The sequence below is a fragment of the Nymphaea colorata genome, chromosome 8, assembly GCF_008831285.2.
Source record: "Nymphaea colorata isolate Beijing-Zhang1983 chromosome 8, ASM883128v2, whole genome shotgun sequence".
Classification (NCBI taxonomy): Eukaryota; Viridiplantae; Streptophyta; class Magnoliopsida; order Nymphaeales; family Nymphaeaceae; genus Nymphaea; species Nymphaea colorata.
In genome coordinates, this window is record NC_045145.1 from 13886388 (window position 1) to 14029065 (window position 142678).

General features: G+C 40.0%; 9 protein-coding genes across 53 annotated transcripts; 4 read left to right on the forward strand and 5 right to left on the reverse strand.

The window, feature by feature from the left end:
* The first annotated feature begins 6840 nt into the window (after positions 1-6840).
* LOC116258974 (pre-mRNA-splicing factor ATP-dependent RNA helicase DEAH7) lies at positions 6841-29917 on the forward strand. 26 transcript variants are annotated; one of them, XM_050079250.1, is made up of 19 exons: positions 6841-7148; positions 8770-8823; positions 8933-9071; positions 9209-9427; positions 9661-9734; positions 9972-10076; positions 10535-10766; positions 10896-11066; positions 11252-11400; positions 11545-11645; positions 13293-13398; positions 22754-22931; positions 23573-23802; positions 23904-24083; positions 25209-25280; positions 25403-25579; positions 25991-26052; positions 27301-27453; positions 28163-29917. In XM_050079250.1, the coding sequence occupies exons 2-19, from the start codon at positions 8818-8820 to the stop codon at positions 29760-29762; spliced, it is 3954 nt and encodes a 1317-aa protein (XP_049935207.1). In that variant the 5' UTR covers positions 6841-7148; positions 8770-8817; the 3' UTR covers positions 29763-29917. The 26 variants fall into 26 exon arrangements, with proteins under 26 accessions (XP_049935207.1, XP_049935206.1, XP_049935209.1 ...); XM_050079249.1 differs by lacking the exons at positions 11545-11645; positions 13293-13398 and adding exons at positions 20734-20834; positions 22482-22587; XM_050079252.1 differs by lacking the exons at positions 11252-11400; positions 11545-11645; positions 13293-13398 and adding exons at positions 20441-20589; positions 20734-20834; positions 22482-22587.
* Positions 29918-39253: 9336 nt separating this feature from the next.
* Positions 39254-43570, reverse strand: LOC116259233 (uncharacterized). The gene is made up of 7 exons (XM_031636948.2): positions 42964-43570; positions 42309-42521; positions 42042-42114; positions 40473-40578; positions 40287-40383; positions 39828-39923; positions 39254-39738 (listed from the first exon to the last, which is right to left on the reverse strand). The coding sequence occupies exons 1-7, from the start codon at positions 43504-43506 to the stop codon at positions 39601-39603; spliced, it is 1266 nt and encodes a 421-aa protein (XP_031492808.1). The 5' UTR covers positions 43507-43570; the 3' UTR covers positions 39254-39600.
* Positions 43571-44138: 568 nt separating this feature from the next.
* LOC116259017 (conserved oligomeric Golgi complex subunit 4) lies at positions 44139-51256 on the reverse strand. The gene is made up of 2 exons (XM_031636600.2): positions 49468-51256; positions 44139-44886 (listed from the first exon to the last, which is right to left on the reverse strand). The coding sequence occupies exons 1-2, from the start codon at positions 51085-51087 to the stop codon at positions 44257-44259; spliced, it is 2250 nt and encodes a 749-aa protein (XP_031492460.1). The 5' UTR covers positions 51088-51256; the 3' UTR covers positions 44139-44256.
* A 1722-nt stretch (positions 51257-52978) lies between these two features.
* Positions 52979-62449, reverse strand: LOC116259409 (histone-lysine N-methyltransferase ASHR1). 2 transcript variants are annotated; one of them, XM_031637207.2, is made up of 15 exons: positions 62014-62449; positions 61189-61337; positions 60293-60427; positions 58629-58683; positions 58421-58539; positions 57546-57594; positions 57331-57380; positions 57138-57242; positions 56943-57033; positions 56713-56832; positions 56452-56558; positions 55802-55871; positions 55298-55361; positions 54675-54832; positions 52979-54490 (listed from the first exon to the last, which is right to left on the reverse strand). In XM_031637207.2, exons 1-15 carry the CDS (start codon positions 62123-62125, stop codon positions 54456-54458), a joined length of 1419 nt encoding a protein of 472 aa, XP_031493067.1. In that variant the 5' UTR covers positions 62126-62449; the 3' UTR covers positions 52979-54455. The 2 variants fall into 2 exon arrangements, with proteins under 2 accessions (XP_031493067.1, XP_031493066.1); XM_031637206.2 differs by having other exon boundaries at positions 52983-54490; positions 57331-57412; positions 57506-57594.
* Positions 62450-82861: 20412 nt separating this feature from the next.
* Positions 82862-92713, forward strand: LOC116259688 (oxysterol-binding protein-related protein 1C-like). Of its 13 annotated transcripts, none has more exons than XM_031637574.2 (10): positions 82879-84151; positions 84745-85101; positions 85340-85397; positions 88991-89439; positions 89830-89985; positions 90169-90336; positions 90417-90557; positions 90990-91214; positions 91304-91417; positions 92105-92713. In XM_031637574.2, exons 1-10 carry the CDS (start codon positions 83555-83557, stop codon positions 92273-92275), a joined length of 2436 nt encoding a protein of 811 aa, XP_031493434.1. In that variant the 5' UTR covers positions 82879-83554; the 3' UTR covers positions 92276-92713. The 13 variants fall into 13 exon arrangements, 12 of the variants coding, with proteins under 12 accessions (XP_031493440.1, XP_031493438.1, XP_031493441.1 ...); XM_031637573.2 differs by lacking the exon at positions 85340-85397 and adding an exon at positions 87590-87686 and having other exon boundaries at positions 82881-84151; XM_031637576.2 differs by lacking the exon at positions 85340-85397 and adding an exon at positions 87590-87686 and having other exon boundaries at positions 83970-84151; positions 84759-85101.
* Positions 92714-98508: 5795 nt separating this feature from the next.
* LOC116258737 (uncharacterized) lies at positions 98509-110499 on the reverse strand. 6 transcript variants are annotated; one of them, XM_031636089.2, is made up of 13 exons: positions 110192-110499; positions 109979-110066; positions 108625-108776; positions 107812-107929; positions 107611-107707; positions 106575-106681; positions 105500-105622; positions 104901-105054; positions 103991-104051; positions 103515-103888; positions 100821-102444; positions 98837-99374; positions 98509-98686 (listed from the first exon to the last, which is right to left on the reverse strand). In XM_031636089.2, exons 3-12 carry the CDS (start codon positions 108747-108749, stop codon positions 99110-99112), a joined length of 3048 nt encoding a protein of 1015 aa, XP_031491949.1. In that variant the 5' UTR covers positions 108750-108776; positions 109979-110066; positions 110192-110499; the 3' UTR covers positions 98509-98686; positions 98837-99109. The 6 variants fall into 6 exon arrangements, with proteins under 6 accessions (XP_031491949.1, XP_049935063.1, XP_031491948.1 ...); XM_050079106.1 differs by having other exon boundaries at positions 109979-110070; XM_031636088.2 differs by having other exon boundaries at positions 109979-110114.
* A 10703-nt stretch (positions 110500-121202) lies between these two features.
* On the forward strand, positions 121203-122353 carry LOC116259109 (vegetative cell wall protein gp1-like). The gene has a single exon (XM_031636751.2). The coding sequence runs from the start codon at positions 121492-121494 to the stop codon at positions 122116-122118; it is 627 nt and encodes a 208-aa protein (XP_031492611.1). The 5' UTR covers positions 121203-121491; the 3' UTR covers positions 122119-122353.
* Positions 122354-125163: 2810 nt separating this feature from the next.
* Positions 125164-125901, forward strand: LOC116259536 (vegetative cell wall protein gp1-like). The gene has a single exon (XM_031637396.2). The coding sequence runs from the start codon at positions 125164-125166 to the stop codon at positions 125899-125901; it is 738 nt and encodes a 245-aa protein (XP_031493256.1).
* Positions 125902-127825: 1924 nt separating this feature from the next.
* On the reverse strand, positions 127826-134354 carry LOC116259740 (protein DETOXIFICATION 27-like). 2 transcript variants are annotated; one of them, XM_031637661.2, is made up of 8 exons: positions 133848-134353; positions 133200-133741; positions 133015-133101; positions 132853-132909; positions 130521-130759; positions 130250-130368; positions 129895-129981; positions 127826-129610 (listed from the first exon to the last, which is right to left on the reverse strand). In XM_031637661.2, the coding sequence occupies exons 1-8, from the start codon at positions 134160-134162 to the stop codon at positions 129533-129535; spliced, it is 1524 nt and encodes a 507-aa protein (XP_031493521.1). In that variant the 5' UTR covers positions 134163-134353; the 3' UTR covers positions 127826-129532. The 2 variants fall into 2 exon arrangements, with proteins under 2 accessions (XP_031493521.1, XP_031493522.1); XM_031637662.2 differs by lacking the exon at positions 132853-132909 and having other exon boundaries at positions 133848-134354.
* Positions 134355-142678: the final 8324 nt, after the last annotated feature.

Here is a 142678-nt window from a genome sequence, read left to right on the forward strand (position 1 = left end):
GAAATTGATGGATTCCACAGTATATGGTGGCACCCACCATTGCACAGCTGTACTGTTCTTGATGGAGATGGGGCGAGTATGTACTGGGTCTGATTAGTGGAACCTCTTTACGAGGAAGGGGAACAGGAAAGCAGATGAATGCACCTCCATCAGAGGCTGAAGCTCGGCATCCTTCGAGTTGAGAAATAAAAACATTGAGGTCCACCCTCATATGACGGCACACCCAGCTTTGACCTAGAAATGGATATTCCTTGAGCTTTCGATTGGATCAACACACCACCAACTTGGTGAAACCTCACAAGCTTGCCCTACTAGTTATTTTTCTCTTATAATTGTGGCCACAAATTTTTCGGTGGGGCTACCTGGCAGTTCTTGGTTCACAATGCACCCACTTAAATGGAGGGTTAGGTCAGGAATAATGGGCAGCCAGGTCAGGTCGTTCGGCCTCGGTGCATGTGACCGCTATTAATTAGCTGAAGCTGCAAACTGCAACCTGGTCTCCACCTTCGCATATAGCTCTTACCGGATTCTTGGAATTTCATGTTTATGGTAAGATTCGATTGCAGTTACCATAACATTAAAAGATATGGATATTCCATAATTATCTTCATTATTTATTTTTCTGTAATTATCTTCTTAACAGTCATATCATGTGTAATGCCAGAATCCTTGATTCATGGATCTCATTGTACATATATACTGCAATTTCATACGAAGAATAGCATTCTTTTCTCTTCTTAAATTTCTCAGCTCTCATGTTGGGGACTCTCTTCATTTAGGTTTCTATGCCTGAAAGGAAAGTAATTTTTCCTTGACCTACGTAGTCCAGGGTGCAACCATGAAAGAGTACTAAATTCAGATAGCCAAAGAAATAAAAGAACTAAGCTATCGCAAGTGAAATTGTTAAAATTAGAGAAGGAATCTTCATATATTGAAACTCAAGCTAAAACCAAGAGCAAACACCTGCATATATGGGGGAGCCAGGCTGAACTAAGATCTGCTCTTTAGGTCAAATGAGTCCTATTGTTGATCAACTACAAATTAATCAATATATTGCAAAAATCTGCTTTACCTGCAGGAAGACTGTCATTGTTAGGTGACAAGGAAACTGTCAATCAAATGAACTGCACATTATTATTATTAACTGATTTAGGTATTGAAATACTGGTATTTGTTTTCCTATTTTTAAGCTGACCCCATGAACAAGCCCAAAAGTTTTTCTGCCTGACAGGGCTTAGTTAGGTACCGAGTTATTTACTGCAAGTACCATCAAGCATGACCATGTCAAGTGAAAGCAAAAGAATTTTAAGTCAACCAAAACTACAGAAGATCAGTAAGGAAATAGACATGATCAGACAAGGCACAACGATGTAAGAGATACACACATTTCGAACTAACCAAAAGAACTACTAGTGACGGCATTACCTTTTTCTTTGCATTTTCTCCTAAATCATAAGAAAGTTTACAAACTAACAAGATCACTACAAACATGGCAAAGATGTAGAATGACACCATTTTTTAGTGCAAGAAGATCATGTCTCAGATTGTAGCCAGTAGCATAGTGTCCGACTCTTGATAGGCGCTGCTTGATCAGGAGGCTGGCAATAGACTATAGGCTCTCCTTGCATTTGAGTCAGCACAAATATGAAAGCGGTCTCTATTTTATCATGAGGGTGGCAATAGACTAAACATGTGCTGTTCTAAGATGCGTCATCCTTGTCCATTGTTGATTCAATTTATATTCAAACAGAACATGTGGACCATGGTTATGGAACAGTCGCACACACACATAGCCCATAGGTAGCTATGCAGTTGATATAAAATGCTGATGCTGCTAAAACACTCATAGATCATACAGGAATTTAGATCCTCTTTTGTGCGTAGTAGGTAATTAACCAAGCCTGATCACAAGCCAAGTGCACCAAGGGCAGAGAGGACGACACCTTTGTTGGATTCGGGCAGCTCGGATCTGCAAGCAAACATCTCAGCCAGGGCATCCCAGACTTCTTTGGAGGTGGTGCAGCCAACTACATCAGACAGAACCGAGGGATGAAGCGTTGCATGGAGGAGGCTGATGATGTGCTGGTCGGTCCGTCTCCAAGCTACATAATCAGGGTTCAGGATCAGCTCACATAAGCAGGAGATAGTGGAGCCACTGATTGCTGCTAAGGAGATCTGTGGGGGAGCAGAAACTGATCCATCTACATACCCCATCAAGCCTTCGAAAGCAAGAACATGTTCAATCTGCTTCCTCCAGGCAGAGTAGTTAGTCCCGTCGAGCTTTGTGGAAACAAAGCTAGTGATGTTTGGCTTTGTTGGATCACTCGAAAGAGCAGAAGCAATGGAGGAAGAAGAAGAGCATGAGGAGGCCATGAGAAAGCACTGGAGGCATAGGGGTGAAACAAAGTGAAGTTCAATCGGCGCAATGATTAGCCACAAGTGGACTTGAATGCGGAAGCCGATGGCCTGTCAATTTTGTCACAGAGACGCTGGACGCCAGTGGGGACCAAGGTGTACTAGGCAGCTGCAATATGTAGGACGAATCTCTAGCTGGCTATCTCCTACTTTTTTCCTAATTCCCAAAGCATTAACGTTCACTTTATCGGAAGAGCGAAGGCTGCAACTTGAATTCGGCTCATGAAAATCAGAAGAAATGAGTTTTACATAGATTCAAAGGCCTTGATCGAGATCGTTTGTGTGCTTTCTTTTGTGAAGAACAGAATTAAAATTTTCTCACGAACTTTAAAATCTTGCTTTTTTCTTTTTGGCATAAATCAGACTGTACGAGTTCATCGAACTTTTGCGAGAACTTAAGAAACAACAGCAATATTAATTTCTCACCTTGCGGTTAGTTTCGATGGTGCATCGAAAAACGAATTTTGATTACCGTCAGTAACCAGGTTTTGAACAAAGAGATCTTAGGTGTGCAACTGGATTTTGGAAAGAGTACAAACTTCAACTGAAGGTATTTGAAACTCGCTGTGGCAGCAAAATTTTTCCTTCTTTATATCCGCAAGTAATGTCTACTGCCACTTATGGCATACTATTTGAAAGTTTTAAAGAAAGACTATTGACATGCGTGGTAATCCCGGACGAGTGGATCTCTACCTTTATTCTGAAAAGCCTTGGCTACCTTAGTTAGTTGCGTATTTTAACAAGCCTCTTCTTTCGAATCGATTGATCAGCCCCCACCACCAGGCTTACGAGGACAACTCCAAAACCTTGAAGCTGTGAAATTATGGTCCCAATTTTGGCTGGAGTGTGTTAGGCAGTGAAGCTTCTTTTATGCTTTCTTAGTCAATCCTCATTATGGGCATTTGGTTACCTGGGATCTCAAATCTGGGGGCGATCTTTCATGGGGTCTACCTTAACTCTACAATTTTGTCAAGTTCCAGATTTTCAAACAACGGATCTAAGATCCCCCATAATCCCCCAAATGGGCTTCTAAGATTCTGGGATCTATCTCAAATGGCCTCTGATCGCCGATCAGAGACGCCACCTTCTTTTCCACATGCATTAAATATTAGAAAATTTTCAACTCGGATTCAGCGGTTGTTCTACGGTCCATGATTTAGTGTGCCTAGGGTTGTCGGTTTTGCTTGACCGTTGACTTGAGTTGAAATCGAAATTCCCCTGTTTGAGTAAGAATGAAAAAAATTATAATGAAAAAACAAATGAGCTCCAGCTAACGGAAGATTTAAACTGTATATCAATATTAACATGCCCAGCAGCCGGCAGCATTCCATGAGTTCCCCAACCAACAGAGTACTTGCTCGAAAATGCTCATGGAGGAAATTTCTTTCATGCTATTTTACTGGATACATCTGCTAAATTGGTGCATGGGAACAGTCACCATCATGATCAAAAATTTCTTGTGAAAGGGGAGGGCTTTTATTGTGCAAAGTCGGTACCACAGATGCAACTATAGGCCCTCATCATTCATCTCTGCATCTCCAGTGCCCATCAAATCCAAAGCATTCAGATTGATGGCAGCTAAATTTGTTGGAGATTGAGTGGGAATCAGATCTAACCCCTAATCAAACCAAAAGATGACACAACCCTCGTAGCAGATTCCACTCATTCGCAGCCCTGCTTAGGTAGAATGAGCAGGAAGGTGGCTAAGCAGTTATGTTTTCTTTCGAATGGAAATTAAAGCCCGTAATTTATGTGCTGAGTGAAGCCTACGTACCACTACTGTCGCTGCTTCCAAAAGAGTTCAAGTATGAGTTTCCTTTGAACTTTTGGTCGATGAAGAAAAGAAACAAGTTCCACAGGCCCCATGATTTAGACAGTAGATGGATATATACGCCTCTCTTGCCATGACTAGAGAACTCAAGAGACATCATGACCTGTCCTTGGAGTATTTTACCTAGTGTCATATAATGTACTAATCTCACGATCTTGGATGGAATGGAACTGTCTGATATATGCACTGTATTTCTTTTCGTCGGTCCATGTATCTCTTTTTCCGAAGGATTTTCCTGTTCTTATTTCACAGGTCTGAGAATCACAATAACGATCATCCAACAGACATATTCCATCAATCATCATCACCACCTTCACGGCGAAGCATTGTCCTCGATCTTCACATGGAGGGACCGCATCCACCCAACTGCCATGGCATGCATGCTACCATGTGTGGCTGATAATAAAGACTGATACTGGGACAATGGCCTTTCCAAGGTTGTCGGCCCACTGCCCATCACATGTTTGTTATAGTATATGGTAGTGCTGACAATATTCGGAGAGGTCAGTTGAGGACATGTTGTTTTCTTTGAATATGCGCTGAATGATCAGCTTAGGCTTGTATTCTTAAAGTTGGGCTTCAATTAGATGAGTAAGAGTTGCATCGGAAATTAAACATCGGCGGTATGGGTTTTGTTCACATGAGGAGCTCATTGAACCAGTGGAAGGTGAGAATTTTATGGGGATTCTTATGAATTGGTATTTTGGTGATAGCGCTCTAGGGATGCATATAGCTATTTTGTCATTTTTAGCTGTACAGAATGGATTTTTTAGCGAATTCGAATGTATTTTAGTTTGTCGTGGCTCGAGACATTTGCATCTGTTGCTGCTCTATGAAAACTGATCAAACTAATTTAGTAAAGAAGCTGGGGCATGAAATCTCTGTTATATTTCGGGCCAGGCCAATCCAAGGCCGGCGGGCTCTTATTGGCGTGAACAAAGTCTGGCCACCATCCCGATGGCAAACGGCCGGCTTGGCAGACCTGAGTTTGTGCAGAGCACGTGTCCAAAATTCTGCCTAGTACAGGTGATTCAAGTCAAATGGATCGGATTAAAATCCAATTCATAAAGAACAACTATCGTTTTATTCGTTTTAAAGAAAAAAGTCCCTTCGACTGCTATTTAATTTTTAATTGTTCAATGTTCACATTTCAATCTAACAATTGTTGGATCTTACAATCTTAAATAAATACATGAGATCTTACAATCTAACATTTCAAGTGTGTGTTCAATGAATCGTTCTCGAATTGGTTTTTCCATTTTTCAAGTGTGTGTTATTTTACATATTTTTTAATATTAAGTCATCTGCCATGAGATGTAACATAACTCGGCAACAAAGAAGAAGCGGTTCCAGGTTAAAATCTTACGAGTGTTGTTATACTTTCAAGTGTTACAAAACCGCTAACAGTGGTAATCACGACATTCGGGTTCCGAGTTCAATGATGTAAAAGAAACTTAAGGCAAAACTTAAGGGTCTGTTCAAGGTTTATGTTTGACAAGGCTTCCTCTAAATAAACGTTAAAAAAAACTAATCATCAACATGAATAATTTGGCAAATTATTGTTGATGAGCATCTAGATATATGTTACTGGCCTTTAGACAGCCCACAATTTTATTGATTAAAAACCTTTGAACATTATTTTTTATTTTTAAAAGAAAGAATTGTCGAGCGAGGCGGTGGTGCCCGCCGATGGCCACCACACCCCTTCCTGTTGCTGGTGATGCCGCCACCCTGCTTGGGCCATCCGAGGCTACTGCTGGTGGGTGCCACCCCCTCCATCTGACAGAGGATCTCTTGGGGGAGCCGCCTCCCCGACCCCCTCCTCTTGCCGGCAAGGTGGTGGGATTTCACTGCCGGCCGACGAAAGGAGGTGCCCAAGGCACTGGGTTGCTCCACCTCCTTCTATGATGGGATGTCGGGCGGACATGACCAACACTTTTTTTTTTTCTTTTTCTCCGTCTCTAATGCTATGAGTCTGGCCGTCCATACAGACGGCCCAAGCTTGCACGCATGAAATTTACTTACATGTATATGTATATAGATATGATTACTTAATTCCTTCAATCGGTTTGGCGTACACCCTGATGCGCGGGGTGAAAACTGAAAATAAGCCGACCGATGCTTTCTCTTTGGCCGGACCTCACCCCAGTTGAAAAAAAAAAACAAGTGCCGTTGACTTGAGAAAAAGTTGAACTTACACTAAAAAATAAGACCGATCTAATAAACAAATAAAAAATCATCTAAATTGTTAAATTGAAATTTTGAAAAATACCAAATTAGACATTTTTCTTGTTCATGTCGGTCCGTTTGAGAAAGATTTGAACTTACGTTAAAAAATTAGAATGATATAATAAACAAAAAAATCATATAAATGGTTAAATTGATATTTTGAAAAATACCAAGTTCCACTTTTTTCTTCTTCATGCCATAGCTCATGAAAATTTTCATAACAAACACCTAATCTTTTAATAGCTCAAACAATCTCGATTGGTGCACTCAACTGTTTGAGCTTAAGCATGTTCAAACAAATAAAAGACATGATCGAAAGAAAATAATTATACTTTAAAATTAATAATAGACTGAAAAATTTCTCTTGCCGCCGTTGGTCGGGCAATCTAACGGTTTAAGCTTTGTGGGGCGTCTCTGTGGCGGCGCTGGAAACGAAAGAATAGTGTTCCGTTGTGCCGAAACCGACCCAAACGGTAAAACAGGTGAGCCCGTCGGACCACAGAGAACCCACGGAACAGCGCGCCGTGTTACTCGAGGGACATCGAAGCCGGGTGAAACCCTCCTGCTGTTAAGCCCTTTGCTGGAAGCGGCTTTCCCTCTTCCTCTTCCTCCTTATCCACCGACCCACCGTCGTCCGTTCGCGGCCAACCGTCGCCTCCCCGGTTGAAGCAAGGTAAGCCATCTCTTTCTCTCTCTCTAACTCTCCAACCCACGGCGGAACGAGGATTCTGGCCGGCACCTTTCTCTCTCTTGCTCTCTCTCTTCTTCCCATTCTTATCCTCCCGCGGAGGTCTCCTCTCGCTCTCTCTCTTCTTCCCATTCTTATCCTCCCGCGGAGGTCTCCTCTCGCTCTGTCTCTGTCTCGGTGTCTCCCTCTTCCACCTATTCTTATCCTCCCGCGTAGCCCTCTCTCTCTCTCCCTCTCTCTCTCTCTCAGTCATTGCTAGGTGCACATAAGATGTTTGATGAAATGCCTCAGGTATAAACTTGTAGCAGTGCACAAAATCAACTGATGTTTCTCACCACCATGTTGGACCCATTTTTTTTCCTTCCTCCTCTCTTTGCGTCTATCTTCCTCATTCACGCAGCCGACCATCAAATTCGACATATGCGAAATCATACAAATAATACTCCCATTGATGAGATTCCGCCTTCTTTATTTGGCTCATTTTTTATTTTATTTTTCTCTTAATCGGTTATTTTTGTCATTTTCTGCTCTATTAAGATTGTGCACGTGTTACTAGAAAAAGAGGCCCTGCTGCACAGATCAACTAGTGGAATGGATGCTTTTTTCTTTGTGTCAGAGGCTCTGATCTCACGCATAAGTTAACGAGTTCGTGAACCTTGAGACTGTTTTTTCAAATACTAACTGATAAGCATGTGTTGTATCCAATGTTTGTTTACTTTAGCTGTAAGCAACACGACTGACCTTTTCCTACATCTCTTTACCCTTGTCTGGCTTAATTTTTTTCACTGTGCTCAGCAGTGGAATTTCCCTTTGCTGTTCCTTCAGATTTTGAGATGTCTGCATCGATAATGTTGCCTATGAATAGCTGAAACTGTTTCTTCTTAAATGCATCTGAGTCATATCTTTTGAATCTAGACGAATATGATGTGTTTGCTTCTATCGCCTCATAATGCTACACTTGTTGCTTCTGCTTTCGCAGTTTTGTTCAAATTTTCATTTCCAAAGCATTGTGTCCGTAAAGCTGCTGTAAACATATCTTATATGAAATCAGATGTATAAAATTTGAATGTTCAAACACTTTCAAATATCAGTCTTTTTTGAGTGGTTGGTCTTGCATTTCTTTTCTTTACAATCACTTTATATATAATCCAAACAATTGAAATTTCAGCCATCGGACAATGAACATTATGATTCTCTGATTGTGTCTTCGTCTTTTATTTTATTACACCTTCAATTTCATTGTTGCATTCTCTTGCAGATTATCAAACACCGAACAGATCAGACACCTTTTCCATTCCCAATTTCATAAAACTATGGAGTGGTCACTGTTTTGTCCACTGGGATAAAGACTCTTGTATGGAGAACCGGACTTCCCCGTTCTTCCTGTCCCAGGAACTCTTATCAAATGCCCTCTAAAAGCCAAAACCTGACTGCATTCCCTCTCTCTCTCTCTCTCTCTTTTTCTCTCATATATTTGGGATAGGAACAGGCTGAAAATGGAATCTGCCAGCTTAGAGATTGGCAAAGCCAGAAAATAAACTGATAGGTGTATTGATTTGGGGCATTGTCTTAGGTGGATTTTCTAATCCATGTATGATACAAACAGTGCACAGGAAACTTCTGTTGTTTGAAGAGGGCGTTCTGCTTGAACAGCATGGCGGTGAGTGCATGACTGCATTCCAGAATCAAAATGTTTCAAGTTCATCTTTTCTATTTGCTGCTTCTCATTTTTCTACAGCACTCATGTTAGTTGTTATTCTTGTAAATAGGAAGGAAAAGGAGACTTTATTGATGTTAATGCCACAAAAGCTGTCTTGGAGCCTGAGAAGCTCATTAAGGGTGGACTATATGTTCCTGGGAAGGAAAGGGTGATGTTCAGACCTCCTCCTGAAAGGAAATCCATTTTGGGTGTGTTCTTGTTGAATTTCTTGGATTAGTTTTTGAATTTTTTATTATTCAAGTTGCTTTCTTTCAACACGTAGTTTCTATAATTATTACATAGTATATTACAATGTGTCAAGTCAAGTGATCTTTGAACAATGTAGGACTTGATTTGAGGGCTCGTGAACAAAGGGAATCAAAGACTGGCGATGGATTTAAGATTCCTAAACCAAAGAATGTTACTGCCATGTCACTGGCAGATGATGAAGAGAAAGTTGGTCCTGCAAGTGCAGAGGAGGGCTCACTCCATCATCCTCAAGCAAAGCGTAATCACATTCACAGAAGTTATAGGGGTTCACATGCTGAAAGGTCATCACATCCAGGTGCATATTTTTCTAATGACTAATGAGTAATGACTTCGTTACCAACAATTTACTAATTTTGTGTTTCTATTTTTTTGCATAAATAATCTGTTAATTACATGTCACTTTATTTATCAAGTTGTTTGGGTACTTTTTTCCTACACCATTATTCTTTTCTTCCACCGTTGGTTATACATTTGTAATGATGCATTTATTTTTCATAAATTCTTATTTTTAACTCAATACTGTTTCAGAAAGTTATGAAGCAGAGGATGGTGATGGGGATTCATCTGAGAAGGGTGGTGCAGAAGAACATCAGCATCCAAGAGTAATTCATACACATTCATGATTATAAATTATTTGCTTCATGCGTTTCTTGCCAACACTATCGTTTCCATCTTATGTTAGATACAAGCTATCAGCCTATCACTACCTTAGTGTCATTATCTCGTCATTTTATGATTTGATTGGCATCTATAGTAAGCATGATAAGTTGTTATACCATATAACTATATGAGCATTATTCCTTGAAAACTTTGATGATGTTTTCTCTCATTCACGAAAGGTTAGGCAGGTGTTCCACGAACCGGCAGACTTCCAGGGTGTGCAAATTGGGTGGTGTACATACCTAAGTCCATCCTGGATCTGGCCCATTTGTTGGTTCTGGACGGTATGTGTGAATCTTGAGTTCATTATAAGATACTTATTTTGGCCTAGCTGGATCCTGGGTGGGATCAAGTGAATGAAAGGGTCCACTAACTAGTTTTCCATCTCTCAGATTCGTACCTAGGTCCCGGTTGACCCTGCACATATCCAGCTGGTTTGCTTCCTATTTTCTAGCAAACTGGCCAACTGCTTCTCTGGTGCATATCAGTGTCAGTGCATATAAGTCTTGTAGTTATACATGTCTGAGGATCTGCTTTATTAATCTTTTATTCATTCTATTTCTAGAGAAGCCTTAAGATCGTTAAATCATCGCATCCTAATTTGCATATACACAGAACTGGTCCATGACCAAATACAAATACTCTCTTTAAGGAGATTTGCACGCAGTTGTAGTTGGTTCATCTAATCCATATATGCATAAATGATATTGATGGATGTTTCTGATTTTTGCCTTGTTTGAAGCTTGCAACTTCTTCCAGCATGCGGTCTTCAATCGACTCATTGAGGAGTACAAAAAATTACAGGATGGATGACTCTCCTAGCAACAAAGGATTCACCCCAAGAAAAGGTGATTATGAAGGAGAACAAACAGGTAAAAGAGAATTACATAGAAGATATAGCCATGAAGATAAATATTCCAGAAGACATGGGGGGAAAAGAAGTAGAGATGGACGTTCCTCAAGCAAGACATCTGGTATCAGCTTCATCTTAAGCTATTCAAGTCTCTAGTTATAAAACATAACAATATATAGATTTTCCCTCTGGTATATTTTGCTGCTCGGTTTGTGAAAGTAAGAGGTTTTGATTAGTGGATATTTTCCAGCCAAGTCTGATTGGGATGATGGGAGATGGGAATGGGCGGATACTCCTCGTAGGGACAAGTCTGTCACGCCTAGGCATCATCTTCATTCACCTTCTCCAATGTTTGCTGGAGCTTCTCCTGATGCAAGGCTGGTCTCACCTTGGGTTGGAAGTAATACACCTTATGCATCAAGTAGGTGAATACTTGGTTTGCTTTGGATAAACTTTCTTGGTGTGTTGGTTTAAATGTGATGACATAATATCATAGAAATTTTACTTTTTTATTTAATAGAATCTGTCTTAGTTCTTTCCTATGTCATGGTAGTTAAATGTTTAAATTTCCTTAAATATATGATTGTATTTGGTAAAAAATTTCAGGACCATCTGCTTCGCCTTGGGATCATGTAGCTCCTTCTCCAGTTCCTGTACGTGCATCTGGATCCTCCATGAGAGTCACCAGCTCTCGTAATGGTGGAAGGTCACATAAAACTATGTTAACTTCAGAAAATTTGGATTTTGGACACAGGGTAATTTTGCTGTAGCCCTTTATCACTTTATGTATTGGTTTTCTTTTCAGAAGATATTTTCAACTTGTACTGTATTGTTTGTTGTATATTGGGAATTGAACTGACTTTTGGCATCGTCATCCTTTCTCTCTGTCTCTCTCTCAGGAAGCTGATCAAAGTTCACTTGATGGAGAACAAAGTGTTGAGGCTGTTGAAAGAATGCGCGTAGAGATGGAATATGCTGAGCGAGATGCTGATCGTGCATGGTATTGTTTTCTATGTGCTGATGTATTTGATTTTGGTTATGAACAAAAACTTGTTCACTAGCTACTAGTCATGTGGCCATAATCTGTTTCTTTTGCTTCAGTGGAAAGACTACGGTTTCAATCCTTTCTAGTTGTTTTTGCTTCTAATGGAGCATGGTAGACACAGTTTATCGGTCTATTGACTTCACCTTACATGCATATATCCAGTCACTTGGATGTTGGATCTACACTATGAAAATAAATTTCTCTGTTCTTCCTGATTTCTTGGACCTTTGAAGCCCAAGCTAAACTTTGGGAAGTTTCTTAAAATTCTAAGTTCTAACTAGAAAAAAGTTATAAGTTTATAGGAGAACATGGTCCTTTCTTAATGTCATAACAGATTGTGTAAGAATGCAAGGATAGTGTTGTTCTCTGATCAATCCTTATGTTTATGTGATGGTCTTAGAATATGCTAGTTCTCATTCTTCAACATGGAGATGCTCTTGAATTGCATGGTGCCCTTTTTTTCCTCTTCAAAGAACTTTTAATGGAAAATACAAATGCCTGCACTGCAGCAGCTATCCTGCCCAGAATTAGTCAAGTTGAAAATCTTGCTTGTATATTACATACAATGGGGCAGGCAAACAAAGAAAAATTTTCTTTCCTTTGTCAAATTAATCAGTAAAAATATGTAGCAACATAGGTTAATCACCTGGTATAGTTACAGCATAAAGCCATAAACAAGTGCCATTTCATGAAATTGTACTGGAATCTTAATGTAGTTTCTCTCCATCCCATGATCCCAACTGTTTAAGAAAAGAAAGCTAGTTGGGTTGGTTCAATGACATGTGAGGGGAAGGAAGGAGAAAAGCAATTCTTAAATGGAATTAAGGAGTCAACTTCCTTTACTCACAATCAAATTGGATTCTAGTTTGTGTTTTGCCTTGATTAAAAGGGCTTATGCACCATCCGTGCTTTGGAGCTTGTGTTCTATACTTCTATCTCCCTCTGCACTGAGGACAATATAGCCAATACTTGTCTTAAATGGTGGAAACAATGGTAAAGCCTAGGAAACTAAAGTGCCTTGGCCTTTTATAGCTTTAAAGTTTAAGCAACCTACAGATGGGATAAATTGTGTGATTGATACTTGGGCCTTCTAAAGTCACTAGTATAGGTCGTATATATAATGTCTGAATTGTCATAAGCAAGTTTCTGATTGGTAAGTCCCTTGAGGTCTTGGCTGCATATTCTGCAGTACTTGTAACTTCAACTTTGTGGCACACCAGGTATCTTATTGTGAATATGAACTTGATACCCTGTCAGCTTCGTGACTCATCATTTCTCCTTGCAGAATGAGGGTATCCTTCTGAGCTCCTAATTGCAACTAATACATGTGAAATGGAACTTTTTAACTACATCTAACACTGTAAAGCTAAATTTATAAAATCCTGTGTTACTTTGTGATCTTGTGGTTGAGGGGCATCTTGCACTTCCAAAACTGACACTCAGACATACACAGCAGATGAGCACTTGTAGGTACTCATTTATGTGGTCATAAGTTTATATTTAGTATGTTTTAGTAAGTTTTTTAATATTTTAATGCTTGACTAGTGATAACTTACAATTTAATTTTTTTTCTTAAATTTTTGGTGCTTATTTATGTCTCAGGTATGATAGGGAAGAAAGTGGAGCAATGTTTGATGCTGAAAGTTCTGCATTCATTCTTGATGATGAGACATCATTTAGAAAGGAGCGGGAGATGCCCAAGAAATTGGTAGGGTATTGGAATTCTTGGTTCTTCTCAGTTTTGTCTTTCCATAATTCTCTACTCACTGGGCTTCTAGATTTATCATATCTTAATATTTGGGGACATTTGGATCTCCTATTCTGTTGAATCATTGAATATCATGGTTTAATTGGTAAAAATTACCGACTTGCAGATAAGAAAAGATGGAACAAAAATGACACTTGCACAAAGCAAAAAATTGTCCCAGCTCACTGCAGATAATGCACAGTGGGAGGATCGACAACTTTTAAGGTCTGGTGCTGTTAGAGGAACAGAGGTACAAACTGAATTTGAAGATGAAGATGAACGGAAAGTTATACTTCTTGTTCACGGCGAAGCATTGTCCTCGATCTTCACATGGAGGGACCGCATCCACCCAACTGCCATGGCATGCATGCTACCATGTGTGGCTGATAATAAAGACTGATACTGGGACAATGGCCTTTCCAAGGTTGTCGGCCCACTGCCCATCACATGTTTGTTATAGTATATGGTAGTGCTGACAATATTCGGAGAGGTCAGTTGAGGACATGTTGTTTTCTTTGAATATGCGCTGAATGATCAGCTTAGGCTTGTATTCTTAAAGTTGGGCTTCAATTAGATGAGTAAGAGTTGCATCGGAAATTAAACATCGGCGGTATGGGTTTTGTTCACATGAGGAGCTCATTGAACCAGTGGAAGGTGAGAATTTTATGGGGATTCTTATGAATTGGTATTTTGGTGATAGCGCTCTAGGGATGCATATAGCTATTTTGTCATTTTTAGCTGTACAGAATGGATTTTTTAGCGAATTCGAATGTATTTTAGTTTGTCGTGGCTCGAGACATTTGCATCTGTTGCTGCTCTTTGAAAACTGATCAAACTAATTTAGTAAAGAAGCTGGGGCATGAAATCTCTGTTATATTTCGGGCCAGGCCAATCCAAGGCCGGCGGGCTCTTATTGGCGTGAACAAAGTCTGGCCACCATCCCGATGGCAAACGGCCGGCTTGGCAGACCTGAGTTTGTGCAGAGCACGTGTCCAAAATTCTGCCTAGTACAGGTGATTCAAGTCAAATGGATCGGATTAAAATCCAATTCATAAAGAACAACTATCGTTTTATTCGTTTTAAAGAAAAAAGTCCCTTCGACTGCTATTTAATTTTTAATTGTTCAATGTTCACATTTCAATCTAACAATTGTTGGATCTTACAATCTTAAATAAATACATGAGATCTTACAATCTAACATTTCAAGTGTGTGTTCAATGAATCGTTCTCGAATTGGTTTTTCCATTTTTCAAGTGTGTGTTATTTTACATATTTTTTAATATTAAGTCATCTGCCATGAGATGTAACATAACTCGGCAACAAAGAAGAAGCGGTTCCAGGTTAAAATCCTACGAGTGTTGTTATACTTTCAAGTGTTACAAAACCGCTAACAGTGGTAATCACGACATTCGGGTTCCGAGTTCAATGATGTAAAAGAAACTTAAGGCAAAACTTAAGGGTCTGTTCAAGGTTTATGTTTGACAAGGCTTCCTCTAAATAAACGTTAAAAAAAACTAATCATCAACATGAATAATTTGGCAAATTATTGTTGATGAGCATCTAGATATATGTTACTGGCCTTTAGACAGCCCACAATTTTATTGATTAAAAACCTTTGAACATTATTTTTTATTTTTAAAAGAAAGAATTGTCGAGCGAGGCGGTGGTGCCCGCCGATGGCCACCACACCCCTTCCTGTTGCTGGTGATGCCGCCACCCTGCTTGGGCCATCCGAGGCTACTGCTGGTGGGTGCCACCCCCTCCATCTGACAGAGGATCTCTTGGGGGAGCCGCCTCCCCGACCCCCTCCTCTTGCCGGCAAGGTGGTGGGATTTCACTGCCGGCCGACGAAAGGAGGTGCCCAAGGCACTGGGTTGCTCCACCTCCTTCTATGATGGGATGTCGGGCGGACATGACCAACACTTTTTTTTTTTCTTTTTCTCCGTCTCTAATGCTATGAGTCTGGCCGTCCATACAGACGGCCCAAGCTTGCACGCATGAAATTTACTTACATGTATATGTATATAGATATGATTACTTAATTCCTTCAATCGGTTTGGCGTACACCCTGATGCGCGGGGTGAAAACTGAAAATAAGCCGACCGATGCTTTCTCTTTGGCCGGACCTCACCCCAGTTGAAAAAAAAAAACAAGTGCCGTTGACTTGAGAAAAAGTTGAACTTACACTAAAAAATAAGACCGATCTAATAAACAAATAAAAAATCATCTAAATTGTTAAATTGAAATTTTGAAAAATACCAAATTAGACATTTTTCTTGTTCATGTCGGTCCGTTTGAGAAAGATTTGAACTTACGTTAAAAAATTAGAATGATATAATAAACAAAAAAATCATATAAATGGTTAAATTGATATTTTGAAAAATACCAAGTTCCACTTTTTTCTTCTTCATGCCATAGCTCATGAAAATTTTCATAACAAACACCTAATCTTTTAATAGCTCAAACAATCTCGATTGGTGCACTCAACTGTTTGAGCTTAAGCATGTTCAAACAAATAAAAGACATGATCGAAAGAAAATAATTATACTTTAAAATTAATAATAGACTGAAAAATTTCTCTTGCCGCCGTTGGTCGGGCAATCTAACGGTTTAAGCTTTGTGGGGCGTCTCTGTGGCGGCGCTGGAAACGAAAGAATAGTGTTCCGTTGTGCCGAAACCGACCCAAACGGTAAAACAGGTGAGCCCGTCGGACCACAGAGAACCCACGGAACAGCGCGCCGTGTTACTCGAGGGACATCGAAGCCGGGTGAAACCCTCCTGCTGTTAAGCCCTTTGCTGGAAGCGGCTTTCCCTCTTCCTCTTCCTCCTTATCCACCGACCCACCGTCGTCCGTTCGCGGCCAACCGTCGCCTCCCCGGTTGAAGCAAGGTAAGCCATCTCTTTCTCTCTCTCTAACTCTCCAACCCACGGCGGAACGAGGATTCTGGCCGGCACCTTTCTCTCTCTTGCTCTCTCTCTTCTTCCCATTCTTATCCTCCCGCGGAGGTCTCCTCTCGCTCTCTCTCTTCTTCCCATTCTTATCCTCCCGCGGAGGTCTCCTCTCGCTCTGTCTCTGTCTCGGTGTCTCCCTCTTCCACCTATTCTTATCCTCCCGCGTAGCCCTCTCTCTCTCTCCCTCTCTCTCTCTCTCAGTCATTGCTAGGTGCACATAAGATGTTTGATGAAATGCCTCAGGTATAAACTTGTAATAAACTTGTAGCAGTGCACAAAATCAACTGATGTTTCTCACCACCATGTTGGACCCATTTTTTTTCCTTCCTCCTCTCTTTGCGTCTATCTTCCTCATTCACGCAGCCGACCATCAAATTCGACATATGCGAAATCATACAAATAATACTCCCATTGATGAGATTCCGCCTTCTTTATTTGGCTCATTTTTTATTTTATTTTTCTCTTAATCGGTTATTTTTGTCATTTTCTGCTCTATTAAGATTGTGCACGTGTTACTAGAAAAAGAGGCCCTGCTGCACAGATCAACTAGTGGAATGGATGCTTTTTTCTTTGTGTCAGAGGCTCTGATCTCACGCATAAGTTAACGAGTTCGTGAACCTTGAGACTGTTTTTTCAAATACTAACTGATAAGCATGTGTTGTATCCAATGTTTGTTTACTTTAGCTGTAAGCAACACGACTGACCTTTTCCTACATCTCTTTACCCTTGTCTGGCTTAATTTTTTTCACTGTGCTCAGCAGTGGAATTTCCCTTTGCTGTTCCTTCAGATTTTGAGATGTCTGCATCGATAATGTTGCCTATGAATAGCTGAAACTGTTTCTTCTTAAATGCATCTGAGTCATATCTTTTGAATCTAGACGAATATGATGTGTTTGCTTCTATCGCCTCATAATGCTACACTTGTTGCTTCTGCTTTCGCAGTTTTGTTCAAATTTTCATTTCCAAAGCATTGTGTCCGTAAAGCTGCTGTAAACATATCTTATATGAAATCAGATGTATAAAATTTGAATGTTCAAACACTTTCAAATATCAGTCTTTTTTGAGTGGTTGGTCTTGCATTTCTTTTCTTTACAATCACTTTATATATAATCCAAACAATTGAAATTTCAGCCATCGGACAATGAACATTATGATTCTCTGATTGTGTCTTCGTCTTTTATTTTATTACACCTTCAATTTCATTGTTGCATTCTCTTGCAGATTATCAAACACCGAACAGATCAGACACCTTTTCCATTCCCAATTTCATAAAACTATGGAGTGGTCACTGTTTTGTCCACTGGGATAAAGACTCTTGTATGGAGAACCGGACTTCCCCGTTCTTCCTGTCCCAGGAACTCTTATCAAATGCCCTCTAAAAGCCAAAACCTGACTGCATTCCCTCTCTCTCTCTCTCTCTCTTTTTCTCTCATATATTTGGGATAGGAACAGGCTGAAAATGGAATCTGCCAGCTTAGAGATTGGCAAAGCCAGAAAATAAACTGATAGGTGTATTGATTTGGGGCATTGTCTTAGGTGGATTTTCTAATCCATGTATGATACAAACAGTGCACAGGAAACTTCTGTTGTTTGAAGAGGGCGTTCTGCTTGAACAGCATGGCGGTGAGTGCATGACTGCATTCCAGAATCAAAATGTTTCAAGTTCATCTTTTCTATTTGCTGCTTCTCATTTTTCTACAGCACTCATGTTAGTTGTTATTCTTGTAAATAGGAAGGAAAAGGAGACTTTATTGATGTTAATGCCACAAAAGCTGTCTTGGAGCCTGAGAAGCTCATTAAGGGTGGACTATATGTTCCTGGGAAGGAAAGGGTGATGTTCAGACCTCCTCCTGAAAGGAAATCCATTTTGGGTGTGTTCTTGTTGAATTTCTTGGATTAGTTTTTGAATTTTTTATTATTCAAGTTGCTTTCTTTCAACACGTAGTTTCTATAATTATTACATAGTATATTACAATGTGTCAAGTCAAGTGATCTTTGAACAATGTAGGACTTGATTTGAGGGCTCGTGAACAAAGGGAATCAAAGACTGGCGATGGATTTAAGATTCCTAAACCAAAGAATGTTACTGCCATGTCACTGGCAGATGATGAAGAGAAAGTTGGTCCTGCAAGTGCAGAGGAGGGCTCACTCCATCATCCTCAAGCAAAGCGTAATCACATTCACAGAAGTTATAGGGGTTCACATGCTGAAAGGTCATCACATCCAGGTGCATATTTTTCTAATGACTAATGAGTAATGACTTCGTTACCAACAATTTACTAATTTTGTGTTTCTATTTTTTTGCATAAATAATCTGTTAATTACATGTCACTTTATTTATCAAGTTGTTTGGGTACTTTTTTCCTACACCATTATTCTTTTCTTCCACCGTTGGTTATACATTTGTAATGATGCATTTATTTTTCATAAATTCTTATTTTTAACTCAATACTGTTTCAGAAAGTTATGAAGCAGAGGATGGTGATGGGGATTCATCTGAGAAGGGTGGTGCAGAAGAACATCAGCATCCAAGAGTAATTCATACACATTCATGATTATAAATTATTTGCTTCATGCGTTTCTTGCCAACACTATCGTTTCCATCTTATGTTAGATACAAGCTATCAGCCTATCACTACCTTAGTGTCATTATCTCGTCATTTTATGATTTGATTGGCATCTATAGTAAGCATGATAAGTTGTTATACCATATAACTATATGAGCATTATTCCTTGAAAACTTTGATGATGTTTTCTCTCATTCACGAAAGGTTAGGCAGGTGTTCCACGAACCGGCAGACTTCCAGGGTGTGCAAATTGGGTGGTGTACATACCTAAGTCCATCCTGGATCTGGCCCATTTGTTGGTTCTGGACGGTATGTGTGAATCTTGAGTTCATTATAAGATACTTATTTTGGCCTAGCTGGATCCTGGGTGGGATCAAGTGAATGAAAGGGTCCACTAACTAGTTTTCCATCTCTCAGATTCGTACCTAGGTCCCGGTTGACCCTGCACATATCCAGCTGGTTTGCTTCCTATTTTCTAGCAAACTGGCCAACTGCTTCTCTGGTGCATATCAGTGTCAGTGCATATAAGTCTTGTAGTTATACATGTCTGAGGATCTGCTTTATTAATCTTTTATTCATTCTATTTCTAGAGAAGCCTTAAGATCGTTAAATCATCGCATCCTAATTTGCATATACACAGAACTGGTCCATGACCAAATACAAATACTCTCTTTAAGGAGATTTGCACGCAGTTGTAGTTGGTTCATCTAATCCATATATGCATAAATGATATTGATGGATGTTTCTGATTTTTGCCTTGTTTGAAGCTTGCAACTTCTTCCAGCATGCGGTCTTCAATCGACTCATTGAGGAGTACAAAAAATTACAGGATGGATGACTCTCCTAGCAACAAAGGATTCACCCCAAGAAAAGGTGATTATGAAGGAGAACAAACAGGTAAAAGAGAATTACATAGAAGATATAGCCATGAAGATAAATATTCCAGAAGACATGGGGGGAAAAGAAGTAGAGATGGACGTTCCTCAAGCAAGACATCTGGTATCAGCTTCATCTTAAGCTATTCAAGTCTCTAGTTATAAAACATAACAATATATAGATTTTCCCTCTGGTATATTTTGCTGCTCGGTTTGTGAAAGTAAGAGGTTTTGATTAGTGGATATTTTCCAGCCAAGTCTGATTGGGATGATGGGAGATGGGAATGGGCGGATACTCCTCGTAGGGACAAGTCTGTCACGCCTAGGCATCATCTTCATTCACCTTCTCCAATGTTTGCTGGAGCTTCTCCTGATGCAAGGCTGGTCTCACCTTGGGTTGGAAGTAATACACCTTATGCATCAAGTAGGTGAATACTTGGTTTGCTTTGGATAAACTTTCTTGGTGTGTTGGTTTAAATGTGATGACATAATATCATAGAAATTTTACTTTTTTATTTAATAGAATCTGTCTTAGTTCTTTCCTATGTCATGGTAGTTAAATGTTTAAATTTCCTTAAATATATGATTGTATTTGGTAAAAAATTTCAGGACCATCTGCTTCGCCTTGGGATCATGTAGCTCCTTCTCCAGTTCCTGTACGTGCATCTGGATCCTCCATGAGAGTCACCAGCTCTCGTAATGGTGGAAGGTCACATAAAACTATGTTAACTTCAGAAAATTTGGATTTTGGACACAGGGTAATTTTGCTGTAGCCCTTTATCACTTTATGTATTGGTTTTCTTTTCAGAAGATATTTTCAACTTGTACTGTATTGTTTGTTGTATATTGGGAATTGAACTGACTTTTGGCATCGTCATCCTTTCTCTCTGTCTCTCTCTCAGGAAGCTGATCAAAGTTCACTTGATGGAGAACAAAGTGTTGAGGCTGTTGAAAGAATGCGCGTAGAGATGGAATATGCTGAGCGAGATGCTGATCGTGCATGGTATTGTTTTCTATGTGCTGATGTATTTGATTTTGGTTATGAACAAAAACTTGTTCACTAGCTACTAGTCATGTGGCCATAATCTGTTTCTTTTGCTTCAGTGGAAAGACTACGGTTTCAATCCTTTCTAGTTGTTTTTGCTTCTAATGGAGCATGGTAGACACAGTTTATCGGTCTATTGACTTCACCTTACATGCATATATCCAGTCACTTGGATGTTGGATCTACACTATGAAAATAAATTTCTCTGTTCTTCCTGATTTCTTGGACCTTTGAAGCCCAAGCTAAACTTTGGGAAGTTTCTTAAAATTCTAAGTTCTAACTAGAAAAAAGTTATAAGTTTATAGGAGAACATGGTCCTTTCTTAATGTCATAACAGATTGTGTAAGAATGCAAGGATAGTGTTGTTCTCTGATCAATCCTTATGTTTATGTGATGGTCTTAGAATATGCTAGTTCTCATTCTTCAACATGGAGATGCTCTTGAATTGCATGGTGCCCTTTTTTTCCTCTTCAAAGAACTTTTAATGGAAAATACAAATGCCTGCACTGCAGCAGCTATCCTGCCCAGAATTAGTCAAGTTGAAAATCTTGCTTGTATATTACATACAATGGGGCAGGCGAACAAAGAAAAATTTTCTTTCCTTTGTCAAATTAATCAGTAAAAATATGTAGCAACATAGGTTAATCACCTGGTATAGTTACAGCATAAAGCCATAAACAAGTGCCATTTCATGAAATTGTACTGGAATCTTAATGTAGTTTCTCTCCATCCCATGATCCCAACTGTTTAAGAAAAGAAAGCTAGTTGGGTTGGTTCAATGACATGTGAGGGGAAGGAAGGAGAAAAGCAATTCTTAAATGGAATTAAGGAGTCAACTTCCTTTACTCACAATCAAATTGGATTCTAGTTTGTGTTTTGCCTTGATTAAAAGGGCTTATGCACCATCCGTGCTTTGGAGCTTGTGTTCTATACTTCTATCTCCCTCTGCACTGAGGACAATATAGCCAATACTTGTCTTAAATGGTGGAAACAATGGTAAAGCCTAGGAAACTAAAGTGCCTTGGCCTTTTATAGCTTTAAAGTTTAAGCAACCTACAGATGGGATAAATTGTGTGATTGATACTTGGGCCTTCTAAAGTCACTAGTATAGGTCGTATATATAATGTCTGAATTGTCATAAGCAAGTTTCTGATTGGTAAGTCCCTTGAGGTCTTGGCTGCATATTCTGCAGTACTTGTAACTTCAACTTTGTGGCACACCAGGTATCTTATTGTGAATATGAACTTGATACCCTGTCAGCTTCGTGACTCATCATTTCTCCTTGCAGAATGAGGGTATCCTTCTGAGCTCCTAATTGCAACTAATACATGTGAAATGGAACTTTTTAACTACATCTAACACTGTAAAGCTAAATTTATAAAATCCTGTGTTACTTTGTGATCTTGTGGTTGAGGGGCATCTTGCACTTCCAAAACTGACACTCAGACATACACAGCAGATGAGCACTTGTAGGTACTCATTTATGTGGTCATAAGTTTATATTTAGTATGTTTTAGTAAGTTTTTTAATATTTTAATGCTTGACTAGTGATAACTTACAATTTAATTTTTTTTCTTAAATTTTTGGTGCTTATTTATGTCTCAGGTATGATAGGGAAGAAAGTGGAGCAATGTTTGATGCTGAAAGTTCTGCATTCATTCTTGATGATGAGACATCATTTAGAAAGGAGCGGGAGATGCCCAAGAAATTGGTAGGGTATTGGAATTCTTGGTTCTTCTCAGTTTTGTCTTTCCATAATTCTCTACTCACTGGGCTTCTAGATTTATCATATCTTAATATTTGGGGACATTTGGATCTCCTATTCTGTTGAATCATTGAATATCATGGTTTAATTGGTAAAAATTACCGACTTGCAGATAAGAAAAGATGGAACAAAAATGACACTTGCACAAAGCAAAAAATTGTCCCAGCTCACTGCAGATAATGCACAGTGGGAGGATCGACAACTTTTAAGGTCTGGTGCTGTTAGAGGAACAGAGGTACAAACTGAATTTGAAGATGAAGATGAACGGAAAGTTATACTTCTTGTTCATGGTGAGTTATGCCTTAAAACTTTTAAAATGTCTTTCTAGCTGACATGTTGGAAGGAATCTTGCTTTGAAAATACTATTGTCTAATCAAATATCATCCTGAGTGGGAATTTCTGAGTCTCTGACAGCGTGTTGGTTAGCCCATCGAAGATTGGTCTAGGATTGTCCTTCACTCAGTTTGGTTGTTTAGAATTTTTTTATTGGTTGTTAGTATTACATGGTGAATTATGTTTTCTGTTCCATCTTATGATCTGTTTATGGCTTTATGGTTTTTAAAAAAATTGACAATGAGAATTGCAATTAATATTTTATATTAACCATCTGTAAGATGATAGAATAGCAGTGTTATGCTGTTGTGGTGATCTTCCTTTATGAAAATTTACGTATTGGTCTCAGGTTTCTGACTCTGCATCTACTTGTATGGTGTTACGTTCCAATTTAAATTACAAAATGCAGTAAGACTCAAGTATGTTAAGTTCCAGAGATTGGTCCCTAAGATTGAGTATCAGTGTTGTTTCTGGTGGGATTGAGAAAGCTCCATTCTAAACTGTTGTCTATTTCCTCAACTAGGAAAGCCATATCGCCTTTTAGTACGGATCCCTTGTCTACAAGTCCTGTTCACTTTGTATAATTTTGTTTTCGCAGATACTAAACCTCCATTCTTGGATGGCCGGATTGTCTTCACAAAGCAAGCAGAGCCCGTTTTGCCATTGAAGGATCCCACATCCGACATGGCAATAATATCTAGGAAGGGCTCTGCTCTTGTAAGGACGGTCCATGAGAAGCAGAGTATGAATAAATCACGTCAACGGTTCTGGGAACTTGCTGGGTCCAAACTTGGTGATATTCTTGGTGTTGAGAAGACAGCAGAACAGGTTTTCCATCACTTCATTACTGATGTCTTTTAATCTATCATGCTTAGGCATGGTTCTCGTGAATATTCAGTTGCCTGTGGATTAATTGTGTTTGTTTCCAGATTGATGCAGATACTGCTGCAGTTGGGGAAGAAGGTGAAGTTGACTTTAAGGAAGGAGCAAAATTTGCTTCACACATCAAAGATAAAGGTGAAGCTGTAAGCGATTTTGCCAAGTCAAAATCAATAACAGAACAACGGCAGTATCTTCCAATATATTCAGTGCGTGATGAGTTGCTCCAGGTAGTAGCTTTTGTAACTGAATAAATATTGCATCTGTTTCATTAGTCTTCATTCGTAGGTTCACTTTGTTCATTAGGAAAGACATGTGTGGATGTGTTTGACCAGAATATTATTTTGTTGCTTTAATGTGAATGTTTCTGGTTTATAGGTGTGCAATGGATTCTTTTTTTTTTTTTGGGGGGGGCGGGGCGGGGTGGATTCGAGTTTGATGCAGTCAGTACCGTAACAGAAAGCTTCTTATCTGCTCAATGGCCAATAGTTTTCATGAAGAATGTGCTACAATAAATTTAGTTTGTCCCGTCTTTTTATGTCAATTAAGCCTTTTACTTATCTGAAAAGTCTCGTATAGTTTTACAATATAATCAATTATTTTGTAAAAGGTGCTGGAAACGTTTACCTTTTTGTTTTGCACATGAGGTGATTAAAATTTCTTCTTTTGTTTTGGTCAAGCCACTAGTTTTTCATTTTTCAGACCCCGGATTTAGGTGAAGCTTAACCGGCACATATTCAACTGGTTTGCTTCTTTACTTCCTAGCAACTGTATAACTGCTTGTTTGGTGCATATCAAGTGTTAGTGTTGACGTCATTCCATGTCTATTCACTTATGTTGCATCTACAAACAAAACATAATGCATTGTTAAATATATCTTATAGTTGTAGGTATATGGGGGTATTTCTTGTGACCTCTAATGACTTCTAGTCTAGGTTTGTTCAGCAGGAGGTATGGAAAAAATTATCGTATCGATCTTGACAATAGCAAAACTAGGGGAATTGCCTGGGATCTGATATTTGAGCTTTCCTCTGACCCTAAGGTCTGAAATTTTGTGCATTTCTTGTTAGGATAGTATGACAAAACTGCCAATGGCTACAGCACTCTTAGCACAATATACCAACAAAACCTTAACTAGTTTGTTTCGGGCATGCTACAGTTAATGGATGGCAGTGCTGGTTATGTTCCTAAGACACGGCCAACCTTATGAGAAGGAGCCTTTTGTTGTGTAATTGCAGATTTTTGATGTTGTGCAGATAGATTGTTAGGTGAATTTGCTTCAATCTGTTCTATCTCATGTTAATATTTTGCAGCCATGGTGAATTATGACGCTGTGATGCTCATTGTTTTGGTAGGTGGTTCGTGAGAATCAGGTGATAGTTGTTGTTGGAGAGACTGGGTCTGGGAAAACAACTCAGCTGACACAGGTTAATATTCTTTGTTTTTGATGAATTTGTGGCTGTATTTTCGTGATTGCAACTAGCTCTGTCAATTTTAAAAACGAGGGGCTATATGCAATTGACAGCGTTAATGGTTTTCTTGTCCACAGTATCTTCATGAAGGTGGATACACAACAAATGGAGTAATTGGTTGTACCCAACCAAGGCGTGTAGCAGCAATGAGTGTTGCAAAGCGTGTTAGTGAGGAAATGGAAACTGAATTAGGGGATAAAGTTGGTTATGCTATTCGTTTTGAAGATGTGACTGGGCCACATACTGTAATTAAGGTGATGTGATTTTTATTACATCTTATGTGTTCATATTGATCTCCAGAATATTAATTTTGGCATTGTAGTGCATTTTAGATATTTGAGCATCGCTGACACATTTGTCTGCAGTGCAAGTGTGGTTTCATATTTCAAAAAAACTTGTGTATGTGTTTTTGAAGGTATCTATGTGCGTCAAAGAAGCTTATATGTACATGTGTAAAGAATTACATGTAACTAAGTTGACTATCTATATAGTAAAATGCTGACTCAAATACGTTAGTCCAGTAGCCCTGCTCAGGTGACATAGTTGAGTGCGTGCATTTTATATATAGGGCATGAATGATCAAGCTGGACAGTTAAAAAAGGCTTTTAATCACTGTATTCTTTTTGAGTTCTGTTAACTGATTATGTTTTATTTTGCTCATACAGTATATGACTGATGGGGTTTTACTGCGTGAGACACTAAAGGATTCAGATCTTGACAAATACCGGTAAGAATTTGGTTGAAGCATCGTGTCAACCTATTTCTGTCTTCTTTTCTTTCTTTAATTTATTCGTCTTTTGGTTGCCTGCTAAATCCATCTTAGCGGACTTTGAAGAAATTTTGATGGCTTATTATTGTGAATCTCGAGTGGCCTTTCTAGGAAGGATGCTGATAACATCCTGCTTTATGTGTAATGATCGTGTGTGCTCTCTGCAGCTTGCTGTTTTCTTTGTTCATCCTTTGAGAAATATTACAAAGAAAGGAAAGTTTGTCATTTTTTTGTTTGTTGGTTGAATTTTTTTAGACATGTATAAATTGAAGGTTTGTTTTTTGCATCAACCATCTCATTTGCTGTGTTCCTATTAGGACTTTCTTAACTTTTTATTTCCTCTGTGATTTTCAATCACCCATGAACACAAGTACGATTTATTTCTTTGAATAATTGTTTACTTATATACTTGTTGTATTGGTTTTTCTTAAAAAAAAAATCATTATTCTTATGGATATTATATATTTCACAATTTCGTACACTTCAACGCCTTGAAGCTTATGCCTCAGGCTCATGATAGGCTCATCCCCTCGCTTTGCCGTATCGGTCTCCAACATTGGTTACACGAAAGTAAACTAGTTGCAAGGGTCTATCATCTCTTTGTTGTTGAAAGTGCTTGGTGGGCCTAGAAAGCCTAGTGTAAGGTGCCTAGTTGTTACAGAATATGAAAGAAAAAAAAAAGAGAAGGAAGAACAGGGAAAAGAGAAGGAAAACAAGAAAAACAAGAAGAAAAGGGGAAAAATTAAATAGAAACATAATTACAAAAGGTAAAAATAGAGTGGGAAACAGGAGGAAAAAAAAAAATTTGAAAAGCATTTTTTTGTTTGACTAAGGTGCCTAGGTGGTCCAGCCTAGTTCAAAAAGCTTGTGCCTTGGTGCACTTTTGACTATGAAGTGTATTATAACACTTTGTTTTTAGTTGGGCTACGTAAGGAAACATGCTTACTATCATCACAATCCAGTTACAGAGGCGACTAGGCACAAGAAGAGAAAATACTGCTAGATATACCGTATTGGTGTTAAAGTGTTTTTTTCTCTAATATCATTCTTATTGGAAATACTCATTTTTCTTTTCATATTTAACTCTCTCTCTCTCTCTCTCTCTCTCTCTCTCTCTGTTTTGCATGCCTGTATGGCACTGCATGAAGTGATTATTCACTTATCTACTAACATTTGTTTCTTAACTTCATTACCATCTTTTTGCAGAGTGATAATAATGGATGAAGCTCATGAAAGATCACTAAGTACTGATGTACTGTTTGGTATATTGAAGAAAGTGGTTGCACGGCGTCGTGATTTCAAGCTTATTGTAACATCTGCGACATTGAATGCACAGAAGTTCTCTAACTTCTTTGGAAGGTACTACCTATTGTCATTGTTTGAATTCCTCAAATAAATATTGGAGAATCGGTCATGATAGGTTTGAAGGGTTACTTTGATCCTTACTGGTCTTGAGTTTTGTAATCTTAGGTCTCCGTTTGGATATAGTCTCACTAGCACACAAAGAAAAGCTCCAGTAACATTCTCTCTCTATAGTTCGAGTTTCAATCTTGTGCGGGGTTGTATCATCAAATCGCTGGTTTGCATCGCTCAACGTGGTAAATCAGCATTAGGTCTATACAAGTGGGATTTATATGCATAATAAACATATAAAATGATTTGACTGGCTTCGACGAATGGATTTACTTTGTATTTCAATGCTGCACAAAATTAGTTCAAAGGAATCTTGTAATGTAGAATATCTTTCAGTTTCCCTTAAAATACTTCAAGTCATTTTTTTATTGATAGGTCTGGAATTACTTGGATCCAGCTTAGTGGCGTGTATTCCCTTGAGTCGCTGCACGAAGTCCTTTTTGTTGATTGCGTGAGTAGCAATTAGGGGATCCAGCTTTGTGGCAGAAAGAGAGAGACAGAGAGACAGAGAGGGAGAGACTCATCCCTGCTTGTTTGTTTCTGTTGTAGTTTCAGTAGCTTAAATATTATATAGATGTTCCCCATTACACTGAAAATGCTCATGTTTGTTAATTTGCGCCGCTAATTTATTTGATTCTTCTTATTGCATTCACAGTGTGCCGATTTACCACATTCCTGGGAGGACATTTCCTGTGAACATCTTGTACAGTAAAACTCCATGTGAAGACTATGTAGAAGCGGCTGTGAAGCAGGCCATGACTGTTCACATCACGTGTCCTCCTGGTGACATCCTTATATTTATGACTGGCCAGGATGAAATTGAAGCAACCTGCTATGAGCTTGCTGAGCGCATGGAGCAGCTTTCCTCTAATGCAAAGAAGGCTGCTCCTAAACTCTCCATTCTTCCTATTTATTCTCAACTGCCATCAGATCTCCAAGCTAAAATTTTTCAGAAAGCAGAAGATGGTACCCGCAAGTGTGTTGTTGCAACAAACATTGCTGAGACTTCTCTTACTGTTGATGGTATTTTATATGTTATAGATACAGGGTATGGGAAAATGAAGGTCTACAATCCTCGGATGGGTATGGATGCACTTCAAGTGTTTCCAGTTAGCCGGGCTGCTGCTGATCAAAGGGCAGGCCGTGCAGGGCGAACAGGGCCAGGCACATGTTACAGATTGTACACTGAGACAGCCTATCAGAATGAAATGCTACCAAATCCAGTGCCTGAGATTCAGCGAACTAATCTTGGGAATGTGGTTCTACTGCTCAAGTCTTTGAAGATTGATAACCTTCTTGATTTTGATTTCATGGACCCTCCACCTCAAGAGAACATCCTCAACTCCATGTACCAGTTGTGGGTGTTGGGTGCTCTTAGCAACACTGGCAAGTTGACAGATCTTGGGCTGAAAATGGTGGAATTCCCGCTGGATCCGCCCCTGGCAAAGATGCTGTTGAAAGGGGAGGAACTAGAGTGCATAAATGAGGTTCTAACTATTGTCTCAATGCTCTCAGTGCCATCGGTCTTTTTCAGGCCCAAGGACAGGGCTGAGGAGAGTGATGCTGCAAGGGAGAAGTTCTTTGTGCCGGAATCTGACCACCTGACGCTACTAAATGTATATCAACAATGGAAGGCAAATGACTATAGGGGTGACTGGTGTAACGATCACTTTCTTCATGTGAAAGGACTTAGAAAGGCAAGAGAGGTGAGGTCTCAGCTGTTGGACATACTAAAGACACTCAAGGTACCGCTGACATCATGTGGACCGGATTGGGATGTTGTGCGGAAGGCTATTTGCTCTGCATATTTTCATAATGCTGCAAGATTGAAGGGCATAGGCGAGTATGTCAATTGCAGAAGTGGAATGCCTTGCCATTTGCACCCAAGTAGCGCACTTTATGGACTTGGATATACTCCGGATTATGTGGTGTACCACGAGCTGATTCTGACAACGAAGGAGTACATGCAATGTGTTACCGCAGTGGAGCCACAATGGTTAGCGGAGCTTGGGCCCATGTTCTTCTCTGTGAAAGAGTCCGATACTTCCATGTTGGAGCACAAGAAGAAGCAAAAGGAGGAAAAGACATCGATGGAGGAAGAGATGGAGGAACTTAGGAGGATGCAGCTAGAGAAGGAGAAGGAAGACATGGAGAGGGAGAAGGAAAAGCGAGCAAAATACCAACAGAAAATATCGATGCCCGGGACGAAACAGTCATCTACATATCTAAGACCACCCAAAAGACTTGGTCTTTAGGTTTGAAAACCTGTTTGTATATTTACCTGACCAAGCGCAGGTGTAAGTAGTTCTTTTCGCCCCTAAAAAAGAAAAAAATAATCAATGAGAAATATTTCAGCGGTGGGTGAATTGGCGAAAGAAATAAAGAAATTTGTCAATCACATTTGTAGTAATAGTCATTTGATTGGGTAGTTCACTGTAACAAATATATTAAGAGGTCTAAATCAAGGGAGAAGAATGTGCAGCTGACTCTTCTTGCGCATTCTTGTCGCGTTCTTTGTTTGGAAACCCTCTTGAACGCCGTATTTCGTTGTTGGAACCCCTACCTCATTCTTTAGGCGGGATGGCTTATTGAGAGAGAGGGAGAGAGAATTCCAATAGGAGGGAGAGAGAGTATAATAATGGGGTTTCTTCTCACGAGTGAGCTGAACACCAGTAACCAACTCGGAAATTATTTTAGCCAGTGTGGAAGGCCAGCAGTAGCAATTGTAAGTAGCAATTATGCTATTTGCTCTGCATGTTTTCACAATGCGGCAAGACTGTTGGGAGTTGGAATGCTTGCCATTTGCATCCAAGTAGTGCACGTTATGGACTTGGGTACACTCCGGATTGTGTGGTGCACTACGAGCTGATTCTAACAACCAAGGAGTACATGCAATGTGTTGCCGCAGTAGAGAAAGGGTCCAATACTTCCATGTTGGAGCACAAGGAGAAGGAAAAGACATCGATGGAGGAACTTAGGAGGATGCATCTAGAGAAGGAGAAGGAAGACATGGAGAGGGAGAAAGAAAATCCTTCACCAGCCTTCCATTAGCTATTCTCATGCAGGATCATGGGTAGCCTTTTTGGTCTGGAAAAGATAACTTTGTTAATGTAATTCATATGTTCATTAATATATGAACTCCATTTATAATATGTTCCTGGTTCTCTAATCTTCAAGTTCCAACCAAAATTATTGAATCGTCTCTCCTCAAAGGTCCTAAAATAACAGTTTCGAAATGTCCTGGCTTTTGCATGAACCAAGCCAAATCCGTCGCTTCCTCCTCCAACCACACTATTGAGCTAGTATAACACATACCGTTTTCTGTTGAGGATTTTCTGCCTTCAGAGAGAATAAACCACCTTCAGAGAGAATGAACCAACCATTTTATCCTCCGTAAACCACTGCTTGATAAATTTTTTTCACGTTATCTTGGATTAACATTTGTGGCCAATATTTTCCTGTAAATTTAGCTGGGCCTCGCCGATGGTTGCATATAAATATCCGACAAAGTGGTACGGGCGGACCGTCAGTGTCCTGCAAGTCACCAACTCTCTCCACAGTAGGGACATTCTCTCAAGAAAGCAATATCCTTTTATTTATGTTTTGGTATTTTTAAATACTTTTTATCTATTTCATTTTTTTATTTGGAAATGTTGATGACAATTCTAAATGAAATTTGAAGGGTGACTCAGCGCTCTCACTTGCAACGGTGAAGGAGCCCAACCACCATATGACACAGATGGTTGAGGCGTGCAGGTGAAGGGCAATGACAGACAACCTACTTTGGGATAAGTAAAGGTGAGGGGAGCGGTTTTTCGTAAATACGACATCGTGAGTTTGGAAGCCGTAGCAGTCATTTGGTCAAGGAGGACGTCCGGAAGCCACCATCAAATTAGGCGTCCAAATCCGTTTGATAATATACGGGACATCCTCTTTTTATATGCGGAGAATTATGCGAATTCCATTTATATGTACCTCATGCACGCGAACGGGACATCCTCTTTTTATATGCGAATTCCATTTATACGTATCTCCGCCTGCCTGATCTGCCATGATTCAGTTGTACTAGCATCACTCACCACACATATCAAAAGACCGTGGTAAGCTTGTGTGGGCACTTGCCTATGTAGACCCATATAATTTCTTTTCTTTGCTTGTTAGTTTTCTACGTAATTTAGTTTATTATATATCTGCGCCTATTAAATCTCCTATTTCTTAAATTATAAGTGCTCCTCAGTCATAAATTTGAGCTCTACTATTGTTTGGAGATGTATTCAAGAAGTTTGAGGGCTTCCGAAAAAAGGTTAATGATCCTAGTTTTCCAGCAAGCTTGGTTAGCACATCTCAATGTGGAAAAAAGGCATGCCACCTTTAGAAAAGTTGTACTGACTCGGTGGCCATGATATGCAATCAAATCCGATCAATCACTTGAGGAAGAAAGGCTTCACAATCTTGTAGACCACCATGAATTTCACGCGTTGCTCCCAAGATGTCAAGACCCACATTGGCCAGCGCCTCCACAACCACCATATAACTTGTTAGCTATTGGCTCCCGCTTTCAACGATTTCAATCTTCTCACCAGTCACTCCAAATATTGAATGGTCTAATCAATTAGTGAGGAAGTCACTTGATCTTTGGGAGGCGAGAGGACTTTCTATCTTTCTGAATTCTGGGTTTTGCATTTAGGTTCATCTTTTCACTGGTCTCAACTTTTCAATTAAAGGCAGCAATTTTTGTTGCTGCCCCTTTACTTGGATTTTAAATCGGGGACGGTGGTACCTTTTACCGTCTTTTGCCGCAATGGTGAAAGCAGAATACAGAAGACGGGAGAGAGTGATAAAAATTTTGAATAAAAAACAACAATAAAGTTAGCTAATTATTGTCGCTTTGGTGTGCAAATCTGTCACAATCTAATTAAGAAGATAACAGGGAGAGGGATAGAGAAACAAGGAAAGCGAGGCAACAGGGATTGGGGAGCAGGGAAGGAGACTTAGCAATCATCTCTTTAAAACTTAGGATGGTTATCCCCAACCTTATCTCTTATAAAGGAAAAGATAAAGAGTTCTAATAAGACTTACACTCTCTTTCGTTAATTCGTCAAACTTTATATACTCTTAGTAGACCCAAAAACAATTCTTCTTCTTCTTTTCCTATTTTTTAGTGACGGAGGTGAGCCCCGCCTAACATGACCGCAACAGTGCACAACAGAAAGTAGGAGAAAGTCATTAACTTGACATTCTTTAACTACCCTGGATAAAGAAAATGAAGATATAGTTTCTAAAACGCACACACACACACACATATACGAGTAAGTTCAAGGTTCATTTCTCTTCTTAGAATCTACCAATCTTAGGGTGAGATAATAGTTGTATAAAGGAGAGGGTAACAACAAGAGCCTGAAAAAAAAAGGAGCAGGTGAGAAAGTGACAGGCAAAAAAATAAATCAGCCTTATATATATATATATATATAAAATTCATCCACAAGTCATAGGCAGCTGAGACGTGTTGACCGACAAGCATTTGCACTTTAAAATATTCAACGAAAATGGTTTACTACTTGGCTCGCTTTATTTACTCATCGGTTTCTTCTTTTCAAGGGCTACTCATGGGGCAGCATGAATGTCACGGTGGGAGAAGATTCCATCATTTTAAAGATTATACATGATTGTGCTGCGTTCGGTGACTCTGTTCTTCTGACTTCTCATTCTACCTTCAGTCCCTCTCTCTAGAAAAGTGGACTATACTAAGTATATTATTTTTCGGAAGGCCAACTACTTCCCCCTCATGTCTCACCTTCAATTTGGTGGCCTCCTCTTTCTGTGCCAAAAGCTGCTAAGCAACAAACTCCGTGGAAAATAAATGAAAGGAAAATGAAAAGAAGGGAAAGAGAAAAAGGAAGATTCTCTTTCAGTACAGACGACGTACACCTACACCAACAAGGCCTTACCCCACTCTATAAATGATGCCTCCCAACCTCTTCCTCTTCGTCAGCTCCTTCACTCAACTGCAGCAGAGCAGTAGTGCTGCCAAGGATCAATACTACTGGTTCTCCACCCTGTTCCATTTCAATGGGAAAGAATCTAATATTCCATCACTCCATGGAATTGGACAAGGGGCCGTCCAAGCACAGCAAGGCAGTCCCCAAGGGCTGCTTGGCAGTCAAGGTCGGGCTCCACGACGACGGCCAGCGCCGGTTCATAATTCCGATCACCTACCTCTCCGATCCCCGGTTCAGGCGGCTTTTGGAGGACGCACAGGAGGTATACGGCTTCCGGACACCCGGCCCCCTTCAAATTCCCTGCTCCGTCGAGGATTTTCTCCATCTGAAGTGGCTGATGGAGCGAGAGCATACTTACGCTTGCTAGAAAGGCCATGGCGGCGGTGCCAAAAGTTAAGTGATGTACATGATCGACACTCAGGAGAGCTGGTTTCTAAATTTGGCTGTATTGGACAGTGAAAAAAAGTTGCTGGCTTTTGTAGATAAATCATCATGCTTGAAATAGGTTAGGAAGTTTTGGTCGTTGTACTCTGCCCTGTTCCGAGGCAATGGGTGGCTAACAAACAAGAGTTTCTAATTTGTTTGCAGTCTATCGCCCTGCTTCTTATGCACAGACTACATATATATATAGGTGAATCGCTGAGCATGGATGCCAATGAGGAAAAAAGCTTCTCACTTCCCTTTTCTGATATTCGATCTGATCGAACTCGTGAACTTTTAGTTAGTGTTCTCTGTATTAGGATGTTCTGCTTCCTTAAGCAAAACCAAGTTTTATTGTAACAATAGAGGAATGAAAAAGTAGATCTAGATTATTGAGAGCAGATCCGGTGATATAGCTTCACCAGTGAAAATATACTAAAATTTATGCATGCTTTTCGGTAGGATCATGAAGGATTTCACTATCTTTTAAGATGCCAATAAGTTCTTTGGCATCTATTCCGAACAGAAATGTACGATTTTAAAACACTTGTCTCTGTGAGCAGGGGAAAGCTCCAGCGTTCACAGGCACCCTTCCGGACGATACTGAGATCAGACATCTGGTTTTAGCATAATAAAAAGTTCTTTCAAACTAGTTTTAATGCTAATCCTTATACGATTTCTTTTGCATGACGCCTTTGGATCGACAGCGAATTTTTCACTGGTGTCTTGGAAGTTTTTGGTTTTGGCGTGTCAATCTTTGATTACAGGTCGACACTTGGTCGCAAATCCGATCATAAAAAACGATCAAGTTTACCAACTTCTTGACCTTCGGGATTTTAAGTAAGCTGAAGGAGTTCCTGAATTTGGCGTGATTTTCATGCCCAAGCATAGGCTTGATGTATGTACTTACTCGGTGTCTGAGCAGTTCCGTGGTGGGTGGCAGAAAGGAATTTGGTGATCTGTGTTAGTGGTAGGTATGTGGTTAGAATATTAATATTCTATGGATTCCGTACGCTTAGGTCCTAGAGAAACCTGCCCTGCTACGGAATATTGCTAAATCTCAAGTTCTTGGTACATAGCACTCATCTTGGTCCATAGGTAGGTCGCATCTTCAATATTGTAGTCCCCAGTTGGTTCTTTCTTTTTTCCCGACCTCCGTTTGGACCACCAATTTGTCCTTCTTTACTGAGGCCAAGATCCTGATATCTAATGTCTGAAATCCTAGCTCTTTCCTGCCTTGCGTGCTCAAATCATGAGGAAAAAAGAAAAATTTCAGTGGATGAAAACTAAAGAGCATGGCAGTTTCTTGGTGCATATTATCTGCCGAATACTATACTCGTCTTTCAAGAACAAGTAGCCTCCCTCGTTACTTTGGCCTCACAGCCATGGACGCGCACACACAAGGACTTGGTATCAAACTTTCGGCCGAATGGTTAAAGGCCAGCCACTTAGCAGCTGTGAGGGGCCATGTTTAATGAAAAGCAAAAGGGATTTTCCTGTGGAGAGAAAAAAAAAAAAAAAAAAAAAAGTTGGCTCGCGCCTACCGTTAATTTGACGGGCTAACGGTTGATCGACGGGCATGTGTCGACCAAACGGTCAAAAATCTCAGCCCCTTTGCTCACTCTAGACAAATCCATCCCTATCCAATTGCATCCTTGATTTTTGCAGGAAGAATTATTGATCAATTTAATTTAGTTCCACTAAGTCTCTCTTTTTCTTTCTAGAAGGTAGTAAAAACTGATTCAAAATAATTAACTAGAAATCATTCCTGAGTAAGGAAGGGGTAGGAATGGACGTCACAGCAGCACATAATTATAGAGAAAACCCTTGATAATTAATCTACAGGCTTTCGTTTCGTTGTCTGTAAAAATGGAAAAGCAAGATAGAATAATGGGAGGAAGCGTAGCTGATAAGGATGAGCCCACTCTCGTTTCGGCGTTCCAAGCGAAAGCCCCATTTTCGGAATCGACAAAATCCCTTGAATTATTGGTTTTGGCTTCTTGAAATTGATAAGAGAAAACAAAAAAAAATCTGACCTCAATGTTATATCGCCATCATCTGCCACCCAAAGTTTTAATGCCTTAAATTATTTCTATTAAGAAAAAAACAGTTTATTTGAGAGTCGGTTTTGATTGAATCCGTGTTTTTCTTTTTGTTTTGCAAACAGTCATATTAATGTTTTTTTAAATAAAAGTTTTGAACCTTTCTTGTTCCCTACTTTAGCCAAGTTGGGTCAGACACTGATCAATGTGGACAGCTGGAAACTCGACTTTCTTCAGTTCAATAGTATAAACAAATAAATAAAAGCAGGGTCTGGAAAACGGAAATATGTCGTTCCTCGTAAGATTTTGGCTGCTCCGTATTATAATTAATCTTTTGCGGCCCTCTCTGTCACAACCTAGCGAAAAAGAAAGATGGGAAGACCCAACGGCAAACGTTTTAATTAATATCCCTGCACCCGAGGGGCCACAACCAACTACTCCGTGGACCGATTCATAAAAGAACTTAAGCCTGTTCCGATAATTGCGTTGTAGCGTCTTTACTACACGTTGGCCGGAGACTAACCGCCGGAGCCGGAGGGTTTTCAATCTCAAATCTCACAAATTTCCTCAGAATGGAACATGTTGTTCTCAGGAATGGAACAGAGTTCAATGGCAGAAGGCGAAGGAGTAGATCCTCCGTGTCTCTCTTTGGAGGTTCCGTTTCATATTTCCACGCGAATGTGGCCCAGCCATCGGGCATATTTGGTTCAAGACTGCCAGAAAAAACGACGTGAAGTTCTCACCGTTCTAGGGAACGAGAACGAGTTCTAGAGGTGCAATAACTGTTTACTCTTTCTAAGATCCATCTAATCTTTCGAAGAAGGTTCATCAACCAAAAGCACTAAGCGTAATGCTCTCAATCAATTGGGTCCATGACTTTGTGCCCATGAAGAAAGTGGTAGCTTAGTGCTGGTTGCTGTATACCTTTTCTCGCCCTTTTGGCTAAGGTCAAGTGGTTTTTTTTTTTTCTTTTTTCCCTTTTTCCAAATGAAATGTACTCAATGATCGTTGAATTACTACATATATATATATATATATATATATATATATTTTTCGATTGGTTAGTGTTTCAAAAGATTACAAATTTATAGGTTACATATTGCACGTTCATATCATGATAAAAGGCAGGAGCCGCTCATAGTTGTGAGAGTCCTTTCATTCTTCATTCCAACATCTTGGAAACGTTGAGATCTCCTTCCCTTTTCTTTCGAGTGCCGTGGAACCACAACCACCCAACTTCTTTACATCCACAAATTTGCAGACTCTCAAAGCAGAAAAGCTAAAGATGCAAAACCAACTCCTAACATTCACAAACTTGCATTCAATGAGCAAGAAAGCTAAAGATGTAGACGGGTTCAATGAGGTGGACATATTTTTGTCATTTTCTTATGCAGCCAATTCAGACTTGACTTACTAATGTATTTAGTTGTCCGTGTTCGACTCGTCCGTGTTGCTCTAAAATGGACCAATCTCTAAATCGGGTACAAAATATCTTCTTGGCAAATTCGCATGTCCGTGGTCCGTGTGCCGCTTATGTTGATGGACATATATATACGTGTCCCTCTATCATGCACCAACGCTGACTTTTTTGGCTCATATTTTTTAAATGCAAAAGCCTTCGTGGCAATTGTTTTTTTGCGACACATGGCATAATCCTGATTTCAAATCAATGAACAAGTTTGGACAAGCCGACACATCCGGTAACTCCACTAGAGCTTCACCCACCTGGCTAAAAGATGATCAGTTGAAAGTCACCTAAGCCCCATATGGCACTAAAGAATGAAACACTTTTATATGTGATAAAGTGTGGTTGCAATCAAAGGGGATATTTTGTAGTGCCCCTTAAAGAACGAAGATGATGCGAAGCATATATTCCTTAAGTAGGCAAAGTTGAATCGAACAGGCTGCGCAGTTCGTTACCCGAAGGGGGCATGAAAGTGTTCCGCGTTAGCAGGAAGATAAACCGGGGCCCTTTACTTCGATCAAATCTATCAGGAATATTTCTGAAAATGAAGATCGAATCTGCTGTTTGTATCCTTCTGGAATGTTTTCCGTCATGACAGTTCATGTTTTCCCTTTAAAATAATATTGTAGCTAAATACTGAAAGGGAGAAACTGGCATGTCTCGTATACTCTTCTGTTTCGGGAAGGTTCCGACACCTTATAAAGTTGTATTTGCTTTCTTAATCCAATCTTAATTATATGTATATGTATAATCACCTTTATAACTTACAATTAATCTAGGAAGAAAAAAATGTAGCCAGCTCTGTTAAACATGACAAGTTACTTTCAAGTCATTAACAAAAATCGATGGCTCACATGAGATGCCAAAAGCCCTGACGGATGAAAAACCAAGAATACATTTTGTAAAACTGACCGAAACTAAAGCGTGGCAACAAGAAGAAGTTATAAGCAATTAACAACATATTTTAGTGTGTGAAGTAAATAAAAACAAATATGAGTATGTATTTTAGGCAACCTAAATCTGTTGAAACAGTGGCAGAGCCAGCAATTTAGGTTGGACAGGATGTAGCTAGGAGCACTCCACTAGCTATTCAACGTCTTTTTCAGTGGGTCCGAGGGAGAGAGCGCCCCTTCACCGTGTCTCTGCAACTGCGCCAAGTATGAACTGTCCACTGACAATCCCTTATCTCGTGTAAATTGAAAGGTGCTCGAAGCTGAGCTAGTTGATACTGTTTCCTTTTCTGAGGTTCTGAGGCCGATATGGAAGTGATCTCATTAATCTGAAACAAGGAAATCCATTTCATGATAAGATTTTATAATAAGGATCGAAAATCGTATAAGAATCTAAAGTTTTTTCAAAATTATTTGGACGATTATAAAGTCTATTTACAGGTTCTGATAAAACCATGTTGAGAGTGAGTATGAAAGTTTTTGTTCAGGGAGGAGATCCATCTGTACTGATCAAAAGAAACATTAGCATTTAACTTTTAGGAGGGACACTTGTTTACCTTGGATATGAAATCGCTGAGGATCGCAGATCCAAGGATTTGAGGTCAGACCCCAGGTCAAACCTTACACTTGAGGTTCTAGCTACATAATGATGATTTCGATCATCATTTTTACATAATGGTAAAATCCAAAGTTTGATTACTATGTGGGTTCTATGGTTTCAGATCAGCCTTGGGTCTTATATCTGAAACTATCAAAACATTGATGCAGACCAGGACCCCAGAGGCAGAGGCAGGGGGCATAGAGATAGAGGGGCCTTTGGGCCTCTTTTCCAGGTGGAGGGTTGTTGACTTCTTACCAACCCAGAATGAATACTTTTAAAGTTTCTGGTTTTATTAGCCAAAACATTGTTTCTAGATGCCACAACAGGATCTTCCATCAGCGCTTCTGCGAAAACTATTTACATTAACAATGCCTTTCCTAATATACAGTTTATTGACGAAACCTAAACATAAAAAATTGTTATGTAAACTTTGTTCTTCGTTGTGTGGGGAATGGCCAACAAGTTGGAACCGGCTGCAATGCAGAATTGTTTCAGTGTGATGGCTCCCAGATATTGCAGGTGGAGCCCCAAAAAGGTAGCCTGATGTGCTGCTGACATGTCAGCCTTGTGCTCTATTTTGGACATAATGGCACCTCAGACGCAGCAAGAAATCTGGTCACTCGGCGAGGTTCTCTTCCCTGGTGATCTCCTCGACTGGGTTCTGCCCTGCCCAAACAGCAGCATCCTGGTACCCAAGTTCAAAGAATTTGTCCAACAGATGATCTTCTGCTGGTTCCAGCGCCCATTGGAAAAGCTATAGAGTGCAAAGAACCAAGAAGTAACTATATGGAGTCCAGTCGAGCATTACAAAACAAAAAGGTAAAATCTAGTTCAGGACTCTACCTGGCGTGGGGAGGCCCTATCGGTTGGGTTGCAATCAGGACTTATACCAATATTTGTGAGCCCCAAGCGACTTGCTGGAAATGCACATACTCGCACCTACAACATGAGATCAACTATTCATAAATTGAAGCAACATAAGTTAGAAAGCACCAGTTTGAAAAGCTGCAATTTCACACCTGAAAATCTAGGGGAAGTAAATGAGATTAACTTTTGACATATACTGGTAAAAGGTTTTAACCCAACAAAAATATATCTCTTTGTCATCTGATCATGTTCTTTAACTTGGCTCAAGTCTTAAACAGGGTAATTCTGCAGGTTAATTCTGAATCAGTTGCCCTGTGAATAAACTTTTGATGCTTCAAGTACACCACTTGAGTTCAAAGATGACAACCACAAAAGAAAAAATATATATACATTTTTTTTTTGGAAATATATGGAACAAAAATATCAGCGGAATACCGTATTTGTTGCAGATGTTGGTGGCATAAATAATGTTAGCCCTCCATCTATACAGATCCGATTACGATACATTGTAACCGGCCTTGGTGCAATATACCTGCACTGGAAAAGAAAATTTTCTAACTGCTTCGTATGAAAGAGGCAAGAGGACTAAAACTGAGAAAAAATCAGGACAAGGAACTATACCCTGGAATGAATGAAGAGGTAATTACTGCATCAATAAGATCCTTCCTGGAGTCAAACTGATCTACCAGCAATCCTCTTGGCCTCCCAAACACTTGGGTAACTCCAACTGAAGATGAAACTAGATATAGATGTAGTTGATGCAGGTAAAAGGAAAACTCTAAAATTACAACCATGTAAAGGACTGTCTACTTCTTATTTGTCCAAGATATATGATGAATTAAGATACAGCTTAGGTGCAATTCAATGTTCAAACAACCAAGCCTCATTGAATGAAGATCTTCAGGACAAAAGTCCGAAGTGGCATTTTGTTAGATTGGATGAACATTAAATAAAATCACTTATCTAGAGAAAGATAAATACTGCTTCTGAACATACTGACAACACATTCTGTAGTGTTGCTTAATTGACACATTCCGTACTATGTCTCACTTTATCTAGAGAGAAACAAGCAATGACTTTCTGACATATATGACAATGCATTATGTAGAATTGCTTAATTGACACAAATAGAAAAATAGCCACTGCTACTGAACCTGATCAAAAGGGGAAAACACACATTCACACCCATAGGAAGAAGTTTCCCCAATTTGTATTACTCAAGAAGGAAATTGATGACAAAAAGGTAACGGGTGTATTCCCCTGATATACAAACATACCCTAAGTGAATACCGGTCAGACATTGAGGACCAACCCTTATCAGACCATTATGAAGGTCCATGGGAACCAGTCCTGAATTCCAGCTGATTCAGGACCCAAAACCCTGAAGATTTACTACCCACTGCTGCTCGAAAACAAGAAGTGGCACTTTCTGGATAATTCTTTGTCAAGTATATCCCCAGTTGTAGATGAAAGCATGGAATAAGTCCATAAAGAACAATATATTGTTTAGAACAATATATTGTTATCATGTGATGCCCTTGGTACAAAATCAGCAAGTGCTTTCACATTTTCCCCTTTTGCATTCAAATGAAAATTGTTCTGACATTTCTTCTGAATGTTTTTTCTATCAAAAACATAGGCATGTGGTACCCAGCATATCTAGCAAGAAGAACGTTCTAAAGTGAGAAAGGGAAGACAGAAGGGAATTAAGCACTTCAAAAACAATAAGCACAACATGCTAACTTACTGATTGAAGCATTAAGGCTTTAGCTCGAGACCATTCAGTCCTACGTTTCATGCCTTGTCAAGAAAAAATCTTGACAAAAAATGCTAGACAAATCTGCATGGGGTGTTTGAGCAAGATAAGGCTTTCACCTACAACTTCCCACTCAAATTACTTGGACATGCAGACAAAGACTTCACCTTGGAAACAAACTTTCCACTTTCCATATCTTGCTGCTTCTTTTGCTACTTCGAGAAAGGGCACAGAGGCATTCCCATGGGGCCTCCGCTTGAGCATCAAGCTTTGGCCTATAAATCCCATAGGTACGAAACTTAACAGGTTCCATTCATCTCTATTCTCCTTGATGATGAAAACAAGAATACTCATGCAGAAGCAAAACAACTTGCATGTCATGAAAAAAGATGGACCAAGTTGTTCTGAAACGAACTCAGGTGAATGATGCTTACCTCTGATCCTACCATTTGATTTCTTATGAACATCATCCGGTAAAAAGTTTTCAAGTATATTCCTCAGGACAGCCTGTAAAAGGGGATAAATCTATCGGTGGCGTACAAACATATGTTATGTGAATGTTCTCCATAACCATGCTGTCCTATGTATATGCAGAAAAAAATTCACCAGTGCCTAAAGCATGATCTCACAACGAAAACAGATACGAAAAGAAAAAAAAATGCAGGTTAAAAGAACTTCTGGGATGGTCAAATGTGAAATACCTTGATGCAATTTTGCATTTCAGTCACAAATTTGAAAAGCATTAGTGTCAAAGATAAGAGGGCGGTTACCCCAAGACGAAATGCTGTGCCATTAAGTCGACAATCTTCAGCCAGCATTTTCGTGGCTTTCAGAGCGTCCTCCATGGTGTTTCCGGATGCAATAACTGCACAAACTATAGCCCCCGCAGATGAACCAGCTAATGGAGTGTTCTCCTGCAGACATAACCCTAATTGAGACAAGATCGGGTCAAGGAGGGAAAAAAAATAAAGAACTTTGTTATTTAATAGAAGCACATTTATACCAAAGACAGAATGACTGTATTCATTTGCGAGAACTTATGCAGAATTTGTTCGCAACAAATCATCCGACTAAAAAATCCGTCAGAACTAAATTTGTCGACGACTCAAAAGAAATTCACACCTGCAAAGATAAAACTAGGCGGAATTCCCATTTACAACGGACGCTCCTCCTTGCAAACAGCTAAAATTTTGATATTCCACCAAAGTATCAAATTGCTAGGTAATCAGAAAGGCACACCGTTGGGTCTAAGCATGAGTCAGAAAACCAGAGAAATAACGGCATCGAGATAACATAAACTGCAGTTGCACACGACAAAAGCAACACAGAGAAAGAAACTCTTTCCCTTTTCATTACCCGAATGTACCCCTTCTCGAGGAGAAACTGCGCGACGCCAAGATGGTACGGAAACAAAAGCCCCGCCGCGGAGAAGCTGAACCCGGGGCTCGTAATCTTCGACCGCTCCCTCTCCGCTTCGACGTCCTTCTCCCTCCGCTCCCAGATGACGGCGGGATCCGCCTCATCGACGATCACGGAAGCCACACCATCTCGATCGCCCTCCCCGGAATCCACCAGGACGGAGCCTCCGCCGGCACGCCGCGTCCTCAGGAGAGTGGACGCGAGGCCCATGAAGAAATCGCCGGTGGCGACGGCGAACGACCGCTTCTTGGGAAGCTCGACCGACTGCGGAGCATCGTCGGGCGCCTTATCCTGCACCGTGGCGAAGAGTCTGAAGGAAGTCGGAGGTCTAACCGCGGGATTCCCCCTAGGCCTGAAGCAGGTGGGGTTGGGGCTCAGCAAGAGGGAGGGCTTGGCAGCACGGTCGGCAAGAAGGCAGAAGGAAGGGTGGGCGAAAAGCGCGCTGGCCATCGCAGAGCATGCAGCAAGCTTCGGTGCCATCTCCCCCGACTCTTCCCTTTTGAGTTGAAGAAAGCCCGTCGCTGGGCCCCGTTCTCCCCCGTCCTTTTGTTTTGTTGAACATTCCCCTACTTTTGTCTTCTTTATTTTATTCTCAAGGAAACAGTTCGGGTCGGGGTGGCGTGTATTGCCGGGAACCAACCAAGGGAAACTAGCCTAGGAGGAGGAGGAAATGGCTCGGGTTACATGGACCCGAAACAGGTCCATAAAATTCGTTTGATTTCATAAATGGGCGTACTTTTTCTGAAATGCTGTGAACTCCTAACTTTTTCAGAATCAACATAGCTTTTATACATCATTAACAACAATAACACTAATGATGGCGCCTGTACACTGACTGAGCAACGAGCGGTCCCGATAATGTTTCACATTTTCGATGTAGAACTTGCCACCTTGTTCTCGCTCTTTCTTAATTTTCCTTTGTTTTTTGTTTCTCCACTTCTTTTGTTTTTGTTCGTTGGCTTATTTGTATGTTTTATTTTTCTTCGTCTTTTTGGGGATTTTTTGTGTTTTTGTTATTAAATTCCCGTTTTGTCGTCTCTCTCTCTCTCTCTCCCTCCCCCCCCCCCCCCCCCCCCCAAAAAAACACACATTACAGACACTTTTTGACAGCATTTTTGAATAATAATGAACAACAAGAAGAACAATATGAATCGCTCAGGTTCGTATAAACAGAGGATTAAAAAGAGAACAGAATTTTAAAAAGGAAATAAAACAAAATTTTTTTGCTGGTTATAGTTTGAGGGAAGCAATCGCCTCAGGCTTGAAATCCACTCTGAGGCTCAAAACCCTTCGCACTTCAGCTGGGGTGAGCCTCCATGTCATGGGGCCGGAGTTCTCCCCCCAGAAGTCCAGAATCTCAGAAACCTTCTCCAGGTTCAAAATCGTAGCCATTTGAGTAAGCCGCGCGAACTTGTCCCTCACCGTCTTTTGAGTCATGGCAGAGAAGTGGCTCACCAGCGCCCTGGTGTCCCTGTCTAGCTGCAAGCCTCCCAGCTGACTGAACCTCTTCTGCATCATGATCACCTCCAGTCTTTTCACCACAAAATCAATCACCAGGTGCACGAAAGAGTCGTAGTTGTTGCTTGTCATCGTGGGCTGCAGCCATGTGGCATTGGCCTCTACAGCATGCAACAGGCTCTGGACCCATGGATCGTTGATCTCGTTCTCCGCATACTCTGCTTCAGACAACTCGTAGCTAATGGTAGCAACAATGTCCAAGGCTGGACGGAGGCGCGGCGTCACAGTTGCAACCAGCTGCTCCATGCCTGAATTCAGAACTTGCTTGAAAGCATTACTCATTTCACCTAGTTCTGATAGGCATGATTTCAACTTCTCCCTGTCTGCTGGCGCTGGGAATACCTGATACAGCATAAGAGAATTTCAACGGCATTAAGAACAAATGAAAGAGAAAAGGATTGACACCAATAATGGGCACACAAGTTCACAAATTAAATGCAGAATGCGATCAGGCAAAACTTGATCAAATTCTGTTTTGGAAGCACAATTTGCAGTCATAGTAAACTCTGAAATCAAATTGAAAAACAAAAGACCCTCTGTTAGTTAATTGGCATCAGATGCAGAGACATGAAATTGTCACTATCTGGAAACTGCAGCCAGGTATCAACAAGCACCTAATATGTTCCCAAAAGTTTATTATCTATTTGCCTTTCAGGTCAAACGGCGTTTGCTTCGGAGCCTGTTTGGTACAACCAGGTTTCAATAGCCTTCTTCCAAAATCGGAATGTAATTATTGGTTATTTGGTAATGCTAATCCATTTACCAGCTTGAGTCGGGTTTCTTTAAGGCTTCAATCATCAGAAGGAATAGGTAGACTGCATTTTCAGCTGGGAAGTAGCAGATCATGTTTCATTCATTATGAAGCAACATAACATTGTAGACATATGTATTATCCAAGAACATATCAAGAGGCTCAGTTCCATTGACGTAACAGAAAAAGAAGATGAGCTTATTTGGGTTGATGGGAGAGTAAAGTCAATGAAGGAAGGCTGCTTGCTAGAAGCCACTAGGGAACAAGGATCTCAAGAAACATGTAGGAGGTCAATTTGGAGTTACACTGCTCCAGCGAGGGCCCAATGGTATCTTTATGTGGCTTGCAAAGAGAGACTCCCCACATATGACAGAATTAAAAAACAAGGCATAGCGCTGGCCAACTGATGTAGCCTAAGTAAGCAAATGGAAGAAAGCAATAACCACTTGCTTATCACCTGCACAGCTGCATAACACAGTGTGGAACAAGGTGGTTAGGAAGTTTGGTAGAACTCGCACTCCTTGGCAAGGAATTAAAGCTGAATTTTGTCATGGGATGAGTGTTAAGCTGAAATACAAGTGGCTCTCGAAATGCTGGAAAATCAATTTCCACATGGTGATATGGACAATATGGTGGATGAGTAATAGGGTGGTGCATGAGGAGAGTTTTGACAGCAGCTGCCATGGTCTCCCAAACATGATATGGAACTGCTGTAAAGAAGGGTACCGGGCAATCAAGTGGAACGAAGAAGAAAAGGAAATGATCAGCATTTGGCTGGATACTGGGCTAATTTGTGCAAACAAGTGGAGCAGGATAGCCCAAAACACAGCCTTAATCATAGCGAGCTACCACAAAGGTAGGCAGAAGTGCAGCTCAGCAGCCATGGGGGCACTCTGATTGTGCGTAGCAGAAGGGAGTATCTAACAAGCGATGACGGTAATGAGTTCAGTCTATTAGAATGGGGTATCAACCACAACGTAGGGAATAGAGAACCAATTACACTCATAACAAATGCTAGCAAATGGAAAAGGAAACTCCGACAACTCCTAGAGGGCAGATGGAGATGGAATACCAAATGGATCATCATTCAGAATGACATGAACAGGGTTACAATTGTTGATGCAGACCGCCCAATTCAGCTAGGAAAGATACTCATTGACCACAGAGAGACTGACAGTTCTTATGAACTTGGTTAAATCGTCTTTTGACCCAATCTTTTTTTGTTAGGTTTTTCTGGAATCTAATTGCCTTGATCTATTGTCAACAAATACCTGATAGCTTTTTCATCTGACTCTATGCATCCCTTATACATCGTTTTTTTTTAGCTGTATATACCTGTTTGTTTCTCAATAAAAGGCAGGAAGCCTATCTCCCAGCGCAACCGTTCATTGGAACATAACATTTGTAGACAAGATCAACAGAAAATCTGGCAAGAGGTACATGAGAGAGCACTTGCCAGTTATACAAAACAAATAACGATCAGTACAGACAGATGGGCAGAAACCAATCATTTCATAGTCGATAACAAATAACTTCAAGCAACAAAATAATTTTTATTTCTTGATTGCACTGGAGAAAGAGCAAATGTCTCAGCCAGAAGCACAGGATATAGTGGGCTAGCAGCAAAAACATATCAGCCTTAAAATTTGTGCTTTTATGCACATGAAGGCCCAAATACACATGCCAATACAACGAATTATTAGAAGATAACTAGATACAATCCCTAGCAAAATTGCATGACTGCCAAAGAGAGTCAATGCAGGCCACCTAAACAACTGAAAACAAGAATCCTTATCTACATGAGAATCCCATACCACTATACCAGGGGATAGTCAATCTATAATTATCCACATAAATAAGGCTCCAATCTCTGGATGAGATGACCAAATCATGAGTCAGCAAAAATCAACTAGAAGAAGGTATTCTCCTAGTGAACTGAAAGTATCATGAGTCAGCAAAAATCAACTAGAAGACGGTATTCTCCTAGTGAACTGAAAGTAGACTTTTACCATTCTAGATGAATAAAAGCTAAATAAGATAAAAAAAAAAAAGACTTAGAACCTAAGTCACATGGATACTTCAGTAAGGTTCACGTACCCGTGTCGCCGTACCCGTACCCAAAGTGGGTACTTTGACACTTGGGTACCTATAGATCCAAACTGCTTAATTTTACTTTGATTTAATTTTTTTCACTTTACTTTTTATTATATTCTTTGGATGTGAAAATTCGATTGATGTTCATATTTGACTAAGGGGCTGCTTGGTTGTCCATATGTTTAAAGTTTTTCACAGGCTTCTAAAACACACTGTTGCAAGAGCCGTTGATATATATTTTTTATGTTATTTATTTGTTTATGTTGATGTATATTCTTTATTTTGATATATATTTTCTAAGTATTTCTTATTGTTCATATATATATATATATATATATATGACAAACCTTGAAATCGATAACTAAGAATCGTTATTATCATTGTCAACAGCAAAATGGTTGGCCACAGGGAAAGAGCACAACCAACAGGATTTTCGAGGAATTCTGTTATTGTATAACGACCAAGATCTAGCTTCATTTTTTCCTGTTGTATTAGTTCTCTTTTTACAAAAACAGTAGAAGAACAGCTGTTCATTAGCTGAAGGAAATTAATAGCCAGAACAGCATAGGAAATCAAATCTAAAGAGCCAAGGAAATTGTGAAAGAAGAGTCCAGCTACATTATGGTGATCAACAAATGGAACCAAGACAGACACTGGCTACACCAGTAGCATCTATCTTCTCATGCGAAGATAAGACATTGGTTCCCAACTTCTCCATACCAACTCCATACAAATTCTTCTTGCAATAAAGAATGGATGTGATCCGCAAGTCTTCTCTCAGCTCTAGCTAGAAAAAAATGTTTTGAACTTTCTCATTTCTTGTGCATGTTGCCAAAGATGGACACCTAAAAATCCCATCCAGATCCACTTAGGGAGATAGGTGAACTTGAGTTGGCCACGAACTTATTTCAACTTGAATAACGTGGAGAGGGAAAGAGTTTGGTGGCTGGGTTTGTGGGGTTAAATATTGACACTTTTTATCATATACTAAGCATAAGATAAGCTCTTTACAATTATTTGGAGAGAAACTCACACTGATATTTAACTTCCTAACAGCACTCGGAGTCATAATTTGTACACTTCTACAAATTTAACATAATCAGATCCGCTTGCAGCCTCACACAATGTTTTTCAGTCAAATTACTTAAAACAATAACAATCATGATTATGTACTGCAGTCTCATTCATGACCCATTATCTGCTTCCTAACTGATTTCTGCTTTAGCTTTTTAATTGAGTCGATGCTCCGCAAAGATCTACCTGATAGAGACACACAGCCAAAACACATAGAGGTGGAAGTTACATGTGTTTTGGCAAGTTAAGTACTCAAATTAATGATATGGTACCAAATTTCAGCTTCAATCTTATTCTGATCCTAACTATACAAAGCACATGAAACAATTTAGACACATAAAACAAAGGTTTCTAAAATAGTAAATTATGAGAACAGACTTCTCTAGAGCGTCCTATTGCTAGAAACTCATCTTTGTTGTTTCTTTTTCCTTGGCACTTTCCTTTTCTCCTGAAGGAGTTTCTACTCTCTTGCGAGCCCTTACTTGTTACATGTAAAGTTTTTATTCTTCGGTTTTCAAACAAGAAAAGTGAATCCCATTTGATTGAGAAGTCCTCATCAGCATAATGTTCTTCAAACACATCATGCGACTATGCATCAAAATCAAAAGGACAAAACCAAGAACTGGCACGTAAAACGACTGAGTTTACTATCTTGTTATCTAAGGACTTGTTTTTTATTCATCTTCTTCTGAAATATAGTTCATGTTCCTCAAAATAAAAATAAAAAAGAATCGGCTTCTTCTAAGAAGCGTTAATCTAAACAAAACAATCAACAAGACTCTTGTTCTTTTGCCTCACTTTGATAAAATTTTGCAACAAAATCGAGGGGAATGTGTTTCCCCGACGCACAATGTTTCAGCATTTAATAGCCAAGAAGTATAACAACGAAAATGAAAAAGGTCCTTCACCTTCATAATCGAGGGAAAATCACTTAACCAACTGATGCAGCGTGCGTATACGCACATGACATGAAATGGCAGCAGAACAAGGAACAAGCTACTCACCTCTGCACAGTTCTCCTCAATCTTGTGGCGCAGCTTCAAGACATACTCGCTGCTCACGTCAATATTGTTCAGAGCAGTTGCAATCTCGGTTCCCGTCTTCTGTACCCCAACTCCACCAAGAAACAGCTTAGCTCCCAAATTGGGTTCTCGACATTTCTGCTGCAAGGCCTCCTGGTATTCATTGCCCAAGAGGTTCATGGCCCCACTGAGGACCGCAGAAACCGAATGGATATTTGAGGTAGAGATTGCCCTCCTGCAACAACTCTCTAAAACGTAGAACACATCATCCACCATCGACGTTGTAAGGCTATCCGGCACTTGCTCGTCAATCTTAATAGCCTTCTTCACATTCTCGACCATAAAGAACTCCTCAAGGATGACATAGTACCCAGTAAGCTCTTGAATCACCTTGTTGAATTCACCACTTCGGAAAGCTTTAGCTGCCCGAGGGCCGATCTGGGCGTCCACGGAGTTCAACTCCCTGATTTTAGCCGACATGAATTCGGTATAATCCTCACCCAGCTGTGCAAGCGAGACTATTTCCTCAAGGTAAATCACGATCTCCCTTGGGTCCGGACCGTCCGCAACCCCAACGGAGAGGAGATTCTTACTGTACGAGTTGATCTCTGAAGCTAACCTCGCCAATTTCCTATAGTCCATATATCTTTTCAAGATAATCGACCCTCTCGAATCACATTCTTCTTGAAGCTCGCAGATTGCATACGCGATCGCGTCTTCCCCGCACAGTCCCTTGAGAACATCTTCGTTCTCTTGCACTGCGAGAACGATATCCTTGAACAGAGTCGTCAGGCACGCCACGAAGTCGGCCTGCTCTCGAGTTCCGTTGTGTCCTACAGACTGTTCCACCAATTCCATCAAATGCTCGAATTCTAACCTAGATCTCAAGGAGATAACCTTTCTAAGATAGGCAACGTAGATCTGCAAAGCCTCGTTCTGTATCCCTAGAGGACAGAAGAGCTTCACGAACCTGAGAATCATCGGGTGGTCCCTCTGGTCGATCGCCGCCGTCAGTCTCTTCCTTACAATCCCCTCCAATAGCCTCTTCGACTCCAGAAGCTGCTCTCTCTGCTCCGAGAACCCTGAACCGCCGAACTCTGCATCAATCCGAAGGAATGTGTGCACGGAATCGGCCGCCGACTCGTATTCCTCGGCCTCGAGCGCCTTCTTCGCTAAGTCTATGCAATTGCCCCTCTGGACAATGGCGTCAATCCGAGAGATCGTCGACCCAACCTGTGACTGCGCCAGATCGAGCTCCCGGACCTTGCTGCTAACCTGATCCGCCAGATCGCACGTGGACTGGATGCTCGAGAGCATGTGATCCGCATCCGCCCTCACGATCTCCAGTATCTCCGCCGATTTGAGAAGCCCAGTGAGCTGCCGCTCAATCTCGGACCTCTGGGAGAGAATGCCCTCTAGCTCGATGTCGAGGCTTCTCTGGTATGCCACGCACTCGTGGAGGAGGCGAGTCATGGCGCCGACGTCCGTGAGCCGTCGGATCTTGTCTAGGGTTTCCGAATTCCCGAAATCGACAGTGGTGGCGACTGCGCTCTCGTCGTGGTCTGCATCTCTCGAGACCGGCGACCCGCTCGACACCGCCATGAACCCCTCCCTCTTCCTCCCGCCCTTCCGCAGATCTACATCACACGATGAAGTTCTTTTACAGGATGGAAACACCGTCGCAACGATGACGAAGAAGATGAAGAGACGGGAAGCAAAATGGAGGGACGGGGCTAAGGAACGGCGCCTGCCTGCACGGGTTCTGGTTCGTACCGCTGTCCGTTTATTCAATGTATCGCTGTAAAAACGATTCGATTTACAGAATCGGCTAACGAGTCGATCCTGTCTCGGCAATGCTGATACAACTCGAACCAGCTTGAAGAAAAAAAAAAACTGACATGCGAACGCCTTATTATATATACTATTGGAATCCACGAGTTGTGTCTGAAAAGATGAGAATTGGAGTGGATCGTGTTAGATCATGATCAAAACCATAGTGGATCAATAGATCCGAAGTCAACATTCACATAGAAATAAAAAGATGGACTATAATAAACAAAAACCAAATTCGATGAAAATATTTGAACAAACTACGAACATTCTATATATTTACGAACACTAAAATTAATGTAAAGCCTGATTTAGTTGAAGTTCTTTTTATGAAAAACACTGACTTTTTTATTATAAAAAATTTAGTGTTAAAGGAGTCAAATGACAATTAAGTACAAAAAATATTTAACTTAATATATGTTTCCTATCATATTTTAAAAATCATACATGTACAAGATTATATTGCTCTGAAGATAGCTAAATAATCAATTTTAAGGTGTCTAGTTTTTGTCTTTTAAATAAGTGGTCTAGCACGCGCGTGTGCGCGTAATATATAATATGAAAGATGTTGAATAAATAAACAAGAAATTATATGCATTGATTAGAAATCATAGATTGTCTTGATTAATTTATAGTTCACAAGTTTACAGAATACTATCTACAAGATTATTTTTAAACTAAATGACAATAAATACTTTTCACTTAAAAAACATTTTACACGTAATATGTTATAAACCATCAATTAAATTTAATGACATATCTGATAGCTCATAACTAATTCATATAATCTTCTTAGACGTACTGGTGATTCCTTATGGCAGAGATGTTTGGATCAGTTGGAAACGAATCTGTTGCGCAGGAATGTCGTTAAGTAAATAGCTATACCAATTTCAACAAAGATTTTAAAGTGCACGACCGCTTGGAGATGCTGAAATGGGGACTTCAAGATTTCCAGCCACAGAGAGATCAGCCTTATAAAACGATGGTAACTGATGGTTCGGAGAAGGTTGGCTTCCTTGCATCCGGTCACCTAGACAGGTGAGTGTGCGCAGTTAAAGCATCCAAGTGGAACGCGCAATCTGCTGATTCATATGTTATTTCTTGTGACTTGCTGATGCCCAAAACTAATAACAGGTTTGAGCCTGTGGATACGGCTGCTTCTGCCTGGCCTTCACTTTCTCAAAGTAAGTGACCTTTAACTAATGAAACAACTACTGATTGATTTTTTTCAGTTTATATTTCTCGTTCCTTTTTGGTCTAGAACAGCAGCAGTTCTGTGTCCCATCCCATCTATGATTTCCAAACCTGTATGAATTCCATGTATCTATGCAGGGGCCGACAAGAGACTGGCCACAGACACTGGTATGGAGAATTTGTCGTCTTATTTCGGTTCTCTTGCATTTACAGAGAATGAAGTCATCCTAACTAATCGCAGAACAATGTGCATTCAACAATCAAGGCGTGAATGATGGCACCTGAAGAGATTATATGGGTGATAGCAGGTCTACGCCAAAAAGAAATGTAGGCACATCAGATGAGAAATTTATGGCTTTTATTTGGGAAAAAGAAATGTAGACACATCAGATGAAAATTTTATGGCTCTTATTGGGGAAAAGAAATGTAGACACATCAGAAGAGAAATTTATGGCTTTTATTGGGAAAAAGAAATGTAGACACATCAGATGAGAAATTTATGGCCTTTATGGGGAGGAGACGACGAATCTATCTTCAGGAGTTGCTACTGCAACTTAGTGTACTTCTGCCGCTCCCTTAAATTCTGGGACGTACAACCAACCATTTTCCAAGGACAAGAACCAGAAAGTCGAAAGGGATCCTAGGGGGGAACCTGATGCTTATATAAAAGCTACAAGCAAGCAGATGAAAGCTCCTTACATTCAAAGTGACTCAAATGCTCTATCAGCAGCAGCACCTTCATTACGAATGTCCTTATCATCTGTTTCACAAACTTCCTCAGGCATTGAAGATGAGGGCCTTTTACAGGGAGGAAAGCATTTAAAACAGGAAATCATCCAGCCCGCCAATGGATCTGTTGATTGTGTTAAAATTTTCAAATCTAACCAACAGCTTGTCGGGGGAAAAGATGTTTTTGGTTCCCATATGAAAAATGAAATGAGACCCCAGCCTGTGGGAACAAGAATGTCTTCATCAAATATCAACCTCGAGCCATCTGGTGTAGGAAATAAAGGGAACATAGCTAGTAACAAAGAATCTACCTCACGTAAGGAGCAATATGATCCTGATGTGGTGTTCAAAGTCAATGTAGGGCCACCTGAAGCTTTTATGTGCGACGACCAGAACTCCGATGGAAACACTATCGACTGCGGTTGGCCATCTGATATTTGGTCTCTTGCATGTATTCTCTATGGAAGAAAACCCTTCGTGTAATATAAAACGTTCTGCGCCAAGTTCAAAGTGATAACTGATAGAAATCATGAGATCTCTTACGGACCCGTATGAAATCCTTGGTTGGTTGATCTCGTGAAAAACTGTCATGCATAGGACCGCAATGAAAGATGCGGATAACTCAATTACTTGAATAGCCTTTTCTTCCATCTCCAGTGCCTTCTCAGGTACAGTCAACCCCGGAACAGCACTGTAAGCTACTTGTACAGATTGATGACCGTTATAGTGCTGTTCCACAAGTTTCTCTACTTTGTAGTCAATTAAAGCAGCTTAATGTTAAATCGAGCATAGGCACAAAGAGTTCTGCAGAAATGTAAGTTGGCATCTACCATGTCTTTTTTGGTAGAAAGTTGATAGCTATTTGTTATATTCCTTTCTTATTTTATGTTGTGTCATGTACAAACAACTCATGAAATTCTAAAGAATGGGAGGACGGATCATGGGTAAAGCCACATATTTGCCAGGCGAGGTATGTGATTTGTGACCTTTTTACCCCCCTTTCAATAAACACGTTACACATTTGTGCCTGCTGTCCTAAATTTCTGGCTCCACTGACCAGAAGATCCCTACGAATAGCAGGGATTTTGCTTGATCAACTTTAATTTTTCAGAAACTGCCCTCTAGCAAAAATAAGGAGCATACAACAATCCGGTCTGGATAAGTGTTCAAGAAAAGTGTCGGTTTCTCCTATAGTGGAAGAGGAACCCTTTCTGTTCTCATTTCAAGACACTTAATCCCGCAGAAGATGTATCTGTCATGCAGACAAGTTCGAACCATTTAGGCTTGAGGTAAGATGCACACAGAGAGACTGCAATGTGGATGAGCAAATAAAAAGCAATTTTCTCAGACCAAGTAGCAAAGGTAATTGCTGAACTTTTAAACTGTATCCTGTGGATAAGCCAAATCGGTAGCACACACTAATACATTTCAAGTACCATTTGAGGAGGTAGCAAACCAGTTGGCCTCAGCACGTGCTTCATCTACCAAGTGAAAGAGTTCTTTCATAAAAGATGTGTTTGCTCCATGAGTGATCCTTAATATATCCATTGCCTTGGTCAAGGATTTGAGGGCATCCAGTGTTGCACCAAGGAACCTGCCATAGCAAGAGCGGAAGTCAAAACCCAGGAAACAGAATTTCTAAGTTCTTTTTAATTACCCATAGACCTTTAGGGAAAAATGAGAATATCGTATGTTTTGAAAATTATAAGCTGCATTGAAATTGACAAAAACATGGTAGAACATATCAAGTCACTTTCATGCTCTTTCTTTTGGATAGTCAAATCTACGGTTAAGCACTGGCAGGTCATCACCAGATCATGTTAAGTATGCTTCAACTTAAAAATTTTGAATGTCCATATTATGAGGTATGCTTCACCTGACATCCATGTCCTCACGGAATCAACTCCTTGAAAAGCTTACAATGAAAATAAAGAAAAAAGTGCCCTCACCATTTGAGCTTCCCACAGGCGTATAATAACATCCATGTCTTCATGGTATCAACCCCTTGAATAGCTTACAAGTTACAATGAAAATAAAGAAAAAGAAAAGGTGCCCTCACCATTCAAGCTTTCCACAGGTGTAGTACTGCAATCCGAGTAGAGGATGGATTGGTGGATATGCTCCTGCAGAAATGTAAACAAGTAAAATGGTAACTGGTGATGAAACTTGAAAACACAGGATTCTGCACAAAAAAGTTCTACATCAATAATAAAAATTGTATTACAACATTTTCTGTGGGTTGCACATGTGGCAGGTTATTAATTCATCAGATTTTGGTTAAGTTAAGAGGTCATCATAGTCCTTTCCATTAATTGACACCAGATGGATAAACATAAAACCAGGTTCAAGAGATACAATGATTGTGAAAGTATACTGTCATCAGAAAGGATGGCTTTTACATGAAGGACGGAACAATTTCACTTATCAATATCAATCAGAGAATTTTCGAACAAAGAAACACTTGAAGATGCATTTTATCATGGCATATGGACATGAGCCTATCTAAATTTACCATGTGAGAATTTATAAAGTAACAGCGGACTTTCAAGTAAAGCAATTGTACTTTGATAAACTGGAATTGTTAGTCGGCAGTACTCGAGTGCTTCTTCCCAGTCCTTCAGCTCCATATGCATCTATCAGCAAACGGGTTGGTTAGATTCAACATAAAACTTTATAATAGCCAGTGACAAATTCAGAGACCACTCTGAATCCAAACAGAACCAACTTAATTAGCACAGAGCTAAAAGGGGGGGGCAGCACCTCTAATCGCACCCTTTTCAAAAAAATTTCCGTTCTTTTTTTTTCTTCTCTCTCCCTCTCTTTCTCTCTCTCCCTCTACAGTACAAAAAGGACATATTAAGCTAAGAACTATGATTATATATGTATATAAATATATATATACATACATATATATATACACCCTTGTCCACCCACACAATTTTTGGGATGTGCCGCACTGGCATGGGCACCCACATTTATGTGACATAGCTTTGTCACATAGCCTTTTGTCCATAAACTCTATATTGTATATACGTAAACCTACGTCAACGAGAAAGAGCTACGGTTCATGCTAGCAGTTCAGGGCTCCGGACCAGAAAGAGAATAGTCTAGATATTAGTCTGGTCTCAGCTAAAGCTAAATAAGCTCAATTGAAATTATGTGAAGGTCATAATAAAGTTTTAGAATCAAAAGAAAAAAAGGAAACAATAACACCTTCAGCAAAGTCTCTCGAGTCCGGACCAACTTAATTGACATAGAGTGGAACAACTTGGCTTGAAGAAGCTCCACTTCTTTGTATTTGACAACAGCTTCAGAGGAGCCTGATTTGACATAGGAAGCATCATCCAGAAAATGTGAAGATTGGACATGTCGACATGTGGGGGCATGCTTGCAATTGACTATCAAACGGTTATGACTGTGAAGTACAAATATTCAATAAATGCCAACATGTTTAGCTAAATACGTTATGCATACTTCCAGAAGAAAGATGTTTAGAAGCACTATCCAACTTCTCTTCCACCTCACTAGAAAGTCTTGTTATCTCTTGCATGTACCGTGGAAATCCACAACTCTGGCATATAAATAGTTTCAGGTCTACACAAGGAAGCAACAGGGTGAACTCTGTAGCCAGTTCAAAATTGTATAATAAGGAAAACTGCTTAGGCAAATCATAAAAAAAGGTCCTCACTCTGTTCATATTTTACCAGGGTTCAGAAGAAGGTAACCATCACAATTTTCGTCTCTACATTTATAACCTTCTAAAATAGCATTTTCCTCAAGATCATCTTTCTGACCCTGCAGTAAAACAGATGCCAAAAATATGTTTGATCTTCATGTGAAGCAAATAGGAGAAAGCAAAAATCTCATCAGTTATGAAGAACAAATAGAACAGATGGTACCACTTTCATGCAGCGGATGCACATACAGTTGAAAAGGTATTGCTCCTTAAGAGCTTTCCGTCGTGTCGTGGTGCTTGCAGCAGTCTCAATATAACTTATTACCACCTTGCAAAATGTCAAAGATTATCAGGAGATGACAACACATCCATGTGTGTTTGAGATTAGAGAAAGCATAAGGGAAAAATGTTCTTACTTCTGAGCCTCTGATTATAGGCTCAACTGCACGAACTACTGCTAACTTTCCTTCAAATAGCAACACAGAATTGGGCAAGCAGCTTTACAAAGATGGAAAATCATTTAGATAAATGTAACTGCACTAAAGTTGAATTTAAAGTACATGCTACAAAATGGTCTATAAGTTTAAGTACCTATGGTTAATAATGGAAATCACAGGATATAGGCCAGTACCCAATGGCCTGAGTTCACTGTCACAAATTGTATGAGCATTGCAAGCTAGCTGCATGTAAAAAAGAAAATGACAATAAGAAACAACTATTTTTACCAAAAAGTTTCACTTAATATGTGACAAGAAGCATAACTCATTAAAACAAACTTCAACAGATTGGAAGGTCCCCTCCCAATATCTCTTTCTCTTAAGCATAATGGAAGGATGTTAGACCCCAACCCAATTTATCGGCTCCTTTTGTTTCCCTTACTTCATGTTTTGAAATTATGTTTAAAAGTAACCCAGTTGAGCCGGGTCAGGTGGACTAGTTAGTTTAGTTGGTAACAATCCACCTCATCAGATATATATATATATATATATATATATATATATATATATATATATATATATATAAAGTGATTAAACCTTAACCAGAAATTATCTTCTCTTTTGAATCTGGGCTTCTTAATTAAGTGTGTATGTTGCAGTGTTGTTAGCAGGGGTTAACAAAGGATCATCTGAATTGAAAAAAAAATTGTATACCATTTCTTGTGAACAAGTTCATTCTAAACTGAAGAACAAGATCCAACTTTACAAGCAGCAAAAGTATTAATTTTTATGATTGAAAATAGCATCAGAATTCTATACTTCAGGATTCTACATAAAATCTTGAGCATTAATTTTCTGAAAATCATCAAAATCACCAAAATTGCAGTAAGTTTCCCCCACCATGGCATAGTGCATGTCAAACACCCTTTGGCGCAAACACTTCAATTCTTCTCATCAAAATGTTTATTCGACAAGAACAAGCACAATCAAAGTCGTTCCACTATATCCGTTTTTGCTAGTAAGGAAGGATATGCAAGAAAAGAAAGTGTCTTAACTCTTAAGAGTTTACCCTTGAAAAATTTTGTGCAATCTCTTTGATACTGATCTCCTCCAATGGAAGGATAACATTGACAAGGTTAGCCATTTGTGCAAATGTGAGAAGCTGTTTCTCATCAACACCAGACATATCTTTGCAAAGTAAAAGTTGTTAACAAACATTTGTCAACCACAAAATAAGCATGTTAATGGGTAAAATAAGAAAAAGGATACAAGGATACGCATCACTAACTCTTCCACCAAGTTATAGTTATCCCTGGCAGTTGTTACAATAACCTGACAGTGTGAAAAATGAGCTAATATTAACATCATAAATCATGTGAAAATAAAACTGAACAGAACTTGTATACTAAAAGAAGTAATCTATCATCTGGACTTTACTACTGATCAGGGATAATTTTCTATGATGGTTGTTGTAAGCACCTCGCAGTCGAATTTGTGTGACAAAGTACATTGTCACAACTGTGTAATGAATGAAAAGAAACAGATTCTACTCCTTGAGAACTCGATGGAACAAAAAAGAATCCAACCAAGGAATAAATGCTCAACTTATTTAACAAGCTAGAGCAACAACTGCTAGAAAAATTTGTCAAGCATTTGATGTCAAGGGAGTATTATCCATGATTTACTAAGTACTAGTCTATATCTAAGCAGATGAAAAGAAGTAACAGTTGAGCATTATTACATGTTTATGTTTTCTCTGCTTGATTTATTTTCTGTTTCCTAAAAAGAAAGCTGCTTCTTAGTTCCCTATGATTGTTAGCTTGTTTTGTTCATCAGGTCATTTCCTTTGAAATTTTTCATGGTTATAGATAAGAGCAATAAGTGGTCTCCTGTACATGTTACATATTTCCATCTCCTTTAAATTTTATATCAGCTGCTTGTCTTCCAGAACCCTATCTGACTTAATGTTATACATGCAATTTCGTACCACTAGTTTCTCCACCAAAATTACTTCAAGTGGTCTCATCCACTGATCGGAATCCTCCATAACTCTCACCTTTCAGTAGATAAGCATGTCAATTTCCAAAGAAGCATCAGCTATTGCCTTCTGTATTGTCTGGGATGGCCTCTGGGAAATGTAAAAGGATAAGTCAGTAAGGCTGAGCATTTTTCAGATTTCGTATCCAAGTAGATAGAGAAACAACCCCAACAACCCTACTTTTTCCACTGATGGGCATAGGCTCAACCAGTTAAATTGCTTAAGGCATTAAGCCATAAATAAGCACACTAGCAGGTTGAGATACACGTAGGTCAGATGTATTTACACTTTGCCAGCTGTACTGTTCATGTTCAACATGTGCTAGAATGAGGCAGCGCATGAATGCCACTCAGACCAAATGCCAAAATGAATTGACCTCTAGTCAATGTCCATATTTTTTGCTAAGGACCCTCTTTCATCTCCATTTATCTAATAATATTCACTAATTTTCCTCGAAATCAATGCTTGGTTGGATATGTGAAACAAGTTGGTTCCCTTAAGTGTCAAACAATGTATGAATACTTTCAGAATTTTATCTAATTGAGTAATAGGCTTATACAAAAACAGACTGGTCAATGAAGGAGGTCAGTTATTTGAAGTGAAAAAGAAAAAGGAATAATGTTTATTGCATCATCAAATATAATATGATAAATCCTTTCAACTGAGGTATATTGCAGCCAGCATGTTGAGGTATGGATGAAAAGAAGCATCAGCAGAAGCTAAAAAGTTAAACTACCAGACAACCAATGGAGGAGATGGGACTGAAAGAATGTGCATTGCAGATAAAGCCTTTAGATAACTAAAACGTGAGCATAAAAAATGAGTCTTATGAGAAAGCTCTCCATCACTTGCTGCTCCAAGTATTGCAGTGTAGGAAATGTGAAACCTTACGAAGTAGCTCACCTTCTCAATTTGTTTCTTTCTTCTTATAAGGATTCTCACCATCAAACGGATAGAAGGTGTAAGCATCTTTCTTTTCTCCTTGCTAAGGCTCACAAGGGCCTGGCATTCAAGCTGATGCAAGTTCCACTCTGCTTTCTGATTGTTATGGCATCATATGCAACAAAAATAAAATAAATCCATAAGTTCATATGAAGCAATAAACTTTCTGTTAGCCACCAACTAACAAGCTGATTACAAGAGTAAGGCACACATGGATAAAAAATCTCAAAACTCATCCATGCAGACCCTAATCCCAGATTAGGGTTCTCCTCCCAGAGGAAACACCCAATAATGTCTGTGATGAACACTGGGCCAGCCCCTGTTTATGGAGATTATCGGGTCAGTCCAATGGACCCGACCCGTGATCCCATATCTGGTATCAAACACTTTCACATTAAGAATTAAATTTAGTTTTCAGCTTTTCATCCAGTAGACAAGGACAAAAAATGCTATTTATCAAAGGAACAGCCCAAGAACCTTGATTTAAAGTTAACCTTTACTAGGTCAAACAAGATTATCTACTATCAGCTTGATTCTTGAAACCGATATGACATCACACCTCATTTTGACCAGGAATGTAGCTTGCAAAAGCTATTTAGGGCATCTATGCACTTTCCTTCATGTTCTAAAGTACAAAGGAATGAACTTAAAGAGTGTAAAGTTTGTCCTTAGTGTGTGTATATTCTGAATGTGTCTTGGATGCTTACGTTACACGCATTAGCCTGTGGAATATCAAACCAAGTAAAATGAAATTCATAAACCTTGAGAAGGGACTTTCCTTATTAAAGACAGGCATACGATATCAAACTTTTCATAGAAATATGCAATTTACTTGCATGATAATTATAAAAATCTACCTGGCACGAACTTCCACAGTACCAGGCCATCTTACACATTGAACATTTTTTCAAACTGTTACTTGAAGAAAAGCAACTGTCACATGTCTTCCCGTGGCACGAAGTATCCACCACAGAGGCATATGGCTCCTGGGAGATAACCACTTCTCCTGTAAAGTGCATGTACTACAAGTAAATAATCAAATTGGATTATTAGAGGTCATAAAAACAAGATCACCATGAAGATTTGCAAAACTGCAACAAAGATATGATCCAGAATTCGTGCTTCAAATGTTAACAAATGCCACAGTGACCATAGGACTACGGATAAAACAATACACAACAAAAAGGTAAAATCAATGACTAATTCTAAATTGTTAAGAAATAGTCAGCAACTCAGCATCCTTAGGACAGAAATAAGAGGACGCTAAAACCATCTAATATTAAGTGAACGACGAATCTGATTTTCTCAAATGAATACACGCGAACATGCTCGAAGGTATTGCCTGAGAAACGCGTGGCTGAAGCGATCAGCACTGTAAATACGAGACTTGCAATGCTGGAACCGGCATGATGATCGCACCTCACGAACCAGGCGAGGCGATGCTACGCATACTCGCCTTGAAGCTTATTGATCCCCTAAACAGTTCGCGACATTTCCGTTTCCACGGTCAAACAAGAGGTCATATGCTTTTTGCGATCTCCGCGTCCTAAGCTACTCATACATGCCAAACATAAGCGAGACGCCGTCAGCGACGACTATTAGTCGCACTGCCGCGTTCAAGAATGCAATCGATTGCACGGAGACGCATAAAGAAAAGGATGAAGCTGAGGAGAGAGACGAACCGGGAGAGAAGTCCCTATCGGCTATTAGGCAGCGGCCCTTCTCTTGAGTGAAAGAGATCGCTAGCCCTTGCTCGGAGAGACTCTTGGGCAATTCCTCCCTGCAATCGCCCATTTTCTTCCCTTCTCCTAGATGATCGCGCACTCGCCAGATCAAATGGGGTTTTCGGCGGGAGAAATAGCCGTTACAGTCTCAACTGCTTATTCTGGTCGCGTTGATAACCGCCTCTTTCGTCAAAATTGGATTTAGGGAGGGAGCTTCGGGACGGGTAAAAGACAGGAGGGTTTTCTTTCAGAATCGGGCTTGACGGGAGGAGAACGCTGAGAGAGAAGAGCAGAACAAAGTGAAGAGATGAGGAACACGAGCGAGCCGCAAAAGAGGAGGGAAGGAAGGACAAGCGAAAGAGAGGGAAAATGCGCGGTTGGGTGTGCACATGGTGTTGATTTGTGTACGCCAAAAAAAAAACAACAACAACGTAGGAGTTGGGGCAATTTGGAAATGACTTAAAAAAATATTTTTTTTAGTTTTCTTTTTTTTTTTTGTCTCAACAAAAAGTTCTTTTTTGCTATTAATTAATAGTATTTTAATCATTAAGCAAAAAATGATGCACCAACCGGCAGATATAGATTGTTGGAAAGGGTGAGGGAGTCTTGTTGGTGACAAATCCACTTTTACACAGATTTTACTCCAAACACAGCCCCTAATAAGATTAAGTCGACGCATGCACATACTCTTGCGATTACATTTGAAAAGGAAAATTTTAAAACATCATGGAGAAGTTCCGATCCTTTCCCCAAAAAAGGAACTCTTTAAAGTCCTCGCGAGTTGCCCGCAATATTAACTCTTTAAATCTTTAGGCAAACCACTTCTAGACCCTCACCCAATTATTAGAATGGGCATGAAAAATATTAAACTGAACTTGATTGAAGTACTGTTCCATACTGATAACTGAACATTGTAGCCTGCACGTTTTACACTAAAACTTGTTTTCATGAGGTACCCAGTTCTCATATATAATAAATTTGACTAACCCGATGACTTTTAGAAGACATTTTGTAATAAGAATATTATATTGTTATTAAAATACATGTTGTAAACAACATGCGTGCTTCTAAAATACCATGAAATATGGTGTAATTTGTAAACTATTTCGTTCTTAGATTTAGAAATCACATCAATGATCAAACTATGTCTCTTAGAATAAAAACATATATGGTATTTTGGAAACATGAGTTGGGAAATCACTTTTAAAAGCCTTTTTATGAAACGCCTTCTTAGATAGTCTTAATTGTTGCACATAAATTTCAAGTTGCTTAGGCGAGATAATAGATTCAATCTAGGACGCTGCCTTGGTTGATTAGACATCTGCAATCTAAGGCACTGCTTTAGTTGACGGCATATCTGCAGGTCCAAAGCTAAAAATAGAGGAATAGTGTTACTTTGCAGTCGTTTAGTACGCAGCAGCAGTGTTGGCTTAACCCTAGCCAACCTCGTTCCTATAAATAATATCATTCCTGGAGAAGCTTCCATGGAAAGCTGTATAAATTTATAATGTCCATAGAGCGCCACTGCTAGTGCTCATAATTTTTCCCCTGTGAAATGTAAAACTATTTCAGTTTTTAATTTGTGATTGTCCAACAATATGCAGTTTTGTGCCTGTTTTAATTATAATGAGATCACATATATCCTGCCTCTAATCAATTCCATCTTCGATCCCGTTAGTATTTCTTTCTGCTCACGCACTCGTTAACCTAAGATTTTTTTTTTTTTTTATTAGAGGGTCGAATTATAGTTTTAAAGTTTTAATAAAGGCTGAAATGTAAATTTTTAATCACACCTTTTAAAAATTATATGATTTTTTTTCCTGAAATTTTGAAGGGGGTTGGCAGTGGCGCCCCCTGGCTCTACCATGACCCTCAAAGTTTTTTCTGGGTGCATGAGATGTGAGTTAGATAAGAATAGATAGAGAATGTGCGTAACACTCACCTGGGTACTGCAAATTCCGGTCTACTGGATGGAGGAATGAGAAAAAAGAGAAGAAGCAGCGAGCTCAAGAAATTAAGAGGAAGCCATTCGGGTGTGCATGAGAAGGCATTTTTCTCATGATGTAAAATGGCGTGGGTCATTATTTGGTTTTATTTTTTCTAAAAAATCACGTATCAACCGTCCAAATTAAGAAATGGAAGGCTGTGAAGATTCCACATGGTTTATATATATATATATATATATATATAAAGCAAACCTCTTACTTTCTTGTTAGAATATATTTTAAACAAAATATAATGTTGTAAGAGAGCCGTTCATTTAAAATCAAACAGATATAATTAACCTAATATATGTTTTTTCGTATAATATTTTTGAGTTCATATGGATTGTGTAAAATAAGTACTTTTGAAGGAGTTTAGCCTGCGCACATGGGGTCGGCTAAACCTCGTAAAGAGTCAGGTTTGGGTTAATTATATCTGTTGTTGCCACAGCTCGCTTATCCTGGGCTCTTGTCCCAACACCTCAAATTCAAGCTTGGGCCTGCCACGATTCGGTTTGGTTAAAATTATATATGTAATTAATAGTAAAAATACATATAATTATATATATAATTAATAAAAATAATATTAAAAATAAATTATCAAATCGAATCTGGTCATCATGCGCAAGCCCAAGCCCACGCCCGAATGGAACCGAGAGAACCGGGTACCTGTACTTGATGCCTTTATCTTATCCAAGTCTCTTTCTCTATGCCTCTCTGTCTCTCTTTACCTTTGTGGTCTTTGGTGACTGAACGAAAGAGAGAGGCTCGAATTGATACTTAGCTTTAGGTGTCTCTCTTCACCTCTGTGGTTTTTTTACAGGGTTGGTGATTGAACGATAGAGAGAGCAAACTCACGAATTGATACTTAGCTTTAGGTTTCAGGTTGGTAGTACGTGTCAGAACTTGCCAACTAGAGGTGCCCGATGCATCGAAAGTGGTGCAGCAGAAGCGTAGTAATATTTTTACTCGCCCTTAATTATTGCCGATCATTGAGTCGGAAGAACTGTTGCTACAACCAAAGTTGATACTGTTTTGTCGATCCCACTATGTGTTGAATAGATCTGTACACAATTTGGAATTCTTCTGCGCTCTTATGGCCGTCCTTTTTCCAGCTTTTTCCTGCAATCCCACTGGCCGTCCTGCCAACACACCAGGAAAGCCTGGTACTCTGGTGATGAAAACTGAGACTTGTAGGTGCATCAGTACTCACTAAAACCGAATAATAATGATAAGAATAGGTGGCACTTGATTATTATCATTCACCATTCAAAAATTGTCAACAGTTTTATACTTTGGATCTTCCCTTTCCTTCGCTGGCAAGCAGTTCTTTTTGCGAGAATCCCATGTCAGTCTAATAATCTCATGGAACAGCTGTTGGTCATTAATACTTCGTACCAAAAAGACCGAGTAATGGAATCCGCCAGTTTCTAGCGATTCACGCGAATGCAAGCAAGGTAAGTGAAAAAGGACGCTTCAGATGGGATCGGAGAATGGGGATTTAACATGGGCTTAATGAAAAAGGAAAACTTGCATGATGTTTCAAAAAGTGATCAATTTGTCATCGGTTTACTAGTTTAAGCGACAACAGAAAGATCGATGTTTAATGTATATGTCGAGAGGAAGCTCGATAGCTTGTTCCAAGGATGTTGCTGCAAAATCCATTTTGAAGATGATGGAATAAATTGTTAAAACAAGATCAAAGCAAATTCGAATGACTTGAACAAACAAAAGTACTGGAGTTTGTTCTTTCAACTTGTTGTTGCTGAATTGGATACATATGGCCGTATACATCCATTCGTCCTGCTTTAAATCAATACAATTTATATTGTTCCACACGGATTCTCCAATTCAACTACCAACTCATGTCCAACTCATGTCTTCTTGTATGAAAATGACATTGCAAAGATTGCCGAATTCCTGTATCCACAGCTGCATCGAGTGACATATACTCAGCATTGGTTTCTTCTCATCTTACACTGCAAAGATGCGCATGCGTAGCTTCTACTGTCTTGTAAAAGGTTTCACTGTTTTACTCGTGATCTGTTGCATATGCCGCGGGTTGTGCGGTATCCTGAACCTGCCTGTCTCGGTACTTAATTACTGGTTTTCCTCAGCCAACTTATTTTTCAGAAACGTGCTGTTCATTTTTCTGCAGATTGATTAAACTTCCAAATCAGATCCTACGAATCATGAGTTTTCAGTATTGCGGCAGTGTATTGCGGGATTTAAAAATCAACGCCCAAGGCAACAATGTACCAAAGTTTCACACACTTCGTTTTTCTGACAGAAAGGAACCTCGTCCAGGGGCCATTTCTTACTACTGCAACGGCACTAAGACACGGGTGAGAGTCAGTTTTGGACAACCTGACCTCATGAAAGTCCAACAAGCAGTTTTGGAACCTACGAGAGCGACGCACGCACGAGTAGTAGCATCTCTCTCTCTCTCTCTCTCTCTCTTATAGGTAGATAGATACATACATAGATAAATAAGCCGCTAAAATGTAGGATAAACTGTGGATATACTATGACCATTTATAATGCTCTTGTGCAAGGTGCTTTTAGCAACGGTTTTCAAATACAGCAGCCAGCTGATTTCAATTCCTATATATATATATATATATATATATATATGTGGGTCCTTCTTTTGTCCTGAGGAAACTGCACCCTAGCAGGATTACCACTACATTAAACCCCTTAGAGCTATGGAAAGCGACGTTTACTTCTGAACTTATCATCTCTGATATTGCGGGACCTGGCGACACAATCAACGATTCTACCGACAGAAGTTTACATCAATATTGGCCGCTGAAGCCAATAATCTCCATTGTGTTCATTATTGAGGCATTAACTATTTCTTAGTTGGCTTCTGTTGCCTCTTTCAATAGATAGATTCATAGCAATAATTGGATAAAATTCGCCATTGTCTTCCGTCGAATAGTCATATATATGATGCACAACTTTGGAACAAGAATTACAGAGCTCCCAAAACTTTTGTTCAAGACTGAAATATTAATTTACAAGGCCAAAACATCGAACAAGATATGTCGCCCATCACTTTGCTATAGAAACATACACTGCCTGAAGTACTGTAGCTTGCAAAATTAAATACGTAGATTTTTGAAGAGTTAATTAGTAAAGATAAATAATAGATGATCAAATACGTGCAAATTTTCAATTCTTCATCATTAAGGGCACATATAGTTAGCAATATACTACTGTTACCAAAATGCAACGGTGCATTTCGATTGCATTTTAAGGGGTATATAATGAGTTATGTCCGTGCTCTTTTAAGAGGTAACGAATCAACCACAATTGCTCAAAACTTTGGATCCAGCCTTTGCCAAATTAAGCTTGTCAGTGGTTTTCTGTAATCGGGACCCTACTTAAAACAGAATTCAGATCTGTATCCAACCAAAGCCATATATCGGCCGACTGAAATTTGGATGCACTAATTAACTGCGAAACTGCACACCCAAATATCTATTCAGATCTGGGTTTCTTTACCAAAGTCATGTGACCGTACTCAAGTTCAGATCTAGCCAATCCATGTACTTCCTGCCTACTGGAGCATCACAGAAGCAATGGAAGCATTTCAAGCACAGAGAGAGGCACACATATGTGTATCTCTTAAAACCAAAAGTTGCACACATATGTATATCACAGAAACAAAGGCTTAATTAGCTTTCAACTGGGGACAAACGTGGTAGGAAGAGATTATTTTTCTACAAACCTAATTCTCGGCTCTGCAGCCAATTGATTTATTCTAAATTAATGAGCAAAGCCTACGTACGGCAAGCCTGTGGCCTTCAGATTCCCATTGTCTCCGTGGCTTTGAGAAAGGAATATATATAGGCTTATGAGTAAAGCCTCTATCCTTGGTTCTCCATATATATTGTTGATTTAGCCTCATTGATGTCCTTGATTATAATATGATGGTTACCTGTGGCTTTGTAGCTTGCACATGTGGCCCTTCATGTACTCATGTGGAGGCTTATACACGTGGGTTTGTAGGTGATATGTGGCCCTTCGTGTACTCATATAGGGGCTCCTAGTGCAAGTCATATGGGCCAAGTTTGCCTTCGGTTTTGATATTTTTTGTCTAGTTGTAAAAATTAAGCAGCGGCGTCTAGCTGGCTATAGCTTGCGGCGCCGCGCGACCAACTAGCCCATCCTGATGTCCATCTGTTTTGGTGAATCACAAGCCTTTCTCGTATGGTAATTGATCACCAAATACCCCCCCTAGTTCCTATCGAAAGCATCTGATTGTGTTCACACTTGATACTTTTCCAACTTCTAACTTTTTTGACTTGGGCTTCAGTTCACGTGACCGTCACCCATTACTGTCCACCCCCAATAGATCAAAGTGAAATTATTTGACAGAAGTCTGCTCACTAATTAAGAAGGCACCAACAGCCATAATGAATGGGAAGGCCAGTTTTGCCGTCTCCTGTTGGTAAAAAGGAGGTAGATGACGACCCTCAATCTTACCAAATATATACTACACAAGTCCTCTGTCCCATCAAGGCCTATTCACATAGTAAAATTTTGCCACTAACTAGATACCTGGTTTACATCTGTGCATGGCAAAAGATTGCCTGCAGAGTTCATCAATATTAAAGCAGCTGTGCCGCACTTTTTCCCTTGTCATAAAAAAAGAGGTGCCAATCGATCTCATAAAGTCGGTGATAAGGCTGACAGTTTAAGCGGGTCCCTACATTAACATCGAACTCTGAGCAGTATTAGGAGGTGGACCGACTAATTCGGCACTGTCGGCTGCTTAAGCACCAGGGGAATTGTGAATCATTTAGAGCATGATGTAGCAGGCAATGCCGACCATGTGGTTTTTGGCTGGCGTGACTTTTTGAGCCATATGTAGCGGCTTGTATTGCTAATCAGAAACAAGAGTTTGTTCACAAGGAGAGATGTGATTAAACGCGTTAGAGTCCTCCACTTTCTTTCTTTTTTGTCTGCAGCCTTTTGCTTTGAAATTTGAAAATGCTGTAGTTAGGGCCCGCGCAAAGTTCAGATAATTGGTTTACACCAAATTAATCGGCCCTCATGCGGTTGATTTCTAACACCTTCACCTAACCATCCAATTGTTCAAACGAAAATAATTTGATGGTACGTACTGATCTCTTCCCTGGTAACTTTCGAACCCGTGTTAAGCTTGACACATCGTTTCGAATCTTTACATCTGAGGGAAATCTCCATGGTAGCAGAAGCAGGCCAAATTTTACATGGTCAGATTTCATCTCTGTCCTCTACTTTCCTTTCGGAAAAGAGTTCGACTTTCTTGTTGTTTCTTTACAGCGAAAGATGTGAATGTGGATTACCTTTAAACCGGAGGCCTTTAATTTAACCTGTTTGGACAGTACACAGAACCTGAGTATATGGTGTTGAATGTGAAAGCTGGAAGATGAGGTCCGTCAATTTCTTTGTAACTAAGGATAGGATGCCAATTGGTAGCCCAATTGCATATGACAAAGGACGACGTCTTAGACTGAATTGTCAAGCTTGGAGGAACAGTTTAATGTGCTTTCTTGTTGGGAGATGAATGTTACATGCATTTGTCTTGAAGCGGCCCACGTGAAAATCTGAGCAAATTCAAATGCATGGTGTCAGTAATGTTGCAATCTTGGGGTTTAGATACAAGAAATCAATATCTTGGGGAATATATCTCCTTGTTTATTGCTTGCTGCAGGTAGTGGACCATTGCTGGCTTTTCAAATATGGTTGGTAAGAGTTGCAGTGGAACGTACCGAATCAATAAGAAAATTTGAGAATCACTTCAGTTCAAATTAACAAGGGGCTAGCTATCAGGATGGCCCACCATGTATATCCCATATCACATGTTTCCTTGCATATAAAATATACTTGCTCTGTACCGTGAGTTCAAGGAATATCTTACTTACGTTTGAAATATAATAAACAAATTTTGATGGCTGACGGAGTCGGTAGCTGCTGTAGACTCTCTTTGAGAAGTCTACAACTATATATCCAGGGTTCAACTATGTAACGCTACTTTCATAATTGGCCGGTTAACAGTTTAGATCCACTTAGAATCATTCCAGTCTGATGCTCTCGGTTGGGAGGTGAGGAGTTGACGCTATATCTTAATTTGAGGAATGGACAAAATCTTTGGGGGATTTTCTAACTTATAAAATGCAGGAATTGTGCGGTTGAGATGCTAGATTCCAGTCAATCAGCATCAATCAGTTTCAGAATATGAAACCTGCTAAGCAGCCAATTATGCGCAAATCAATGTCAATGCAGCATTGCTATGCTAGCTGCATGCAGATCTATCCGCCCAATTTCCTGATGCAGAGATTTGATGGTCCACCTGTTTTCTGTAAAATATCATATCAGCTGGTTTCAGAATTGTATCACCTGGTGCTGCGGTAAAGGGTACCCTGGTGGACACTTGAGCTCCATTATTTGGGTGGATACTGCTATTCTACAGTTAAAAGTTTGCAAGTTGCATCATTTAGATCTCACTTGATTTAGGGAAAAAAGTTCATGAACGATAAAAAAAAAAGATTATGTTATTCATGCTTTACTAATTGTGCATGGGAAAAGGCCAGAGATCTGACATTTTTATGCGCTTGGTTGCTTCCACTGTAGTGAATATATATAGGCTTTTGGTCTTGCTGAAATTAAGGTCCGTAGTTCATGATACTAGTCATGTTTACGGCATGTCATCTCAATGTACCTTTGGCTCTAAAACATTTTTTCAGGTCTTGTAACCAAGCAAAATATGAAGAGAAACAGTTGTTTAAGTTCTTGTATCCAAGCAAAGTATATATCTGGAGAGGCTATGAGAAAATTTCGCGTTTAAGGCCCAACCCAATACTTTAACTGATCAAAGTATGGGGTGGCTCATATTTCTGAATTTTCTGATGACAGATCTGCCATACTTTTTTATTCCTTAATTATCAATTCAATTCAATTCAAAAAATTCGGTCAGATTCAATAAAATGAAAATGGTGCATGCCATTCGATTTCTTCTTTTTCTCTATGAATACGGGCGTATTTTTCAAGTTGAATGTGGCAGCTGTCGCTTAACTGAAAGTATGCATCCATGCGTTTTAATAAGACTGACAACGAGGGGAGCTCCATATCAGAGAATCAGAAACGTGAAGTTTGTTGTTTCAAGAATACATATGTGCATAACGGAACAAAAAATTGGCCGATAAATTTGGAAAATTTCTCAAAAAATAGCTAGGGATAATGAACTCCGAATCGAATGGCTCGACTCCGTAGATCCACGGTTTGCTGAATGCAAAGATTGTCGACCACCTCGTCTCTGGACGAGCATGAAGTAATTGAATCCTTTCTGCAGAGGGAGAAAAAGATTAAAGCAGAAAGAGATCAAAAGAGGACAAGAGCATATCGAGTGGTGCAGTTGAAGTAGCAAGCAAAATAAAGCATGGTCTGGATCCCACGTATGGCGTCCTGCAAAGCATCTCAGTGCACCAAACAATGGGGTCGGTACGGGCTAAGGTCCTAAGGATGGATCGCTTGCTTGAGGTGTTGGCGTTTCCTGCTTCTCTAAGGTGAGGAAAAAGGAAGACAGGAAGCGTGTGGATGAGCTGTTTTGAGTTGACGTCTGCCATGCTGTTCTCTCTCTCTACTTTAATTTAGAAAGAGGGTTAACACCACTGTTGGGCATTTATCAGTGTTAGGAGTGTCCGATTGTTTGGCTATATATATGTATATATATCTTCAAGACATCCAATCATTTATTTACCTAACCACTGGAGTCGGATACAATACATCGGAGGGTATGCTGTTGGAGGCTGGAGGGCTTTTCTATCTTGGTATATATATATATATATATATAAAGATTTTGTTCTATTCAGCTTACTAAAGAATACAATCTGATTGAAGTAAGATAACGAGGAATATACTTTGAAAATTCTGATACATAAAGTATTCCTTTTCTTTATTCAGCCATAGAAAAAGCTCAGACGCGAGCCAATTGGGTGTAAGGAATTTTTTTTTTTTGTTTGGACATACATGCAAACGCCATGAACAGTTGAACGTATGAGAATGATTCCATGATCTTCTACTACACAATATTTCAATATATTCTTGGTCTAACCACATGACTAAATGATTGAACGTACATAGTGGGTGGTCCCTAGTTAATGAAGTCTCTTAGTTTCTAACCTTATACATATTTTATGTTATTGATCAAAATCAAGACCATGACTTATTCTGTGTAGTTTATTTAATAAAAAAAAGTACGCATGAGCCGGTCATTTGCAAATGCCATACAATCGATCGACTTCATGCTCCCTCGTAGGCAAACAAGAAAAAAACACATCATTGGATTTTTTTTCCTAATTTTTGTCTTTTCAGAGTGAGTGTGCTAAGGAAAATAATCACAACTTAGAATCAAGAAAAAAACCAGCCTTTTTCTAAATGATATATAACATTGTTTTAAACTTAAAAAGTAGAGAGAAGGGAAAAAAGGAATAGGGCAAGCCATTGACGCATGTCACGGCCTTCCTCTTCCGTTCTCTTTCTTGCTCATATTCTCATCGAGGATGTGCCGGGACGCGTGCACGCACTCATGCACCACATACACATTTTCCCACACGCTCCTGCACTCATGCACCACATACACATTTTCCCACACGCTCCTATTGGTTGTTGCCAATAAGTAAAATTGTAGGCCTCAAAAACTCGTTTATTTTGGGTTTTCATATCCTCTCTCTCAGTGTTTGTGTGTATGTATAGGGTAAATCTTTTATTCTTGCTAATATATGCCTTCAAATTAAATTTTTTATCACTTTATTCATAGTTAAAGTTATCTCGAATCAAGATTCAATGGCATAGCTGTTTTCCACCCTAAAAATTAACAGTTTTTCTTCCATCCACTTGACCACTGTAAGTAATATATATGAGAAATAGCTGTTTCATGGTTAAAGAAATGAAGCGGATATGTTAAAAATTTCTTATAAAGAAAGGATCCTTTCAGAATCGAATCAACGTGGAAAAGGTTTTCTACCATATCTAGGGCTCTCACAACTATGTATTTTGTGTATTTTCATGCAATTTCATAAGAAAAGGAGACGAGAAACTAACTGCACATTCGGTGGGAGAATATTGTAGGGGGTAACTTTGAAGGGTATTCACAAGTTCAGCCTCTAATCTCGCTACTTTGCATCATCGGCCTTATAACAACAACAGTGTTTTCCGTGTAAGGTATGGTAGTCGAAACTTAAACAAGCTTTATCTCTCAAATCACTTCCATGAAATGAATTGGTATTTCGAGGGTTTCTCGTCATTTTTTTCAAACAGAAAGCATGCACATGAAAGTAAATACATATTAAACAAATCAACATACATTTCATTATGGAGATGAATCCACCTACCAGATGTCTATGTGCATGCGCAGGCACATGAAAGCATCTATCCTCTCAGCGATTCCTTATATACATATATGTATGGAGAGAGAGATAGAAAGTGAGAGATGAGATGGAAAAAGAGGACGGGACAAAAACCGGTCCACTTAGCCTCTATAATGGTACTCTTAAACTAAAATGCATTCAAAAATTGATGGATGCATGCGAAACAGTACAACTAGAAATAGAAAGGACAGAAAAAAGAAAAGAGAGAGCATGAAAAGGGGAGTATGGCCATAATTGTCGTGTTTGCCAAAATTAAGCATCTGTTTGACACGATGGATGAACATCTTAGTTGGTACACATGCATGTTCCCTGTGCACGCCATGAAGATGGGAAGTTGCACAGTTAAATAATTACTTGTGAGAAACAATTGAAATCAAGTTCGGCACAATATTCCTTAAATTTTGTTTTCAATTTTTAACATAATTAGGGTTGCAGTCGTTCAAGCAAACACATGAAAAGCTGAATCAGATCCGGCTAGTAAACGCTAAAATATTATACACAATCGAGTGAAATATTGTAGGTTAAATTATAAAAAACAAATTTTTTTTTTTTTTATCATGGTTAGGATGCAACAAGATCAGATTCGGATCAACTAAAGGAAGTTGGATGTAACTCGCATTCTGTGATGCTAAAAAAATTGAAAACCCAAAACTGATTCACTTGGAACAGTAGCCTGAATGATTTTGTCTTTTGGATACACCAAACTCACCTAAAACGAAAAAGAAATTAGGTGGTGCCATTGGGGACCTTCCTCATGGAACAGCTATAAATAATATATAAGCTGGAGATAGTCCGGCCTTTGTCAGACCACACCACAGTAGATTTTTCCTGCCGTTAGATTTTAGATTCTGGTTTTCTATTTCCAATCAGAAAAGGTTGAGCATCGGTTGTCTTTATTTTTGAACCTTTTATTGGCCCATGTACAGTTGCCGACTGAGAAAATAAATAAATATTTACCACGCTCCATCATGCGAAAAGTGTATTACCATGGTGGTCTCTTCTTGTTGTTTCTGAGTGGAAAAAGAAAGAAAGAAACGAACAAGTATATATTCTTTCCTTGCGCACCGACCATTGCCTAATTTTTAGTTTCAGCTCAAGAGTTGTGTTATATGTGTAGTTCTTGCTTCATTTCCTATGCTAGCTTGTATCAGTTGTCTTACTTAATTCGCCTTTATTTGTATTTTTTCTAACTTTCATTGGAGATCAGAAAGGCCAAAATTATTTTTGAAGAACTTGAGAATCGTGTGCCTGGTGGGGCTATTCCTGAGTGTCGGTCCATCAAGGCCAGGCTAATGTCCATTGCTGATAATGTTGCACGTTGGCGAACGTACTTCAAACTGTGGAGCCGTTTTACTGGACTCCCCAGTTTGTAACTCTGCCTGCAGATCTCTCTCTGCAAACCCAAAGAGAGAGAGAGAGAGAGAGTCACGTTATTCTTGTTCTATTAATCAACAAGGGAATTAAAAGGGCAGTTTCTTAAGATCAAGAATTGTTATCCATCTTCTTCAAAGGCATCTATAAATTTTCAGTGTTTAAAACAATATAAATGACAGGGCAGTTTCTTAAGATCAAGAATTGTTATCCATCTTCTTCAAAGGCATCTATAAATTTTCAGTGTTTAAAACAATATAAATGACATTGAAGTTTTGTAATGTAAAATATCATTTTAAGAACACTTAACAAGAATAGTGCCTTCATTAGTAATCACCAATTTAGCAGAAGGAAATACGTTGATGGGTGACTCCTGGTTCCACTACTCGGAGACCCCGATGACCCTATGGATCCTTCATATCCTTAAACTTATTTTGTGGGGTCTTTCTATTATAGGTGGGCAACAGGCTTGCCACCACTTGATGGGCAGTCGAGTTGTGATGGGTTGAACTTGGGCTGGCTATTTGACATTTAGTCCGGCGAAATAATAAAAAGTTGTCCGACCAATATATATTTAAAAACAATTTTTTTTATATATTTTTATTATTTTATTTTTTTCTTTTATATATATATATATATATTTCTCCAATGGCTCCCTTACAAGATTTTTGTGTGTCAATGTAAAAACAAAAGACTTGATACATTGATGTATGTTTTTAAGATATTAAAAAATAAAATATTAGGAGTTCAAAAATAGGTACTCAACGGATATTAAGTTGATGGCTAAATCGAACCCGATAACTAAGCGGGCCATTATCCCCAGCCTTACTTCGAACAACCAGTAAAAGGATTCTGATCAGAAATAAAATAGACTCAGACCCGCACGGCTTCCCAACCTCCCTCATTCCATGGTCCAAAATTTAAAGTACCAAAAATGTTCCACGAGGAGTCGGAATTAGGGCGAAAACGAAGCGCCAGATTCAGTGCGAGGGGCGTTCGGGATCCAAGATGTGCGTCCACTGTCCTCCGTTTGCGTGCAGTTCCGGCGAAGCTTCCAGCAGGCCGGCGGACGGGATTTAAGGTTTAACCTCAACCTCTACCATCCGAGCATTTCGCGGGTAGAAAATAGGTCGAGGCTTCCCACTCACTTGTCCCCTGACGTTGGCGACAACGGCGTTACGTGATTGCATCCACTTACAAGTGAAATGGCCACATCGCCCTCCGTCCCGTTTCGGACCGGCGAGCCGAAATCAGCTGGGGAATCGCGCCCACCCTCCCCTTTGATTAAGGACGAAGGAAAAGTTGCTTTGCTGCCCGCAAAGAACGAGCTCGATGGGCGAGCCTGATAGCATTGTCTCGCACGGCCACGTGCGGCCCACCTAGCCGGGTCGTGGGCTGGGCTGAGTCAGAGCCCTGAGGCCGAGGGCATTCGGTGCTAGCGCAGCCGGTCCGGTCTGGTGGGCTCGGCAGGAACAGGAGAGACAGTTTTTTGTTTTTTTGGCTTCTTCCTGGTGAGCTGAGGGAGGGCAGCGTCGTGCTCGTGCGGGCGTCGCGACGCGTCGCGGGTGGCTCGTGCTTCGTGCGGCCGCTTGGGAGGTCGCGGATTCGAATCCTGGGGGCCCTCGCCGCGCGTCCGTCGACACCAAGTTGCCCTAACGCTTCGTAGATGGAATATTACGAAAATAAACAAAAAGCATATTCTTGCTGCCTCACCCGGTGGCTTGGCTTGAGCCGCGTGGCTCATGCTGTCTCTGGATTCAAAAGCAGATTGACCATCACGTCCTTGCAACTCCCAAATGCTCGTTAATTGCTCGGTTTCAATGGCACAAGATCTCTTTATCGGGATTCCGCTGTTGTTACAAATAACAACAGAAGTCTCGATACAAACTTTAACGAAAATTTCCAAAAAAAATGTTGACTAGCTGATTTACACATTTATGTGATTAGTTTCTAACATGTAAAAATAAATAGGTGACTGGACGAACCAGTCCCAGCTACTCGCATCTTTCTCTCTCACTTGAGTTATATATATACATATGGATCTAATTATTAGTTGATCAGTAGCCGACAGCGAACCGCAGATTTTGGTTTGGTCTGTGTCGTTGGATCTTACGGGGAAAATGATGGTAGTGAGAGCAACCCTTCGGGGAGCTGGTTGTCCCAAGTTTCGGATTCTTTGGCAACGCCGGACCCACAAAAGAGAAGAAGAGTAGAGTAGGGGACCCTGCCGTTGTTCTACATATTATATGAAAATGAAATCAACTAGTGAGCGGCAACGTGTATGAATAGGACACGGGATCAGGCGGATATGCCACCAATTAGTAAGGACAACACCCACTTCTGCGGGTCATCATGTCTCTAAAACCATGATTTTGTGAAAGAGAGAGATTTATTTACCAAGCAAAAAGGCTCTCACATAAAAGAAGTTTAAACCAAGAAATATTGACCGATGGTCGGATCTTATCCTGCTCATAAAAAAAAGAAGTTTAAAGCCGGATCCAAATCTATCTGAACCATCTACATTCGATGCTGTGTGATTGGCCTCAGCAGAGAAGCAGTACGCGTTGCCTCAGCAAGGCGGAAAACGACACCCAACCATGGGCTTGGTGCTATCTATCTTGTCATCTTGGTAAAACTTTTATCAGCCGCTTCTTTCTAGTAGATGAAAGAATGATTAGTTCTATCGGCAAAAGAAACTTCCTGTTTTACAAGCAGATTTGACCCCTCGTTTAACATTGTTCTAACATTTTTAGGTTGTTTGATTGAATGGAGATCCAAAACCAGAATCATATCCGATTGATATTATTAGTTTTCACTGCAGGCGTCCAAATATGTCTTCAATCTCGAATAAAGATGTTCAACGATAGTTATATTCAGGAGATGGGACAGGAATAACCGGATACAAGTTCGATCGCAGTTACTGAAACTTGAAATGAGAGTAGGAAGGGACACATGAGCTAAAGGGAAAAGGAATATTTTTGGACAAAGAAATGTATATCCAACAAAGGACAAAAGCTGTATGGATAATAGAAAATTACGTTTTGGAAAAGCAGGGATACATGTTCAATTCTAATTTTTTGTTCATTTAATCATTAAATGCAAGAAAAACCTTAGCAAATTAAGCATGCCCTTGTTGAAATATTCTTATTTTTGTCAGAAAATAAAGAAATAGGTAGGAAGGAAGATGAAGTAGGAGGTCAGCGACATGGAAACAAATGAGAAAAAAAAAAGACATACAAACAATTTTATTATGATTAATTAAAGAATAACTTAGTATAAATATAGGCCCAATAACAAAGCGATTAAATATGAATTAAAAGTTGGGTTTGGTTTCCAAGAGCTAAACTCATGTAAGTGCACCGGCACCGCCTTAAATAATGTTGGTATCATAGTACCACCAAAAGTCGAGACCGTGTACCAATTCTTAATGGATTTGAACGTGAGGCATTTGGACCACATTCGTTTTGGTTTTCTCGATCCTTTTTATTTTTACTGAGAGCATTACGGACGGATTTATTTGAAAAGGTTAAAGTTTTCACCATCAATTTTTACATTTCATCTAAGTCAGAGTAAGATCAATCTCATTTTGGGACCGATTGTCTTCTACCTTCTCTTTCTTAGGATCCACTCATATGAAGCAACGAATACGACTGAAAAATGAGAAAAGAACAAAAGTATGTGAAAATGGAGAGAGAAGAGAAGAAAGGAAAAGAACAAGTCCTATTTTCAGATTATTCAACTTCAACTTACTCTCTCTCTCTTTCATATATATATATATATATATATGAAAGAGAGAGAGAGAAAGAAACATGCATGTACCTAACCTTAATATACGGGACTTTATGTGAATTGTCTAGGCCACTGATTTTAACACTAAGTGGTGTAAATTAAGTTGAAAAAACTGGAAACCTAGTTATATTTTGAAGAGATTAAAAGAGACAAAAAAATCTCAATTAAGCAACTCATTGGTTTCATTTGTTGAAGCGTATTTCAGTCTCTTAAAAATACAATTGGATTTTTTTTTTACTTAATTTCTACCATTAGATCTACTTAAAGTCCGAGACTAATATATATATATATATATATATTATAATGTTCGTTCGTGTATACTTAGCAGCTTGAGGCGCTCTAGATGATAGGTCTTTTTATACTTTTTGCTCATAAATGTTTTCACAAACCAAGGTTGCTTTGGTCAATTGAAAATGATCAGCCGTATATTCGTCCGCACAGCTTTCACCTTGTTTGTATTAGCCACTTGAACCGTACGCGGCTAATATAAAAAAATTACCACGGTACTTTTCAAGCTGCATCTTTCGTTTTTTTTTTTACTTTTTCCGTTTTCCTTTTTACAGCCTTGAAGGCCTGTAAACTTTACAGACATGAGGGATATATATATATATATATATATATATTACAAAACTTTCATCTTTTTCTAATGTTCTTCTTGTTTGGTTAGGGAAACTAGGGTTGCAAGTTGCGAGAATCTGGCTTGAAGATTTTGATACTTTTTAACGCACCAAATCCCACTTTTAACTTAACCTCCAATGCATTCAATTCAATTTGTTTAATCCTGACGCTGAATTGGAGTTCTTTTCAGGACCAGTGACGCGTTGGCTGCCTTGTGATTGAGAAAATCTTCGATGTCATGTCTTGCCTCGGGAAACTAATGTGCTCACATTTTTCTTTGAGAAACAGTTTATATCCATCCCATGTTTACCGACTTAGTGTTAGGGATATTTTCCACCTGTTTGCAAAGATACATTGATCGTAACGATGATGACTAGATAGAGCGTGTCCTTTTAAGAAATTATCGAATCAATCCCTAGCCGATTGCCCATTGAGAAAATGTGTCAATTGCCAATGTATCAAATTAATCATAGCTAAGTTAAATGTGTCAACTGACATGGCTTTAGTGACATGAACCTATTTTGCTTACAACTCTGGTTTAAAAATATTGACACCAACTCTTCCCATGTGATTAGGTAAATAAAAAAATTAACTTGAAGACATATGCCATCCTAACTTTAAAATACACTAATGATGGCTTTAAGAGGTTTTGAGGCACCTATTTTTCGTACTAAGTTGTATCTGGTTGATAACTTTTTAGAGGGAGAAAAAAAAAAAAATCATCTGATGACACTATTGGCCCTAATTCCCAACCAAATGATAGGAAGGTGGGAACATAAACATAGCATCACATCATAACGTAGGGATGATGACATAAACATGAGCAAGGATATTAGGACGTAACCATTTCAATAAGCGAGCCAACCCATTAATTAACCTTCTACAGAGAGCATCGTTTCTTGCACACCACAAGGTGGAGAGAGAGATATATATATTACTTCTTGTCTAATTAGGCCGCTACATGACTTTATTTAGTGAGTGGGCTCCTCTTGGTAAGAAGGAAGAATTGTGGGTCTGCGAATGTGAAAAACGGGTCAACAAGCACTGAAGTACGGGTGTTGCTGACATGAAACCATAAGGGACTCTTTGTTTTTCACTCTCCAACTCAATTCAGACGGAGATCAGATGGCTCAGACCTGCTCGGCATATTAAAACATTAATAACTGTTGCTCTGCCGACAGCTGCCTGCTGCTGCTGCCGGTGTTCGGCCGCCTGGTTGGTTCATACGTCCGCCCGATGGTTCAGGACCTCTGGGTTCCTTTTGGAAACTCCCCACCCACCGTTTCTTTCGAGTTCTCAATGAACTCTCAGAAAAAACTACGACTCAGACTGGGGAAGTATGAGCCTTGCTATTCTTTTCTTTCTCCGCTTTGTTCTCTTTTATGATGGAGTTACAATAAATATTTTCTTCTTTTCTCCAACAACTGGTGAAAGGCTACCTCGCTCTTGGTGCACAATTTTCAGATGTCTCTGTCGCCGATAGGAACTGCGTAATGACATCACAAGGATTCACGATTTTGGATTATTCACAAAAACCGTGCCGTATTTTTTATTAATTCAGTTTCATGCTTGAGAATTTTGATAAATTCATGACAAGTCGCACATGGGAACGTTTTATCAGCCTAACCACGGTTAATTCTCAGCAAATCTTAAACTTAGTATATCGTTAAATTTGTTGAATGGCAAACGGAGAAAGAGAGCTCGTCCTTTTTTCGAAGGCCAAATGCCAAAGAAAAAGAATTAACCATGGTGAGCTTGTTTTGGCTTTTTTAAAATTCTTGAGCACCTAATATTATTAATCGAAAAGGTCAGCATGTTTTCGTGGGCAGCTTTTCTCTTTGATAAATGAACCATGAAATTGTACCTCGCCATCAATAGTTTAGAATCAAGCAAGCTCGTCTTTTCTTTCAAAAAAAAAACAAAAATTGAATTTCATTTTCAACTAATATTTTAAAGCATAAAAAATAATTATTGTCAATTTTAGATCAAAGTTTTTAAAAAAATTTGGTGACTCTTCCAATGTGCAAAGACCATTATCTTTTCATGCAGGAACATGCACCTCAATCTCCAATTGGAAGTTGACATTCACAAGAGCAAATTATAATATTTTGAACATTAAAAAAAAATGATATGTTTCAAAATCTTGGCTGGAGAGGGAAAGGGGTGCCCCTAGCCACACGAGACGACATCGTGGGAAGGTCGATAAAACGAGTCGCAACATATTTTTAAATATAACCGCGACTTCTTGATTTTCCCTGCCTCCTCCTCACTTTAAAAGGTCCATCTCTCTTTATTAGATGAAGGCAACCAGAAGACGAGTCAGTTTATTTGCACCAGGAACGAAGATTCAATAATAATAACAACTCATCCTGCAGCTTTACTGAAATTCTTGACTCCATGAGTGCGGGTGAACCATCCAATCAAGTTTCCGGCTAATTCTAAGTTGGTTCGGTCCCTGAACCGCACTTGTAATGGAAAATCCATCGGCACTTGCAAACAGAGGAACCCGCAAAATGGCACTTCTTCCATAGCCCTTTTCAATTGCGTTCTTAGGAAATTGGTGTCCTGAGTCCCTTAGAGATTAAACAGAATGGACTTAAAATTTGTTTTTGAGAAAATAAAGAAATGTTTAACTAGGTGAAGTTGGTGGTGCCCACTTCAAAAAAAAAAAAAAAAAAAAAAATGTAGATGTTGACAGTTTATATGTACGCAATTCGGTTTGAAGATCGAAGTATTCTTCCCCGGATTGCAGTCCGTTTAAGAAAAACAAGAATAAAAAATGATGGGGACAAAGTATTCTTTGCTTATACCAAGGATCACAAGCACATTGTCTGATTCAGTTTTTAATAGCAAATGTCTCCTCCTGCAACAGTCTGAAGAATGAAGAGTGTCATAGTTGCTATATTCAATTGCTACTTTTATGGAAGAGCAATACAATACGTCAGCTGCTTAGAATACATTTTGCCTCTCGCTTTATTTATATGCTATCGAGGAAATGTATGAGCTATGGGATGACATCCTTTTTTTTTTTCAAATTGGAAACTGTTCAACTTATAATGTTTCTATGGAGCGAACCAACAATTGGGTCAACATTATTTTTTTTAAAATTTTTCTGTTTGTTATTTTTACATGAAAATGAAGCAATAGACCTTAGATGAGTTAAATGGTTCCCTCTTATAGTTAACATATAAACTGCTAACTAACAAGCATTGAAATGCAATAACAGTAAATTCGGCCCACGTATGAGAATATTTAAGGAACCAGTAAAAATCGTTGGGGACCGTACCCCCCTGCGCACGTAAGTTTAGGTGAGCGCTAGCCCACCCATCAATTACGCTTGATGTCACCACAGCAAGACGGTGGGTGCTCCACTCCCGAGCCGGGCAGGACACTTGCGTCGTTTTCTGGTCGACTCGGCCAGTCCCTGCCGACCCGGCTCGGTTGAGGGCAATCTCGGCATTTTAAAGTCAAAGTCCACGACCCCGTCCTCCTATTAAAAAAAAAAAAAAAGGAGCGGTCAGGAGAGAGAGAGGGGTCAGCCACGCCGCCGTCGACGAGCCGAGTGGGGGGCGTGGCTTTTGAAAGGTGGCCACGTTGCGCAGCAAAAGGGGTCCAGCTGTCGTTCAGGGGAGAGAGCGCAGGGAAGGCCTATTAATGGTGGCCCTTCTCCGCTTCTCTCTTACTCACAGCGAACGACGACGACTGTGGTGGTCGTGAGATCGTAAATCACGAAGTTCAACAGCAACAAGCAACGGCCCTTCCACCTGTGGCCTGTGAAATGTATATCCCCCGCCTTTCTCTCTCTCCTGGCGACGCGCCTAAAAGAGAAGGGAGGGAGGAAGGCGCAATGTGATTTAGGCTATTAATTGAGGGAGAAGGAAGGGTGGGGAGGCTTTCTTGTGGGGGAGCGACGTTGGAACATCTCGTCGGCCCGGCGGGATATTTCCTCGTCGAGCGGCGGGTTCCTCGGGAACCGTGCTGTCCGCAGCGGGATACGTATCTATCTAACGCCTCCCCAGGCCTGGGGAGACCCGACTCCCTTCGTTCGCGCATCTCCGCGAGTCGCGAAGTCTTCGGCGGGGTTTGCGGCGGGTTCGGTAGGAAAGATCGGAGAGACCGCTGTTTTGGCGATCTTGTAGCCGTCGGGAATTCGCGTTCCCTCAAGAACCGCTCCCGCTCTCTCTCTCGCTCGCGTTCCCCTTTGTTCTTGGTTTGGGTTTCTTGGGAGGAGAATTGGTCGGGCGGGTAGTTTCTGGGGGAGAATCCGGCCGTTTGGGTGGCCGGAGTTGCGAGCGGATGAGTTGATCCGACGGTGAATGAATGCATCCGTTTTGCTGCGTGACGTCCACTGTAAACAGCGAGCAGAATCTGGTGGGCGATCCCGTTGACATGCCCGTGAGGTCGGAGGTCGGAGGGGAACGGGAGACGATGAGCAGGGAGGCGTCTCTGCGGTCATTCTCTATCTCGTCGGCGCCGGCAGGAGATACTGGCAACGGGTTCCGGACATCGACGGCAAGCGATCAAGGCAGGCTCCGACTGGCGGATTTCTCAATGAGGGGGTCGCTTCATGAAAATTACGATCTCCGGGAGGTGAAGCTCAATAACATCGTTGGTAGTGGGATCTCAGGGATCCTCTACAAGTGGGTGAATTACGGAAAGGGGTGGAGGCCACGGTGGTTCGTTCTCCAGGACGGGGTACTGTCTTACTACAAGATCCATGGACCCGACAAGATCGAGGTGAACCAGGAAACGGAGAAGGGGGCCAAAGTCATCGGAGAGGTGTCCTACCGTCGTATGAGCAAACGCAGGAACGGAAGCAATCATCAACGCCACAATCACCATCATCAACAGAATAATCATTATCAGAATGGAGATTGCTACTCGCGGGGAAAGCCTGTCGGAGAAGTTCATCTCAAGGTATTTCAGTTTCTTCCTTCTTGGTCTCTTTCTCTTCTTCTGCAACACTCACTTTTTTTCGAGTATTATTTTCCTTAATACCTTTCCTTTCTTCTGTCCATTTTTGTCTATCTCCCCTCCCGCTGGTCAGCGTTGTGTTTGGCTTCGGGGTATTTACTCGAATACCTGAAGACTCCTGCCGTTTTCTGGTGCTCTTGTTGGAAGCATCGCGTTCAAGTCCCTAAGTTCGAATACGAACGATATTAGATGGCGCTAACAACTGGGTTATATGCTCTCTCTCTCTCTCTGATCTCTCGTATCGCTTCCTTTTGAAGCATTAAGTTGGTCAATGTGAGGGATTAAAGAGGAATAATAACCAATCATTCAGCCACGAACTAAGCAGGTGGAAACTTCAGATTCTGAGATGTACCCTGATTTCAGTTTCCCTTTTCCCTTCTTTTTACCTGGTGCAGTGTTATCTGCAATTCTTCGATTGCTTGCCCTGTCGTGCAAGTACGAGCGGCGCAACTACCCCGTATCTTTTTTGCCTTCCTGCACCTGTTTCTTTTTGACGTTCTTTTCGTGTCCGTTTTATGCTGATGAGTTTTCTTTAGGTCTCTTCCATTAGAGAGAGCAAATCGGATGACAAGAGATTCTCCATTTTTACCGGAACGAAAAGGCTGCACTTGAGAGCAGAGACTCGGGAAGATCGGGTTACCTGGGTGGAGGCCTTGCAGGCTGTGAAAGACTTGTTCCCCAGAATGTCAAATAGTGAACTTATGGCGCCACTTAATGGTATTACTATTTCCACGGAGAAGCTCAGGCAGCGATTATTAGAAGAAGGGCTTAATGAAGCCTCAATCCTGGACTGTGAACAGATCATGAGGACTGAGTTTTCAACGTTACAAAATCAGCTGATTCTTCTAAAACAGAAGCAGTCTCTGCTCCTGGATTCGCTACGGCAGCTAGAGGTGAGCCCTTTTATTTTTGGATTCTCCTGTTTGGTTTTCAGCGTATCTTTTCTGTCTTTAAGTTGGTATGCTGTTTTGCTGATTTTATTCTGAAGTAATCATATAAAGCACTTGGTGCCTGTTTTTAACATGCTACACAGAGTTAGCCGTAGGAATTTAGGGCTCAAGCAGTTGGCAGTCCTTTAGTTGACACTTCCATGTGGTCGGTTCTGATGAGGCATCATTGGGAATTTTTCAGTTAACGCCATATGAAATTAATGATGGTAGCTGCAGAAGTCTTGAGGTTGAGCAACCTCGTAAGCATTCCTTTTCTCTTTTGAAGCATTCAACTCTCATTATGATAATTCTAGGCGTACTTGTGTTAGGCCATTGGAACATGTGAGGAAGGTGACTTTGTTAAGTGAACAAACTCATAAGAGTTAGCATGTAAATATTGATGCTGGTAGCGACAGGATATGTTTATTTTTTTCCTGGTTTCTTTTTTTTTTAAGTATATGCTGCATGAATATTGAATTTGGCAATCTTTCATTTCATACATGTGACTGGAACTGGCAGAACCAACACTAACGGATGGTTAATTAGGTTGTCCATTTATTTCTAATTTTATAGGTTTTGTTACCTTTCCTGTTAAGTATCTATATCTTTGTTGCTCTTTAGCATTAATCCCTGGAACTTATTCTGTCATCCTTCACTGGTTCTACACGAGAAAATTTAACCTACTACATATACGGACTCGATGCTGTCTGTTGTCTGTGTCAATTGTCACTTTTGGTCCTGCACAATGCGACCAGGTGCAAGTCAATTATTTTTGGTTGACGTAAATGGCTGGCACCAGTTCACTTTACGCTGTTTGGCTGACTCAAGAATCTGAACTTGCTATTCGAAGTTCTGAGTCTTGAAGGCTTTAAACTCTGATGATGGTACTTTGGGGTTTCAGAAGAGGATGCCACCTAGTATCTGACCTGAATAATCAGATTGCCTAGGAAAAGCAGCTTCATCAGAGATTCAGAGGTTAAAGTCAAGGTCCTTTGAGTTGGCTTTTTGGGTTTTTGTGAAATTTGTTGTCATTCTATTCAACTAGGTTCCACCAGAAGACAGAAAACCTCTTCTTCTTGTAATGACGTTTACATTTTCTAGATTCAGGCTCCTCCTTTGGCATTATACTTTTTTTAAACGTTGAATGTGGACCATCCCCATATGTATTTTCTGTTCTTTTAACCAAAGTTGGTAGAGCAGGACGAAAATGTGGACACTGTTCATAAATGGAGGCTGTCATTGACTCTCAGGCAGAGGACCCGTGAGGCATCCCAAACTTTAGGGAACTCTGAGACAATTGTTTGGAATCACAAGAAGGGGAAGAACAAGAAAAGTGAAATGAAATCCAGCCAATCCGTCTTTCCTAAAGAGGTCAAACAAGAAGTGCAAGGTTGTGAGGACAAGTGAAGAAAGATCTTATGGATTGAGTCAACCAAGAAGATTAAAACTAGAGTATTTTGAAGTTGCTCTTTTGTTCGTTTTTTTTTTTTTTTGTAAAGCATCTCTGTCTTACAACATCAGCTAGAAAAAGTAATCAAGTTTTGCTATTAAAGTGGTTCAAGAGCTCGAAATCAGCATCTGTATATGGTTTGTATTAGAGAGAGACATTATTCTCTTTCATATAATATCTACATAAACTAGTCCATCAAATTAAGGATTCATCCTCATGAATTTTGTTTGTCCAAAATAATTAAATTGTGTCCTTAGGAGAATTTCTGGATAGTAATGGATTGGTATTGTCTAAATACCATTTATTCTGTTCGATCTGGCTCTTTTTGGTCCTTGGATGTGATAAGCTTTTTTTGGTTCTAAGAAGTAGCTGCTGATAATTACAAAAGCAAGGTTAAACATTGTACAAGGCTAGTTTCCTTGTGTACTAGGCTGACAGAATCGTCTATCATGGCAAACAACATGGTTTCCTTGAAAATTTGATTTCAGCAATCCCCTATGTACAAAATCAGTCTCTCAACTGCTTTGGGAAAATTTGCAGTTCCTGTTACCATCTTTTCCAGTTCATAACCATCTAAATTATTTTCTGATCTCAAGTTTGATTAAAAATATTTTCCCCTATTTGGTTAGGTGTAAACAGTCAGATTTTGGATTTCCACTTTGGTTGGTTTCAAGAAAAATTTCAGTTGCCTTCAAGAAAGAACGTTTTTCAATGAAGTCAAGAACAAGTGGAAATGAAATAAGAAGCGTCACCTAAGCCAAGGGAGAGATGACTTTTCCTTTCCAGTTCCTGTCTTTGACTAACCACATGCTGCTTGCTAGGTGACACTGTTTACAGTATTCGTGTGTCCATTGTTTTCTATGTTATGGAGGAAAACTCTTTCTTGGGAAAGAAAAATAAAAGATAAAAAATATCGTTCTATAATTTCCAACCCTGTACTTTCTTTTTGATAACTTTAGTAGTGCGACAATCTAGTCTAATAATTGAAATTATATCCTGTAGACAGAAAAAGTTGATTTGGAAAATACCCTTGTTGATGAGAGTCAAAGACAGTTGGAGCACGGGACATCTCTCAGATCCAGAAATGACAAATTTAGTGGTATGAATACGAGAGAATTTATTTAGCACCTTGATTGTTTTGTTACTTTACTGCTCCCCATCATGTGGCAAGTACCTTCTGAAAGTGAAGATTATAGTCTAAATAATTTTTTGTATAGTAGTAAGAGAAGCACAGAGAAACTTAGAGGAACTATTGATTTGTTACATTGTCTATGCAGATTTTTGGTGGTTTCTGGAGGCTTGCAATTGTTTCTTCCTTCAGTTGAATTCTGTGTTCATACTTTCAGTCAGAGGAATTTGCAAATTATTGAATTCACAGACTTATTTACAGCATAATTCAGAAGAAACAATGGTTTCAGCAGCCTATCTAGTCATATCCATTGTTTTCATCGTTATTTTTTTGTAATTGATGATTTTTTTTGTTTCTTTTGCCTCTTGATGTGGTCGTGACAAAAAATTTAAACGACGAAAGATGGAGTAACAATCTCAGATTTTTGGTAAAGCCAATCTTTTCAAAACTTTTAAATGAAAGTGCGAGTGTCCAATGCTGAGCCTAGTGTTGAGGTTTTCTCCTTCCATTCGGGACATAGTAAATCCTTTAGTCATTAAATTTACATTAATTAGGCTGAGGCCATTGAATGCTGAAAATATTCCTTTTGTGAGGTTGCTTATCTCTGTTTCTTAGTTATTTCTCGTGGTCTTAATTCCCAGCAATAAAAGCAACACAAGTTCTATAAGGATCTGATACTCCAACACTGCTTGTTTCTTGTTCTTATGCATATGCTTCCTACTTTCCTATATTCATGAGTCTAAGCATTTTACAGTTTATCAAATTGGTAAAACTGATAGTACACTCTGGATAATCAAAGGTAGTATCTCTTAAGCCAAGAAACAGAAGACTTCAGCTTGTTAACTGGCCATAACAAGGATATGTGGTGCAGTATACAGGCATGGTTGTCACTCGTCAACATACTTTCTTTTGAAATCGGTGAAATGGTCATTATTATGGAAGATTTTTATATTTTCCCATGCACAAGAAACTGGTGAAATTATTGAAGATATTGGGAATAAATGAAACAGCTTAAGTACATGATTCTACTAACTGAATTAATTCCATAGTAAAATCTCTACATGTCAAACATCAAAAAATTCAGTTCATATTTCCAGCAACCTTGTTTCATGAATTTTTTTCTTTTACACGCTGTCCTGGTTTCTGAGCCATTGTGATGTTACTTGGCTGAATGCATTATTGCATCTGGTTCAAAAAAGTTTTTTTTAGCTCTTAGTTGTTCAGAGTTTATGATTTGATTGCTGTTCTGTTTTTCTTTTCTTTTTATTTTTCAGAGGGTAGTGTAACTGAATCAGACGATGACAATGAAAGACCAGATGCAGCAGAGGAGGAAACAGATGATGAGGATAACACATTCTTTGATACCCGTGACTTTTTATCTTCAAGTTCTTTCAAAAGCAGTGGGTCTGAATTTCAAAGATCGTCATTTGATTCAGATGAACAGGAACTTTGTCCAATTGATGCTGATGGCCAGGTTGATGTTTCCATGCTGTATGTTGGTTTTAATTATCCACATGTTAGAAGGCGTAAAAAGTTGCCAGATCCTATTGAAAAGGAGAAGGGTGTTAGCCTCTGGTCGATGATTAAAGACAATATAGGGAAGGATCTTACAAAAGTTTGTCTTCCAGTTTACTTCAATGAACCACTTTCTTCCCTACAGAAATGTTTTGAAGATTTGGAGTATTCTTATCTTATTGATCGAGCTTACGAGTGGGGTAAGAGGGTAAGTTGGAAATGAACATGAAAACTGTTATTTCATGTGGAGCACTCTTATTTTGAATCCATTCAGTTCATCTGATGGTCCTAGCATGACATGATGATCTGATTCAATGTTGCATATTCGTTTTTTATGTCATAACATGGTTGTGTTCAATCCTCAAGATTTGGGAATTTGATGTAGTTTGTATTGCCAATACTTTTCCAAGTTTCCATCTTGCCTGCAGGATCGAGTGCCATTCTCATAAATTTTGTTTGGCATCTTAGCCTGTTTTCATTACTTTGCCTTTCCGTTTAGAATTGCCATCTTTGCATGGATCATTATTCTTTCCCCCCGATGGTGTGGATTCACTGATGTGTGATCAGCATCTTTTCTGTTTTTGATCATGCAATGTAGGGGAATAGCTTGATGAGGATTCTGAATATAGCTGCATTTGCAGTGTCTGGTTATGCCTCCACAGAAGGGAGACACTGCAAGCCGTTTAATCCACTTCTTGGAGAGACATATGAGGCTGATTACCCTGATAAGGGAATCCGTTTCTTCTCAGAGAAGGTATTGATTTTAGGTGGTGTTGGTGGCAGTTCTTTTCTTGATTATTTATTCTGTTTAGCTACACTTTCTGTTTCGGTCTTTCACTTACTGCAACTGTGCTTAAGTTCCTCTTTGAGTGCCTTCACTGAAGACCTCAAGTTCTCACCTCCTTCACAGTAAAATTAACTACGTCAACCTGTACAGGTAAGCCATCACCCAATGATTGTTGCTTGCCATTGTGAAGGTCGAGGATGGAAATTTTGGGGGGATAGTAACCTAAAGAGTAAATTTTGGGGCCGTTCCATTCAGCTTGATCCTGTTGGTGTATTAACTTTAGAGTTTGATGATGGAATGGTTCTCCAATGGAGCAAGGTATGTGACTTGGCACATAGAAGCAATACTGTGCTTCCCAACATGGCATCTTGTTTCTGATGTTAAATTTACTATTTCAGGTCACGACATCCATTTATAACCTTATTTTGGGTAAACTATACTGTGACCATTATGGCACCATGAGGATACAAGGAAACTGCGAATATTCATGTAAGCTAAAATTCAAGGAGCAGTCCATCATAGATCGGAACCCACACCAGGTGTGTTATTAAATCATCATCCTCTTATTTCTGTTCCCCTTATTTTTGCTTCTTTTCAAAGTTTTGCGTCTTTAGCTATCTTTGAGATTGGCTTCTCTCTCGGGTGCCCTCAACTTCTAGATTACAGTGCATTAACCAAATATTGGGTCAACCCTAAAATTGGTCTTTAACAGCTGTGCCTGCTTGCCATGATTATGATGGAAGGTACAAGCTGAGGCATTATGACAACAGTGAGAGACTCTGGGCACTATCTACATTTCTCTGTTGAAAATGCAATCTGTTTATTATGTTTCCCTTTAACTCCCAAAGTTCGATACTAAACATCATGTGTTAATGTGGACTAATGTCATGGAGTTCTTTGCAAAGTCTTATCAATGTTAGGTTTATGCTCTGATTGAAACTATGAACTTTAGCTGGATGGTCTAATGACAGGTTCATGGAATTGTGCAAGATAGAAGTGGGAAAACAGTCGCCACACTATTTGGAAAATGGGATGAAAGCATGCATTATGTGAGAGGAGATTGCTCTGGTAAAAGCAAGGAGTCGCTGCCTGAAGCTCACTTGTTATGGAAAAGGAACAAACCAGCAGAATATCCTACTAGATATAACCTCACTCGTTTTGCCATTACGTTGAATGAACTCACTCCTGGTTTGAAGGTGCTTCTGACGCCTATTCTTTTTTCTTTTTTGTAAAAGGATGAACATTAACTGAGCATGCGTATCTGCTGTCAATTTTTCATGAGCAGGAAAAATTGCCCCCGACAGATTCAAGGCTAAGACCAGATCAGAGGTGTCTGGAGAATGGTGAATATGAGCTAGCAAATGCAGAGAAGCTGAGATTAGAGCAGCGGCAACGGCAGGTGATTAGTTGAAATTCTAGTCGCATTTATGCTTCCGTCGATTTCATGGTGGACAATTAACGCCATGAATCTATCCACGTACAACTTGCATTTTTCCCGTTTACTGGTAGTCGCAGAAATTGGTGGGACCACTTTACAATTGAATCCTCTGACTCGCACCTGCTCAAATCACTATGAATGTATTGTCGGTCAACTTGCTAACGGGTGGGGCCAGTTATAGTTCGGTAGTATTCCTGCAAAGGCTCTGGAACCTTGATCCTCAAAAGAGTTTGACAAGAGGGTCAAGTTGCAAAATTGGAATGGGTGTTGCATATGGTCTGTCTAGAGGTGCCAAGCTTCACATGTCGCACTTGACAACCGCCCACTTACATGGTCTTCCCTCTTAATAGTCAATACTAGTAGCAGTCTCGACTGACTGACTACCACGAAACCCGGAACCATCATACCACATCCTGCTCACACGATTCATTGATATATATTTATCTGTTTTTTTTTTCTTCTGACAAATAGAAGGATTGTGTCGTCTTGTCTTTAGCTGTGCTGGTCAAAGAGCGCGAAGGCAAAAGTTTTCTGATTGTCTTGCCTTGCGGAGGCCTTGTTTTTTCACGATATTATTTTGGGGGTGGTGGGATTTTTAACCCCTACGATCTTTGCTTTTTGGTTTTGGTTCATGGTTTATGAGGACAGGCAAGGAAGATGCAGGAGAGGGGCTGGAAGCCAAGATGGTTCGCAAAGGACAAAGCCAGTGACACCTATAGGTACATTGGTGGGTATTGGGAGACCAGGGAAAGCGGCCGGTGGGACTCCTGCCCGGACATATTTGGGCACGTCGCAGTCGATCAGCAGCTGCTCGAGTGAAACCCCTCGTTGTGGTTCAGTCGGCCCAGCCTTCTTCCTGGACTTTGTGGGGGGATTCCGCCTCTGCTCGCAATTCCACGCTGCCACGTGAGCTTCAGCATGGAAAGTTTCAAGCCTTTCTATCAACAACAGGAATCCGGCTGCTGTCACCTTCAGCTCTCCTCTCTCTCTCTCATATCCACTTCTTTTCAGTTGGGGATGGACATTTTATGCCTTTTTCTTGCAAAAAGAAATAGTTGGTGGTTCTGGTGCCTCCGCTAGCACGAGAATATGATAATTGTATTCTTGTCATTCTTGGGCAAAAAGATGCCAGTAAAAGTTAAAAAGGAAAATTGGTCACGTCTCTTTTTAATGGGGGAGGGGGGACCCTCTCAGTCTGCCTGCTACTTCCGGTGTATGACTAACTTTGTGCATAAATGAATGATTGATAGATGCCCATCTTTTTGTGTCCACACGTGATGTTGGTGGGTGTATTTTAGAAGTGTTTGTGGGTGACCCGGAGCGGCACAGTGAGCAGATTTTTTTCCCGTCTGTCTGATATCTGTTGTGAGTGGTCCTCCGGGTCGACGGCATCAACGTCTTGGGACGTAACAATGGACTGACAGTGCCCAACTTTTTGTAGGCGGGAAAAGGGCACTGGTTTTTTTTTTTTCCTTTTTAATTACTCTTAGAGAAATCGTCGCATCTCTCCTTGTCCTTTGTGGTCTGTTGAGGATGCTTTCGGTTTTATAGGTCAGTCGGCTGGCCAAGCAGTGTCATGCTGATTATCTGGAAGACGTCTATAGGTGTGTATGCGGATGGTGTTCGCAAGAGAAAATCCGGTGATATTTTCTGAAGTGAAAAAAAAAAAAACAAAAACTTCTGAAGATGTTGGCTGCATATGTTAATTTTGATGCTTTGGCAGACCCTTTTCCCCACTTTGTATGGAACATTGCCCCGGGTTTTAAAAATCCGAAGATTTTAACCAAGACAATCGGGTAATTGATATCATAGACCTTACAAGACAACTTGCTAGCATGTTGGACTTACGATGTGGCCTTCCTTTTGGGTTCCAATAAGTTCACATAATATTGCCAATTATTTGATAGGCCAGCTTTGGGAAAAAGAAGATTCTAAGAAAGCACCTCGTCTAATCGAAGTTTTGCTTTACTCAAATTACGTTAAAACTAAGGACGCCAACAAATTGGTTCAGATTAGATATGGCTACTACAAGTCCCACCACTAGAATAGTACATAATTCGACATGGAATTCAATTCAAATTGAAGCATAAGAAATACAGTTCCATATCTGAATTCTTCATATCATTACGTTTGGGTATCCGTGGAAGATATTTGTTCCAAGTTCTAATTAGATGTAAATTTCTTATCAGATCCTACTGTTTGAACTTGGTTATATCCTAACCGTCGGCATGACTAGTTTAGGATGCCCAGTCTATATCCTTTACTAATACGCGCCTTTGACATCCCAGGTTACTTTAATACCACGCGCCTCTGAAGGCTTGGCGGATAACAAACATAAACACGTTCATGCACCTGCAAGCACACACACACTCACACACATTTAAAGCATACGAGTTTGCTTTGATACCTCCATTACACACCTATTAATTGGACGTCTAGTATCAAGATCGGTAACTAACATTTAGGCCATGTTTAATGTTATGTTTAGCATTTTTATATGTTAGACTGATTTCCAATATGAAATTTCAGGCAGATTTTAACTTTGTTCATAAATTGCTGCATCGAGAAATTGAGTCTTTATTAAATACACCAGCAAGACAAGTCCAGTTGGATGTCACAATTGTGACCCAAGCGTGCAAAAAGAAGTTTTAGAAATCTTCCAAAATAATGTTGTTTAATTTTTAACAAATGAAGAAAGCAAATTAAAAATGGAAAGTAAATTAAGTAATGCTAAATATGATACAGACTTTTTTGCTTTTGAAGTTCATATCTATGCGAGTCAGGAATTCACCACCATAACTCCAAAGTTAAAAGCTATCACTGTAAGGGTATGAAGCAACAAAATCACTGAAGAATATGAGTTCATTGCATGTCTTGGACTAGCTTCAACAATGCCATGGGCGGATTGTCTCCTTGGATCCTGCTTTTCTCTTGATTTTTTATTATTTTAACTCCTCCACATCAGATCTTTCTTCTTCATCCAAGCTGATTGTACTTAAACGAACAGCTCTAATATGTTTCCTCGAGTTAGTTATATATAGATAATCAGATTACCATCGCCCTGAGCCAATTCTATTATTGAACATTTCAGTTCTCATGCACCCAATAAGGATCGAACTGATTGGCGATGAATTTGCCAGTTATGAGTTGGCCACTTTGACCGTTTAGTCGTTGGTACTTCACGGACTCATACTCAATAGGAGCTGTGTTTCTGTTAGTGGATGCCAATTATATTACTTACCCTTACCTTTATACATCTATATTTTGAAATATGCTTTTCCATACTGTCAAGTTCCTCTTTTTGTAAGGTCATAGTTTTTGACGGCCACTAGCTCGGCCCAGTTCCCAGCCTTATCTTTCTCTCACTATTTGGTTTCCCATTCATCGTCATGCAAAAATACTTGTTTGATCCAAGAACTACTCTGAACACATTACTCACGATGACCTTGCCATTTGCTTATTCTATTCCTGTCTTCCAAATCACGTTTAATTTATTGCATAATGTGCTTAGATACTGAACCTCAAGACCAAATTGAATTACAATAACTTACATCAATTCACAACATTGTCATCGTTATGTCTTCGTACTCTTGTCCTGCAAATGCTACTTTTATTTGGACCATGAGCGTATAATCAAGTACTTAATTTTCATGTGTCTCAGTAAAAGGGAATGAAACAGTTTCTACGTGTGACCACCGCAATATAAAGCCAAACTGGATGTATGTGAAAACTATAACGCCTTTCTATGAGTACAAAAATATCGATTAGAAATTTTCCTTTTTTGTTTTGAAAGTCTATGTTGAACGTGATTTGCCCCACAAAATAATAAATCCCCTCCATTATTCCCTGAGCTCCCAAAAAAAAAAAAAAATCACGCGCTTATGCTTGAAAATTTTGTCCAGTTTTCAAACTGGACCTGCACACAAAAGAGAGAGAGAGAGGCTGCACTGATCATCATCAACAGTAGTAAGGCACTCATCATCACCTACATTTGCCCCTTCACGTGGGGTGTACGTGTGAGGGCACTCAAAACTAGAAACACATTAGAATAGCCATGCCTGCGCACATGCACATGCAGAGGCATTTGTGGTCCATATATCAGGCCAATCATCACTGTCCTACCAGCCAATGAAGCACTCACTCTTGGAGAGGTACTCCTGTAGTATTGCCCTTTTCATACACCGTGTAATGTAAGGATAAAAAGGGGGACGTCCTGCGCATGGATCTTCTGATGGTCCCAACCAGCAATCTGATGAGCTTGAGATGGACTTCAGTCACTGCACGGTCACCTTGTCCCATGGGCCGCACCACACCATGTGTAAATCAAAATTGGAACTCTTGTCTAGGGACCATTCCTAGTCCTATCTCTGCCAACGTACGTCTATAACAAGCCAGCAACTCGTACAGTTACCATACAGTCGCACTGCTCATCACACGGCAGTCAGTGAGCCCACTTCGGAGATGGGTCTTAGCTCACTTTGGTCAGGTTGGGCAGAGATTGTCTCTCTCGTACCGGACCAACCTGAACCATCAGGCCTGCATGCTAGCAGGCGCCTTTTTCCTTCTGTAAAAACAACAGAAGAAGAGAGTTTAACCCAGGTTGGTGATGGAAATAAGTGATGTGGAAAACTGTGAGCGTTGAATTCTATACTAGCCAGCCAGCCAAGCACGTCGATCGCCTGATCTAATAATTGCACATGTAAACTTACACTCCCTTTCTCTCAAAAGGAAGCATGGAGCAGAAAGCTCTGCAAACTTTACAACCCTCGACATAGATGAAACATGTTAACGTTGAATACCAGGGATCTCAATGACCGGATCCGATATGGCGCTCAAATGGTGGTCCAACAATACGAGACCAAGGGTGAACATTTTACCTCCTTACTCTTTATGCCCAACAAGAAGAAAGGGGTCATGAGCTCTGAGAACAAGCCCTCTTCATCCCCTTCTCAGACCAGTGAACGGGAGATCCCTGGGACCTTGATAATCTAAAGCCCGTACTTATGGGTGTCAATTAACCCCACCATTGTCCCCTAACCCCCTGACGAGTGACGACTAGACTTAGGGTGCGGTTGAACCTAAATTGGTAATGTCCATATCATAAAAAGCTTCTTTAATTTCACATTCCTGAAGGGAAACCTCAGGTACGTTTTTTTTTTCTGTAATTTTTTTCTTGGGAAGAAAATTCAGAAAAGTGTTCAGGGAATATATTAAAAATATGACGTAAAGAAGAGCGTCTGCCACGTTAATTTCGCAGCAGAAAATATGATATTTTAAAACGTAAGTGTTCTTAAAGAAATCGTGAGAAGAATGAGCTCCTCATGAGGAGGTTAGCCTTAATTTTGTGGTAGTTTAATTTCCGCCTTCTTCCAGTTGGAACTCGGTGCTCTGCAAAATGAATGTGTCATCCACAAACCCAGTGGCCGTAATGCTTTTAGTCGTGGAGGTGACTTATTGCCATCATGATCAAAGTTCATGAGCTTCGCGGAGGTAAAAAGTTGAAGAGGTCCGAAGAGTTCTAACTACAAGCTTCTGCTGGGGAGGGCTGACTAGGAGGTGGCTAGTCATGGGTTCAAATCGAGTTAGCAACCCATCGTGCTTGCCAACATGAAGGTTCTTGGGATTCAACCGGAGTTCACCTCAAACTCTCACATGCTTCAGAAGGCAACTGTGCCCATTGCAGGTTAGACCAACCAGACCAGGCCTTGTGCCACAGTAGTCACACTGGCTTCTCGATTATTAAAAAAAAAAGGAAAAAGAAAAACGAGTGATCATGTGTTTACATAAAATGTTCAAAGAAGAAATGGAAAGAGTGTTCAGTTTGTCGGTGAACTATCAGCCCACATGAGGGGCATGGCAAATTCGGAGTGATCAGCGCATGTGGCAGATACTTGTTCATATTTGGAGCTAGGACTGGAATTGTTTGATGAACTGACGCAAGATCCCCATACATCAACAGTAGATATATATGGTAAGTAGGCCTCTCATATAGAATTTTAAATGTTTCGAATCTCGGAGTTTGCAGCCATCCACGGTCCGAGTATACCAGCGTCTCGACAATGTGGTACAGTTGAAATCTAGGGTCTCTCATAGAACACTATATTGCCAAACATGCGCGGTCTATGTTGTCTAACATGCTCGTCAGATGGTAGAGCCTTGCAATCTGTCTATAGCGATTGCCATGAATCCCAGGCAAACCCTGTGATCTTGACAAGGTTCCAAGTACGGATGGAACCGAGCCAAGCAACTCGTGGCTTAAACCGGTTCAAGCTAGTATCACACTCATCTCAAGTTGGGTTCAACGAGCTAATCAGCTGAACGTTAGGTCCAGGGGACTGAGAACGAACAGGATGCATTTCTTAAAACGTAGTTTGGTTAACCTTGTTAATCAAACGAGTTATTAATGAGACACCTAACCGTGTGCGCGCCTGTGTTGCATGCACATGTATGTAATTTTACATACCGTCCATTAACATATATACTTTCATTTATTAATTTATGTCTTAATAATTTGTAAATTAATTTTTATTCACATCGACTCGTCAACAAAAAATAGAAATTGAACGTTTGAGATTAAACCGTGAATACGATTTTATGATCATTAAATCACATTGCAACTTCGCCTTCCAACTGGAATCGGATTCAAGCTTATTGCATAGACTAAACAAAGATCGAACAAATTATGTTTGTTGTCAAACAACTTAGGCTTTTCTCGAGCTGAATATGAACCTGCTTTAATAAATTAATGAATGAACAAAGCTTGAACATGCCCAGTGCGTGGTTCAATCGTTTGTCCTGTTTTCCAGCCCCATTCTTAAACTTACTCGATTTAGAGCTTCAACTACTAGACTACTATAGCTAGCTCATCTAGTAAACAATTGGCAGCATTTGGAATTAGGGATGGTTCAAAAGGTTTTAATTGATTGTCAATGAAGGAATCGACGTGCAGCTGCAAACCGCCAGGAGGTTGGGACTAGAGATGGAAGCATCTGTAAAATTTCAACTAGGGCATTTGTATCTCAAAGGGCCACTAAAGATGAATAAGAGTTCGATAAAGGAATTCCATGTCTTTTCGGTGACTTATTTAATTTCTTTATGATGTCAATCTGTTCAACATGAATTTGACCTACATGGTGTCAAAGTGAACTACAGCTGCGAAAAAGAATAAGATTTACAAACAGGGCACTTCGGCCAGTGGCTCAGTGAGAAGGAGTTGCAGATGAACCCAGCCTGCAAAGAGGAGAAAGGCCACATCCATATGAAAGATCAGAAGCCATGAAGGTTAAGAGAAACTGCAATGTCATAAATATGTGGAAACTGCACACAACATAAGAGGAAAGGATTTATACAAAAAAGAAAATAAAAAATAAATCAAATGACCTGTAGCATTAGCAGTCCCAGACGCGAAGCCATAGTGATTTTGATGAATGATGGAAAAAGAAGAAAGCAGCCCAATGTGCACACTTGAGGTCTTGCCTGATTACAGGTCCTGCTGCAAAGGAGATGATGAAAAAGGGTCCAAGCTTAAAATTGCTTTCATGGCTTGAAGTTGAAATTTTGATTTCCACTTGCAGTGATGATTAAATGGCATAACTTTCTCCCATGCAGACAAAGCAGTTAACCACAATAACTAGTGATGCTTCAGAAAGGGAACTATCTTCTCTGCATCATAGACATAGAGGTGGCTGAAGCCTCTGCTATTAAAGAAACTGGTTGCCGTGCCTGCAGGCAAGCACATATATCAAAAGGGTTCAACTGAGACCCATCAAACACAAGATTTAAACCAGGTAAAGGAACATGTTGGCTGTCAGCATCATCTGAAGGCCCGTGTGTTGTGCTTGACGACTGTGATTCATGTAACGAGGAGTCATCACTAGAACATGCTGCAGCCTCATACAGAGAAGGGAGGGCGTATGATCTGTAAATGATCAAAAGATGGGAATCAATTAAGGAAGTGATATTGAAAACATGATATGCAGCACACAGCAAAGCAACAGAAACGAAACAAAAAGATCCCTGGGCAACGTTTTCAAAGACATGGAAGCATAACTTGGCTTTTTCAGAACTCAATATCAGATCAGCCAAACTCATCTTGGTGGCTTGGACTGGTAAACATGGTCACTCAGGCTAGTCATGTTGTTCGGCTTAATTTAGAAAAAGAGATAAAGCTTATGATAGATAAGCTTGGAAATTAGCACATAAACGTGTTTATGTCATAATATATATACATATATTCTAATTATTAGTTCAAGAAGATATCATACTGTGTAAATAAATGTTAATAATATATTAGATCATCATTTGATTATTATATATATATCATAGGCCAATGTTTTTTAGTTGTAATATAGCATGTTTAACTAAAATCCCATTATACAAGTCAATAAAGAAAATAAAGCTTATCTCACACACGCAATACAGTTTGACCAATTTACATGTTCCTCAAAAGATTGCGAACACAACATGACTTACGCAAGAATGACATAGTTGATGGACAAAATATTACTCTTGTTGAATTATTTACTGCTGTTAAATATCTTATTAGTTTTAACAAAATATGTATTATTTACTGCTGTTAAAAATCTTATTAGTTTTTACAAAATATGATCTATTTATTGAGAACAGTTCCAGTTCTGAATATAAATGAAATGCAATTTTAAATCTTCAACCTCACAGAATCATCAAATTGGTTGAATCAATAAAAACTCGGTTGTCTCAACCAATTCTTGATTGACTCAAACCAAATTAGTAAATTGACTTGCCTGAGTTTGGTCCAACACAAGACACTGAAGTTTTTTCCTAGGTTAGGGGCAATGCAAGAGAACTTGGGCAAGTCACCAGTTGACTTGCAGAGTTTGATAACAAAACATACAAGTGGCATGCGACATGAATTCATAAATCTAATCCTATGCAAAGGTGTCCATGGGAGCATAAAGCTACCTTATTTGTCTAAAAGCCAGTAGATGGTCAAGTTGCATAATGTAGATTGTTTTAATACTTTGTGGCCTCATGAATGTTCCATTGTATATCAGAACCTAGGTATAGATGTAAAGTGCTATCATAATCCATGTAGGCATGTACATGATATGGATTAAAGATGTGAATCAGAACCCATGTGAAGATGGAGAGAATAGTTTTCTTGGGAGTTTTCAGTGTCTTAAACATTCATATTGTGTGAATCAGTCATTCCATATGCATGGTTAGAGAATGTTTTGCGAGAATACTATTTGAATCCAAAAGAAAACTCATGAACAGAATCCAAAAGAGATTTGACAAACTTAACTATGGCAATGAAGAAAGAAATCTGCATATGAAATCAACCAAATGTTCGGAAGCAAGAAATAGATAGCAAATTAAACTTTACCTGAGAATGCTCCCATCAAAGATCAAAATTTCAAAACGGCCACGTTGCCGACTCCAGAGTTTGTGCCTCTGATGTTCAGGGACTGTTCCCATTATTGGAACTGAGGATTCCAACTTCCATCTTCCACTAGCATAGTTTAGCAGATGTCGAGTAGAGTCTTTTGCTTGTTCTCTTTGATACAAAACCCTAGCAACAGGACCTGTTGCATGATACTCAGAGCAAATCTCAACTAACCTTTTTCTCAAAGCATGCATTGCTTCATAATGTTCTGAAAGAGATTCTGACTGAAGTAGATCGGAGGAAGCAATCTTTTGACAGATAGTGCTACATAATTTTGGGTTGAAAAGTGGAATCCCAAATTCAATGCTTAAAGGAACCCACTCATAGTCTTCATTTTCTGGCTGGTGATGTTGAACTTCTTTTACTTTGCAGAGCTTAATCAAGCGAATGTAACCAATTGTCCATAACTTTATCTTGATAGACAGATCATTCAGTAGCTGCTCCAATTTCGCACTTTCTTCATCACATAGCCCGGTTTCTTTACCAATATGAGTAAGAGAACCATTCTTTAAAGGCAGAGCAATATCCTTTGTAACGGGCTTTCCAGAATCGTCAAGATCATACTTATTCAGAGGTTGTACAAGTACAGCTGAGTATTTCAGAAGTGAGTTTAGGCAATGCAGTAGTATAGTTCCACTGACCAAGTTCCCCTCAAACTTGCCTCCTAATCCTCCAGCTGTGGATCCATCCCAACTCCATATTAGTGCTTTGGCACATCCTGCTAAGGGTGCAGGAAGCAGTCTCAGACGTTGTCCTTTAACTAACACAACTGATAAAGGCCCAATACCTGCAGATGAGTATAAGACCAGTTTCATCCATGGAGTCATAGAAGAGTAAGTGGGAGGACCAAAGTGGATAGGACCTGCAGCACCAGGCAAAACTGATGTAGAAGGTAGAGGAATCATTGATATAATGATATCATAGTCACGATTAAAAAGTCGGTCTAAAGTTGCAGGTGCTAAGCCTGCCAAACTTTCACAACGTAGAACATCTACATGATAGCCACCTTTCTTTTTTACCATACTATTACCAATATCAGACAGGTCAGAAAACCTCACTTTTTCATCATTCACAAGCTTATCTTCTATCTTCAAATCTTCAAGTTTGTCAGTGTTATTTGTTGCCACATGTTCTGAACTCAATCTCTCAATACTGTTACTACTGCTAACAGATTCAGCACATTCATTTTCATCCTTGAGATTTTCATGAGGAGATAACTGCAAATGACTATCATTGGTAGTTGTCTGAGCCTCAGTTGAATTAGATATTGCATCATCGTGCAAGGAGATAGTGTTATCACAGGCTAAAGAAATTTCTGTACCGTCTTCAGATTCACATAAAATTTCTGAACTTTCTTCTGCTTCACCTAATGTATCATCTGAAATCACTCCAGATTTAAGGCACTGCAGCACACATCGGAGGCTGAATGCATGATTAGCAAATTCCTGCAATTCACCCTCAAATTTGGTTCCTTCTAATGTTGTAAGGTCTTTACACAGATCTGCAATGCTAGCATCACCAAGCTTTCCAGCTTCATAAAGTGTTACAGCATGAGATTTCAACCCTGAAAAGTAATAATTTTTACTAAGCTATGAATATATTACAATATGCAAGCAACTTATACAAAAATGTTAGCAAAATTCATCATTGAAAATGATAAAAATGGAGTGGGGACCTGTGGTGAAGATGTAACCCACGGGACCAAGTTTATGAACAAGACAGCAGGCAAGAGAAATTAAACCACAGTTGCAACAAAAAATAGAAAGGATAATGAATGAAGCTAATGACATGGGCAACCATCTTTTTCACTGCTTATGAATGTCCAGCTCTAAGAGTATAAGCCATTGTCATGGATATCTTGATATTTTCAAAAATATCAAGATAATATTAGCAAAACAGAGAAAAAGAAACAAAATAAGGCAAAATATAATGATATTTTGAAAATATTACCAAAAGATCTTTCTCACGATATTATAATCATACTTTCCTTTTTCTTGATAAAAACATTTTTAGTGTTTTTCCTATCTTTTTGTGTTAACATTTTAAAAACTATCTTGAATCTTCACCATGTTTTTGTAAGAAAAATTGCTAACAAATTCATAAGTTCATAACTTATCCATAATTTGTATATGTTTTTTCATTTTCTGAATTCCCCATATTTGTCATGAGAAAAATAAACTTTTCTGATAGGTACTCAAGATAAACCTTGCTGATGAAAACCCAAAAATGACATTTCCGACAATGGTACAAACAATATAAAATCATGGTCATACGTTTTCTTTTCTTTCTAGGCTGTGAGTACTGTAACGAGAAGGTGGTATCATATCCGACCATACACACTGGATAAGAATCACTAGATCATCAAGTCCAGATTATTTAATGCATGCAAGCGGATCGGCTAATTGCTTCTTCCCCAATTCTCCAACTTTATGTAGGATTCCACTTACATCAAATCAAGTATTGTGTACATACATCTTCAACAGCATAAACAGATTAACATCTTAAATGCCATCCACGACCAGGAAAAACTGTAACCAAGGAGGCTCAATGGCAATATCAAATTATCAACCATGGCAGGATGCGGAAAATGGACAGAATGATAAATAAATGCAATAGCAACTTGAGGAAATGCACCTGGTGAAACTGAACCCATCATCAAATAAGATGTTATGTTAGCATCCACGAGAAAAGCAACACGTGTAGGCCCAGAAATTCCCTTCATTTTTTCTAACCCAGTGTCATGTCCTTGAGCTACTCGACTTCCATCAGCAGGAAGGTCTGCTGAGCTGGCACTTGCACGAGAACCAACATCTTCATCACTCTGAAGAGAGGCAGGCAAATTCAGCTCTTGAAGAACTGAAGCCGGATCGATTACTTTAACAGCCCAGCCTAGTCGGCAAGCAAAAGATGCAGCAGTTTGCAGCTGAGAAAGGTCTGCTTGTAGTGTTGAAGCCAATTCAGCAACTGTAGCATTTTCATTTGAAACAACAAAAACAGCATAAAGTAACCTGAAAGTAGGTTACCGTAAGAGAATTCGATATTAGCAAGAGACGAGAAATTTATTTTCAAATTGCAAGCCAGTAATAGTTGCTAAGCACATGGTGACTCACTCCTCAATTGGGTCCTCATACGACTGTTCCCGATTAGAAACAAAACCTTCCAGCCTGCAGACTGTTGAGAGGCAACATAAACAATTCCATATTATAAACAAAACTTAAAAATTAAAGAGAAGATCCCGCTGACAACCTTTATCCAATAGATATCTGGGCTATCAACTAGTTCAATTCCCTTTTCTGAAATAGTAGGTTCATAACTTATTAGCTGAAAGTATTGGTACCAAGAAGGGACCTCGAATGTTGAAATCCATGAATATAATGGATATCACTAAATGAAACAACTAATCTAGTGACTTAACAAATTAAAAGAGGATCTGATGCAAGATGAAAGCATAACCAAATCATGTAACTGGATCTAGTTAGATTTTTAATACTTGTAAATAGATCCAGATCCGCAATCCATCCCTTTCTCTATATAAAGGGACGTGGATCATTTTGTAAGGACAGTCAAGAAGTGGAAAGAAATGAAGTGTGTTGTTAGTTTTCTTTTGTTCTTCTTGTTCGATTGATCATTTGCTTGAGTTTTAGTTTAAGTTTAGTTTTAGTTTAGTTGTAAGTGCAGATCGGTTGATCTTAATTTCTATTGCATCAGGATCCTAGATCAATCTCAGAAGTGAAAAGCTCAGAATATCCAAAGGAATGCCAATCCATCATTTGATTAAGTAAAGCAGATTAGAAGTTGAATCTGAAGAAGCAAGTCACTAATTATAAAAAAATTGAAGACAATAGTCAAATTCAGAAGTGTGTTGAAGCTCAGCCTACTTCCAATTCTGTTAATATGTAAATGGGACAATCAGGAAAGATAAAGGAAAGGAAAAAAAAATGCTTTTAAAGTTTTTCCCCTATTCAAGATAGTATGAATGATCGGTAAGTGAAAAACAAAGATAATGCAAAAATAGCACACCTTTGAACCGATCATCTGGATAAACAGGAACATCAAAGTAGATCAGTCCTCGCTGGTAGAGACCCTTTATGATCTGAGCATCAAAAAGGAAGTACGAATTTCCTTCCTCCTTGCAGATCTTGTCAATTGTGGATGCTTCCTCTTCAGTGAGTTTCTAAAAGAGATATTAGCATTTTAATTTTGAAATAATAAATATGTCTTGCAGACAACAGAAAGAGATGAGTAGCCGCATGACAGCCAGAGTTAGCATTTGTTATTAGGAACGATAAGCAAGTCATGCATGTAAGAGGAACTAAATATACACATATTGATATACATAATATATATATATATATATTGGAGGTGAAACCCTCCAGCCATCTGGATCTCCATCCAATAATGGCCACCCGATGCATTGCATGCAGGCAGGAGTGATTAAACACACTGCATCGGGTGGTATGCTGTGAGAGGCCAGAGGGTTTTTCCATCCAGACCCAAATGGAGAAATCCAAGGATGTTATACACACACACACACACAAATATATATCTATATATGTATATATATATATAGAGAGAGAAAGAGAGCTACATATGAAAGGAATATTTAAACCATCTCTCACCCTGAACTCTTCCAAAGTGAAATTAACAAGGCAAACACCCCACCATGGCTCAATGGCGAAATCAACAGGCTGTGTTGGCAACAACTCCTTGGCAATGGACTTGTTAAGCTTCCACATAATTTTCTAGCAAGCTCCAAAACAAGTAACTTCAGTCAGAGAAAAACTAAAGCAAGATCGAATCAGAAGGACAAGATTATATCTGAAGCCCTTAATGTATGATATAATTCAGTAAAGAATGAACCCTTTCTAGTTGGATTTTCAGTTTCACTGAAAAACCATGCTCTGAAATCCACAGCCACAGACCTAGGTGCAATTAAACGGAAGAAAAAGAGTGCACTTGCATCATCAATCAAATATATCAACTTATGATTTTGACATTAAGCTTGTTCTCCACATACAATCAAAAGGTTTTATGTCCCTTGTATTGTCTTTCCTGTAATACTGGATAGATGAAACTGACAGTCCAAGTGGCAGTAACCTATTTTATTTAATCTTTATGCTCTAATCCTTTTGGTAAAACCATTGAAGGGTGTAAAAAGACTGTGGCACTTCCCCATGCACAAACTAAGAAAGTAAAATCACTGAAAAATAAAAAAATTTTGATACTTCTCTACAGAAAAAGGAAAGTGGCATCACATATAGAAAAGAAAAAAAAAACTAGAAATAATATTCTAAACTACTTAGTGAAATAAGCCACTTTAAGATAACTTAGTATCAGCCTGTTCATGACTTTGAGTCACCCCAAGACCTGATGTTAAAATACTGATTAGTTATGAAGACAAGTACGGTTCAAAGTTCAAACATAATTTTGCCAATATCTTTTGCAAGAACAGGATTTAAAGGTCACTGCTACAAGGAAACTTAGTAAAACTACCTCAACCAGCTGAAGGCTATCCCTAGCCTGCCTATCAAAGCAAAACAACAGGAAAAAAGAGAGAGAAAAAACAAAGAAATGGGGAAAGAAAAAAGTTAGACTGGCAATATCTTTCACCATGTGGTGGAAGCTACTTATTCTCATGGCCAAAGACTGCAGTGCTTCCGGACAAAACTTAGAATTATGATCAAAGCTTATCACCTTGGATCTGCATTTGTTCATGAGATCAATAAATTCATTCCTTCCAATCCCAGTAAGCCGTAAAGCATCTGCAGCACTAAAGTTTGGAATACTGTCATATGGTTGTTCTGCAAAAAAAACGGTAGGAACAGTCACTCGCCAAAAGCAGATCATGAAGCAACAAATAACTGGTGCATAATCAGAAAATGACAGTTTTGAATTGGAAAAGCCATATGAGACACTTCATCAAATTTGAATAAGTAAACAAACAATCACTAATCAACAACTAAATCATGACAATCTCTAATGCTTCGAGATGTAAGCAAAACAACAACATATGTACTTTGGCAGTAGAAAATTAATGTTGGAAATATCGGTATTGGTGCTGCATACGTTTGCTCAGCAAGCATATCAGCCGCCAAGCATCGGTCTGCTTTGGCCTATTTTCCATGGTTCTGATTCAAAAAATAGTTTACAATGTGTTGAATTGATAAATTGACTTTATTCTTTTAATATAATCCTGTGTCAGGCAGAATTTTGTTGGCAATTATAGGCCTACCTCTGATTTTGACAAGACTGTAGAAAATAAACAGCACCTACTTGTATCACCAGAGAGGGAAAAATATAAAGTTTGAATAGGATATTGACATGACACTTGCGACTATGCAGGTACTAAAATGCCCAAATAAGAAAAATATCTGGGCAAGTTAGTTCTAATTCAACCACTCTCCAAGAATGCCATTTCATGATACGCAGAATCAGCATCTTTAGGTGCCATTTGTTCATTTATTAAGGTCATTTTACCAAGAAATAAGATCTAAGACCATTTAGTCATTTGTTAAGGTAATTTTGTCAAGGTAGTCTCTGAGCGCCACTTACTCATTTGCAAAGGTGATTTACTATAGAAAGAAAATCATAGTGGTGCACAAGCAAGATTACAGATCAAGGGAAGAAAAACAAAAGTGACAACCTTAAAACATGGGCTATAAGCAAACAACCTATTCCACAAAATATATTCTGATGCCTGAAGTTTAGAGGCACAAAGAACTAGCTATACCATTTTTCATCACTTCAAATATCATATCACAGTAATATCTGAAGGGTGACACTCTCAGAACTCGGCAAATGTACTCAGCGAGATGATATGGGAAAAGCTGCATGAACAATAGGAATAAAAGTTAAAGCACTGCTTCATAATATTCCCCTTCTATTGCTAAATTGATTTAGAAACAAACTCAATACAGGAGCTAAACTGTACCGCTAGACTCTTACGCAAGTAACGCATCATTTCTTCATAGTAGTCCCCTTCTTTCCATAATTTACGAGCAAAACAAGTATTCCACTGGAGTCGCTTTTTAATGCAATAATCTATGACCCTACAAACAATGAAAAATAGAAAAGTCAACACCAAAAGTAAATATCACTTAGAAGAGAACAGATTAGTGAGAAGGCAATAAGGCATTCAACCCAAAGTCCCAAACAAGGGAATCTACCTAAATGTGGCATTTCTATCTAGTCATGAAGTGCTAATACAAACATATCAACTGACCAAGTGACGGTCTCGAATAAATCACTTAACAATGACGAACACCCAACTCTAATGGTTATGCCTGTACAAAGTTTTCCACCTCAGTCTTGAGCTAAGGATGCAAGTAGTTGTACAGGGTTAAGATTTGAGAGGACGAATAATACAAATATGTGATATAAGGGTAAGTAATAAAGGATATATCAGAAAATAAGGCTGCAAAATTGCTGTTTACCACTGCCAATTCACGCTTTCTCGAGACAAATGTAGGTCAACAGTCTGGTATGGCAACCATTATGAACAACTTGGTCCTCCCTCTCTCTTTCTCTCACCCCCTCTCCTCCTTATATATATATATATATATATATATATATATATATGTAGTATAAGTTGTGCCGCATTAAAAACCTTGAGGAATAGTCTAAGCAGCAAAGACAAAGCAACTAGGAAAAAACAAATAGCGAGTACAAGTGCACAAAGAAAATCTAAATGAGTTAAACTGCATCAGAAAGGATAGGGTTCAATAACAAACGCTAATGCACCAACCTTCTAGTCCATTCTTCTTTAGAGAAGGTAGCCTGAAGTCGTTTTGGGAGGTTTTCCCAAGGGCATTCTTCCTTTATAGCCTTTAAAAATAGCTGTTCCTCAATAGTAGCTGGGACACGATGCATTCTTGCTGCTGGCAGCTCAAGTTTTCACTGTAAATAAATTTAGCATACTTCAAGAAGCTCTTAATCTAACTAAACCCATGATTCTCTGAAACAGGCAAAAATTTATGCAAACTGTTGCGTCATTTCTACAAGGCACCTTCCATTGTCAAGAATAAGATGCACACGAAAGAATCACGCATACTCAATATTAATGCTCCATCAATGGGGCATAACAGGAGGGAATATCGGGGGTGATTACTTGATCTTATACCAAGCTGTTGATTCTAACTTCTAATAGTGAATAAGAAAAACACAACTTTGTTGGAGGCAATGAATAAGATGTTTGGGGACCATTTATCACGAAAGAATAATAAGAAAAAGAATAGAGAAAGGGAAAAGCAGAAAAAATATCTAGACCAGGCATTACAAACCCAAATTCATGCACTCCAACGGCTATTGAAGTTTCCTAGTGCTTCCGTAATTGTCATCTACATATCGGTTTTCACATTTCAAAAACAAAAATAAATAAACAAAAAGGAAGAACAAGTACGTGCGTTTGACATTTTTGCAAACACCCAAGTCCTACAGGTTTTAAATCCTCGTCCACGTTCTGGTTTTCAATATGATAGATGATGGTCCGAGGAATTCTCATTCCTTCTTGGTTCCTTTTCAAAAAAATGGCAAAACCTCGATGGGCAGGTGCGTATGACAATTCAGCTCCAATAATTAACTTCAAGACATTCCGTTCCCTGAATATATTTTCAAGGTAGCCAGCAATTCATCTGATTCCTGCTCCTACGAAGCACATGAAATAGATTGAAAAAGAACAGTTCATTCTTGAGCTACATTTCTTAAGGAAAACATCCGCAACAACGCACAACACTCGGTCAATCAGTGGTCAGTCACTCGATCATAGATATGAGAGCGAAGGGCGAGGTCGCTCGCGGGCGCGGACAAATGCACAGTAGACTTTTTGAAGTGGTTTTCCAACGATTGATCGACCCGTTCACCAGGACGCTACATGGCAATCTACTGGATCAAGGGGAACCCAGTAAATTAACACCCACAAAAGACTTTGGATCAACAAGAAATATGTGATATAGAAACTGCCGAAGAATGAACAAGATTCGACAATAATCGGACCTGAGAACCGTATTTTGTAAATACGCCCTACGACCACTTGTGATTGGGGATCAGCCATTCCCTCAAAAAAAAAAAATCATCAAACCATACAAAAGAGAGAAACATACCATAAGCTTTAGACGTTGATCTCAACAAGCAATCATAAACCTGTTGTAGTGAACGGAAATCATTTCCTTGTCGACACCGGCTTTTGCACTATCTACCGCAAGAAAACGACCACAAAATGCGAACCGACAAGTGAATCTGGAAACTCCAAATAGATCACCTGACCAAACCAGTGGAGAGAGCAAATCAAGCCAGGGAAGAACGAGGGAGAGTACCGTCGGTGCTTGTCGGGGACGGATCTGCTGTGGGGATCGATGCACGGAGCAGAGGAACTCGGATGAGCTGGAGTGAACTGGACCGGGGAGTGGGACGGAGGACGTCGATCCTGAAAGTTCTTCGGCTTCTTGGGAAGGCCCGTCTCTTCTACCGAGGCGGCACCATCTTCGTCTTCCCCTCAGCGCGTTTTCTTGCTCGAGCAATGCACGACTTCGCACGAACCCAGCACAACTGTGGGCACTCGGCTCAGATCTGTTGCGTGGGTGGAGTTGGGTCCACCGGCAGGCACTTCGGATCCAGCAAAAGCCCATGCGCGCTCCACCAGTTTGCGCTGTTTAGATTAACTTGTTTCATGTAGATGTGATTTACGTTGCCCGTTTCATAGGAATATCTTTAAATCATGTGAAATTCTAAATACTTGGCATATGATTTTTTGCTGACTTCAAACACTTAACCATTACGTACTTGAACTAAACAATATCTCATTTAGTTGAGGGGAAAGAATATTGCGCTGGAAGAGAGAAAGGCAAAATTTCCCTTTTCCTTATGCTTTCAGGGTTTAGAGCTGTGCGGAGGCGGAGGTATAAAATAAGAACGACGTACATTCAACCTCCCTCCATTGACTTAGGAGGGTAATACCCGCAGAAATAGAACTGATAATTAGACTCTCATCAGTCTGTCCACTATTCTATGCCCCTTAGACCTAAATAATATATCAATCAAAAGCATGGTTTTTTAAAAGCTTGTCATACTAATATGATCTTTGTTCCAGAATCCACATAAAAAAATCATGTTTTTTGTTACCTCAAATTGATCTTTCATTTACCTGTAGATGCTGTACAGCATTACTCAACAACATATTCTATCGATTTCAATTGGAACAAGATTCTGCAGGTGTTTGCAATTAAACTTGTAGGTGTAACCCTAGTGTTTCTTAATCTTAACTATTTCGTGCACAGTAGTGCTTTTTAGTAGACTAAAGTCAGAGGAATAGTGGGTTATAGCCTGACAGAAGTCCACAAGACGTAAATAGATTGATCTAAGTGGGATGTTCAGTTGAATATATATGAATGTATTCAATTGGATTCATCAAACAAATTGAGTTTCGCAGGTGGATTTTACCCTCATTTTGAACTTAAATTCATCAAGCAATTCCACGCAGTACGTCTGGTGGTTTGTCTGGCCTTAAATCAGTGGAAGAGTCCAATTTTTCACCCAGGGGCCCGCTAAGCTAACATACAGATACCCAATCTTAGATACTTTCATATTTAAAAGGCACCAATATTTAATCAATTACATTATATGGGCCATCGTATGTAAGCGAGTAAAATTAACCTTATGGGTTAAAGAGTGGGCAACTGCACACACGAGCCCACAGCTGGCTCCTTAAGTGCCTTATGACTTTTAAAGTCTTAATTTGATTGGCAAAAGTAAATCACATGGAAATTGAAATGATGGGCAGGGGGGCAAACGCCTCCTGCTCTCCAATTAAATTAAACCCCATAAAAACCATTGAATGTAAAAACTACGGCTTGCACCTTTCCAAAGTAAAAAAAAATGTACTTGCATTTTAATTTTTTTTTCTTCTCTCTCACTCTCTGAGTTCACTTTTTCTTCTTGCTACCTCGCCTCCTTTGGTCCTTCTGTTGCGTCGCTCCCACCCCATTCCCTTTGGTCCCCTAGCCCATCTCCTCGTGTCATTGCTTTTGTATGGCTTCTACTTACTGGCCACATCAATACTTTTGACCACCTACAATGCCTTGAAATCAGTTTGGCTAACCAGTATCTTCTGTGTCTTACCGCGGCTGAATCTCAGGTCCACCTTTTTATTTCTTGCCTGTTCTTCTCTAATGTTCTTGCTTCTTCCTTGCTTTCGCTTGTTTGTAGTCTTCCCGACCCATCATCCATTCGTCTTCTTTTCCTGTTTTGTCCTTCCCCTCACCTGTCTGCTTCCTGGGGTCGTGTTTGGAGGTTGTGACTCATTTCAGCTTGGTGGCGCATTTGGGAGGAGCGCAACAACAGGGTCTTCAGGGGCTCATTCTCTTCGCCAGATTCGGTGGCTCGTCTTGTGTAGGGGGATGTCCATTTTGCCATTCGGTTGAGGCGCCGTTGTCCGTCTGCGGCTGAGTGACTATTCCGCTCCGCCTTTCCTCTCTATTCACACATCTCTTATTTCACTGTGCATTGTATTGTATATTTCGTCTTTTACTTCTGCTTTTGCGGTTTGTTTTTGTATCTAGGGGACTTCTTATCCCCAAATTTTGTTATATATTCCCATTTTATCGGCTCTTCTCTCTCGCTCTCTCTCCTTTCCATGATGGAGATGAGTAAAAAGCAACATCTAAACTTTTAGGGCAACGTTTCTGGAAGCGTCAGACCAAAAAGTGTCGATTAAAAGGTGGAAACGAGCTTCCTACCTGCTCAAACTTGATTTGGTTCCTTAATCACACTTCTCTCCAACCTAAAATGTGATAATTCGTTTCAAAGGAAAAAACTTGATTCTAACCTGCATGGACGTTCCTTTTATAACTCACCACCTCTGATGTCAAGGGGATCGGAATCTGAAAGGAAATATTTTCTAACCCTTCTCCACGATCTGAACTAATATGACGATGCATGTTTCAACTTTCTCCTTGTGATATTTCGCACAGTTTGCTCTTTGCCTATAGCTAGTTAATTTCTCATACTAAAATTGAAACAACTTGATATAAATGTCCAAGTTTCTTACAGAAAAAACAAATTTTTCCTTGATATAATAAAACTCCAAGACTCTTTGAGAAAATCTTTCCCAACTTGAGAGGCACGGGGGAAGCTCAAGCTCTTTGCTTGCAAGGAAAGTATCTTGTTGCAAATGACCCCACTTTTTCCTATGAAGTCTCCTTCCAAAGCAAGAGTCGACTTGGGTTAATTTGCCCGCAGCAAACATCCAACTGCAACTGCCCTTTTTCCTATTAAATCTCCTTCCAAACCAGAGATGTTGGAAAGTACTTTTGCCAGAGCCGAGAAAACCACGGGACATCAATCAAGCTAGCGCCGATGCGCGCAAATGGTTCCGCCTTTGGGTCAGATCCAGCTTTCATCGAATATCAGTTACTAGATTTTATTTAAAGCTGTTCCTAAAAAATCTCTCAAGGAACTGCAGTTAGGGTTTGGGAAAAACCTAAGGGGCTGGACTTTATATTCCTAGCAAGCTCTCCAGAACAATTATCCGTGAGAAGCCCCTTGGAAGTAAACCCCAAAAATCTAATGTGCTTTTCTTCTTCTTCTCCCTTTGGTTTTGCTCTGCCGTTTTCCACAAGGGACACTTATTGCTGCTTCAAGAGAACGCTCGAACCTCTGGTGAATCTTCTGCGTCGGAGAAGACTCGCATCTTCTGCAGTTACTTCTCATTCTTCAACAGTGGTATCAGAGCGAGGGTTATCGATCTCAAGTAAGTCCGTTCAAACTTCTGTGATGCCCTTGGTGAATGCCTAAGTATGTATCATGTTGTGAATGCGCAAACATACATTATGTTGTTCCTCGAATCGTATTTCGTGAGTGTGTGCAAGCATGCTAGGCTATATTTACTTGAATATGTTAAGCATGCTCGTGCTCATTGGGGTTGAACTCTCTGGTGTTTATTTAACTCACTCCCTTTCTTTCTACTGGTGTCTCTTTGTGTCTGCAAGAGACTAAGACCAGGACTGAGCGCTCTGTAATTTTTTTTTTAAAGACTCACATAGTCGATCTGTCCCAAAGAACTCCAATGCTAGAATTTTTTTTTACCTATGTCTCTGGTAAACCGCAGCACAAGAGGAGAGCACCGCAGCACAAGAGGAGAGCTTGCTCTGCTTGACATTCAAAGACCCAAAATAAATAAACAAAGGAGAGGAGGGAATGAGACATTGGGGAAAATATACCTTAATCTAGTTTTCTAAATCCTCCGTTACAGTCGAAAACTCCACTGTGTTCAAATACATCTCCTTAACATGGGTAGAGGAGGAAGATGCCAATATGAGCCAGATTTAGCAGAAGCAGCCTCAGACGCCCTCTGCAAAAACGAACTCGACTCCTGCAGCCCTCTGTGCGGCAGAAATGAAGTTGGATGACCTTCTCTTAGTGGCGGTGGTTGAAGAAGCAGCAGTGAGGCGCGGGAGGCAGAACCCTTGGCTAGGGTTTCGCGAGAGAGAAGTCGGTCTCTTGGTGAGGAGAGAGACGACGAAAGAGAAAATGAGAGAAAACGGGTGAAAAAAGGGTTTTTATAGTCAAAATTCAAAAATTACGTAAATATGCATTATTTTCATGAAAGCTGTTATAATTTTCATAAATTAAAGCCGCAACAATTTTGCTGAAAAACTCTTCAAAAAGAGGCTCGCGAAAGTTATTTTCATCAAAAACTGAAAATTTTATAAGAAATTACTTTCGGGTACCCTCATAGTTATTATAAATTACGGAAAGAGGGTTCAGAGGAATTATTTTGCAATTTCAGTGGAAAACCGTGTTTTATGGAAAATTACAAATAGGCACCCTCAAGCTTATTAAAGGTGCAGAAGGAGGGTTCTGAAATAAACTCTGAAAGGAGATGTGCATGTTCTAAATTTCATTTAGACTCCTTTTGTTTAAATATTATTTTAGAATATTGTGAAATCTTTTGATGTGATATTCATTGTGATATGTTTTTCCTGTCTTTATTGTTCCTTACTTGCCATGAGAAATTAATTTAGAAATGACATCAAGAGTGGGAGCTTCTGAATTAGTCAAGACTGAAAAACTGAATGAGACAAATTTTCATGCATGGAAGCGTAGGATAATGTTGGCATTGACTTTGGAAGGACTCATTTATGTGATCAACCAGTCTTTTCTTACTTTAGGAGACAAATCTACAAATGAAGAAAAAAGGGCATATGAGTCCTTTACCACTGATGATCTGATGGCTAAAACTATCATGTTAGCCTTCATGAAAGATGATCAGATCAGAGTATTTGAGGATTGTCCAACTGTCAAGAGAATGTTTGATACTATTTCTTCCAAATACAATACCATGACTGCGATGCACGTACAGTTACTGTTAGAATAGTACAATTCCTATAGGATGAAATACTCAGACAACGTAATGGACCATGTTAATAAAATGTTGGTCATGGCTAAAGATTTAGCCGTGGTGGGGAATGTCATATCTGACAATATGCAGATCAGCACAATCCTGAACAGCCTACCTCCTTCTTGGGATGTGGCAGTTATTGCCTTGAGTGTTCAATTTGATAATCTTACTTTAAGAAAGCTTCTTATACAGTTAGCTCTACAGCAACAACGTCTGACCAAGATAAATAGAGCAGAATTGATGACAGTCCAGGAAAAACCTGTTGGTAGTCATGTGTCTGTAAAACCAAAACAATTTAAAAATCGAAACGATAGCAAGTTCAAGGGCAATTTTGCAAGTATTAAGAAATCTCAAGGAACTGTAGTGAAATGCTATAGATGCGAAAAGCCTAGACATAAGGAAGAACTGCAGGACAAAATTCTCGAATATGAAAGACAGCAATGGTCAGGACAACTACAATAGAAGGAAGTCTCAAGGGGACTATGACAGAGAAGTCATCTGTGTCGTGTCAGAATGTATGTTTGCAGATGAAGATCTAACTGGATGGTGGGTTGATTCAGGAGCAACTCGTCACATTGCAAAGACAAAAGAAGGAGTGATCCACATGGAAAATCTGAGTCTGGGAACCCACAAGGTTTATATAGGAAACAACTCTTATTGTGATGTCTTAGGAATTAAGGCATATCGTCTAAATGTTGGGGGTACAAGTGTTGTACTTAACGAGGTTTTGTATCTCCCTTCCATGAAGAGAAATCTAGTGTCTGTTCCCGCACTGACTGGAAAAGGTTTTGAAGTACGTTTTATTCTAGGAAAAGTAACAGTGGGAAAACATAGAAGGTTCATGTTTGGTGGAAAATTTGTAAAAGAACATGGTATGTTCAAACTGAATGATATGAATGAAGCTTCCAGTTTTGCTTATTCGATTGTGCAATGAGTATGAACGTAAACTTATGGCATGAAAGATTAAGTCATATAAGCATAAAAAAGATGCAGACTCTAGCACAACAAGATTTAATACCTCACATAAATATAAATGATTTTACGAAATGCGAGTCATGTGTATATGAAAAAATGACAAGAAAACCATTTTCGTATGAAGTAATTCGGGCCACTGAATTATTGGAGATAATTCATACTGATATCTATAGACCTTTCTGAATCCAAACTCATAGTGACAAATTACATTTCATAACGTTTATTGACGACTTCTCAAGATTTGGTTACATATACTTAATTAAACATAAATTTGAGAAATACAAGGAATACAAATATGAAGTCGAGAGACAACTTACAAGAAATATCAAAATTGTAAGGTCTGATCGAGGAGGAAAATACATTTCTAGTGAATTCCTCAAATACTGCAAAGACCTTGGAATTGATAGGCAAAAGACAATGCTTAGGACACCACAACAAAATGGTGTGGCTGAGAGGTGTAACAGAACCCTCTTGAACATGGTGAGATCCATGTTGGTAGGAGCACAATTACGAAAAGTTTTTTGGGGAGAAGTTGTGTTAACAACTATATATACAATAAACCGAGTGCGCTGCAAAGCAGTTCCAACCACTCCTTATGAAAGATGGATTGGTGTAAATCCAGATCTGAGATATTTAAGGAGATGGAGATCTGTAGCACACGTAAAAATTTTAGACCCAAAACTGGATAAACTAGATAACAGATCAGTGAGATGTATATTTATTGGATATCTTAAAAGATCCAAGGGTTACAGATTGTATCATTCATCTATGGGACTTATAGAAAGCAGAGATGTAGAGTTCATAGAAGAACTCAATAATAAAGATTTTGATCCAGTAAAATATCAAAATGACACACTGAATGATCTAATTTACTCAGAGGAACAGTCTGGTAATGAACTGACTGGAGGTCAGTTTGGCAATGAACCAATTGAGCAGGAATCGTCTGAGGAACAGTAAGGAAATGAACCGACTGAAGATCAGTTAGGCAATGAACCAACTGATATGAATACCTCGTCATCTCGAACGTTATCAGGTCATAAAAGACCTAGAGCTTCTCCTTCATATTTGAATGATTATTATGTATATCTGACAGAGGAGCTAAGCTATTTAGCAGATATTGACGAAATGTTTGACAATCTGACATATGATGAAGCCATTAGCTCGCATGAATCGTCGGATTGGGTGAATGCTATGGATGAAGAAATTGAATCCATAAAAAAAAGTAAAGTCTGAGAATTAGTAGATCTTCCTAATGACAAAAAACCCATTGAATGTAAATGGGTGCTGAGAAAGAAGTATAAAGCTGATGGATCAGTCGAAAAATTCAAAGCCAGACTGATAGCGAAAAGTTTTTCTCAAAAAAAAGGAATTGATTACTCATAGACCTATTCGCCGGTTGCAAAGTTTGCATCAATCAGAATAATTTTGGCTATCGCGGCAATCTATGACTTGAATATTTGTCAGATGGTTGTGAAGACTGCTTTTCTAAATGGTGAGTTGAAAGAAACTATATATATGACTCAACCACAGGGATATGTCATCAAAGAAAAAGAAGACAAAGTGTACAAGTTGCATAAATCGTTGTATGGACTGAAACCAGGGATATCTCATCAAGGAAAAATAAGACAAAGTGTACAAGTTGAATAAATCGTTGTATGGACTAAAACAGTCTCCTAAACAGTGGTATTTTGCTTTTCACAAAGCAATTACAAAACTTTGGGTTCGTTGCAAACCAAGTAGACCACTGTGTGTATGTTTGGAAAAGTGAGAGTTTTTTCTGTATTATATCATTATATGTTGATGACATATTACTAACAGAAAATGATAACGACATGATTGTCAAAACAAAGACTTGGCTGAACAAAAACTTCGAAATGAAGGACTTGGGTTAAGCATCCTACATATTAGGAACAAAAATCACTCGAGATAGAAACTCAAGAATCTCGAGTTTAAGACAAGAACGATATATTGAAGAAATTTCGTATGTTAGACTGCAAACCAATTGGGATTCCTATAGCTAAAGGAGCAAACTTAAGCAGAAGTGATTGTCCTGGTGAAGGACAACAAAAATTAAATGTTTCCTATGCACAAGCGGTTGACAGTCTAATGTATCTAATGTTGTGTACCAGACCTGACATAAGTTTTTTTATCGGTCTGGTGAGTCGTTATCAAAGTAATCCTGGTTGGCCTCACTGGCAAGCAGTTAAAAGAATTTTTCGGTATATTAAAGAAACAAAAGGACTAAAATTGTCCTACCAAGCTGATGAGTTGACCTTAGTTGGCTATTTAGATGCAGATTTTGCAGGATGCAAAGATGATAGTAAGTCTACTTCTAGTTATGTATTTCTCTTTGGAGGTGGGGCGATAGCCTGGTCTTGTAAGAAAAAAGGATGTGTTGCTCAACACACTCAGGAAGCAGAGTTTGTAGCATGTAACGTTGCAACAACTTTTACTGTCTGAATAAATCAGTTCTTGAAAGACTTTAAATTAGATCTTGGTCATGAATCGGTTCAACTGTACTGTGATAATCAGACAGCGATATCTCTTGCTGTTAGCTCAAAGAGTAAACATATAATGGTGAAATACCATTACGTTCATAAAATGATTGAAAAAAATGAAATCTCGGTTGATTATCTGCCTACCAATGATATGGTGGCTGATCCTTTAACCAAGGGAATATATGAAGTCTTGTTTTCAAAACATGTAGTTCATATGGGGCTAAGATATATTTGAAAGGTTGCGAAGGAAAAACCATTGAATGGAAAACCTCGCTGTAAACCTTGAAAAAAATTTAGGTTGCGTTGGACAAGCCATTTAAGGAAAACCACGTAACAAATTGAATAAAGAAAACCCACATAGAGTGGAAGCAAACTGGCGGTCTCATAGCTAAGTGGAAGATGTTGGATAGTAGCCATTGAGCCATATCCGGATATCTAGTAACTGCAAATCAGTTACTAGATTTTATTTAAAGCTGTTCCTAAAAATCTCCTAAAGAATCTTCCAAGGAACCGCAGTTAGGGTTTGGGAAAAACCTAAGGGGCTGGATTTTATATTCCTAGCAAGCTTTGCAGAACAATTATCCGTGAGAAGCCCCTTGGAAGTAAACCCCAAAAATCTAACATATTCAAATGTGCTTTTCTTCTTCTTCTCCCTCTGGTTTTGCTCTGCCATTTTCCATAAGGGACACTTACTGCTGCTTCAAAAGAACGCTGGAGCCTCTGGTGAATCTTCTGCGTCGGAGAAGACTCGCATCTTCTACAGTTACTTCTCATTCTTCAACACTTATATTCTATGTAATGCGATTTAGATTCAACATTATGATCAGATTCAGATCCTCATTCTAAAGCATTAGAACACAGATCCAACTACCATAAGATCCAATATTTATTTGCAATCAGGTCCTTATTTCTATGTCAGATGTCCTCATATATATATATATATATATATGTCAAGTTTTATATTAAAATTACGTTAAGAAATTTCACACCAAATCTGAACCTGAATATGTTACATTCGAACCTTTGACTATATCCAGTTCATTCACAGCCCTAGCCCCACGATTCATCTTGAAAGGGTGTGCCCTTCCCCATGGAATTGAGCAGCACTTTCCCTTGGGCACCGTTGGGATCCTGCATGTGCGACATCAATGCATGTGATCCTCCCTTTTGTTGCTGCAAAAAGAGATGCGAAACAGTGGGATCCAAATGAACCCCTTCCATTCCATGCGCTTCTTTTCTTAGGGCCCCCTCGGATTCTCGAAGTTGGGTCCTTCAACAAATTCCTTCCTTATAAAATGACTTGAACACTAACCATAAGTTCAACCAACTCAAATGAAGTAATGAGCTTAGCAAATAAAGTATACGTGAAATGTATATGCCTCTCTTGTCCAAGGGCTGAGATGGTGGGAAACAACTTTTCAATTGGAAAGAAAGAGGTCACGAGAAAAAAAAAAAGGTTTCAGTTGGAACAGAAAGACGTCATTTCATGCCAACGAAAACACTCTGTTACCTGGTCAAGATTAAATTATTAGACTTAAAATATTTAAGTTGATTCTGAAAATGTATTCTCATGAAATCTACACTGTGATCCACTTTCATTAAACTCATTATTATGACTTTTAAAGTTTTACAAAAAAATCAACTTTAGGTGGTCTGTATGCAGATAGAAATCTTTTTTATTATTTCTCTATACGAATTTCTTTCCAAGTAATTGCTTTGTTGGGGAAACGCGTATCAAAGGGAGGTGTCTCGAAGTTTCGTCTGAGAAGACGACAGTGAGTAGCCGTTGATGTTTCCATTTTTGGGATGAACAAATCGTGAGCGTAAAGTAAAGCCGAGGCCGAGTTCGCACTACGATGGGGTCTGTTCGCCAAAATGGTGAAATGAAAACAACAGTCTAACCCTTGGTTAGAGAGTGCTCTTAACCATGGTCAGCATGAGGCTCGCCGCCCCCCACCCCCATACCGCCGAGCTGTTCCCAACGTTCCAAAAGAAGTTGGAAAAATAATTTTGTAGTGAAAAGGGACAATGGTCGAAACACCAGCGCGCGGAGTGAAGGAAAACAACGGGAAGAAACCATCAAAAGGGGAAAAGGAACTAGGCAACAGCTTAGGGATGCAACATAGTCTCTGAATTTGCTTAAGAATTTCGAGAAACAACTCTTTCTAGGTGTAAACTGCTTAAAGCAAACCCTCCCTACTGCCCAAGTCAAGAAGCCCAAGTCAAGAAGTAAATTTTCTTCGTTCTTAATTTCTGGGCATAATCTATATTTGTTTTGAGTGTTAAGAATCATGGGAGCCTCTGACGTCATCACCGTCGACGGCGACGCGGTCTCCGGCGCAGGTTAGAACATTAAATTCCTTCTTAGTGTCCTTCCCGTCTCGGCGTTCGACCGCGGTCACTGAAAAGGAAGTAGGTTGGCGGAGGAGGACTGTTTTGTCAAGTCCAGTAAAACCTATTCACGCGTTTGCCTAGTGTGCTGGCTTATCCCCGGAAAGGAAACCCTGCAACAGGCAAATTCCTCGAGAGACGAGAAGAAATAATTTTGTGTGAAGGTGAGGGGACCCCCACCAGCAAGGTGTAAGCGGCAAGCATCCAGCCGTTGCTTAGTTGTGTGATCGATCGATCGATACGGGTGACCTTCTTTTTCTCCACTTTATATCTCGACTCTTTCTCTTCTCTTCGACTATCTTTTACTTCACGTCCCTTCTATCTCGCAGAGCGGAAGAAGAAGAAACAGAAGAAGATGGCTGCCATTAGGTCCTTACTGTCTGCGACGCTGATGGTTGGTATTCTTATTGGTGCAACTATTGCTCAGCCATCTGCAGCACCTTCTGCCTCCCCTCCTTCTAAATCTCCTCCTTCTGCCTTCTCGCCTTCAGTGCCTCCACCTTCTTCTTCCCCTCCTTCAACCTCTCCACCATCTTCTGCTTCCCCTTCTTCCGCTGCTCCACCATCTTCTTCTTCTCCTCCTTCTACTTCCCCACCTTCTTCGTCTCCACCTTCTACTACCCCACCTTCTTCTTCGCCGCCATCTTCTTCTCCTCCTTCTACTTCTCCCGTACCTTCTTCGTCTCCGCCTTCTACTGCTCCACCCTCTTCCTCCCCTCCCTCTACGTCTGCTCCTTCTACCTCCCCGCCCTCTGCTTCTCCTCCTTCCCTCGCCTCAGCGCCAGCTAGCAGCCCGCCATCTGCTTCCAGCCCGGAGTCCAGCAGCCCGCCATCTGCTTCCAGCCCACCGTCTCTCTCCAGTCCTCCGTCCTCTTCAGCCCCCGCCGATATGCCATCGGCTGCTGCCCGGCTTCCCTCCGGCCTCAGACTCGCTGCTGCAGGATCTGCGTTGGTCGGTGCGGCCGCCGTCTTCCTTCTCTGAGTTCGCAGTCTCCGACTCTGATCTGTAGCCGTTGCCTCGGTGAGACAATGAAAGGTGCTTTTGGAGTTTGGTTTACCGAGTTGATCAGCTCGTGATGTTCTTATTTTTTTTTCCTTCTTTGGATCGTGCGACCTCAATATTCTTCATCATTTCTTTGTTTCATGGTTTGTCTCTGTAGTGGACTTTTTGTACTGATTACTACTACAGGTTGTTTATGGATTCTTTTTCCCTTTCATTGGCAAAGCTTTGATATGTGTATGAATCTTAGAAAGGGACGCCACCACGGGCCTTGTCTAGTCGAATCGATTAATTTCTAGGCTTTTGTCAGCTTTCATTTGTGTGTCATTTGGCACAGAGTTGTTGCATTATGACGAATGGCAAAGTCGGTGTTTGATGTGCGTGCATGCACCCAGTTTCTGCGCGCTTCTCGATCTAAACGCCCATTCAAATATGGGCTGCATACAGTGTCTTGAAAAAGTATTTGATAAGAAGAAACGTGGCATTCTCTAATTCGGGCCGCTTCCATTTACAGCAACAAATGCTAAAATTACACGTACGCCCACCGTTTGGCTGAACCACATGGTTATTATTTCTCCACTTCAAATACTTCTCCAACTTCAGCAATCAAATATTATAATAAAATTACAAACTAACCCTTGAAAAGAAAAAGTTACACCGCCTCTCGCGAGACTACCAGGGCCGTCGAATGGACCTTCGCCGGACATATATATCCTCAAAAAAGAGCAAGGGACACCTACGTAACTTATCACTACCAGATCTAACATGCCGGAGTTTGGCGGCTTAGGCTTTTGAGTGAGACGTCGGTTCCGGGATGTGGTCACTCTGGCGGATCGTCTCGTGGTCGTGGCGTCTTATCGTGGGATGTTCTCACCCTGGCGACAGCCTCGCATGGTAGACGATCGCCGCAACCGGTGAAGGGCGATACCGTCACCCTTTACCCACGCCTTTCGGCGTCCGGCTGACCTTGACGACGGCAAAGGTTGATTGGATTGCCCCTCCGCTGTCCGGCGAGTGCCAGTGTCCTTCTATTACTATTTTTTCTTTTTAAGGTTTATTTTGTCATTTCATTATTATTATTTATTAAGAGGCGGTTGTTTGTGAATTAGTGTTAAAACTTGGGAACGTCTTTGAGTTTGAGGTTGACCTCGGCGCTCGGCCGGGCTGCCACCGGGATCGGTACCTGGTTTGGTTGGACCCGGGTTCGGGTCAGCCGAATCGAGTTCGATGGTTTGGCCTAGGTCAGCTCGACCGGTTCGATCCAGTTTGTTAATACTTAAAAAAAATATTTTTTATTATTTTTAATTTAATAATATGTATTTTATTAGTAAAATATATTTTATATTAAAAAATAATTTTATAATTAAAAATAATTTTTTATTATAAATTGAGGAGGGGAAATAGTTGAGCGGTTGTTCGTGATTCGCTCAAACACTGGGCGGCAATATGTAATTTTTTTTCTAAACTTTGTACTGGATGTTTCTGTAGGAAACTAAAACACGACAACATATTGAATATATATATTCAGCTTTTAAAGTTTTTTTTTTTTGTTTTTATTCCACCTGAAGTTTGCTTTTAGATTTTGTAAAATGCACCTCTTTTGTGATCAGTTTGTTTTTACTGACCTACAACAATCATAGCTTGAACTTATTATAATTCTACCAGCCATTCATCAAGATGCATTCAATAGATGCGCGCCGATAAATATTTGGCTTGACAAGAACATATAAATTTCTTCAAATAAAAACGCGCTATAGACAATTTTTAAAGGTTTTAAATATTCCTAAACTTATAAAACAATTACATAGAAAAGGTTCGTCAACTCATGGCCATATGGTTGAAACCTTTTTATTTATTAAGATAAAAACTTACCTTTAAAAAAATTTATTAATTGGGTGTAGCTGCACCCAAGACATGCTATGGCAAACATTTTTTTGCTATTATACACAAAAGAAGAAACTATATCATTTTCTAAATAAGCTTTTAATTAGACATATATCATTAGTTTATTTGGAAAACTCTCAAAAATATAAGTAGCTCATCTTATGCATTATCGTATGGATCAAAGGGAAAGAACTAATGTCCTTTACACTCATCACCTTATGCTGACTGATTTGATTCAGGAATCGATTTTGAGGATCTTGAAAAACAAAAGGATGAACTTGGATAACTTTAAAATGCAAAGATGATAAAGATGAGAACTAGCAGATAAGGTAAGCAATATCATAGAAAAATGCGCCCGGACAATTATGACAAGTGACAATTAATTGACCAATATTGTGTGAGTGCTGGGTGCAATTTGAGATATTGAGCATGGGGGGCAAGAGGATCATCGATTTAGCAATGGAACCGAGTACCATGTACTTGGCTTTCTCCCATGAGAACAATTTGTAGCAGGATGCTCTAGACTACTTGATCAGATCAGCTATACAATACTATTCTATTGTTTTTCGTGGAGAAGGGATTGAATATACTGATCAGTTTAGTTGGTGTAGCTTCATCCCCTTGCGTTCAAGGTGAAGGTGGGAACAATGTAGGTGCATTGAATGCCAGTATCTGTCAGAATCATGAGGCTGCGGAATGGGCCGATTCACCGATTTCATGACTAAATTGATTGTGAAATTGGAAAATAAGAGGTTGAATTCAGAAAATTTAAAATGGAAAAACTGGATATGAAATTTAGCTGACAATTAAGTACTAACATGGGGAGATCCCCTTCGAATGGAAAAATCTCCTTCAGCAATCGTCCACACTATCCCAATGAGGAAACACTGAGTGACAATTTTTTATCTAAAAGAAAAGAAATCAATTGGAGTTAAGATGAGGAACCGCAATAGGAAAATGCAAGCGGGAAGTATCCAACTATTGCTTAATCTTGACTGGTGGATTTTAACAGGGAACCTCTTTTTCTCCGATTTAAGTCGCTCACGGCTTCTTGCTCATCCTCCCCATTATCGTTCGTTTCAGATTCTATCTTCTGAAGAAGAAGAGAAGAAAAAGAAGAAGAAGAAGACGAAGAAGAAGAAGATGGCTGTCACTAGGTTGCTTGTTCCAGTCGTGTTGATCATGCTTGAAATTTTTGTTGGTGTAACTATTGCTAGGCCATCTTTCGGAGTGCCTCTTTCTGCCTTCCCTTCCAACTCTACTCCTTCCCCCGCCCTACCTTCTGTTTCTCCTGCTCCTTCTCCCCTATCTGCCCTTGATATTATTGTTACTCCTGGATTCCTTCCCGATGCACCAGAGGGAAGCCCAGTCCCCACCAGCCCAAGCCCACTATCCACCATCCCAACTCAATTGATTACCACCCCACCACCTGCTACCAGCCAACAGTCTTCTTCCTTATCCACCTCTGATTCTTTCCATGAATTAATGTTCATTGACGCACCAGAAGAAAGTCCGGCTCCCACTAGCCCAAGCCCGCTGTCCACCATTCCGACTCAATTCGTTATCTCCTCACCACCTACTACCAGCCACCCGCTTTACCCTTCCCCATCGGCTGCTGCTGATAAGTTTCCTTCTTCTACCTCTTCACATTCTTTTTTTTCCATGCCTGCAGCCTCTGATACTTTTCCTGAAATATCAATAATGCCCGATGCACCAGAGGAAAGCCCCGCTTCCAGCGGCCCAAGCCCGCTATCCATCAGCCGACATGCTCACATTATCGACTCTGAGCCATCAGCTGCTGGTCAGCTTCCTTCAGGCCGCCTCCGGATCGCTGCTGCTGGATCTGCATTGGTCGCTGTCGCTGCCATCGTCCTCTTTTGAGCTCACAGCTTTTGCATTCTTTTGTGAGAAGCCATTTTCTCCTTTGATCTGATGGAGGTGCCTTTGAAGTTGGACCTTTAGCTTCTTACCTGTGCTTTAAGCTGTTTTTTCCCTTTACATTCGTTCCTCCCGTGTTGCTTTGTAATGGGCTTCTTGTATTTATAATTACAAGTTTATGCATTTCCTTACCTTTCATTGTTGACAATTTGATCTGTTTATGAATTTAAGTAGACGTGCTGCCACTGGCCCCATCTAGACGAATAAATTTCTAGGTTTTTATGTGGAAGACATGAAAAGCAACCTGTGAACAATTTCTATTGTGAGGAAAAGATTTCCAAGATCATGTTTCGTCAAAATGAATTTCTTCTAGTGCATTCATGGTGGTATAGCCACAATATTCAGTAACAGAAGATCTCAGACTTAGAAAAAATTGGTTGGCACGATATGTGAATCATCCAACGTAGAGCCATGCAACGAAAATAAGGTTGATAGAGTTTGGCCTCCCTCCGCAGTTCTATCCTTTAAATGGCCTCTCTTCACATCGCTATGTCGCCGATTCTTCTATTGTAGAACACGGCGCCGATATGGAAAACACAATTTTCTTTTGTCAAGTTTTATATTTTTCAGTTTTCACCAACATGCCAGTTAGTACCGTTGCCAACAATCACTGCTTCACCACCTTGGCAGTCCACCTTATCTTCGTTGGCTATGACTAGATGCCGTATGTATGATGAGTAGCGCCTGTGTTTGGCTACCAGGCATTGTCATTACAAGCATCGGCTAAGGCTGTTGTGTTTGTTTTACTGCAGATGAGTGATTTGAGATCTTAAGATTTCTAAGATCGGACCACTTCCTTTGTTACTTTAAGTTTATGGTTTTCAATATAGGCTACTTACACGCAGTCTCCAAATTAAAATTCAAAATTTCAAACCAATCAAATGCAACATTAAGGACGTCATAACCAGTGGTGTTATTTCTTCTGCCACAAAACTGACATACTATTTGATTTTCTTGACTATGACTTTCCTGTCCTATTTCTGTCCTTGGGTCCACGGTCACTGCGGCCGCGACCATATCCACCATGGCCATGTCCAAGTTGAACAAACATGGCAATGGATATTGAATCAAGTTGAGTGGGACATTTCTTTAGAGAAGTTGAAGTGGCACTCTTGATTAAGAAGCAAGTCATAGAGCTTCGCAAACGTGGGCAGAGGTTTGACGGTAGAGACCTTTGTAACAAAACTTTATAATCACTCGGTAGCCATTTAATGTATGTATGCAGCACAATACCGGAGTCCAAAACAGTTTCATTTAACAGCTTTAAGAGAGTCCACCAAAAAACTTAATGTGGTTAAGGCACTCCAGCACAATCCTGTCTTTCTTCTTTGTTTTTTTTTTTTTTTCTAAAATCACGTTTCAGTTGTAAAATATGAATATTGGAATGAGATGCATGGCCCTTGTCCAACGCTGCCCATGCCTCTCGAGCTATATCATAACATATAATTGTGCAAGGAGGCTTCAACTGATTTTCCTTGATTTCTGGAATACAACATAACTTGCTCCTGATTATAGATAACGGAAACTCTTCCTTCAACACTTTTAACTCCGCTGCCAAGAGCTGTTGCTGGATAGTGCCGATATAAATCGATGTCTGCCAAAAAAAAAAAACACTGGTATAGATATTTTCTGATGATGTTTACAATTTATTTGACATTGTGGTAGTCTCCACCTACTGCGAAGAATAAGGTGTACAAATATATGCTAAGCAAAAACACGATATTTACAGCTATATACAAAAGAAGGAAGAATAATAATTACATAAAATTTGAAAATCACTTATCAGATCCATCATTATCCAGTCCAGTATCGAAAAGGAGCAAAGAAACTAAGCCAGACGACAAACCACCTGTGTTGATCGAAAAAAGAGACAATGCATAGAAAATTCAATTGCCCATAAGGCGAAGAGCACCCCTCTCAGATTACAATGACATCATCACTTAAGCGCCACGTTATAGGTGCAAATTAAGATAGCTGCAGTGCAATAGTGCAAATCACCTCGTAGTGTTCCCGTCGAGCACGACATCAATAGCCTTCTGCAACATTCATCATGACTTTGACTGAAGAACCCATCAAACTCATGGCTGCCCACCGTACCATACCGAGGGGATGGCCTTCCATTCCATCTGAACCAACTGCATCAATGTTGAATTAACATGATCGCCTCCACATGGTCAGGCCACCACCATTTTTATTGCCTGCAACCATCAAGTTTCAGCGTTCCGAACATCAAAGCGGAAAATGGTCTCGGCAAAGTTAACTGATCGCTTGAGGGTATGTGAGACAAGAAAATTTCAACTTTCCGCAGAAGAGCGACAAACCAAGTCTATTAATTTGTAGTGCAATCTCCCCGAGAAGAAAAGTATGGTCAGCTAAATTTATTGCTTAAAATGCAGCTATTACTGTTGATCACCAGGATAATTAAAGAATGTCTTGGGAACATATGCATCTTTTCACATATTATAAATGAACAGCGAACTCATTTTGGAAACAGTTGAACCTGGAGAGGGAGGGAGAGAGACCAAGCATGCACAGTGTCGATTTTTTTTTTTTGGGTATTTTAGTTATGAAAACTTTCGGCATTATTCGTGGCTGAACGCGTGACATGCTTAGGCCTTGCACATGGTTGATATGGTGCAGGCAACATGGTTTATGATGAAAATACCTTTATTCCCATTAGAAAACTTTGTTGTAATGATAAAAATAGAAGTTGAAAAACTAAAAACTACAAAGGACATTCTTTAAAAAAAAAAAACCAAAATGTCCAATCTGCTCTTAAGTGGGACGTAAGTTGCGTATCCAATATCGTGAACTAACTCATGCACAAAAGTATAATTGGTACGTAAATGGGTTCTTCCTGAAATTTGTGAAATAAAGCCAAGATATATAGGTTAAGTACCGCTAATGGGCCCTTTAATTGGTAACCTAAGGAGAGAAAAGTACTCCATATTTGATTCTGTTTTCTTCTTGCGTCGATTCCGAATATCAAATTAGCTAGGCAACGTCTTCGACCATGCTCGTTGCTAAATATGTTGGTTTGTCTTTTGGTATAAGAGCAAGGCCACGTTCTAAACTTTAATCATTTTCTAGATTGGAGACAACATGAAAGTGACCAAGGCGCTATAACGGCACAAATGGAACGGTGAGAAGGAAAAGAAACACCTCCCTACAAAAATTGAAATGTCCCTCACGCAACCCAACACCCGCGGCGCTCCATTATGATCTTGTTATATCTTGTTAAGGGGTTCCTGGAAAGAGTTTATCCTGATATATACTCGTCTACGCGAGTAGCCATTATGATCAGTTTAAAAGACACCCTTTATTCCTTTGCTTCACGGAAGTGGGCTAACGAGGATGCCGGACCACGTAACGTTTTCTCTCTTTCTCCATACCTTGCTTTCATTCCCAGCCGCCAAATGGCCTCATGAACAACCGAAAAAAACTCTATAATCTAACCGAACTATCACCAAATGTACGATATGTTGCAATGTACAGCCTGAATCCTGAAGTGTCTCATCATGATCATCCGTCTGTTTCCCATTTTGAAGCATCACAGAAGATCCGAGGCTAAGCTTCACGGTGTACCGCTGGGCGACTTGTCTGTCGTGTCTGGGACCTTCCATCTGTCCACTCGATGGTAGGCCTTCTGTGCCTGAAAACAAGTCAAATAAATACTTTAGCCAAAAGAGAGGCAACCGACACAAGACGACCAAGTTGCTTTGGTAATTAGGTCTTAATTCCGTTTCAAAGCTCATAAATAGATCCGCCATGAACAACCGTTTCATGCTTGTTTACCAAAGGAAGATTGTCTGTGCTGCACATCGCAAAGCTGAGTTATATTTAAATTTAACCAGGTTTGACTTTTCTACCAACATTATTTTCAGAAAGATGTGAAGTGAAGTGAAGTGTAGGAGATGCGATTTTGAGGGTAAGTACCTCCTTCTCCCAGTCACAGCGGATTGTGATAACTCCGAGAATGAGGGTCTGAACAGCGGTCCCGCCAATCATACCTCCCCAAATTCCCTGCACCACCACCACCACCAACCAATTACTTAGAGTACTTACATATGCAGAAGGAGGACGTTCAGTAGAGAAGCTAAATCTACAAACAGAAGTAAATAACTGAAAGAGGAAGGAAATAGCGGGTGATCATAAGGAAGGGCGAAAGCACTGGTTAGCTCAGTGGCACGCCAGAGTGGAGTCTGACCAAGTCTGGTTGAACTGTGAATTTATCACGCATTGAGTCAGGATAAGAAAGGTCCAAAGAGAAACAGAGAAGAAGAAGACTCACGGAAACGCCCAGGTGGAAGACCCAGCCTAGAACCGCGCCCACCGGAAGACCGATAATGTAGTAACAGCCCACGTTTATGTACGCCACAGAAGCTTGCCATCCCGAACCCACCGCTACACCTGATCAGAAAATGACACACCCAACGTAACCCTAGACACAAAGAGTCTCTGTCTCTGTCTCTCTCTTTGATATACATATATATGTATATATGTCTGTGTGTGTGTGCGTGTGTAAAGAAGAGGGGAGGAGGGAAATTAGGGGAAGTAGATACCAGAGAGAATGGGTTGGACGCTGTTGAGAAGGATGGTGAAGGCGAGGAGAACGGCCAATTTGGAGGTGGCGGCGAGGACAACAGCGCTAGAGGTGAAGAGGAGCGCAAACTTGTTGTGAAGAATGACGATGAGGGCCCAGAAGAAGAGGCCGATGACTGTGGAGGTGATCACCGACACGATGGTGGCGAACCTTGCGCCTTTGCCGTTGCCGGCTCCCAACTCGTTGCTCACCCTCACCCTGCAACCATCACCCACCAGCCACCACGTCAATCTCACCCTTCCTTCCTCTACAATTCTATGCACCCCACCCATTAAAGCCCTTTCCCGTCCTACCACCCACCACACCCGTAGCCATTAACGAGCTCGTAAAATATTAATATTTATATGGCAAAAGACCATGTGTTTTATTTTTACACCCAAGTTTTTGGACCCAAAGATGACGTCCATGTGAGTAACTTATCGATAGAATGCAAGCCGCTGGTCACATATTTGCCTATTAAGGGTCAGTCAGCCTAATGTAAGTAAGGGTGCCTCTCTTTTCCCCTTCGTCTACTGACCAACTCAAGCTACCCTGTAACTTGAAGATTATTTGGGTGGTAAAGAGAATAATGGACGTCCAAATGCTAAAAAGAAGACGATGAATGCAGAAAACCTTCACAGATAGAGACGGATTCAAAATAATATGGCTACCCATGTGTGGACTACTGTTGAGAAAAAACAATTATCCACTTATGTTTGCGAACAACTGTACCACTGGCACAGTTGCACCAAGAATACATTAATTAATATCATTTTTTGAACCGCCGGCATCAATTGTAGTTGGCAAACAAGTGGTCGCATGGTTGGTGAGTGTTTGTTAATTAGTTAGTACACTAATTACTGTTGCAATCACACACACACACACACGCTCATATATATAGATTATTTTTTTCATTTTTATTATTGATCACATAGGTGGCTTGGTTTACGTACAACAACTTCCTTGTCAATTGTCTCCCCATACTATCAGCTTCTGTCATTTCACGATATATTAATTAGAGCATGTACGGTATTAAGCAAAAACTGTATTTGAAGGTTCATAAACAGAAAAAGACCTTATAATTAGGTTTGAGATATTTTTATGAGTCATTTTCCTGAATTCTATTTTTTTCTTATAGAGGAGGAGGCCCTCTGGTTTATAGCATTAACATCCTCCGACCTGACTGACCTCCGGTAAGAGAAGGGGGCTTGAGTCGTCCAACACATGAACCGGTCCCTCTGAAAGTAAATAACGATGTTTAAAACCCATGAAATGCAGTTATTAGTCTCAAACGAGAGGAAAGGGCTCGATGGTACACGACCATTGTTTCGATTCTGCATTGAAGTCCGGTTTAGCAGACGACCACAGGGATTCATTTGAACGAGAGCAATATTTATATAATTCTGAAATTTAAAAACAAAAAACATTAATATATTTAAAAAATAAAAGGAAAATAGCATATGAACGTGGTGCCCTTATATCTATTAGTGAATCAAATCGACCTGCGATTGACTCTCAGACCATTGGTATCGAATTAAAGCTCTTTATTTGGGCCTTCCACTTTATTTGGGCTTTCTTTGGCCTTTACGCCGACTCAAATGGGCTACCATTTTCTCCACCACCATACTATGACTGGTCGGCGGACTGTAAGGTATTCCTATGGTTGGACGTCGTCCCTTCTTTTCTCAGTTGGATTTATGGGACATCCGGGGCCAGAGACTGCTCTAGAATTTTAATGCCATGCACGTGAACAATTTATAGTGGGCATCATGTACTGACCAAAATTGAGTTCTAACTTCTAAGAATTACGGTTTTGGATTTCGATATTCTTTGTCCTGTAATAAATCACTCTTTATAATATGTTTTGACCGTGCCATTTATATCCCTAAACCTTGAGTACCGCAGATAGCTAGAGTATACATGAGTCAGGGACGTTTGAATAATTCAAATTCAAAATTCATGCGTCTGATATGGATTTAATGTGGCAAAAGATTAATAGTAAAATCTATGGCTCGTCAAACTTAGGTCAGAAATAAGATCCCCACTTGAAATCCGGTTCATCCTATTGGCTAGAGCCCATGTGATATGTATCTACAGAGCGATTTGGAGAACAGACCGCCTGATCTCATTGATAAGAGAGGGGCCGCCCACATTCAATTAACGCTTACTTCACTCGAGTCGAGAACGGGCACATCAAGTGTTCAAGAAGGGCTTCCTTTTCAAGGTTTCTAGCTATTATGCTTTCCTGCAAGTCCGAACACACTTGCCAGAAAACAAAATAAATGAATGAGGGCCAGTAAGGGAAAACGTACCCGGTTCCAGCAAAGAAGGCAAGTGGAATCATCATTTCCCACCCGTTTATATTCATGCTAATGACAAAACCATCAGTAAATTAGGCTACAGCGAAATCAGCACCTCCCAATGAATGTAGAAAATTGATGCACGTAATTAGATGAGGTGGTGGTTTTTATTACCATACAGAAAGTGCATCCAGGGCAATCTCTGCGTCGCTCAAGTTTCCCGTCAGGATTACCAAAATCCTGTAATACCAATTCTCCAAACTGCGACATTCGTGAAACACAATTAGAAAGTAAAATAAGAACCGACACTAGAAGAAAGAAAAAGGAAGAAGATGAAGAAAGAAGAGAAGAAAGCAGACCATAGCATAACTCCCGAAGCTATGGAAAGCTTTGTGAATTCCCAAAGACCCATTAATCCCTGCCATGACAGGCCGGTCCACGTCTCAGGACAGCCGCCGCAGACGGTGTAAAGAAGCTGGCAGATAGGTGGCACCCACCAGCCGATGTTGAGCGCCACGGCCGCACCGACGAGGCCGAAGCCGAAGTAAGAAACGAGAAGCCAGCTCAAGAAGACGTGTATCAGCAGCGTGGTTCCTGCGATCCAGGCGATGATCACGTTCTTCAGCTGGCATTGAAGGAACCGCTGCGTCGGGAATGATAAGACGAAGCTGAACTGCAGAGGTATGAGCAACCGCGTGATCCATCCGGCGAGTTCGGCGATCTCGTCCGTCTCGCCGACCAGTTTGAGGATGGGAGTGGCCAGAATGTAGGTGGGCAGCAGAAGGAGAGCGCACAAGAACATGACGCCGAAGGATCGCTGCATATAAATCCCCAGCATGGGGTACTCTCTGGCGCCGTATGCTTGGCCGCACAGCGTCTCCATAGCGCTAGCCATGCCGAACTGCACATGCCCATGAGATGGAGAACAATACCTTAAGAATTGTGTCATTCCACATGCAGGGAAGTAATTGTTGTGGAGATAGAGTGGGAGGGGAGAAGAAGTGCACCAAGAAGCCGTAGTTGAATCCAACGACGACGGTGATGGCTATGGAGATGGCGGCGAGCTCGAGGTCGCCGAGATGACCGACGAAAGCCTGAGTGACGACGTTCATCCCGTAGATGGAGGTCCGGGTGAAGATGGCGGGACCGACTATCCTCCATAGCTTCTTCGATTCGATCCACGTCCGTTGGAGCAGCGGCGCTTCTTCTGGTTCCTCTGCTGGATGGTGGAGGTGATTTTGCTGCTGTGCCGGTGGGCGGAGGCTGCCATTGACGCGAGGGCCTTGCTCCAGTAGAGGAGTCCTCGGCTCTTCTTCCGCCATATGCCACTATGACATCCAGAACTTGCCTATCGGTGTTAGGAGGGAGCGTCGGTTAGGGACACACGAGAGAGAGAGAGAGAGAGAGAGAGAGAGAGAGAGGAATGGGTGCTTCCGGATACCCCCGGCGATAAATACATCCCACCTTATCTGAAGTTGCTTTTCTTGAAAGAAAGAAATAGATGTGTATTGTGTACACGCATTCTTTTCAAAGCCAAAAAATAATGAATGTTGTCAATATTTATTGTATCCTGGATCGTATTATCCCTTGATTGGATGGATTATAAGGAATGTGTGGGCCAAAATTAATCAGTTCCGACGCAATTAGGCGGTCAATGATGTCTGGTTCCGATGTCGCTGCCGGAAAGATGAAAAATGCTACGTGGGGCCCTTATAAGGCTACAGACTTTAGTGGTCGACCCTGTTCATCTACAACGCTGTCTGACTCAATAATCATTGGTTCGGTGAAGTTTTAAAGAGAAGGTACTTTTTACTTTTACTTACTTCCTGATAAGAGCGCTCTCGATATAGTAGCCCCTTAAAAAAAAAAAAAAAAACACTGGAGATCTTTCTTTCTCCCTTCTTTTTCTTTTAATAATATTGTCATTTTCATATTTCAATAAAAAGTCCAATGTTTAAAGTTTAGAAAAATAACACTCACTAAATTAAACCGGCTAGCTTGATATATATAAAGCTTTAATTTGTAATTTAAAGTGAACGGAAAGAAATCCTATCACCCACTCTGTCCTGCACGCACAACCTACGTTGTCTTAACCCTCATGATTAAGTTGTTGATGTAAATTAGAAAAGAGAGAATGAATTCCATTCCGCGTTGATGCATTTGATTCTCACTACTGAAGGCAAGGACTGGTAATTACCCTTGGGAAAAATTATAGAAACTCAGATGCACCGAACTTTGTTGTTGACAAACGAAACCTTTCAAGAAATTTCTAAAAAAAAACATTAATTTTTCAAATAAATGACAAAACTTTAAAGACAATAACTATCTTTATTGTTGGCAAGAGAAACAGTAGTTTGTTATGTTTGGAGGTCCTTTTATAATCATTTATACCAAAAATAATGGTCTTAATGAGTAAACAGTTGTCTCCAGTCAAACAACAAGGTAAGGTTTTGGGAGTTGGCACTGGGTACCCAGCCTGATGGGCCCCAGTTCCAACACTAAAAACCAGTCTAAGGCCCATAACGTTTCGCTAAAGTCAATCGGTCGGATATGTTTTTATATATTATTTTTATTTTAATAATGATATCTATTTTATTATTAAAACTTTTTATTTTATATTTAAAAAATATTTTTTATTGTAACTAGGTCAGGCTGGGCCACACCCAGCCCGTCTCGTGTTGGCCAAACCCAAGTTCAGGTTTTGGGTGCCCGACTCTTGTCGGGTCGGGCCGAGCCAGCCTGATGGCCAGGCCTAACTCCATCATGTGACCCAAATTACGCACAAAGTTTAGCATCTACTTTTTAAATTGTATAAGTCCAACCATTTATTATTTACTGAAATAATATATAGGCGCCTCTTGATAAACGTATTCCTCCACTTCTTAAAAGCCCTACGCGAACAAATGATTTATAAAAGGTACCAGAAATTTTTATTTTGGAGTTTTTCCTTTTTGAACTTTAGGCTTTCTTGATTCAAAACATGCTTCTCAGTTTTCAGTTCGACTGCCAAAAGAAGTTTATAATGAAGTCATAACATTTGAAATCGGTTAAAATGCATGTCTTTCTTGTGTGGTGCCTTTAATTGTAAAGGTACTTTTCATTTTCATAGACAACTTTACTGTAGCTTATTTTTTCCATGAAAAATACAAAAACCCACTCAAATTTTTGACAAATAACTAATTATTGCTTAATTTTTAGGGTTCAACAAATAGGGTGTTCAATTTTTAAAAAATTTCTAAAGGACTGCATGGAACAAATAGGGTGGATGAGTAATTTACACCCACCTCTGCGTGCCCAAAACAAATAACCACCTCAGTGTTCGCTGACATGAAAAAGTGAAAATGCACCGGAGAAATTTTTATTTAGTGGGGGAAGGCTTTAATTGCAATCCTAAAGGAGGTCTTGAATTGGTTCAGCTATCTCAGGGTATTCTAGTTTAAAATTCAATTCAACAAGTTAATGAGACAACTATAAGCCAACCCGCTGCCTGTCGAAAAAGGACATGTCAAATGTCAAAGCAAAGAAACAGAGGTCCAACAACAGGGCTCAGCCTAAGCCCGATGGATAAGGCAACCAACGTCACGTCACGTCATTTTGACAAGCAAAGCCCACAAAGCACTCTCCACAAGAGGGCTTTGCTCTGACCTGAATCACTTCACTCAAATGGTCAAGAAGGGCCGGGGCCTCTCTTTCTATCTGACAGGACAAATCCAATAGGAAGTTTGGGGAGACAGGTGCAGTAGAGAGGTCCCCCACTTCGATTCCCGTCCCATTAGCATCTCCAATTCGAGAGAAGGGATGAGTCCTCAAGGTCTTTTCGGTCCTCCGCCATTTTGTTGTGGACCTACTGACCGACCAGCTGCGGAGCTCACCCTTTTGTTTGGTGGTGCACTTGTATGTCATTAATACTCACTTGATCTTATAGAAATGTCAGGACTCTGTTTTAAAGGTCTAATTAGTCATGACCTTTCAAGAAGGTCAAGTAAGTACTAATGACATTTTGTTGTAGAGGAAGCTTCTAGGACGAGTTGCTTCTCCCCTTCGCCACTCTCTCCTCTTTGGCTCCAAAAGCTCTTCGAGCTTTCGGGTGAGCTTACGCGGACTCTCCGCCTCTTTGATTGGTAGGAGGGCGCCCTACTTAAGCGTCTGTTTGCATAGGTTCGTGCACTGATTTAAGTTCAATAATACCAGGGGTGAGTACATCGAACCCATATTCCGTCTGACCATGAGCGGACTGTATAGCACTCGCAACGTTGAAAGGATGCATTAGGGAACGAGCAAAGTGAAGAATGACGTCAAGGAACTGGTCTGATGGTCGGGCGCATTTATCCAAATCCTCCACTGCATCCAGGATCACAAGTGGAACGCTAAGCCCAAAGCAAGGGCCTTTCACTCGTTTTTTGGAAGAAAAAGAAGGCGCGGCCGTTCGGTCGCCTATGATACGAGGGCCAATGGGTCAAAAATTGGTTTGTGCCGCAGGTGTGGAACGATCTACTCTACACAGGTGTGGGCTTCATCCTTTTTTTCCAAGAGGTCGAAGGTTGCTAATTTTTCATAATGAGTCCTGACCTTTTTGGATCCTGACTTTTTCATAATGAGTCCTGACCTTTAAAGAAAATCCTCACATTTCCATCACCTTTCCATGAATTTTTGTATGGTCAGCACCAGCGAAGCGTGAGGGCTTTGCTCGCTGGTTGCTCGTGACGCACGGATAGCTGATAGAGTTCACCCTTGCGGACTTTTTCATGAAAAGTGATGGAAAGGTTATGGAAAGGTCAGGACTTTCTTTATCTTCTCGGTCATATAATCTCTCAGAGGCATCCTCCTTCCTTGGCCAGGGAAGCTACACCCGAAGGGTAAGCATCATGAACTTCTATTCCACTTTGGCCAATATGAGTTCACCTGGTATTAAGAACTTTATTAGGGAATTTCCCATCTTAGTAGGAGCTTTCCAAAGAAATAGATTACTAGCCACATTAGCATCTTTTTGGTTGATTTTAGGCACGGCGTAACATGACTGTTCTAGGCTGTCAAGTTACGGCTTCGGAACTTGACTCCAGAGGGCCACCCACCTTGCAATGGTGATGGTCCGTAGGACCGTGAACGGATTCGCCTCTGGCCTCTAGGCATGTCGGAACCGCATGAGTTCATCGGGGTGGAGCACGGTCCGCGAAAATCGGCTCTACTTCTGGTACTGTCAACTGATGAGAAAGAGCCATCTCGCTACCATTTGAGTCAGAATCCAAATAGGTCAGGACTCTTTTGAAAGGTCAGGACTCATTACTCTCCCTTTCTGTAGAAGGCTGAATCAAGACTCGCGTTCACACCTTTGGAAAAGTGACGAAAACTTTTGAATGTCTATTTTTTTTTTTATAGAAGGGGAGGGGGCAGTTCGCCTTTGGAAACTCCTTTGTCATTGACAAAGTCAAAAAGACAAAAAACAAAAGAAAAGCCAAGGACAATGGCGAAGCTTCTAGAATGCCGAGAGACTCTTTGAGTAAGCGAAGCTTCTAGCAAAGCAAAGTAGACTCAAAGGGGGGTTTATTGTCTTAAGCTTCTTCTGTTGTGATAGTCGTCAGGCATGATGGGTTGAATGCCGACCACTACGCTAGTGCAATGGCTTAGAAAGCGAGCTTCCTAAGAGCAGTGAGTTTCGTAGACTCTTGTAGGCTCGTGTAGACGATCACTCTACGCTCGTTTGGATCCTGACTTTTCCATAATGAGTCATGACCTTTAAAGAAAATCTTGACCTTTCCATCATTTCTATAATCTCATTTCCTGAAGAAGCACTAATGCCAACTATCAGATTGAAAACCATTTCCGTCAGTGCTTCGCTTTGCGAGTTCCCTTCTTTCAGAAAGCACTCCTTTCAATCTGATCTTGAAGGTCCTTCTGAATGGAATGCAGGAATGAGCAATAGTAGGATTGTTGGAAGCTCCGCTCACGTCCGAACAGGTCTTGAGCGCCTCGCCTTCCAACGGACTTGCTGCAGCGATTCCAATATCATTCCATAGCAAACGAGAAAGAAGGGTTCCATTGGGGGTGGGACCTTTCATTATGCTGGCATAATGAAGGCTGGAACGTGGGAATTCGAGGTCTCATGAACTACTACATTCGTCTTGTTCGTGGACAAATGATTTCCGGTCAGGCCTATGGATGAACTGAACGCACTGTATTTTCGATAGCCCAGGAGGACGACATCCTTCCACCATGCGATTAAGTTGTCCAAGCCCTTCCTTTATCCCTTCATGCCTTGCAATTAGTCCTGCTTTTAATAAGATCAAGTGAGTTAGTCCTGACCTTTTTGGATCCTGACTTTTCTATAATGAATCTTGACTCTTAAAACAGAGTCCTGACCTTTCTATAAGGTCAAATGAGTACTAATGGCATATAATTGCAATGAGTCTTGACCTTTCAAAAGAGTCCTGACTTTTTTGGATCCTGACTTTTCCATAATAAGTTCTGACCTTTAAAGAAAGTCCTGACCTTTCCATCATATTTTCATCATTGTCTTTCCATGAGTTTGTGAGCTTATGGAAAGGTTATGGAAAAGCTTGACCCATAGACGCTTCTCCAGCTCTCGCAAAAATGGTATGGGAGTCGTCATCGGAGGGACTTCCCGAATGACTGTACCAGGAAATTCTACCGTACTCCATGCAGCTATGGGTGCTAGTTCAGGATAAGCCCATGATCTTGTATACAACATCCACACCAGTTTCCCTTGGGGCTTGATTGGCTCAAGAAGACGACAATCAACATGAAAGAGTGGTCTATTGCCTAAGCCGAGTGCTCACTGGACCCGAGCTACGGTACCCTCCAGTCGATCGAATGTGCCTCTCTCTGTTTGATGCAAAAAAAAAGCTACGCCAAATGGGTTGACAAGTCAAGCTTATTGGAAAGTTCGATCATAAACTTTTCAAGTGAATACTAATGGCATTTTGTTGTATAGTGAGTACTAATGACATTTTGTTGTCAAGTGAGTACTAATGGCATTTCATTGCAATTAGTCATGACCTTTTTGGATCCTGACTTTTCTATGAAGCAAGAGCAACATGCGACGGGCAATACAAAAGATTTTAAGAGAGGTTTTGCACACAAGGATGGAGGTGTCTGTTGATGATCTAGTCGTTCAGTCTAGAAAGCGGCAAGATCATTTCGACCATCTTCGAAAAGTCAGGATCCAAAAAGGTGAGGACTAATTGCAATTCAATGCAGTATTAATGGCATTTTGTTGTCGAGTGAGTACTAATGGCATTTCATTGCAATTAGTCCTGACCTTTTTGGATCCCGACTTTTCCCACGAGATGCTCTTTTCCCACCACCCCCTTTCTTTTTCATATTTAGACTGGTTTGCCCTTAAGCAGTTGATCTTTGAATGAGTTTCTGATTGGTTAAGGGAGGCCTTTTCCGCCTTAGTGCCTATCTTTGAAGTTAGTACTGAAAGTGGAAGGACATGGAAAAAATCAGATTAATGAATATGAGCAATATCGGTCAGCCATCAACTTTGAGTTTGCGTCAGACCTATCTCATCAGTCAAATAAACCATTAATCGTACACTCGCACGAGTCATCTAGGCTGTCATAACATAGCAATTTGTTTTCATTTATCTGCATTTTAAAGTTTCATGTCAATTATATCGATTCATGAGCAAAAGCCAACATTATATATACTTTCATGATTATTAAATCACACGCCATAACCTTATGTTTGGGTTGAACCGAGTTGATGCACGAGTCATCATCCAGGCTGTTATATATCTTTTAAATTAAACTGTTTATAAAGCAGGTGTGAAGAAGGTACAAGCTTATTATCAAATAAGTTGCGCTCGCCTGACCCGGGCTTTAAATTAATAGTTCAGGTATGGTTTGGTGAATTAGCGAAGTGAGCATTGAACATGTCTGGTTGAGTTTCACAGCCCTATTCAACAAACGGCCAAATTGTTTGAGAAAAGAGAAAGGCTACTCAAAAGACAGGTACCAGAATCAGCTAAGGTAGTTTCCCAATTGTGTTCCCCATGCATTTACTTGTGCTGCGTCAATGGAGGAATAGTGTTGGTACCTCCACCTGATGCCCTCGTCTTTCTCTGATTTAACATACTTAATTGGTTGCTTTGAAGTTTGATCTCAGCAGTAGCAGAGGACTTTTCGTACTGCTGATTTTTCCTCAGGCACTGAGGCGTATCTTCTTTTCCGAAGATTATAGAATTGGGGTCGTTGACAATGCAGCTCTTATCAAACATGGAGGAACAAACGTTTGGGTAATAATCTCACACATGTGCCTCGCATTTTCATTTTTCTTATATGGGTCTACCGCCGCTCCCTTTCATCGTTGCTCTTTCGATGCAAAGACTGAGCTCCCAACTCTTATTTCAAGTCAATCAATGAAAAAAATCAGGAAGGGAACAATACAAAGCATCGTGCAAAGAGCTAGGTCCTCTGGCCATTCAACCACCAGGAAACAGACACCACTCCTTCACAAAATTTACCGAGACAAGTAAGACAAGCAATTTTAGAACGTCGCAGCCAGGATTAATTTCTATACGATGGATAAACCCTAGTCCTGTTAATTTCTTTCTTTTCACTAAAAGCCCTACCTTCACCTTGTGTAATACAAGTTAATTAGCTTAAGACTTCCAAACTGACAGAGATGAAGAGTTCGATACTTAACGTTATATACAGCCATAGGTATAATCATGTAAGCATCCTAAACCCCACAGCCTGTCTCTACCGTTCGCAACCGATTGATAATTTTAAAGGGGATACACTGATCACAAAACTGAACAATTTAATATCACGCAAAAAACAAGAGACTATTTATATAACAAGACGGCTTCTGTCGTCAGGCTGTCAGACCACAAAGCGAAATTGTCTCGACCAATTTAAAGTTGCCCATTTGACTAGACTACTTACAATGAAAAAGGGGTTTCGAAGAAGGCACGCCGGATCTAATTGACATGAAATTAAATTTGGTGAATAAATTAATTAGAAGCTCTACTTAAGTCATGAAAGTCCAGCCCTTTAGTTTAATTAAATATTAAGCACTTGGTGTCGGGTAAACATCGGCTGTTGATCTCTTCTGTCGAACAGCAACAGCAACGTCCGGTCCTTCCGATGCATAAAAGATGTTTATTATATGGAGAGATCCTGATTACAGTACTTTCTAAGCACTTAGCAAACAAAATGTCGTGCAAGAATGTAAGCACTGCTACCCTACTCATCATGATGGTCAGCGTCCGGTCTCTTGATTCAGTAGACAATGGGAAGCACAGAAAACATTTTGAATTTGAAGGGCTCGACGCTCTTTGAGATTTGTTGTTTCCCCAAACCATGGCCCCCAAATAACGTTGGTATCGTAGTTTCAACAAAACCAGTCATGCTTTTAGACATATACAGCCTTAAATGAAATGAAAATACTGAGAGGAGATAGAGAAAGTACCGTTCTTCAAAAGTTTATGTCTCCGATCTCTTGCCAAATTTGCTGAATCTTAATTCGCTTGAGCTCCAGGGACCTCCTCATGCGCCAAACGCTTCTATCTCTCTCTCTCCCACCGTCTTACGGAGGGTCCCTTTTCGCGAGGATTGATCCCTATAGATAGTTAAAGGTACTCTTTGACGGTCGATCACCTTAAATAGTTAAATATGTATAGTATTATTTAGGAGGTTAATTAAATAGGTTGCAAAAGAAGAAATTATTCAAGTAGACGTGCTACAACTGGCCCCATCTAGACGAACACATTTCTAGGTTTTCATGTGGAAGACAGGAAAAGCAACCTGCGAACATTTTCTACTGTGAGGAAAAGATTTCCAAGATCTGGTTTCTTCAAAATGAATTTCTTCTA

Coding starts and splice junctions, on each gene's coding strand:
- LOC116258974 (XM_050079250.1), top strand. Junction 9,072..9,208: donor TGAAAGGAAATCCATTTTGG/GTGTGTTCTTGT, acceptor TGAACAATGTAG/GACTTGATTTGAGGGCTCGT. Junction 26,053..27,300: donor TCAGATCTTGACAAATACCG/GTAAGAATTTGG, acceptor ATCTTTTTGCAG/AGTGATAATAATGGATGAAG.
- LOC116259233 (XM_031636948.2), bottom strand. CDS start 43,506: ATGGCACCGAAGCTTGCTGCATGCTCTGCGATGGCCAGCGCGCTTTTC. Junction 42,522..42,963: donor TCGAGAAGGGGTACATTCGG/GTAATGAAAAGG, acceptor TTATGTCTGCAG/GAGAACACTCCATTAGCTGG. Junction 39,924..40,286: donor CAACATCTGCAACAAATACG/GTATTCCGCTGA, acceptor CTCATGTTGTAG/GTGCGAGTATGTGCATTTCC.
- LOC116259017 (XM_031636600.2), bottom strand. CDS start 51,087: ATGGCGGTGTCGAGCGGGTCGCCGGTCTCGAGAGATGCAGACCACGAC. Junction 44,887..49,467: donor TTGAGGAGAACTGTGCAGAG/GTGAGTAGCTTG, acceptor ATGCTGTATCAG/GTATTCCCAGCGCCAGCAGA.
- LOC116259409 (XM_031637206.2), bottom strand. CDS start 62,125: ATGGGCGATTGCAGGGAGGAATTGCCCAAGAGTCTCTCCGAGCAAGGG. Junction 57,595..58,420: donor TTGCACAAAATTTTTCAAGG/GTAAACTCTTAA, acceptor TTTTACATGCAG/CTAGCTTGCAATGCTCATAC. Junction 56,559..56,712: donor TAAACATCTTTCTTCTGGAA/GTATGCATAACG, acceptor ATGTCAAATCAG/GCTCCTCTGAAGCTGTTGTC.
- LOC116259688 (XM_031637573.2), top strand. CDS start 83,555: ATGCATCCGTTTTGCTGCGTGACGTCCACTGTAAACAGCGAGCAGAAT. Junction 89,986..90,168: donor TCCGTTTCTTCTCAGAGAAG/GTATTGATTTTA, acceptor CAACCTGTACAG/GTAAGCCATCACCCAATGAT. Junction 90,337..90,416: donor TGGTTCTCCAATGGAGCAAG/GTATGTGACTTG, acceptor TTACTATTTCAG/GTCACGACATCCATTTATAA.
- LOC116258737 (XM_031636090.2), bottom strand. CDS start 108,749: ATGCATCGTGTCCCAGCTACTATTGAGGAACAGCTATTTTTAAAGGCT. Junction 107,930..108,624: donor AAAGAAGAATGGACTAGAAG/GTTGGTGCATTA, acceptor CATTGTTTGTAG/GGTCATAGATTATTGCATTA. Junction 103,889..103,990: donor TATGAGGACCCAATTGAGGA/GTGAGTCACCAT, acceptor ACCTACTTTCAG/GTTACTTTATGCTGTTTTTG.
- LOC116259109 (XM_031636751.2), top strand. CDS start 121,492: ATGGCTGCCATTAGGTCCTTACTGTCTGCGACGCTGATGGTTGGTATT.
- LOC116259536 (XM_031637396.2), top strand. CDS start 125,164: ATGGCTGTCACTAGGTTGCTTGTTCCAGTCGTGTTGATCATGCTTGAA.
- LOC116259740 (XM_031637661.2), bottom strand. CDS start 134,162: ATGGCGGAAGAAGAGCCGAGGACTCCTCTACTGGAGCAAGGCCCTCGC. Junction 132,910..133,014: donor CTGGATGCACTTTCTGTATG/GTAATAAAAACC, acceptor TTTTGTCATTAG/CATGAATATAAACGGGTGGG. Junction 129,982..130,249: donor TCTTCCACCTGGGCGTTTCC/GTGAGTCTTCTT, acceptor GTGGTGGTGCAG/GGAATTTGGGGAGGTATGAT.